Consider the following 121,246-nt stretch of genomic DNA (forward strand, 5'->3'; position numbering starts at 1 on the left):
ACTGTTGTAAACTTACCAAGCTTATTTGTAAAAAATTATTAACATGAACATCATGCAAATCAACTTGCAATTGTGATTGGTTAGCTAGAACCAATCATGAATCAGAAGTGTTGACATCATCCAAATTATGCGTTTTTATTGGTTTAGACACGCAAATATGTCATGTCCACTGCAATCCTCTATGGATATGAAGGGGTTAAGAAAATAACTAATCAACGTATAATTTGGACTTTGTAAATTTGACAAAATACAGCTACTGTACAAAAATAATTCAACTCATCTTCATTTTTACAGCGAAGATAACATATAGGTATGCGTTCTATAATTTTTGGCCTTCATGTTTCACATTCATTGCTTGCAAGCCAATGACCAACACTTGTCTTTACAGCAGTGCTTCCTGATCTTTACCGAGCCAACTATCATTTTACTTGAGCAAAATCTCATGGCACAAATATCAAAACAACAAAATTGAGTGCCTACTTGTTATACCATAAAGATTTAGGGTAAAATATCATTTGTTTTGTATACAAATATACAGAAATCTGCAATTTTGTTGATCATTTTATTTTGTTAGGGAAATTTCGTATTCACAAAGCCCAATTTGTTAAGTTTACTCAATGTTTAAAGGTAATTTAATTGATATCGGTTGTTACGTTGAGTCTCTTGATTTGTAAACAAGAAAGGTAAAAATACTTTGGACGTAGGCCTATACTCAATTCTGGTTATTGGAAGTCTGTCAATAATTTGTCTATAAAGTGCTACTATGTGTGTATTTTTTGTTTATAACGATGTAACACAAACACTGAGCTGGATTGTATGTTTGTATATATTTCTTTTGTTTGTTTTTATTTGTTGTTATATTGAAAAATAATTTGTTACTGAATTGTCAAGTTTTTGCCAATTAAAAAAGAGGTTTTTTTTAAACACAAGTGGGCGTGACAATACAATATCATAAGGTAAAAAAATGAGGTAAAGTGAGGTAAACACAACATAATATAAACGTAATCAAACAGAATCGGCTCTTTTTATTATTTATTTGTTATTTATCCAGGTGCTGGATGCGCAAGGCAGTTTGAACGCAGATGTTGAGTTAGCTAGCCGGCTAGCCGACTTTGTGCTAAATGTGTACTTCGGTTCGGTGCCATATCTAAATTACAAAGCCGACTTTGTGCTCGGCTAGCCGACTTTGTGCTAGCCGATTTTGTGCTAAATATGTACTTCGGTTCGGTGTCATATCTAAATTACAAGTAGGCACTGCACTCGGGTTCCAGTCGGGCTCATATTATTGGCTTGACACGGGGCGCCACTCCCCTCGCGGACCTCCCTCTGTGCAGATCCGGGGACGTACGGTAGCAGGCGGCGGTCACTGAGTGGAAGGTACCCCGGGGACCAGGCTGCTGCTGAGTCACCCAGGATAAGTGAGCCGGCAAGGAGGACCCCGAGGAAGAAGGTCGTTGGGCTCAGGACACACTCAGCTCGATGTGGATTAACGCGCTCCGTTTGTCCAGTCAAAGTAGTCGACATGAACCGAGTAACGGGCAGGAGTGGAGGGGATAGCTTAATAGAGATGAGCCCGTCTGACTCTTATAACGGTGAGTAGTTTAAAAATCAGCATTGCAAACGACTTGTAAGGTGTTTTAAAATAGACGGTATTGACACCCACTCAAATGATCCAAGTTGTTTTGACGCTGGGGTTCTATAAACGCTGCAAAACCAACTTCTTATTGACATAGTAATTGCTGAGCTATTTCAGGCAGTCAGTGCTGACAAAAATGACATTATGTCATTGCCAAAATTACCCTGCACAAATGCACTGTATGTTTTTTCTTTCCACAATCTACCATATTAAAAGTCTCTTAAATTTAGCTACCACATTAGTTTTGCTTCTGGAGTACAGAACATCACTTTAAAATTAACTGAAATAAATTGTTGTACATAAAAAAACAGTAATAATCAATAAAATAATAATTTGTAATAATAATAAAATAAATATCCCGCAACGTCTCTGTGTCAACTTTGCCGGCTGCCTGCTGTTCTACCAGTGACCTGTTGGCGGTCTCAAGTTGTAAAAAGTTGTGGTCAGATTCAGAAGAGGGAGCGAAGAAGAGCCCTAGCTTTTACATGAAAAAATGAACTTGCACATAAGCATTACATTTTTTTTTTTTTTTTTTTTTAAATTACATTATCAACAGTTACAGTCAACACTATCCATCTGTGTGTCTTAACCCCTGGGCGTTATTTTATTTTGAAATGGCTTGGTCAGAACCAACAAAAAGCCAAAAAATGGTCAAATAACGCCCAGGGGTTAAGTTGAGCCACCTCACAAATATGTTGAGTGAATGGAAAGAGTGACTTTTCAAGCCAGTCAGTCTGACAGCTGGCTCACTTTCGGGAAACAAGCTCACAGAGACAGGCAGTCAATAGTCAATCTAAAAAATCTCTGGTTCCTACTTAATTTAGTCTTCAGATATTATAGTGTGTTTGTGTCACTAGTGGACAAGCTTCTATAATGTAACACAAATCTGTTGTCTTTGTTTTGTATCTCTTACGAGATTGTAAACGCCATTTTGTATTCATTATCATTCATGTTTATTGTAATATGGATCCAGCCTCTCTGATGTGTCTGTAAACTTCTTGTCATGGCTTGTCATTTGTGTTGCACAATGTGGTGGGAAAAACAAATATAAAATATTGTTTGAATTTTGTAACTGGAGTCGCTGTGTGTAGCCTACATGTCATAGCCAAGTTCTGTGGCTGGTGAGAGCCTAAAGCATAAAAATAGACCACAACACTAGCTGCTCTGTACCTTTCTGCAGCTGTTCATGATCACTTTATGACTCCATTTCAATACCGCTGACATGCCTCTCACATTCTTTGTGTGCAAATGAATCAATATTTACTCCAAACTGGGTCTGACATTGATATTTTTGTGGGTCTCATGTTGCTGTCTTTCAGATGATATAAATGGCTACTACCACAACTCGGACAGCCCAGGACCTCGATATGGACAATCAGAGGTAAAAATGCTCTTCGGCAAATAGTTAATCGAGGTTTATGACATCAATTTGCCTTTCTTGCTTCTTCCCAGTACATTTTCCATTGTAAAAATCCGCTACTGTTTTTTTTTCATAGCCTGATCTGTGTATATTGTGCCTTATTGACAGGTGGTTGTCCTGTATTAAGTGGATTTTAATGGAAGTGCGTTGCCAAGGATTCGCTGTATAAAAAGCTAGAGATGACCCATGCTAATGTGTCATCTTCCCCCCCCCCCTTTTTTTAAAGTGTCATGGTGTGTGTGTGGAGACCTGTGAGTCTCTCAACACCAGCATGGCCACGCTGGCCTCGTCAGACCACAGTGACGAAGTTCAGGTGGACGCTCACACTTTAGAGCCTATCAGTTCTTTGACTGGGGTAAGACGCCAGTCCAGCATACAGATGCATGCTGCTGCGGTGGTTTGCATGAGTGTTTGGATATCTGATGCGTCAATAACTCAGCCAATAGTTGTTTGTCATATTCGATTTGAAGGAATTTTTTTAAAGCTAAATGTTTAGCTTATTTGTATACATTTTGATAATACATTGGTCTCCAGTTGTTCTGTTAGGTTAGAGTCATAGGACACTTTCTCACTGTCAACTCGGTTCCTCCACAGTTCTGGAAAAAGCGGGCGCTGTTCCTGAAGTTTCGTGCAAGGGTATGGCATGGTAAAAACATGCTTTTGATGTGATGCGATTCAATGCGTACAGTCCGTCTGCTGCCGCAATTACAGCTTGAGAAAATGAAATGTTTGTCAGAGCTGATATCAGTGTGCATGTCTGCTGGCAAGAGCTGATTGTCTGTAGCATGTTCTGAACTCCTGCTGAGTCATGGAAACATGCTGGGGTGATGCATCATGAGAGTTCATTAAAACTGCTTTGTTCTCACTTGCGATCATTTTATGCTTCACTAACTCATTCACTGCCATTGATGGCTATAGACGTCATAAATTCACTTTAACTATTTCTATTAGTTTAACATTTGTTTCCACTTTTGTTAACAAGAGTATGAAAACCTAGATTTTTTTTGTACATTTAAGAACATATATAACATTTGTGATTAATCGTGAGTTAACTAGTGAAGTCATGCGATTAATTACAATTAAACATTTTAATCACCTTATACCCCTCATTTTTAATAATCTTTAAAAAAATAATAATTGTAATTATTTGTTTCTAATTTTTAATAATCTTTTTTTTTTTTAAAGAAAAGATTATTAAAAATTAGGGGCGTCAGGCGATTACCATTTTTAATCGTAATTAATCACATGACTTCACTAGTTAACTCACGATTAATCACAAATTTTACATCTGTTCTAATACAATAAAAAAATCTAGGTTTTCATACACTTGTTAACAAAAGTGGGAAAAATGTCAATATAAATACACTGTTTCTGTTGAATTTCTATCTGAGTAGTATTTATGTTCCGAAAACATCCACCTCTGAAAAAGTCATAATTCAAAATATTAGTTTTACATTTCCCCTAATAATTAGTAACTTGCTGTGTTACACCGTGTTTTACACATACCACATACATAGTACAGCAGAAAGCGGACAAGAAAGGAAGCGAGACATCACCCAGTAGTTTGGGGTTAGTGGTGGACGGACAGAACTCGAGTCGCTCCACTTGGCAGAGGTGGATCCAAACAGAAGCCTTGATTCCACATGGCTGATCTGTAATTACAGCAAATGAGAGAGTTGTTGCCGTTGTTAAGGAAGGCCGCCGCCCTCGCATGGTCAGCATAAAGTAATTCAATCCAGGAGCTAGAGTGGGAATTCAGGCTTTATTTGGGATAAGACAGCGGTTGAAAAGGTTAAACATTTGGACTTGAAGGCTTCTCTAGCAAATTAGTATCCAGCTTTTCCACCCACAAAGGATTTGCATACATTGATTGATTGCTTTTAGACTCTTGAGTAGCCAGACCGCAGCGCTCCATCAGCCTCGGCAGACTAGATTATTCATGATTTAACTGCTTCTTATACAGTTTGCTTCCGCCCCATGTAATACCCTGTCTGTTATTGAATTAGCTTGCTAGCAGGTAGCATTTCCCACCAATGTGATGTCATCATCCTGAGTATTTATTTTTTTATTTTTTTAACCCTCCTTGCTCCTTTCCACCTCTTTGCACGGAGTTCCTCTGGTGCAGGGAGACTTGAGGGCAGCGATGCTTTCAGTGCTCGCCTGCACTCTCTGGAGGAAGGCGAGGGCGCTCGTTTGGGAGGCCGGCTTTTTTTCCCCTGATGCATCATAGCCGTAAAGGGAGGAGGGCCATGGAGGTAAAGTGTGTTCTCTCCTCCTCACAGAGTGCAGACGGACAGTGGGCTATTTTCCTTTTAAACGCGGTGTTGACGTTGCGTGTTGCCTTGGTACTAAATGTACATTGTCACTGTGGTGATGTTAAGTAGCGCATGGTTATGTTTAGCTGCCTGAACAGCTGAAGAAGCACCAGCCGCTAGCAGACATACTGTCCCGTCCCCTCTTGAAGCATTCCTTTGCAGTTTGTTTCCCTTCAGCAAAGCACCGCAGGGCTACTGCTGCTGGCTAACATATATCCCTGATATTTGGATGCATTGCAGCTTGTTTAGCCGTAGGTCCTCTCGGCATTACCGGCCTGTGTGATTTGAATTTTAAATAATGTTATGCTTAAACATAACACACACAAAAAAAACAACAGTGGTTTAGGCCTACGTATTGGATATATTTTTTTTCACAGCAGTCATTTGACATATTAAATTTGTAAACAGAAGACTGCAAAAAATATATACAAAGTATAAACTAAAACACAAAACTTGGAGGTGTAAATGTAATACAAACCCGTTAGATTATTATTTTTTAAGAATCTGGTTGAAAGTGCTATTTATTTTTGTAATTTGATGTCACCAGAGGTAGGTTGTACTGCTGCATTTACTGCATTACATTTACCTTAGTAACTTAAATAAATTGTACTTGTCAAAATAATAGAAAGGCAATATACTTTTTACTTTTACCTGGGTATGTTTCACAAGAAACTACTTTTGCTCAGTTTCATTGAGCTATAATATGCTTCCTACTTTTATCCGTCTGTTGCTTGTGTTTTGGTTTGTCAGACTCTTGTCACATAACTTATCACCAATCCAGCGTAACCACTAGCAGCTAACCCCTTAATAACATTTGACTTTGCTTTCACTAATTAAGGGGAGCTCGGCAGTCACATGACCGCACACTCATGGTAGTGGGAACTGAAGTCACTGGCGGCCATCTTGCGTTGCCGTTCGACTGATTTCTCAGCGACGTCGCACCAACAATTTTGGGAAAAGCTCTATATGCACATTTCGTTGGTAATAATTCTATTAGAATAGAACAGATTATGTACTTTCATAATGTAAGAAAAATGTCTTGAGTGCTACTGAAAGATTAGTCTGTATCATGTTTTCAGAACCATGAAAAATGAAATAAAAAGGAAAGCCCATCAGGAAAAAAAATCTGCAAAATTATTATATTTACACATAAATAATAGGAGACTGTCCAGTGAAACATAAACATCTGTAAGTCATGATTCAAAATATTAAGATCATATACTCTTCTGAGGCTCTAATTTGGGATCTTGGCGTAAAACCGCACTGTTAACCGTGTTTTCAGTGAAAAATGAGCAGGAGTCGTCAGTAACTGTGGCAACACAAGATGGCTGCCTTTTGGCTTCAGCTGTGAGGGCACTGTGAGTCCAAGTTATTTTTATACATCTGTGCCGTGACCTCAAACAGAAGTACCGTAAAGTGGCTAATTTATGTGAGGCATTCTTATCTCATACTGTATTTTTTATCTACAGTCGACCCCCGCTATTGGAAAAAGAATGCAAATAATTGAAAAAAATATATATATATATTTTGCTAAAATGGTTACTCAGCAGGCCTACTTAAGTAGTTTCATTTTCATTTATTTTGTTTTACTCAATTATTACTTGCTCTTACTTAAAGCTGCAATATGGAACTTTTTCCCCCAAAATAACTTTACAATAAGCTTTTTATTTGAACATTTATGACTGAAATGCCTTCTAATTAGCAGATTAACACCTTAGCTGTTCACAATTTGTACTCCTGCAAGCCTCTGGCCAATAGTTTTCAGACTGGATTCGGGTTAGAATTTCCCGCGCCCTGTCTGCGGATGTGACGTAATGTGCGTGGTGTGTATGTGAAGACCGTTGTGTGCAGTTTCATTTTTGGTCAGCAGGTGGCAGCAGCGATTCGAAATGGAATATTCTACATTCAGTAGCTTTAATTAATCTATAGAGGACTATTTTTTGCTTTCATGTGAGTCACATTAGTCTAAAATAACAGTACCCTTGCTTCAGTCCAACTTACTCTACCGACCTCTGCATGACACTATGGAATCAATTGAATCCTCCAAATAAGCCAAAATCATAACGGTACGGCTTGCCTGTCTAATTAATGACAAAAAAAAGAATTGAAAACACAACACAAACAGATTAACAACAAACTGACATTTCTATACGGTCATGATGGTGACCTAAGACTTGTGAATTGTATAATTTGTACCTGAGTGTGATGCTTTCTACTGACACATATTGTGCCTCTGTATGTTGTTAATTGCACTGACAGACTTGTAATGTTAATCACATGACTATTGTGCATGTTGTAACCGCTACAATCTCGTCATAGATCGAGAAACAGCAGCAGAGCAAAGACTTGGTGTTCTTCCGCGATGGAGTGCGCAGGATTGATTTTGTCCTGTCCTACACTGAGGAAGGTGATCGGAAACATGTAAGAAACACGTACACACCTGTTTGTTTTAATCCATATTTTGTTGTTTTCAAATTATTTACTTAAATCCTTAAGATTTTTTGTTAATTATTCAGTTATACACCAGAAAAAAAACACACCATCAGTGAGATGATTGTGTGACTTTAAAAGACCTATCTTTCCATACATTTCCAAATATTATTTCCTAATTTTATGAACATTCAATTTTAGAGATTGCACTCGACCGAAGTAACTTAACTCATTCACTGCCATTGACGGTTGTAGACGTCAAATATTTATAATATTTTAACTATTTCTATTAATTTAACATTTTTGTCCACTTTTGTTAATAAGAGTATAAAAATTTAGATTTTTTTTTATTGTACATTTAGAAAAGATGTAAAATTTGTGATTAATCGTGAGTTAACTCGTGAAGTCATACAATTAATTACGATAAAAATTTTAAATCGCCTCACGCTCCTAATTTTTAAATAATCTTTTCTTTTCTTTATCGCGTCAGGCGATTACATTTTTTAAAATTGTAATTAATCGTATGACTTCAATAGTTAACTCACGATTAATCATAAATTTTATATCAGTTCTTAATGTACAATAATTTTTTTCTAGGTTTTCATACTCTTGTTAACAAAAAGTGGAAAAAATGTTAAACTAATGGAAATAGTTCAAATGAATTTTTGACATCAATAGCCGCCAATGGCAGTGAATGAGTTAATAATATTCTATGTGGTCTGAAATGAATAACAGTGTACAGAGATCAGAATATATGCCTTCGGATGATAACTGCCCTTTTTCCATTTCATGGGCCGTTTTTGATTTGTCTGGTAAGAACCGGTTCTTACAGGATGTCCCCTTACTCCAGTGGGAGTCAGCAGCGACATACTCTAGATAACGCAACACTGATAAAAGAAGACACAAGTGTTCTCAGCTTATAGAAGTTATCTTCATTCTGACAAGGTCACTTTCCCTTTTTTTGTGAAATGAGTCCAAATCTTTCCGCAAACGCTGCATACTTTGTGGCTAGCGTTGTTATGACTTCAAGAGGTTGATAGTTGGGTGTTATGACTTCACATCTGCCTGTGAGGATTGTGGTTTGCTGAATTCAAAGTTTTAGGAGCTTCTATTCAAAGAGCAGATCACTGGTCTGCCGGGAACAGCAGCATTTATTGTAATTTATTGTAGAGGAGGAAACAGGAGGCCACGTCCTGTATGTTATCCGCACTTTTCAGTAAATGTCAGCTATAACAAGAGAATGATTGACATGTAATTACACCAAGTAAAATTAGTACCACCATCATGACCAACATAAGAATTAGCATAAGCCTAAGTGGTCATCAAAAATGACACAGATTTAGTCTTGAAAATATTATTGGAAGCCGATGTATCATTATGCAGTTTGAACTAACATTGTGATTCAATTAACAAATCAAAATGTGTTGTCCTAAAAAGTTAAATACAACTGAACTGTACGTAGGCAGTGATTGTTTCGTGTACCACCGCTTGTGCAGAGGTATCTCCAAACTTCTTCCTCCGAGGGCCACATACAGAAAAATCGCAGGATGCCAGTGCAGCGTTCACTTTATTTATTTATTTACGTGAATTTGTCAAGCATACCAGAAATCACTCAATCAAGTAATTGCATATTATATTATATTATATTATATTATATTATATTATATTATATTATATTTTATTATATTATACCGGTTTTTTTTTAGCTGATACCTGAACTGCTTTCGAAAAGGCAAACACTTTAGGATTTTACAAGATGTCGGGGTGGTCGAGACCCTGTAACCCATCGGGGTGGTCGAGACCCTGTAACCCACCAGAAAATATCAGCCCCTGCACTGAACAGAAGCCAAATCCCATCTCTACATTCAGAACCAAAACAGGTGCAATCTGTCATAAAATGGCAACATTGAAATTAAAGTTTCTTGAGAATCTATAATGTGATATTTTCCCAGTTTGGACCTTGACACAGAGCAGGAAGTGGCGGAAAATATTTTTGCTTGTAAAAATGATCTTTATCCACCAAAGTGTTACGAAGGGAAATGTTGTTCAATTGTAAATACTTAATCTGCATCTTTGTATATTCAGAAACGCTCTAAAGTATGTAAAAGACATTTATTAGTAACAGATGTAATTTTGAGCATATGCTGTAGACCGCATAAAAAGGGGTGGCGGGCCACAAATGGCCCCCGGGCCATTTTTTGAACACCACTGCACTAGCGCCACATTTTTGAGAAACACTGTGCAAGATATAGCGCACAAAATGATGCACTTATTCTCAAGACTCATACTTTACTTATACTCTCAAAACAACAACAACAAAAAAAATTAAATACATATGTTTTTCTGTATTTTCATTTCAGTGCTATTAGAGAAGTATAACAATGGATATTTTTCCTCTAAGAAAACTGAAGCTTACAATATTGCTTTTTTTGTCTACCAAAAGGGAAGAAAGAGGGAGTTGTACGAGGCCAACCTCGAGAAAGTCGGCTTGGAGCTGGAGACGGAAGACAAATCTGTAAGCGTCATTGATTTGATCATGTCTCGCAATGAAAGCCTGAAAAGCAAATGACCACATTTCAGGAATCGGAAGATGGAAAGACCTATTTTGTGAAGATCCACGCTCCATGGGAAGTGTTGGCCACCTACGCAGATGTGCTGAAAATCAAAGCCCCCTTCAAGGCCAGCGACATATCCAAGAAATATGGCATGCCCATGAAATGTCTAGCCACCCCTTTTCGTCTTCCGGAGCACATCATGAATCCTGAGTCGGATTACTTCACCACTACTTTCACCAAGAGCAAATCGGACTTCTTCCTCATCGACGACAAAGACACATTCTTTACCCCTGCCACTCGCAACAGGATAGTAAGTATGATTTTATGCAAGTCTTCATGTCAGAACACAAATAGACAAATAATACATCATCATTGCTCACGTCAACGTCGGTTGCAAAACTTGAGCGAAATAAACAGCCCACAACATTAACTCATTTGCTCCCCAAAACGTATAAATACGTTCTAGTTTAAATGTTACCATGCTCCCAAAGACGTATTTATATGTTTTTTTGCATTGTTGTTTTTTTTTGCGTACAGAAGGCTTTGATGTTGCAAAAAGCTCTTTCCCCCACTGCTTTAAACAGATTTGTGAATACAATAAAATAAATCCATCAAAATGCAGTAAAACAGCCGGGAGCGAAAGGGGTTGCTTCAGTGAAAATGGCTGTGAGTGAATGAGTTAAGAAGCCCTGCAAAAATAAATCTACAAAATAAAATGTCAAGGCATACAACTTGCAAAAATTTGATTTTGTGTCTTTGCCAAGGTATATTATATCCTCTCCCGATGTCCATATGCGGAGGATGAATGTGTAGAGAAAGACAAAAAGGGAATCAAGAGGTTGCTCAACAACGGCACCTACACGGCGGCATTTCCACTGCACGATGTGAGATCCCTTTTAGCTAAACGTGATATATTATTGAATATATTGAAAATCATTCTAATTTGTCCTGTGCATGTCTTCACATGCAGAGCAGGTACTGGACAAGATCTAAGGATACTAGTTGTGAAAGTGAAAGATACAATCTGTACCAATACTGGGCCAAATTCTCGTGTTTCTTCAAAGAACAGCCCCTCAACCTCATAAGGTAACAAAACAGCACACAGTGGCAATGTTTGTTCCATGAGCATATTCATACAGCTCACAGCTAAACATTTTGTTTTTTTCCCCCCTCAGGAAGTACTACGGCGAGAGGATTGGCCTCTATTTCGCTTGGCTGGGGTTCTACACTGAGATGTTGTTTTTTGCAGCCATTGTGGGAACATTTTGTTTCATGTACGGAGTGTTTTCATACAAAGACAATGAGTGGAGGTGAGTTTAATAAGGAAGAGTGCAGTATAAGAATAACACATTGTCCAAAGAATCATGCTGATTCACATGCTTTGAATTCCAATTATGCCCAGTAAAGAAATCTGCAGTGACCAAATTGGAGGCAATATCGTCATGTGTCCGCTGTGTGACAAGAAATGTAGCTACTGGAAGCTCAACATAACTTGCAACGCGTCATGGGTGAGACATCTGTTTTTCATCATCTGTGCGCCCACTCTACATTGATGACTGCATCTCAACAATCTCTTAACATTCTCAACATGTCTTTTCTTTCAGCAATCGAACCTGTTTGACAATGTGGGAACTTTGTTTTTTGCCGTTTTCATGGGGATTTGGGGTGAGTAAATTCTTGAGCTGCAGCACCTCCTAGTGGGCCACATGAGAAACTGGAACGCTTGCCAAACATGATAACCTCAACTTTGTGTCGATTTTTTTTTTTAATGGATTTTGAAAAAGCAGAATGTCTTGTTAGCTAGCTAGATGTATAGATTATGGTATTTATTGTTATTGTTGAAAAATACAAATTTAAAAAGAAATTGCCGTATAAAATTCAATTTTTACACATTACACAATTATAACCTAAAATTTGTGCACCAACCACCAACTCATACTGGCCGCATCCCTTAGAGATGGACTGATATGTTTTTTTTTTTCCAGGGCCGATACAGATATCGATTATTGGTAGTCAAAGAGGCCGACAACCGATATTTGCTTCCACTAAAAAGGGAAAATACTGGCATCAAAATATAAATAAATAAATAAAATGTTCAAATTTGTTGAAATTGTCATTAAGCATTATTGAAAACTTTTCAGATTTGCAAAATGTTTACTGTAAAAAAAATCTTTGACAGTAGACATCTTTGTAACAAAAAGTTGGTGAAGCGCCCCAGGTCATCAGCATGTCTTAAAAAGTTAAATGGAAACTTAAAACATGTAAATGCCTCCCTATTGTTTTCTACAGTAATTTTTTCCCCCCAAAATTTCAAAATATCTGAAATGTTAAATTTTCACTCATCTCAGTTTTATTTTGAAACAAAAACAAAAGGTGTAGACTAAGAGCATTCCTTGCTAGCTTTTATAAAGTCAACTGAAAATGAAAATGTAAATAAAATAAAATTAAATAAATTGCTTTATTATCGTGTGTCCGATTAAAAAAAAAAAGAAAGAAAAAAAAGCAGATGCCAAAAACTCGTCAAAATGCTGAATATCAGCGGTCTATTCCTGGTTTCCTTGTCAACAGTCTCAAATATAGAGTGGAAAGTATTATTGATAGTGATGTATAACGATAAAGTGATGACTTACAATATGCACAATATGTACCAAATCTTCTTGGCCCACACTTCCCTCCACGTGTAGGAAATAAGAATGCTGCTAACATTAGGACCGCTGTTGCAATTTTTTTACTATTTTTTTATTTATTTGCAATGTTGCTAGAAGAGTCGGAAATTTTGCTAAATACAGCAAAAACGTCACTAAGTTAGCAAAACTTCAGACATATGTTGTAGCTTCTGCTTGCTACCTCGCTATTAGCATCCACGCGTGACCACATGTGATTTATTGTACAGTGACATTGTTCCTGGAACTCTGGAAGAGGCGTCAGGCCCGGCTCGCGTACGAGTGGGATCTGGTGGACTTTGAGGAGGAGCAGCAGCGACTTCAGATCCGGCCGGAGTACGAGAACAAGTGCACCAGCCGCAAGCTGAATCCCGTCACTCAGGTGTTTACGTGCTCATGACGTACGATACTGTTGTCGTTTAGATATGTGTTTTGAGTAGACTGCAAATGTGTATACAGTGGTGTTTTGAGTGAGTTTTTAAAAAAAAAATTTTTTTAATGTGTGCTGATTCGATGAAGTGTAAACTTTTGATTTGGGTGCTTTATAATGGCAGTCAACTAACTTGACGGGATATAGCGAACAATTCTACAAAAACAGGCATCAAGTTTACTGTCAACATAAAACTAATTTAACATAGCATAATTAAACTAAATAAACATAACACTAGGACAGGGGTTTGCAACACGTGGCTCTTTAGTCCCTCTCCTGCAGATCTCTCAAAACAAAAAAGGACGAAAATAATATATTTTTTTACATTTTTATTTTTATTTTTTAGATAAAATATTCTTCAATGAATTAATGATGAAATAAAAATGAATAATTAAATACTAAAAAAATCAAGTCAAATTTGTTTAAATTGCCGGAAAAATGGAGACGGAGAGTAGATGGAAAGGTTTTTAAAATTACCTAAGAAAAAATGTGACCATACAGGAAGCAGAAAATTACAATAAATGGCCATGAAAAAAGGCAGAAAAAATTTCAAAATGTCAAAAAAAAAAGGCAGGAAATTACCATAATACAGTATGTCCATAAAATTGCCAAAAATGTCAGAAATTTAACAGAAAGGAAGTGAAGTCTAAAAATGTATGGAAATTTATTTATGGAAAATTACAACAACAAAAAATTAATAAATCCCAAAACAGAAGACAAAAGGTAGAATATGAATCTCAAACTATTGGATGCTGCATACTTTTCTGTTATGGTGCAGCTCTAATGAGCTCTTGGGCTCTCAGCACATTAGACACACTGTTTTGTTCATCACAATGTTCAAATGTTCTCCAGACAGATTTTTGGTTATTCATTTTGGCCTAACATGGCTCTTTTGACAGGAAAGGTTGCTCACCCCTTCACTAGGATAATTACACATTGTGTATTTAACTCATTCACTGCCATTGACGGCTATAGACGTTAAAAATTTATTTAGACTATTTCTATTAGTTTTTACTTTTGTTAACAAGAGTATGAAAACCGAGGGGGAAAAATATTGTATATTTAGATATAAAATTTGTGATTATTCGTGAGTTAATTAGTGAAGTCATGCAATTAATTACAATTCAAAAAAATTATCGCCTAACGGCCCTAATTTTTAGTAATCTTTTCTTTTCTTTTTTGTCAGGTGATTAAAATTTTTAACTGTAATTAATCACATGACTTCAATAGTTAAGTCATGATTAATTACAAATTTTATATCTGTTCAAAATGTACAATGCATTTATTTTCTAGGTTTTTATATTCTTGTTAACAAAAGTGGGAAAAATTTTAAACTAATACTTCAAATTAATTTTTGACATCTATAGCCGTCAATGGCAGTGAATGAGTTAAACAGCCACATAGCTTAACTTTAGTTAGCTAGCTTAATGCTTACGCTAACACATAAAGGAAAATGTGTCCATAACTCTTTAAGCGACTGATATTTGAACCCATTTACACATTCAACATAATTACTCACAGTCATTATCTTTATGACGCAATTATGGCACGATTAAAACTTATATCTCAAGGCATCACTGTTGTAAGAAGTAAAACGAAGTTAGACTCGACGTCGGTGAAAAGAAAGTGTGTGGTTAAAATCTGCCTTGACCACATGGTGCCTGCCCACCTGTAGGAATCAGAGTTGGTTCTTGAGAGGACTGCGACTGATCTAGTGGGGAAATTATTTCTCTGCTGGGTCACCGTGTTATTCTGGGTAAGGGTGGTGCTGAAAATGGATTGCCACTTTAATTGTGGGAGAGCTTTTTCTTGGTAGTGTACTTATCTGAAAAAGACTCAAAGCCACAAGTTTCCTTCTGTGCTCCCATTATCGTATGTGTGATAATTGGGCCTACATCAAAGTAATCGGTCTGATTTGGTTTCCCTCAAATTTTTACGTGAATGATAATTAAAAGGAACCTTGTGGAGTTACTTTTAAGGCTATAACAAAGTGTGACTGACTGTTTTTTGTGTGTGTACACGTTTTGCTTGCTCATGGAATAGGAAGTGGAGCCTTACTTACCCATAACAACAGGCAGGTGTGCACGCATGTGTCTGTCTGGAGCCACTGTCCTTTTGTGGGTGAGCATTTTATTTACCATCTTTCAAGTTTCGGTTCTCGTTTCCTTGGTATTCTGTACAAGCGTCATAGTAATATTATGCTGCAGGGGGGTGAATCTCGCAGATTTCATATACATTTTTGTTAAACCCCTATGATCCTGCAATGGTGACCGGAACTGACTGGAATGTGTATTACAGTTTGCTAACAGTTTTTTTTTCCACTTTAAAATAAATAAATTAAGAGTATCAGGCGATTAATTTTTTTTAATCGTAATTATTCACATGATTTCAATAGGTAACAAATTTTATATCTTACATATATATATTAGTTTTCATAGTCCTGTTGACATAATAGTGATTTTTTTTGTAACTAATAGAAATATGGCTGCATCTTTTAGTCATTGATACAATAATTTCATAATAATTCATCAAATTTAGTTAAAATTAAGATGTACTGTACTGTAAAAAGTGTGATATTGATTTGTGCCGAGGTCATTATTCTGCCACTAGATGGCATAATTGCATTTGTAAGACGTTGGTGACAGCTCAGTGCATTTTTCTTTTCTTTTCATATTAAGAGCAATCTAATCTTTAACATGAAGAAATTTGTGAAATTTTTGCACATTTTTAAAATTGTAAAATATAACTTGACCCTAGTCTCCACAAATATATGCATTATTATGAAATTTATTACTGCTAAATTTTGACATGGACGTGTCTGCTGTGTCGCGACTGGAATTCCCCCAATACAGGCTTTCCAAATAAGCGGCGGTCATTAATCGTGCGTTTAAAAAAAAAAGAGTGGCGTTAAAGGAACTTTTAAATAAACTCAAAATTAACTCACATCATTTTGACACCCCTAAAATAAATAAAAAAGTTTGCCAAATGTGCACGTGAGGTGGGCTCACATATTGTCTTGATTTATTCCAGCTCCCAGCTTGCTTTGCCTGTTTGCACTTGTAACAATACTGTTAGTGAAAATTTGCAGCTCCTTTTATCCTGTCACAGCATTCATCTTTTCACATTCACTGTCATCTGTATCCCAAAGCTTTCTCTGACCGTTGCCTGCATCATTGGAGTGATTGCGTACCGCCTGGCTGTATACGCTGCCTTCGCCAGCTTCATGAAGGAAAACACCCACCTGAACAAAATGGGCTCCTCAATCACCCCGCAGCTGGCCACGGCTGTAACCGGCTCCTGCATCAACTTCGTCATCATCATGATCTTGAACCTCATGTATGAACGAGTGGCTATTTGGATAACTGACCTCGGTAAGGGCATGGACAAGATGGCGTACTTCAAACGTGTCAAAGTTTTTTTTTTAATGTGTATGAAGTGTGTAAAGAATGTGTTTTTTTGGGGGCGGGGGCTTATCGTTGCCACAGAAATTCCAAAAACCCATGTGGAATATGAGAACAAGCTGACAATCAAGATGTTCCTATTCCAGTTTGTCAACTACTACTCCTCCTGCTTCTATGTGGCTTTCTTTAAGGGGAAGTTTGTTGGCTATCCTGGAGGTTATTCTTACATGTTTGGCCAAAGGACCAAACTCAGGAATGAAGAGGTAGATTCAATTTCAGCTTCATTCTATTCTGTTCCTACCATTCAATTTCCCAATGTTTGCATTTAGTGCGACCCCGGTGGCTGTTTGATCGAGTTGACCACCCAGCTGGTAATAGTGATGACTGGTAAGCAGGTGTGGGGCAACATCCAGGAGTCTCTGGTCCCGTGAGTACGCCAAAATATCACCCAAAAATACTTAGTAAACGCTTTACATCTGTTTTGCCTGTACATGTTCACCTACTTGTTATTCTGTCAGGTGGTTAATGAACTGGTGGCGCAGCAGAAAATCCCGGAGACACCCGGAGAGTCTGTACACGCGCTGGGAGCAAGACTACAACTTGCTGATGGTTGGGCAGCTGGAACTCTTCTATGAGTACCTGGAAATGGGTAAAATGACCAAGTTCAATACATTCAGTCAGTAAATGGGATATCAGTTGGGTTAAAATTAACTAATTAACTCATTCACTGCCATTGACGGCTATAGACTTTAGAAATTCATTTAACTATTTCTATTAGTTTAACATTTTCCCCACTTTTGTTAACACGTTTATGAAAACCTAGATTTTTTTTTTGTATTAGAAGAGATATAAAATTTGTGATTAATCGTGAGGTAAGTAGTGAAGTCATGCAATTAATTACGCTAAAAAAATGTAATCGTCTAACGCCCCTAATTTTTAATAATCTCTTCTTTTAAAAACAATTATTAAAAATAAAAAATAAAAATTACATTATTTTATTTTTATTTATTTTTTAAAGAAAGGGTTTTTAAAAATTAGGGGCGTCAGGCAATTATTTTTTAAATCCTAATTAATTGCATGACTTCACTAGTTAACTTTCACTTAACTCATGATTAATCACAAATTTGATATCTGCTCTAAATGTACAAAAACAAATTCTAGGTTTTCATACTCTTGTTAACAAAAGTGGGAAAAAAAATTAAACTGATAGAAATAGTTAAAATATATTTATATATAGCCGTCAATGGCAGTGAATGAGTTAATTGACCCATCAAGTGGATCAGTCCATTTTTGATCCATAATTGGGTTACTTTTGACCCAATTGTTTTTAGAATGGACATTCTGTTCTTTTTTAGCTTTTTACTGGGAGTATGTCACAGAAAAAAGGTTGAGAGAAGGCTTGTCATGATGTCGCCATCATAGATCAATGGACAAAGAGACGCTATTTTTAGTAAATGGAATAATATTTTTTGGACCAATAAGTCATTTGATAATTGGATTGGTGTGCCTCATTCATGTTTAAAGAGATCAACAAATCCAGCTAGACCGAGAGAATGTCATCCTGCAGATGGTGCTGTTTCTTCCCTAAATGTTCATCTTTCTTTGTGCTCCAGTGATCCAGTTTGGCTTCATCACTCTGTTTGTGGCCTCCTTCCCCTTGGCTCCCCTGTTGGCTCTCTTCAACAACATCATCGAGGTTAGAGTGGACGCCTGGAAACTCACCACTCAGTTCAGACGTCCTGTGGCGGCCAAAGCTCACAGTATCGGAGCCTGGGAGGAAATCCTCAGCGGGATCGCCATTCTCTCTGTTGTTACCAATGTAAGACGAGGACTCGATCACTCACAGATGTGCTTATTCTCGTCAACATCGCCACAGTTTGTTGACGTTGAAAGTTGATATTGCCTATGTTACTTCTTTTTTGTTTTTTTTGCAGGCGTTCATTGTGGCCTTCACCTCTGAAATGATCCCCCGACTCGTGTATATGTACGCCTACCAGCCAGATCGTTCGATGAAAGGCTACATCAACAACAGCTTGTCTGTGTTCAATATCTCAGCGATGCCACTGGACAACAGGCCAGAAGAAGAGGAGAATCCCCCCTGGCTCAACGCCTCCATCACAACCTGCAGGTGTGTGATGTTGTTGCTGATGATATAGTGTTATATTAATCGTTGACTGAATGCTAATGCTAACGCACCAATCATGCAGGTACCATGACTATCGCTACCCTCCTGGCCATGAAAATCAGTACACTCATACAATGCAGTATTGGCATATTTTTGCTGCCAAGCTGGTCTTCGTTATCGTCATGGAGGTAAGATTACTTAGGCAACACCTGCTGACCATATTAGCTGGCAAGGGATAGACGCTTTCCGCTATGGATAGCCGGGAGAAGAACTTAGAACGTAGTCATTAGTCGTAGGCTTGCGAAGTGTGGTCTCTCTGAGGCAACGAAGTGCGCATGCTTCAAAATGCACTTTGAACTTAGGTCCTTGCATTCTATCACTTCACCACTAAACGGCACTAAATTATACACACTGTCCCTTAAAAAAAGTGGATTTTTAATTATTGCTATTAAATATTGTACTACATAATTCTCAGTCTTGGCGGGTTTTTAAACAAACAAAAAAAGAAAAATATAATAATAATAATAATAATGTAAAATAATATTTAGAAAAAAAATAACTATACTAACAAACCCTAATTCAACATTAGAATAAATCCCATCGCTGATCCTTCATTTTCATTTAACATAGTGTGTCTACATGGCCAAGCACATTTGATTTGTGCTCTCGTCTCTTCATGACCGTGCCTCCCTCCCCTGCAGCATGTCGTCTTTCTGGTCAAGTTCTTTCTGGCCTGGTTGATTCCCGATGTTCCGGCCGACGTCAGGGATCGCATCAAGAGAGAGCGCTACCTGGTCCAGGAGTACCTGCACAACTACGAAGTGGAAAAGCTGACGAACGAACTCAGCGCAAACCAGGACGCTTGTACCTGCGAAGAGCATCTCTAGCACGGAAAAGCTGCTGCTCAGTCAGCAAGATGTGATGGCGATGATGCAGACGCGCCTGCTTGTAAATGTTGATCCTGGAGTTGACTGTATTTAATGCGTCATTATGTAATGACACACGCACTTGTACACACATAGCCTTTATGAAGGAGCTGGAGGTGTCCGCCGTCCTCAGCTGTCCCGCTTCAAGCATGCTGAAAACCTAGAAGACTTGAATATAACTGCCTCGTATTTATGGCCTTTGATTCTTTGCTGTAATTGGAATGCCGAAAATGATCACATTTTGCTGTAAGGAAACGGAAGACAAGCCACGCCTTCCAGAACTATTTATTGTAATAGCCACTTATAAGTCGCTTAAGAGCAGATGCCTTAATATATATACGTATATCACATTTTGTCCTTACTTTGACAATCAGCGTTCCCCGTCATATGTGCAGTTTATATGTGTTACATGCCAAAGATTAATGCATTACTTAATTCACTTTACAAGTTTCTGCAGTTCCTGAGCATTATTATCAATATAAACAGGATGTCCCTATACATTTCCATACTTATAACCCTATTAAAAACGTTTTTATTTACAGTATAAAATATGCTGGTAATGACTACCATTGTTTAAAAACACACACATTGCATTGTGTCCTCCACTGCTGACATGTATATATTAGCACAGCTGGAGATATGTACTTTGAAAATACAACCTTCATTTCTGTGACCACACTCTGTTATATTTGACATTTTGCTACATTTTTGCTTCGATTCAATAGACATTGTGCTGCTCCTTCTGGTGCGTTCTCCTTGGCCACCAGGGGGCATCATATGGCAGACAAACAGTACAGATAGTTAGTACGTGCCGATAGTCACAAGTTCTCTGTAAGCTGCAAAATATTAGCCGTTCTGTGCAGAGGATAAATAATATATGCCTGTGAGGATGGTTCTGGATATAACAATCGTTATTAGCAGTTTGAGCTGTTTATTAGCATTAGGCTAAATTAACTTTAAAAAGGCAAAGCTGTGTGGCTATTTTAAAAACACAAATGTTTAAGTCTCCCCCCAGACATGTTTCAGCCCTCTTTATGATTGCATTTTGTTCAAATGCATTTCTTAAGGGTATCTGAAATACGGGAAAAAAAAAAACTACACTAAATGTATGGAAACTTATGGGACACTTTTTAGGGAACAGTGCTTGTATTTAAAACGAAGGTACCTTTAAAAAACAGCATTTCCTTTTAGCATGAGATCCTCCGCATTCTTGAAAGATAACATGAAATAAAAAATCTGCTGCTGTTACCACTGTGATTAAGAAAGCAATTTGCCATTGACGAGTCATTCAGGCTTAACAGCTGCTGCGAGTTGAGGAGTGAAAGCCTTGACTGAGTGAAGACCCCTGTTTAATGGGCCCGTGTTTACCAACATGCTGGAGCTGATGAAAATCGTCCACCCATTTTCCACTTTGCTCCAGTACACAAAGCACCATCACCCTCAGACATTTTTATTTTTATTTTTGATGGCACAATGCACTTGATGAAAAATGACATAAGCCAAAAGCATGCCAGTATTGTGGTTGTCATGACGACGATGCATCCAGCCGAGTGTTTTGTAGCAGTAAAGTGTGACAATCTGATGGAAGTTGTTAATTTTGCAGGATATTTAATTTTTAGTCTTTAATTGAAGTATTTAAATTGTATGTAAAATATTTAATTCAGTCATTTAATCAGCTAATCTTATTAGAACTTTATACTTTTTTCAATTATTTTTCTGTGAATAGCAAACATGTTCTGATGCCTGCTGTCTTTTGTCAATTGTTATTCTTTTATCAAGTGAAGCTGTTTACTGTTCTTGTGCTATCCAATCATTTGGTTCTGTTTTTTAAATTTTTTTTTAACATGTCTTGTATTCAAAATTGCAGAATAAAGTCCAGTTAAACCCATGTTTGCATGATTTCTGAATGTTCTAACTGGCCACAATGCTGCTTTGCTGATGACATTGGCAAGCATGAAAAATTCGCACAACAGATGGGCCGAGCTGATGCCACTTCCTAGTCAGTGTTTGTTCGCACTAGTGGGTGTGGTTAACACTCAAACACATTGGCACACTCTTCTCACCTTGCAGACAAAAACGGGGGCAACATGCACGTACAGTACGTGTACGTGTATTCTACTCACCCTGCCCATGCTGGCAATTACAGTAATTCTGTTCTCGCAGAATTACACACAGTTTCCTTTTTGAAAGAAGAGGCGTTTCGTGAATTTTTAGCTGGTAAAGATGTTTGTGCTTTTTTTGTTTTATTTTTAACCTACAACGGCGACATTTTCATCCGTTGTCGTGATTGGTCAAAACAAAAGTTGCTGCATTGCCCAATCAGCTCGAAATATTGGACTGAATATCCCACCTTTCCCGAACCGATCACATTGGAGCAGTCCCAGAATGATATTATGGAGAAACATTGTTTGTTCATGCATTCTATTAGTTCACCACAAGATGGCAAAAATGTCTACACACTGTCGCTTTAAAGAGCCTAAGAGGCGTTTAACAGTGCCACAAATTTATTTATACTTTATGAATACTGAGCACATTTATTGAAATGGTACAAAATAACGCTGTATTCACAGTTCGGCATTTGCATATTCACCTATTAGGGGTTTTTTTGGGGGGGGGGGGGGGTGACGCTTTACAGCTCATTCGTGTGTTTATTCATGGCAACAATTATTTGAGGATTTTCACAAGTCACGACCTTATCCACCAGCACTTGGCTCCAATTAAAAAAAAATGTAAGTAAAAATGCATTTGATTTCATGATATTAGGCACAATTTGTGAACCATCATTGCGTCATCTTCACAGTGGCTTTTGATGTGGATTTCTGCTTTCCAGTTTTTTCAACATGAGTAAAGCGTCTGAGTTGATTGCTCTGTGATTCATGGTTACTCATCGTTAGACCACCGTCGGCAGGGAGGAGGGCAAAAAAAGAGAGAGAAAAAAGTAGCATACTCGACGTGAAGAATTGGTCACGAGTGGGCGGGGCTCCGGCTGCACACAGGTGGCGCGCTCTTTCTCTGTCCGTGGTGCTGAAAGCTTCTCCCGTCCCACTCCGGACCCGGACCTCCTCCACCGGCTGCATAACCCATACATCCCTCTCCAATATCCCCACCGAAGTTCCTCCCCTGCCCCCTTGACAACTTGTCACGCACGTTTTTCTACATCGGCCGTTGGATCTTAAAAAATGGCTCTGCGAGGATTAAGAGACTGCGCAAGGCAAAAACGGACTTACTGGAGCGCCGCTTTGTGAGTGTGGAAGCAAGTCTTTGCACGTCGAGCGTCTTCGTCCTCTCCTCAATCTGTTGGATCTCCAGGATATCGAGACGTTTCTTTTTGGGGAAACACAAGAAAAGTGGAATTATTCGGATTATTCTAGCAATATGTACTTGCGTTTCTTATTTTAGAATAATCGTGCAGATCATTATTTTGGGGGGGACGAAATGGAGCCTGAGAAAAAAGAGGGAGCTGTTCCAATGAGTAAAGAGGGACTAAAACAAATTGCGGGAAAGGCCCTCGGAAGTCTGAACAGGTAAGGTGGATTTCTATTATTTAGGCATGTTTAAAAGCGAACAAAAATGCATTTCTTGTTATAGGAATAATAAAAATCAGCCAATGTCAATGTTTATTCCGGGAAAAAAGAAATTGCATGGGAATGATCATTTATGGGATGAATGTCAAGATGTAGAGAGCACGAGAATATTTAAGGATAATATATTTCCCAGGAGGGTGACCCCCCCCAGCACCACCAGCTGTGCGTCTTTCTTTTTTCTTTTTTAATTAATGAACGAAACACACGCAGTCGTGGCATAACGTCTGCCATGATATCGATTAATGTCTTTATTAATGCACAATTAATGCCAGTCAAATCAATTATTGTTTTTTTTAGTGTCGTGACATAGCAATGCTGCAAAGCAAATTTTCCAAATTATTTGGAGAAGAATTTTGTTCGGGAACACAAAATCAAATAAGCGTTCTTTCCTCCCCTCTTTTCTCTCAAAATCTGTGTGACGCACATATTTAAAAGAGGGAAACCGGATTTTTACAGTCATTTGCTTCAGAGCTGAAAAAAAAAAACGTGACTCAAAGGTGTGAAAAAAAATCTGTGAAGGCCCATTTTCTCTTGGGCCTGCACAATTTGACATCTTTGCTATTTTAAAACAATATTTTCATTTTCGGAGTAACAGAGGCGCACTTATACTTCATGTTTCGTAGAAGTATATTTAAAAGACATATATTTACTGGCTGGGAAATACCGCAGTGAGGCTATTGTTGCTGCAATGCGGTTTGAAGGTCATTGCCTTTCTTTGGGGGAAATGAATAGAATTTTCAGTAAATGGAAAAAAAAGTGTGCCTTTTTTGGGCAGCACGTTGCAAATTTTTTTTTTAATTAATGCACAATATGTGAATTTTCGTTAGTGTACAGTGTATCCCATTTGCCTGCAATATAAATGTGAATAAATCAATATATGAGAAATGCCTATTTTTCCTTTTCTTCTTCTTCTTTTTTTTTTTAAACCGCCCCGTGGATCCATCCACGCAGGCGGTTGGAGAAGCGACAGCAGACGGGCGAGGCCATCGAGCTGACCGAGGATGGGCGGCCCCGGGCCGAGCAGGGCCGCAGGGGCCCCCTGTGCGACTGCACGTGTTTCGGACTCCCGCGCAGGTACATCATCGCCATGCTGAGCGGCCTGGGCTTCTGCATCTCCTTCGGCATCCGCTGCAACCTGGGCGTGGCCATCGTCAGCATGGTCAACAATAGCACCATCCACCAGAACGGCAAGATCATCATTAAGGAGGTGCGTGCGTGTGTGGAATCGACCACTGAGTTCGCGCACACTTTGGGGAATCCATTCTTCGTATCTGCAGCACATCAGGATATGTTCATATTCTTTTGTCTGTGACAGAAAGCCAAATTCAACTGGGACCCCGAGACGGTGGGGATGATCCATGGTTCCTTCTTCTGGGGTTACATCGTCACCCAAATTCCAGGGGGATACATTTCTTCCAGACTGGCTGCCAATAGGTCAGCCAATTTGCTTTTACTATTTTATGACATAAATTGTTAGAAACATTGCTTCTAAAAAAAAAAAAAAAAAAAATAGTATAGAATATTTGATTATTTTGTAGTGTTTCTCATACTGTAGTAATATAGATACATTTACAGCCTATAAAATATACAACAATATAAATAATATAAAACACGAGAGTTAATACAATTATAATACATTTACACTAACGCGTATAGGCCTATATGTGTCGTTATGCACATATGTATAGGCTATAATTGTGTAAAATACTGTACGGTGTCACGTAGAAATGTACAGTATAACAAAGCCCTCTTTTTTTCCTTTCCAATGAACATTACATTATTCAGAGGTAGACCTGGCATCATCAACCTTTTTGAAATTGAGATTCTTGTGTACAGGGTTACAAGTTTGATACAAGGTTCTGAAACAAAATAGCTGAAATTACCTTAATTATAAGTCATTAATAATCATGAATGCTATTTGTCATTTGCTATTTTTTTTTAACTTATCACATTTAAACAAACATATAACCAAAATGTTTTACATCAACAAGTAGGCTGGTCAAGTATAGCATTATCATGCAAACCGCTTCAAAGTAGGGATGTTCGATACCAATTTTTTTTTCAGACTGATACACTACGACTAACTAACTTAATCCAAATGTCACAATACGATGATTATCATGAAAAGCCGTGTTTTTTTTACGGAGATGTAGCAAAAATATTTGCTTGTATGGCTGATTTAAGGGAGTGATAACAGCTGCAGTGGCCAAAACATTCACAATTAAAATTAAACTGCGCTCATGAACTAACCATCAGAGGGTGCTAGAACTGCACAAATGGAATACAGCCTCACTTTTTTTTTTTTATACATATGCTGCTTCTTAATATCGTGACAGGACAACAATGATATTGTGGCAATTTTATATATCGCGATATTGCCGTTATTGTTACTTCCCTAGTCACTGATACAGATACCAAGTAGCGATACCACTAGTAGATTTGATGGATAAAATTTCCCCAAAACAATGACAAATAATTTTAAAGAAAGACATATACAGAATATCCCAATACTGTACAGCATTTCTGTATAACTAAAGCATACATTTCATCCCTGCAAATGAAACAATAAAAATGTCAGCCATGGTCACGTGAGCTTGTGTCTTGAAGGAAGCAAAAGTGAGGATTTGTCCGATGCCCGCCAGGCGTGCCTCCAGCCTGCCTCCATGTTAATGAGCTCCCGTGGGAGACACCGTGTCTAATCCTTTATGTTCACATGTAGGCATGGCGACCGCACCAGCCAAAGCCCTGTGTGAAATGTGGCTGCAACTAATAACTGTGGGATGATTTCCACCCGTGCTGCATCATTTCTACAATTCATTCAACAGGGACAATTAGATAGAACAAAAGGGCAAACTATCGGATAATACCAAATTACGTGGTCTATGCAATCATCAATATTGTGCAAAAAAACACTGGGACAGTTGAGCTATACTCTTATGCACATATCGCAGAACACTGCTTATGCACGTGCATTTTCAAGAACAGCCAGTATGGACCAGTTTGAAGCTGAAGAAGAGAGCAATATTTCTGCAAGTAGCAGAGGAGCAAATGTTTGAGTAGCATCATGTTGCCAAGTAAGATGAGCCCACAGACGCCTTCTGCTGCAAACAGCTCCTTTTCTCCCTTTCCCTTTCCTGTGTGTGTAGCATCCAATTAAGATTGATTTATATGCGTTAACAGTGGCATCTGTGTGTTTGTGTTTTTTTTGTGTGTGTGTGTGTTTTTTTTTTTACTTCAGTATGCGTGTGGAATATAAATAATCACATTGTACAGTGGAACACAATGTATCCCAAGTTGTTCTTTGTTTTCAAAAAATGGAAAAATAATTAATTTGCTGCAGGGTCAAATTTTTTTCTCTCCCGTTTCTCAGGTTTCCATGCAAACTAAAAAAAAAAAAAAAATCTAAATGACTTACTTGAAGGATTTGTAATGTTTCATAAATAAAATTAACATGAATTCATAGAATTAAACATGACACACAGAAGTTATCTCCAGTTCTAGGTTAACGTTGAGACAAAATTTATACGTAAGTGCCAGAGTCACTAACATACTACATTAATGCAGTATTAAAGTCATAATTACCATATTTTTCAGACTGTAAGTCACACCAGTCAAAAAAATGCATCATAAAGAAGAAAACAACATATATAAGCTGCTCTGGAGTATAAATCACATTTTTGGGGGTAGATTTCACAAAAATCGAGACCAAAAACAGCAGAGCTCGCACTCGTGAGTTCCCTAATCATGGTTGCATTTGGAAATCTCATGTATTGTTATGATGCTGGACAAACTAGTTAATTGCTCGTGATTGTAACCTCAAAACCGCACATTGGCAATAATAAATAAATAAATAAAACACTTCAGTGAGCTCAACTCACTATACAACCAACAACAGTTCATATGATCGTAAACAAGTTCATTTCTTTAATTCTTAAAAACGAAATCATCACCACTCCCAATTGATGTTTACTGTCAAATAAAGCATTAAAAAAAGTGAACTACAACACATGTAAACTGCAACATTTCATGTGTGTGCTAAACCAGGAGTAGCACAATGTCTACAGTATTAAAGTCAAGCCAAAAATGGGGCAAAAACGGTTAAATTCTTTACAATGGACTTAATTATTTACCTTTTTTTTTCCACAGTGATATTTCTCTTACTAAAAAAATAAATAATCTCCATCTGTTAATGTTTAAGCCACTGTCTAACTTATGACATTTTGAAACCGGACCTTCCACCGTAGTCTGCTGTTGTGTTCAGTGATGTTCGTTAACACCCAACTGCCTTGTCTGTGCAGAGTTTTCGGGGCTGCAATCGTGCTGACATCCACCCTGAACATGTTCATCCCTTCTGCAGCCCGAACGCACTACGGATGTGTCATCTTTGTGAGGATATTACAAGGCCTGGTTGAGGTACTGTTCCATACGGTCCTTAAATTAAAAACGAAACAGCGTCTCATTATCGAGTGCTAGCGTCATTCCCTATTTAATCACCTTTTGTTTCCATTATGGATCAATCCTTTCATTGTAGAGCACATGGTTGCCAGAGTGGTCAACAATGAGGACTTATGTGGTGAACTCTTCCAAATGTTCACACACAACAAAAGAGCTCTGGACGAAAACACTTAATGCACGCGGCTCAATAGAAAGATTCGTTTGCTATTATCCGACTGAAGGTTATGTTGTTTTGTTCGGCCACGTTTCAATGGCGCTTCGTGACCATGAGAGAGGGCGAGAGACGGCTGTGCGCAGCTCAGCATCCACTTATTACTGCAAATTAAACATTAGCATTTGGGCTTGTCTCCCTTTGCAAGCCCCAGCAATTTGTGTCTATCAATAGTTGATTGTATGCCACTTAGTGGCTAATAAAGATTTAATGATGATTTTTTTTCTCTCTCTCTCTCCATCAAGTGGCAGTCAGCTTGAATTTGTACGGACTCACACTTCACCTATTAGTCTCCATTAGAGAGGTCAGCTACAAGCCTACAACCATGCTATCAGTTCCAATTTGCAGAGGTGTGGATTCGAGTCATATGACTTGGACTCGACTTGCCACTCGACTTGGACTTCAACAACAATATTTGACTTGAAAAGGCTGCTTTAGAGCGCCTTCGTTGTTGAGGCATGAAAGAACCTTGTGATGATCCAGTGGGCTTTAAAGGAAAAGTCAACCCAATTTTTATTTTATTTTTTTACAATAATATGTTCTATGCAGCCCCTCTAGTCTCAATATGGTATTCTGGTTCATAATACATTGTGGAATATGAGTTATGCAGCAAAATCTATCCGTTTTTATCCATCTCGGGGGGCGGCCATTTTGACACTTGTCGACTTAAGATGACATCAAAGTTGCTCAGGTCTCCGGTAGCAACCAATCACAGCGCAGCTTCAGGAAACATGGATGTGAGCTGTGATTGGTCGTTGCCTGAGCAACTGTGTTATCATCTTCAGTCGACAGCAAGTAGCAAAATGGCCGCCCCCTGAGATGGATAAAAACGTCTGGATTTTGCTGCATAACTCATATTCCACAAATGTAAAATGAATCAGAATGTCATGTTCACACTAGTGAGGTCACATATAACATATTACTGTCAAGAAATGTTTACGGTTGACTTCCACTTTAAGTCGATTTTACACCACAAGTAAAATGCTACACGAATTAGCGGCCACTTTCTAGGTCATAGAAGTGTTATTTGATTGATTGGAGCATGGTTTAAGCGATTTCAGGTGACACACCCACAGTGTTCAAGAGCGCAGAGAATGTCTTAATTTTTCACGATTATGAAAACTCACTTTTGGCGATTCATTCAAGTTGTGTCCAATTTAGAAGACAATTATTTTCATTTGGAGGGACTTTCAAGAAATACTTACTATGTCACTGAAAATTGAGCACAGTGATGTTTCCGTTTGCAGGGGGTGACTTATCCAGCGTGTCACGGAATCTGGAGTAAATGGGCTCCTCCTCTGGAAAGGAGTCGTCTGGCAACCATCTCTTTCTGTGGTACTTGACAAAGCACAATTAGCATGTCTGGAAATGCCTTCCACCAATGACTGCAATCATAAACTTTGGTTTATGATTGCAAAATACTGATCGTCTCTAATGTGCGTAAACGTCTGCTGGAGATTTAACAATGTCGACACGGGTATTCTTCTTATGAAAAAGCAGCCAGGGATGATATTCTGCTGTGTGACAGTATTTGTCCTGTGCAGGATCCTATGCTGGTGCGGTCATAGCCATGCCTCTGGCTGGAATTCTGGTGCAGTATACAGGATGGTCATCCGTCTTCTATGTGTACGGTCAGTGAATCTGTCATCTAATTTAACGCAAGGCCGAAAATAACTTTTGTTGTTGTTTGATGAGAAGTTTTGTGAATCAATTACTTCATTTGAGGAGAAACTTTAATGTAGCAGTGACAAATATGCAGTCGTAAATTTGACTCTAAACAGAGTCTATTTGGTCCCACTCTAAACAGAGTAAAATTAACACTTGGAAGAGAGTTAAAAAAAAAAAAAAAGTTTCTCAAGAGTTGAGTTGAGTTGCTCCTACTGTGTGTTAATATATCGCTCGTGCCAGCTAGAATCTTCGGAACTCCAAGAGTCTCCTTTTGGATAAAAGCAAACAGTAGGGGTGGCATAGCTGAGGTGGTAGGAGAGGAAGTCCCCCAAGATAAAGGTCGAGAATTTGTTCCTCAACCTTTATGTAACTTTTTATTGTTGTCTGTTTAAAAAAAAAAAAAAAACTAGTAAAATGTAGTCAAAATCTCTCCTTAAAAAATGTACTTGAAAATTCTGAGTGAAAAATGTTTAAATAGTTTTTTTCATGGGATAGGCAAATTCTTTCGTACACACCAAAAACACTTTGAGTCATATTTACTCTCTTCCAAGTGTACATTTTAGTCTGTTTAGAGTGGGACCAAACTTACATAATTATGCCGTTTCTCGTTTACATGTCAATCTTAGGTTAGCTTAGCAATTAGCATGGCTTTTCTGCCTGTGTCCAAATTCACAAGGCTGGGTCCTCCGAAGGCCGAATTTGTCGGCTGCATGACGTCACTTCTGATGTGACTTGACAGCACGCACGGATTTAAGCCTGATTTACACATAAATGGATTGCCGTTCAATGCGCTACTGACAAGCAGTACTGTATTGACAATCCATTCCTATACAAGTCCGTGTGTGCTGTCGTGTCGCGTCGGGAGTGACGTCATATGGCCGACAAATTCGGCACAGCCATAGTCTTCTGTTAATTACTACACATCACTCCTTCGTGGGAACAATACTTGTCAGAAGTGTACCCAATTCTCAGCCATAGAAGCGATGATTACTGACTTGGAAGCGACTCTGCGACATGTTTAGCCACACTAGTAGCCAGCCAAAGCTAGTTGCTAGCTTGCTGCCTTGACCGCCTACTTCCTATGTGTAGGTGACCTAAGAATGTTGTGGTTCAGTTATCGAAAAAAAAAAACTTTAAAAATCTATGATTCACATCATTTGCTATTCAGTGTTTTTTAATGAGGCGTAAAATTAAAATTTTTGACTCACAAACTGCAATGCTAAACAGCGTATTTGAGCCTTGTAACATACACCCTAGTTACGGTAGCAATGGCAACTCACACTGTCAGTACTCTTGCAGCTCTTTACTGAGGCATCAGTGATCATTAAACAAAAGCCTATCCATTCTTTTATCCATTTTCTTTGGAACTTGTACTCATTGAGGAAGACTCAAAGGCACCTCATAGTGACATTGACTTATGTTCGTTGTATCTCACCATTGGACCTTTCAATCCTCACAGGTTCCTTTGGTTTAGTATGGTACATGTTCTGGATCTTGGTGTCCTACGAGAGCCCGGCCGAGCACCCGACCATCACAGAGGAGGAGCGCCGTTACATCGAGGAGAGCATCGGTGAAAGTGCCCAGCTGATGGGTGCCATGGAGGTCATTTCTCCATCTCAGTCCAACAATTTGTGTAACTCCACATGCATAACACCCAGACAATCCCCCCCCCTCCCATTTGTTCATTAGAAATTCAAGACTCCGTGGAGAAAGTTCTTCACCTCCATGCCCGTCTATGCAATTATTGTGGCAAACTTCTGCAGAAGCTGGACCTTTTATCTGCTGCTCATCAGCCAGCCTGCATACTTTGAAGAGGTGTTTGGCTTTGAAATAAGCAAGGTAAGGCTATAAACACAGAACTACAACTAATGATCTAATTTTTCCCTTTAAGAGACACTCATCTGTACTGAAACAGAAACAAATCTGAAGTTGAAGTGCTTGTTAAATTTGTGGTGTCCTAATCAGTGACGGTCTCATCTTCAAACAGAATAATCTCGTCTTCCTCATGCGAGACGAGAATGAATCAAGCTTGTCTGGCAGCTGTGATTCAGGCTGAGGAGGAGAGTGTGATTGCTGAGGGTGATATACAGCCCAGACATTAGACCCCAGCACGCACACTCTCACACATAAACACACACACACACACTGAAAGGATCATCTTTCTTTTTCATGTGTGCTTCCCAGGTTGGAATAGTGTCAGCACTCCCCCACCTGGTCATGACCATCATCGTGCCCTTAGGAGGCCAGTTAGCCGACTACCTGCGTATGCACAACATCATGTCCACCACGACGGTCCGCAAGATCATGAACTGTGGAGGTGAGCTGGTGTATGTGTGCACAAAGGGAAGTGATGACAGTATGAATCCCTTCACCCATGTGTCTGGCTGATTTTAGGATTCGGAATGGAGGCCACCCTTCTCCTCGTGGTGGGCTATTCGCACAGTAAGGGGATAGCCATTTCCTTCTTGGTGCTGGCGGTGGGATTTAGTGGCTTTGCAATATCAGGTGAGATTTGAAATAAGTCCAGGTTTATGTTTTATGCACAGATGGTGAAATATAGTTAAATTCATACATTCACATATATATGTATATATATATACACTATGGTAAAAGCTATATTTGTAGTTTCCTTACCGCTAGCAAGATTTAAATGTAGTCTTACTTGACTCCTCTCTGACCAAAGCCACATTCCTTATTAATGTGCTCTGAAATGTACTTAAGTACAAAAGCAAAAATATTTGTGATTGTTAATTGTTATACAGCACCCGTTTTAATAACTTGGCACAATAACGCAAACATTTACTTCTCTCAAATAAGTGCTAACTAGCGTCAGCTCAGGCTTTTAAACTATCAAAACAACAAGTTCCCATAGCTTTGCTAACATTGTGAAGGAACTAAATAGAAAATGCTAGATTAGCTAATGATAATTTAAAAAAAAAATACACCATAGCCGTTCATATGCATGTTTGATTAGACAGAGATTTTTGAAATGCCAAAGTAGGTAGCAAAAAACAACATATTCGCCATTAATCATTTTTGTAGCTGACAACATCAAACAAGCCTCTTAAATAAGGTCATGGCGAATATCTTTTTTCTCCTAATGTGTCACGTGATCGACGTAAATCCTCCCTGGTACATGTTCCGGCATGTTGTTGCTGTCTGTTTTTTTTCTCTCCCTGTCATATGATTCCCAAAGCTCTCAATCAATCCAGATCTTTAAACACAGTCAAAATCAGTAACACAAAGGTGGGTGTGTCAATGAATTTTTGAGTGACTTTCATTTGGCAATCGTCAACATTCGGGACACCCTTCTCCCATCGTCAATATTTCAAGCTGAACCGGACTGTAATCATCAATCCGTCATTCGTCGATTGTTCGGCAAAATGAGCATCCCTCAATGCTAGTTTCCGTCAGCAAAATGAGATATCCGTTGACTGATTACAGAATTTATTGATGGATTGACGATTACATTGATGGCCTAAAAAAAAACTCTCAGCAACGCTTAGTTTGTCAATTTTTCGAAGTTTCCCGTCAATCAGCAATAATAATGGGTGTCCGCCATTGACGGATTGACCGACCTTCCGTCAATATTGATGGAATGCTCACCTCTGCTGCCGGTAATTAATACTCAAGTAAGGTACTTGAAAAATCTGCTTATGTACAGTAAAAGAAAAAGTGTTCTTTGTACTTCAACCCATCGTTTACAGGTGATTCAAAATTTCAAGGCAAACTTCTGTTTGTAGGTTTCAACGTCAACCATTTAGACATTGCTCCACGCTACGCCAGCATCCTCATGGGCATCTCCAATGGCGTGGGCACCCTGTCAGGGATGGTCTGCCCTCTAATCGTGGGAGCCATGACAAAGAATAAGGTGAGCTATTTTGGTTCTACCACGTAGCGGTCGGAATGCTAATGCAACGGATTCTACACTCTAAAAAGGGTTTGGTCAAAAATAACCCAACTATGGGTCAAAAATGGACCGATCCTCTGCTTGGGTCTATTTGACCCAACTTTGAGTCAATAAATGGGTCTATAAAGTGGATCGGTCCATTTTTGACCCATAATTGGGTTACTTTTGACCTAACTGTTTTTAGAGTGTACTCTGACACCTAACAAACAAGGCATTCACTCAGCATGTTTCTATTTTAAAGTTTTGCAAAGCAACCCCAAACAGGTTTATGGATTACAAAGATGGAAAGGAGGTTTCTCTTATCAACTCCATCACAAATTTTAAGAACTGCATCTGCAGAGCTCAGTGGAAGTCAGACAAAAAAAAAAGACTAAATTCCCAACCAAGAATGAAATATAACCACTTTTTTTGCACTAAGCAGAGAGCAAAATAAAAAGCGCTTCCAATTACTCTTTGACTGCCAAAAACGTTAAATAACGTTTAGTAAAATCCTATGGAGGAGTGCCAAAGACGTTAAAAGACGTTTGTTTCAAAACAGAGGTGAAACTAACCATTTTCTATTGTTGATTACTCAAAAACAGAATAAGGTAGAAACAAACTTTTTTTCTGGTGAAAGATGAGAGTCCAATGTTTCATTTGGTAGTATGTGTGTTTCCATAGTCCAAACACATCATTTTCTGTGAACCTTGAAAGATCAGTCAAAAGATCAGTCAAAATGCTTAAATCGGCTGGCACCCACGGCATCCCGTCTGAAAACGTCTGGCAGTCAAAGAGTTATGACACAGAAAATGTGTTAATCTATTTTTTGCGCATATTTTTTAAAAACATAATTCTACTAAATTGCAGTGTGACATTTGGCAACTATTAAATCAGTTCTGTGAATTAAATTTAAATTGTGACAATGTCTAACCACTATTTCTGCTCCCAGACTCGGGAAGAGTGGCAGTATGTCTTCCTGATTGCCTCGCTGGTGCATTATGGGGGCGTGGTGTTCTACGGGATCTTTGCATCCGGGGAAAAACAGCCGTGGGCCGACCCGGAGGAGACAAGCGATGAGAAGTGCGGCTTTATTGATGAGGACGAGCTGGCCGAAGAGACAGGTGACATCACGCAGGGTTACGGCGCCATGGGCGGCCCCGCTAAAAGCTACGGCGCCACCGCGCAGCTCAATGGAGGATGGGTGCAGGACTGGGAAAAGACGGAGGAGTATGTCCAGGAACCGGCCGGGAAGATGTACTCAGAGCGAGGCTACTCTTAAGAGATATGTCCAATATGCCATCAAAGATTGCACAATCCAACATTCTAGATAGATGAATCCATTCTGTGCATTCCTAGTTGTACGGCTGTTTTAGTTTCTAACGGCCGGTGTAAAGGGGAGTCCACGTTAGATTCTCACACACTCCCCATGACATCTACAGTCAGCGTATAAAGGTTGCAAAGTTGTAGTCTTAGCCACCTAAACCTCATCAGTTTACTTGAACAACATGAGCCAGATGACACAGCAGTAGACCATCACACAAGGTCTCTCTCCTATTGCACTGAAAGTACCACAAGAATTCTAGAACAAAACAAAAAAATAAGAAGCAGATTATAGTGTGTTTTATGTACTGTATATACTTGTATACTGTTTCTGTGAGACTATTGTGGATTTGGGTCGTTGATCTGTGTTTAACATTGATATAAAAAGGCCATATTTTTCATGGACAGCACCTTTTCAGGGAGATGTCTGCTTGCAAATAAGGTCTCCTCCTCGGCTCGAGCGAGACCCGTAATACTCTCGAAGACAAAAATAGGGCGAGTGAACCTTAGGATTGTAGTGTGTGTTTGTTGCATGACTTTCCGCCAATCAATGTTGAGATGCAGCGTTGTCCTCATTCATCCGCCCGCCATAACAGAAGAGAAAATAAACTTCGCGCAATGAGATGGTGAGGTGAGACAAATCAGAAGGCGGTTGTTTATTCAAGTTTGGTGTGCACTGCAATAAATCCTGTGTAACGGCTGCTACCCGCCACCTTCTGTTTTTTGTAACGTAACACTGGCTTGCTGTATCAAACTGTTCTTGTTTTGGAGTCATGTGATGATCAACGATAAAGATGTGCGTTTTGAACAATTTTACTCGTGTCCCGAGAATCCAGCTTTAGTGCTCATGGTGCTGACTTTTGACAAGTGAGGAATGCAGTACAGTACGTGGATGACTCTTTTGGTGTTTCTTGCTTGTTCTCACTCAAGCCACTTTATGGACACATGAGTGGACCACATTCATTCATAAAAGGCTCTTCCATTTGAATTTCTTTGCTATTTTGTTCCAACATTTTGCTGTATGAAATCTGCAAGGATGTTTAAAATATATGAATATTTAAGAATGTTTAAGATGACCAAAAGATGTTATCACGGCATTATGCCTGAAGTCAATGTATACAGATAAATGTGATTTTATGGATACAAATATTGTGTTTAACAAAGAGGTATGTTGATGTTGAAAAGTGCTATCAAATGCTCATTTTATATATATAAAAAACAACAACGAAAAAAAGCATGCTTTTGTCATCTTTTCATCCCATGTGGAGGTTCAGCAATGATTCTTTAGGTGTTTAGCAACCACCAATCAGAATGTTCTGCTCCCATTTTCTTCTTGTTTCTCATTAGTAAATCAATGGCAGAAGTCTCTAGGGTCCAAAGCAAAGTATTGGACTCGGTAGCTTGGTAATTGGTAGACGGGAGGAACAGCAATGTTAATGGAATGACTGGCGTTTACATCCAAGAATCATTAGTCCTTCTATTTAATGACGATGCACATGGCGTGAAATCTGAGTGAGCCTATGTATGGACTAAATTAAATTATAGGGAAAAAATGTGTTTATATTTTTCTTGTTTATCTATCTAAGAATTGCTAACCACATTGACTGCACTACAGTTAAGTGAATCAATAACAATAGAGGGCATTCTATTATATTTGTGCACTGTGTGTAGACGTCATATAGCAAAGTGTGGCACACCTTAAACACTTCAGCTTGTCCTTCTCCACACCTCTGAGGTTAGCTGTGCTACACGCAGCATATATTGACCTGGCTCCAAAATTAAATCTAGTCACGAGACAGACAAATCAATACCTCCAAAGCGCAATAATAGATTACATAAAATCAAGTGTAACAATAAAGTTTCAATTGAGTTGAAACAAGGAAAGGTCACGTTGCAGCTTTTATTTGCCAATTTTGAAGGGCAAGCAATCAAAACGCATTTATACGTAAGACCGCAATTGCACTGCGATCACATTTGCATACCATCAACTAAATTGTAAACACGCAGTGCCTTAGTGTGAGTCTTTAATTTTTACCATTAGCCAGCTATGCAAGAATCAATTTGAAGGTATTTATACACAATTTTGTGTTTGTCTGTTTATTTGTACAGTAGAATGCGAGTGAATGGTTGTTTGTCAATGTGCCTTGCGGTTGACTGACGTGACAACCGGTCTATAAGGATAAGCGGTATAGAAAATGGATGCAAGTCCTTTGTGTTCAGACTGTTTATGAGCAGCCATGTTAGTGCCTTGCCCAGCCCGACACTTGGTGCAGCTCGCTTGCGAGATGGTGAATAATTCAGAGCAAAGATGGCGCCTATCCATTCACATGCATCGCTGTGTGTTTGAGCCTCCTCCCTCCCCTGCAGCAACAAGGATTTGATGGTCTCATGAATGGAATATCATTGTGCCCAATTGTAATACAGTATTATGTGCATCTGCACAATCTAATAAGATCCAATACAAGAGCAAAGAAAAACATGTGCTCTTAGTAGATAATAATCAGACCTTTTTATTGCTGAAAATGGCTAAATGAGTCACATATCCTTTAAGTACAGGAACAAAATATTTCTACTCCCTTACATAACCACTGATACAGAGAAGAAATGGTTAGGGTGTGATCCAAATAATAGAAACTAAGGCTGTCACTATTGAACCTTTTAAAAAATCGATTATCCTATCGATTTTCGAATAATCGCCATGCCCCATATATTTTGTCATAAACTTTTTTGGATTGTTTATTGTTAATCTCCTAAGGTTGAATTGAGTGGATATAATTACTCTCTATTATCTTATGCACATATACATACACAACACTAACAACATTAGCCTATGCTAAAGGGTTAGCAATCGCGATTAGCATTAGTGCGCTAGCGATGACCATTTAAGGTAAACAAACACTAACCACCATTTAGTTCACATATACATCATTATAGCTACATGAATTGAATTGAGTGGATATAACTACTAATTATTTGTTATCTTATGTGTATGAGCATTATTAAACACAAACAAAATTTGCCAATGCACAACGGTCAAAAATCATTAGCATTAGCGCAAAGGTAAACAATCACTACCATTTAGTTCACACATCATTATATATACACACGTTACACATGTAATAGTGTCTTAAAAGTCACTTACAGGTAATGCTTCAACAATAGACAATTAGTAACAAATGGAGCTCAATAATTTTGTGTGCATCTGCAAGAAATTTCCATGTAGCAACAAAGACAGCGGTGCAAACATGATCCTGGCGGCGCTTACAGACATTGTCAATCTACCAATTTTTAAAGTGGGCTTAACCGACTTGGTTGCCTTTTTTTTTTTTAACCCCCAGCCCTAATAGAAACCCTTCTCAATATGATTCTGTTTATTTCTACAACAAATCATTAGATCTTATACTAGGCAACATGTTATTTCCCCCCCAACTGAGCTTGACAGCATCAGCATCATAACAGCAGGATGAGAGCCGAGCGTGGCTCTGTGCCTACGATGGATATAGCTCAAGTCATGTTAGTGTTTACTGCGCTGTCGGATCACAAGCTCTATGCAAGTGGCAAACAATTACAATAAATCTTATTGCCTCCTTGGATGATCGCCTCATCGGCCGAGGATGAGAAGGAGGAGGGAAAAAAAGACACATCAACACTCGCCAATGCCCGCCTCCTCAGTGCACGTGTTAATTTGACAGAAAAACCAATTGTGTCACAAGTCATGCGGAACGTGTTTTTCCCTCCTGCCACACCAGTCACAATGGTCATGGCTGACGCACCGGTGACAAGCTTGTTAGGTATACGGTGCGCTGTAATTGGACAAAACCTGGTGTCGGGGTTTTCACTCATAGCAAGGAGTAGCTTGGCGACATTGCTGAGTTTGTGCACAATCATGTTCATGTCAATGTTTTGAAATACAGTAGTGAGAGAGGGCAAGCAGAAGGGAGTGGATGGACTGTTGTGGGTGTGTGGGGCAGGTGCAGTTTGGCTCCTGGGGGACTGTAATGGGATAAGGCCCCAGCCGAATGAGTGTTTGATGACGGGCTTGCACTCCTCTCCAGGGAGCCCGACTGCATGCAATTATCCTGCTGGCCACGCTCCCCTTTGCCAAATTGTACCTTGCCACCTCTCCACATGCACTGCCGCCTGTGTAGTCATTCATTTTCCAATAATCCTCCATCAAGTCACTGGCTGTAATTAGAAGCCCAAATTCCAAATGTAGCATTGGAGTAATTGGTGTTTTATGAGCCTATCACGTGTGGCGTTACACCACCTCGGGCAATTGAATTGTTCACCTCCTCCCATTAATAAAGCAGTAATGGCTGCATGCTTGGAGCCCCTATCAACCCCTCTTACATATATTAACGTCACACATATGCGTGTGCTAAAGAATACGTTGTAGTCATTCTTAAATCCAAACTTCTCCCTTACAAGAAATTAGATTCTTGAGTGTGAGTAGAAGAGAAGCAGGAGGCTCATTTTAAGCTTTCATCCGTGCTTACTTTCTCATCCTACTGAAACATTTATAGATACCAAAATGGATACCCATAATGCAGCAGGGAGCTTTTGATGAAGATCTGTTTATATGAGGGTTACATTTTCAGACCTGCTTATTACTTCTTTTTTTTTCCCAGATACTGCAGCACAAAATGTTTTACTTCTTTCTTATTCCATGGAAATGGCTCAGATCCTGTAGTTTGTATGAAAGCTCATCTATCACAAGTTGATCCAGCTCCCCTCCCCCATATCACATTAGGGTGACAGTTTCATAGCTCTCTCGCTTCCTCTCTCATATTGGCATTACGCGCACACACACACACGGAGACAAAGGGATGAGAGGCTGATAAGATTTTTACAAGATAGCCTTTGTGCTGGTGAAGCACTTCAGATCACAATGTGGATAAAATGTGCAGATCATGCAGAGGATTGGAATATCTGAAATAAATTAAAAAGGGACATTTGTAGGGCTATACAGGGAAAAAATTAATTTATGTTTTATTTTTTATTAATATTCTCGGGTACAACTAAGACTAAGATTTGGGTGTTTAATAGGTGTTTTTTTTTTTTTTTGCATTTGTATGGCACTGACTGCCAGCATTTTTTTTGTCAACTTGTCCTACACTATTTTGCCTGGCAATATGAAAAAGTCAACTTAAATCAAATGTCTAAAACAAAATGTCATAGTGTAGAAAACAATGTCATAAAAATATTGAGTAGTTTTAATTTTGGAGTATGTGAAAGGCTAAAATAAAACATCCCACTGACAAAATATGAAGTGATTTGTTTATGTTTAACATAATACAAATGTTGAAAGTCACTGCATCTATTAAAAACTCTTTTTGAGTGTGAGGCATTGCTTACCGCATGCAGTAGTCCTGTCAAAGTTGACCTTTTGGAAGACACCTGCACAATTTTTTTTACCCTAAAAACGGACAAAGAATTACATTAGAGTCAAATAATTAGCTGCATATTATGTAGACATCCAATTACAAAGAAAAAGCTCAAACTGGATAGTCGTCTATTAACTGTAGTATATAGTGTGTGCAAAAACTGTTCCTGCAAGCACATCACAGCTCACTGGGGAGTCTGACGGCGCACTTTTCATAAATGTCCCTAAAAAATACTCATGTGCATTCTCCAATGACTGGTAAGAACAAAAAGACTTCTCTGCATGTTGATGATCCTCAGCGGTGTGGGACACAGGTGTGAAGCGTGGCCCCCACACCCCCACCTCTGTGATCTGTCACTGCAGGGGCCAGACGAGGCCAACGGCGGAGCGGCTTAGGCACGTGCCAAGGGAGGGCTCTAAACCCTCGCCACCCCCCAACCAACCCGCTCCTATTCAAACCACCAGATGGGGGCTGGAGTAGACCTTTAATGAATGCTATCCCTCACCATGCATGTCGGCGCACAACAACAGACGCCCTCCACTTGTCTCCCTGCAGTTTGTTTTGGATGTTTGGGGGGTAGTAAGACTTTTTCCTCTGAGGACACTTCATTAGGAATAATCAAATGTGTTCCTCCCTCTAAATTAAGTTAACAACTGCTGCAAACTATTAACACAATGATCAAGAGTGGAAATTATAAGCTATGGTATTGAAGCTCATTAAATGAGAAAATAATTTTAAAACGGTTTTGTGTGACAAAATGTAAACATTCTGTTGGTGCTCACTGAAAAGCATGCATTGTCAGTTGTGTTAAAAAAAAAAATTAAAATAAAAATGCTCACATGAAATTTGGAAATAACAGTACAGCCACAATCTGTCACCAGGGGGTGTTTGAGATGTAGTTGATGCTGAGAGAGCACCTTTTAAAAAACGTCAACAAAAAAACACACAAAAAAAACCCTCATACTAAGATATTGTGATGTATTATAATTATATAGAACCATTTTCAGATCAGTCAAGGTGTGTTTCTAATTATTTTCATGTGGGAGCTGACAGCAATCATCACCATGGCTACATTCTCTCTGTGCATTGTATGTGTGAGGCTGTGTGAAGAAAAGAAGAAGAAAAAAAGTGAATCCTAAATATGTTAACTCTATTTGGAAATGTGGAAATTGCCATTGGCCTTGCAGAATTACTAATTGGTTTTAGTGTGCTGCATCCACGTGATGAAAATCCAATTGCGATCATTTGCATGCTTTTACAACAGAGGAGCAGGTGAGACCCCTTTAATCATGGCTGCGTCCCCTTTTGTCAGCCGCATATGTTCAGCCCGCCTCGGAAATAAATTGGTTGTGTACACGCGGGCCGTTACTCTGTGACCCTTGTCTGTCACTGCGTGAATTGCTTTCACGGCGTGTTAAACGAGCCGTGGCTGTGTTGGTGTTTGCGTGCACGCGATGTCGGGGCCTCTAATCCGCAGTGCAGCACACACCAGTTATTGTGCAGCCTTTGATTGAACACACAGGATGCGCCTAATTGATCCCTTGCCACAGAGGTGCTGTGGCCTATAAGCAGCCATGTGTGAATTAGTATTCAAAATCATCTGACACAGAAAGACACAGTCATGCTTGTATTTCACTGTAAAGTACTGTATGTCAATGGATGGATCTCACTTCTCTTAATTTGAGAAAGACCCATGTTTTTTCTTCCAAGGCCTATACCAATAATTTATTAACTCATTCACTGCCATTGACAGCTATAGACGTCAAAAATTCATTTTAACTATTTTTTATTAGTTTAACATTTTTTTCCATTTTTTGTTAACAAGAGTATGAAAACCTAGATTTTTATTTTTTTGTACATTTAGAACAGATATAAAATTTGTGATTAATCGTGAGTTAACGAGTGAAGTCATGCGATTAATTAGGATTACAAATTTTAATCACCTGATGCCCCTATTTTTTAATAACTTTGTCTTAAATTAAAAATCGTTTTAATTTTTTATAAAAAAAAATTAAAGAATTATTATTTTTTTTTTTTTTAATTAGGGGCGTCGGGCGATTACAATTTTTAAACGTAATAATCGCATGACTTCACTAGTTAACTCACGATTAATCACAAATTTTATATCTGTCCTAATACAAAATTTTATGTTTTTATACTTTTGTTAACGAAAGTGGGAAAAATGTTAAATTAGAAATAGTTAAAAATGAATTTTTGACGTCTATAGCCGTCAATGGCAGTGAATGAGTTAAACAGCTTTTCAGATTTGGAGGCACATCCAACATTGTATGGTAAAGAACATTTTTGGGTTGAGTTCCCCTTAAAAGTTTTTTTTTCTTTTTGTCTTGGACAAACAACAAATCAAAATGCACAAGGAGCTCCCAGGTCCATCAACATGTCTTAAAGATAAATGAAAACTGAAAGTTTTCTACAGTAAATATTGTTTTCCAAAATGTTAATATAACTGAAATGTTGAAATTTTACTCAGCTTTGTTCAAACAAAAACAAAACATGCAGTTCCAAGATCAACACCATCTCTTATAAATGTTATGAACATTTCAATAATCTCTTATTGGCCATCTAATATTTTAAAAAAGGCAGATGCGTCAAAATGTCGAATATCTAGGCTGATATTCCTAATTGCAACCTTCTTAGCTCCTTGATGCTTCAACTGCAAACCAAAGTTGTTTTCAGGCTACCGGGTTAAGGAGCATCTTATTCAGGCACACATAAGGATTCCTCAAATCTTAAGTGTGTGTACCTAATGACATAAATGTAGTGCAAATGTTAGATACAACAAAGAAAAAATTATCTTATGTTCAGAAAACAGGATTTATTTTCCCAATTCTCTAAATTCATCCAACATGTTGTTTCTCTAATTTTACCCCGGAAAAAATGAATGATTTAAATGAGATTTTAAAATAAATTAGTATATGCTAACCATGAAATCATTTGTGAAACTATCCTAGCTGCGACTGATACTTGCGTATTTCTGTTAAAAGATCTCCCCACACACTTAGTCCTCTGACATCAAAGTCTCCATCTGATATCCTCAAATCATTTAGTTCTTTTTCTACATTACTCCTCAGAAAGGAACACGCCTGGAATAACACCACAAAGTGCTCAGTCACCTCCCGAAAAGACACTTTGGGACTTGTGCCTCTTTGCACCCATTCGCCATCGTCGACGCAGTACTCCATATCTGCGACCCACCCCTTAAGAACAGCATAGTACATGTCCCTAAATTTGACATGTTTCTTGGCCAGGTCCTTAAGAAGAGATGTAGGCAGTATGAAGCACATGTTCTGCAGCAGGCTGTGTTTTTGCTGGAGCCAGTCCTGGAGAAAATCCACTGAAGCGGTTTGTGCGTGCACGTTTTCTCCAGTCAGCAAAGCGGCCGCGAGGACCAGACACAAATGTTCTGCTTCTTTGCATCCCTGGAGAACTGAGTCAAGAAAACGCTGTGCCCGGGAGACTCCACCGCCTCGGCTCAGCAGGGCGTGAAGGCTCTCCGTCAACATGGCGGCCTGCACTTCAGCACTGGCGTCTGACTGATCCGTGAGCGGACTCAAGATTTTCTGAGCAGATTTGCATTGAATAATGTGACTGCAAATCCCGGTGACATCCTGATACTCTCTTGGTTTGATGTGTGCCGGTTTTGTAGTGTCAAAGAGTATCTTCATGATGGAGAGGGGCAGATTAGGATTGTTCAGCAGGCCTGTCAGCAACAAATACTGGCATTGTGATAGGTCCAAAAAAGAGAGGTCAGCGTAGTCAGCAAAGACAGCTCGCAAACTGCTATTAGTGTGCTGCAGTTGCATTTCCATAATCCCTCTTATTCCGGGGTTCTGGTGGAATTTGGAAAAAAGGTGCTCGCAGTAGCAGGCCCAGTGAAAAGCCCGAGAGAGAGACTGTCGCTCCCACAAACGGACGTCATTGCTCCGCGCCGCCACCGCCAGCAACTCGACCGTACTCGATAAATTCTTCAGCACCGCCTCCATGCGGGGCTCTCGGCGAACACCGCCGAGCAGGCTCGGTGCTCGACTCCCACGGAGAACCGCATAAATAGCCCCAAAATGTTCTCCTTATGACAAGCAACGCAGCGCCATCGAAGCTACACGTTAGCTAGCACGAACGGGCTCGCTGCAATGATAGCATGGTGAGTTCGAACGTCACGTTAATTCCACACGCCTTAAAAATGTTCCGCTATTGATAACACACAACGTTTATGAGCTAAATACTTTGCTTGTTTAGCGTAATACTTTATAAACCATTAAACTCACGTTTAATTTGCCACTTTATCCTTTAACTTGTTTTGTATGTGCCGCCTGGACTAGCGCGCATGCGCATTGTAAAGCCGACGCTTGTAAACGTCCTTCAAAATAAACGCGACTTTAACCCTTGATTGGTACAGTATTGTTATTATCTTTTTGTTGTTATTGGCGTGTTAACTTAAGTAACACAAACTGCACAAACAGAGAAATTTGATACATTTCAACCCATATGCATTTTTTTTTTTGCTGAAAGCATTATTTTGGTTGAAAAAATAGTAAAACATCATCATCATACAAATGAAACTCAAACAGCACAATGTGCATGGGTGACTTTATTGAGCTGTTTTATTGAATGCAATCCAGATATGGTATAATGAGTGAATGAGGCAGGCAGCATGTGAGTGAGTGGAGGTGGGGAAATCAAACTTCCCTCCCATCAACTATGAGTGTGTGTATTCATGCAGTCAGCTCGTTGTGCAGACCTTGCCGGTCCAATCTGTAGTTGAGTTCTGCAACTTAACCTGTAGGAGTGTGCACGGCAGTGAAAAGCATGAAAAGTGGGACCGGGCAGCTCAGAGGACGAGTGAGAGGAAGGTGTGCACCCAGGAGCTGAACCCTGAGGGTGAGCACTGATAACAATTTACAACTTTTTGTACACTTTATGCTCTGTTTGCCTTCACTCCTATTCCCAACTTGTTTGGATTGCATGTTAAATGGCAGTGGAAGTTTTAGCAACTGTTAGGATTAAATAAAACGTGACTTGATGACAGCTAAAAGCCAATAATTGCTGTTTAGGTTAATATAAATGATGACTTCTATGTTCTAGCTGTGGGGATGGTTTTAATTAGGCAGTAGACTCTATGATTTGTGTCATAACTCTTTAGGCTCAAGCCTTAGTGGTAGATTCTCTGATGTGTTTTATATGTATCAACACTACTTGAATGAATAGCGAGTATGTCAAATGTAGCAGTAGATTATAGAACAATTTTATTCAATTGAATCCAGGCACAGCAGCAAATGATGTGTGGTGAAGGATTTTCCATATAAACGCATCCATATGTTTTATAACAGGATGACTAACCGAAATGTTATTTATTGACAGTGTATATGAAGCACACGGTTTAACTCATTCACTGCCATAAATTCATAAAATAAAATAAAAAGATCATTAAAAAATTAGGGGCAAGAGGCGATTCAAATTTTTAATTAGAATTAATCGCATGACTTCACTAGTTAACTCACGATTAATCATAAATTTTATATCGGTTCTAAATGTACGATAATTAAATCCAAGGTTTTCATACTCTTGTTAACAAAAGTGGGAAGAAATAGTTAAAGTGAAATGTTGACGTTTATAGCCATCAATGGCAGTGAATGAATTTAAAATGGAAAAAAAAAAGAAAATATAAAAAATTCGGGGCGTCAGGCGATTAACGTTTTTAATCGTAATTAATCGCATGACTTCACTAGTTAACTCGCGATTAATCACAAATTTCATATCTGCTCTAAATGTACCACAAAACAATTCTAGGTTTTTATACTCTTGTTAACAAAAGTAAAAAAAAAAAGTTAAACTAATAGAAATAGTTCAAATGAATTTTGGACGTTTATAGCCGTCAATAGCAGTGAATGAGTTAATAAAGGCCTGCTGTAGCCTGTTTAAAAATGAATGAACCCAGGGTAACCTGCATGGCACATGATCACTGATGAGGTTTTAAGGCTCGTGGGCGAAACACTTCTTGCAAGTTCAGCAGAAATAAAATAGTTGTGGACTGGGAAATACAGCAGCTGATGCAAATTGACTTACGGCAGTGACGGCACACGCAACATTTACATGTAGTATAAACACAGTGAACTTTGGCTCCTGTTGAAATGGACAAATCTTGCTCCAGATCTCAAGTGGGATCCGAGTGCATGACATGCAGAAAGGGTTCGAACAGCATAGCAACTCTTGATTATTATTATTATTTTTGTAATTAATTCATCCGCTGCAATCGAACGGAATGTTATGGTGCCTTGACGGCAGTCATGAGTCCTCTCGGTCTGAGGAATGTTTGCCTTTTATATCTGTGGATATTTGACCATTATTGTGCGATTCTTCTGTTCCTAATCCTGAGTCAACATCTGGATCTGGAATCTGATGCTGGGAAGGTTTAGTGGGATGGGTATGCGTACAAAAAGTCCCAACAGGGAGGCAAGGTTGGGTATGTTTTTTGACCCGCACTTGAGGAGGTCAGGCAACAGTGTGGTGCCAGGGCAGAACAACAATTGGTTGTTTCTTTTCAAGATATTTCCCGAGAAAGATGTGGCTTAAACCTCAATGAGATGTTGAGTCACATTTCTAGAGAACAATGCAGCTTTTGAGATACATGTAGACAAATGAAACCAGCTACAGCTAAGTGAGGTCAGTAAAATGTTCACATGGTGGATCATCAACCACCGAGGTTATGTGCTTTGACTCACAATGTCTCCACCAATGGCAATGTCATTTACAGTGTTTTTCGACTAACAAGATTGTGTGCAGTAATTTAGGCCAAAATGTCATGACATCATTTTGTGTTAGCTAGTGGGCGATCAAGAGAATTGATTAGGTTCAATTCAACTCTGTGTTCTATGTGTCAGGGTTTGGATATAAAGAAGCAATAAAATAACATATGCATAATTTTATGCATGTTACTCATAGGTAATTGAACGCGTCTTTACTGGTGAAGAACTAGGGCTGGGTATTGATTCTAATTTCCTCAATCGATTTCAATTCACAAGAAGTTCGGTTTGATTCAGTTTTGATTTTTTTTTTATATCAATTAGACTATTCACATCACTTCAATCCAATATTAATTAATGATTGAACATCAAGTCTTCTTAAATATCAATGACATGATAAAACCCCCACAAACAATACATTTCAAATATAATTTTCCGGAAGAAGTAACTGGTTAAATTATTCAGTGTTCTAATCGCTTAAGTATTAGAGAAACATTTTCATTAGAAAGGATAAGTTATAATTATTTTCACATTTCAAATTCAACAATTGTAAATATAAATTAAAACGATTCTGAATTGTCTTAAAGTAAAATAAGTCAGGTCTTTCTTAAATGTAAGTAAGACATTTAAAGCCATGTGAACAGTAAAAAAAAAACTCAGCCTTTAAAATGTAATTTTCTTATAAATTTATGGTAAAAAGAGAGATTAAAATAGATGAATGGATTCATGGTTTTATGAATCCATGTCAAGCTCGAAAAGGAAAATCAATTCGATATCGATTATTCGATAATTTATTGATTTTAAACCCAGCCCTATAAAGAACCATATGGTCTTTATTTTGTTTACTGATACTTGAATGTTTTCATTTTATTTCAGGAGAGGAGCATTGAGTAGCAGATAATGTTTAAAAAAAATGAATCTAACAATTGGCAGAAGAAATAATGACAACGAAAAATAGTTGGGCTGGCTGAGATTTTAGGCGAAAGTTCTTCAGTCAAGCATTGGCATACAGTATATGTAGTAGAGCTGTCAAAATTAATCAATTATTAAATCAATCGACAACTATTTTAATAATCGAGTAATCGTTTGGAGCCATTTTTTAAAATTAAAATTGTCTAAATCATTTTATTCCAGCATATCAACAGTAATTGTTCATTGATTTATGTAGTCCTTCATGAAAGAAGACTGATTATCTTCTATGTTTAGTCAAAATAAGACATTTGCAAACATCTGTTTTTACTTTGGAAAACAACGACCCAACTAGTAACATAGTACAACATCTATCCCCCCTTTTCCAAATAACTACATAGGAATATGATAATGATGAATGATAAAATAACCACCAATGAAAATGTTTTTTTTAATACAAAATTAAAATGAATCCGATTAATCGATTCGAAAAATATTCAACATTGACAGCACTAATATGTAGCATATGTAATAATTGCTGCTGAATTTTAACTTGCCCCACTGATTGAGACGCTAACCAATGCTAAACCAACCAGACTGGCTTACAATGGTCTTGTTTGAATGAAGCTGTGAGACATGAGAACTTGTCCCTCTGCCCCCATTCTGTCTGCCAGTCTGCTCATCGTGCTGGTGGGAATGTCACACCTGTGTGCTGCTCCTGACCGCCTTCTGAGTTTAGGATGTAGGAGGCAGTCCAAGGTGCGCTTGTCTCCAGGAAGAAAACATGACCTTGGCGGCATGTCATCGTTGAGATGTCCATAGTACGATTCTGTGTCATCCAAGTCCAGAGGGAGTCCTTGGATGCATTCTTAGAACATATATGGAGGGAGGCTTACATTCCTTGTTTGAAAAAGCTCCTCTGGATTTTTGCATACGAGGAGGCTATTTGCCTACCATGAGGGCTGATACGTGTTATATTTGAGTCAACGCTAGTAAATCTCATTCTGCATTGACTACGGCTGACGTCAACAACAATATAAAGGAGAGTAATGTATAGATTTTTATATGAAAACAATGTATTAGTACTGAGGGCCCAAGAGCTATTTGGAGCTGCACCACAAACAACACAAAAATATGTATTACGCAGTATCCAATACTTTGACATTTATTAACTTGTACCGTTTTTGTTTTGTGTGTGTATGATTTCAGACTTTTTTTTTCTTTTTCTTTTAGGGATATATTATGGTCATTTTTCTGCCTCTTCCTTTTTTTGACATTTTATAGTTACCTATTGAACATTTGTTTTTTGCCTTTCTCGTTTTTGAATACATTTCCTGACTTATTTGGCAATTCATCATAATTTTCTGCCTTTGTTTTGTTTTTTGGACATTTTATTTTCTGCCTTTTTTTTTATTCAATTCTCTGATATTTTTGGCAATTTCATGGACATTTTATGGTAAATTTAAGCTTTTCCTCTTCACTTTTGGACATTTTATGATCACTTTTTCGACATTATTAGGTCATTTATATATATTTTCATATTTTTTTGAAAATTTTGGGGGAATATTTAATTATTAATTTTTAAAAATCTAAATCATTAATTAATTTGAAGAATATTTTATCTAAGAAATACAAATATGTAAATAAATATTAATTTTCACTATTTTTTTCCACAGGAGAGGGACTAAAGAGCCACAGGTTGCAGACCCCTGCTCTATAGCAATTTGGGGCAAAGACTTTTGACACCCCAGTAGTCAAAGTACTGTATGGGAAACTATGAAAAAATATTCCAAAATCAAATACGAACATTTGATGATTCCACAAATCCTTAGATGTGTTGTTCTTCAATAAATCATGCTCAGTATGTCATCATGTCTGCACAGCCGCGTTACTTCCTCCTAGTGTTGGAATTCCCAACTTGCGTCTGTGGAATAAAATGCAAAAGATTTCCAACACTTGGCAAAGCTGGATATTGGAAGGCCATGTTTAGTCAATGAAATTACATTACAGGCGCTGAGGAGTAGTTAAATATGGCTTTGAATATTGATGGCAAGTGCAGTCCCTCGCCATGCTGCATTAATAAGGCCTGCTGCCTTGTTGAGTCTGCTAAAGCAACTTAAACTACACACGATGGACTTGACTGAAGACGCCCCCCCCCCCCCCCCCTCGATGTCTGTGCAAAAGAAGTCCAGCTGTATTGGCGTGCTTCTTATCTGTCATCCATTGATGTCATCACATGTACATAGGACAACATCTTTCTGCTCTAGTTTGCGTTCAAGGCACCTCTGTTCCTTGTGGGAATTACAGGCAGGAATGTCAGCTGTTAAAACACAACTTCCCGCACACAAATCACATGTTAAAACCTCGTTGTTCAGTTTTGCTTTATATCACACATATTTTGGAGAATGAACATTGTTGCCACGAAAATAGTACGCACACACGTACTTACTGGCCATCTCATTAGACTTTTTTTTTTTTTTTGGGAGAGAGCTCAGTATTGTTCATTCGGTAATCCTACTGATTCGACATGTCATCATCATTGCTCTCTCTCTTTTTTGTTCTTTTTCTTTTTTTTATGCGTATGTGCGGGTGTGTGTGTGCGCTCATTAATTCAACCAAAACCTATTACAAATCCCATACCGTTCACCTAAACCGAATACTTCAGAATCCAGCTAGAGTCGTGAAGTTGTCAGGAGACCCGAGGAAGGATCAAAGAAAAGAAAGAAAAGTGAAATCCAGCGCCGACCAGACATCACCTACTACCCACCGGGTTACCAACCAGAATCTTTCACCAACCCCAGAAACCTATAAATTCCAAAAAATTAGGGAGACCTCAAGAGACCAAAGGAAAGACTGAGGAAAAGAAGGAAGGATAGATGAAACAGAGTGAGAAACAATCTAATGAGATCCAGTTGACACTCACTGTCTCAAGTGTCAGAACAAAGCGTTATAATAATAAATCAATATAATAAAATGTATCCTATTGCATACATAAGAACTTGTCCCTCTGAAAGTTTCCTTTCCAGACCTTCATGCTTGTTGTCTTCTGTCTCTCACTTCCTCAGGTGATCCATAGGGAACCATGTGCAGCTCCCTTAGTCCCAAACATCCAAGCAGCCCCGGCCTGACAGACGTGCAGCAGTACCACCAGTGGCTGGCCAGTCGACATGAAGCCAGCTTGTTGCCTATGAAGGAAGACCTCGCCCTCTGGCTCACTAATATGCTCGGTGAGTACATATCAGGTTACCATGTGGAAATGCGAGCATTGACTTGAAAATAGCTCATCCTCAAAACCCTTGAAATCAACTCTTCCAGGTGCATTACTGTAAATTGAAGACAAGCTGAACCACCAGTCTTGACATAATCGCCTATAGATTGGCCTTAATTGAATAATGGGCATCATTATGGCTCAGGGATAATGCAGCGCCAGTGGTGAGGAGGAGTGGAAGAGAGGCAGCAGGCTTACTATTGTCCAATAAATCACTACGTGCGCTCTTGTTAAACAGAAATGCACTGACAAAACAAATGCATGAATAACATAGTAGCTGTAATTTGATTTAAATCAGGTATGTGCGTGTAGTAAAAAATACGACTTGAGAAAAAGTAAGTCAGCCGAGTTTGTGTATTATATGTCGAGATGGACTGATATGGGTTTTTCAGGGCCGATACCGATGCGGATTATTAGTAGTCAAGGAAGCCGATGACCGATATTTGAAGCCGATAGCCATTTTCAGTAAAAAAGTGTGGGGGGGAAATATTGGCGTCAAAAATTTTGTAAATAAAAATGACAATCTTAACTTTGTTGTAATGTCTTAAAGCATGTTTAGTGAACACATTTTGATTTCAATTTAACATTTTAGACTTTGTTTTACATTTCAAAGAAAAAAGGTTATCAGTACGTCTTAAAAAGCTGAATGGAAACTTAAACAAGTAAATACCATGACTCCATATAGTTTTCTACAATACCCCCCCCCCGCCCCCCAAAATACTTAAAACTTTCATATTTCTTTGTTTTAATGTTGAACAAAAACAAAAGGTTCAGAAGGTTTCCAGGGTCAGCAGCATCTCCTATAAAGTTAACTGAAAATTTCAATAAATAGTTCCCTGAGTTTAAAATTGTATCAGATTGACCTTTATTCAAAAAAAACCTGATAGTCGTCAAAATGCCCAATATCGGCGCCAGGCCGATTATCGGTCTATCCCTAATTATGTGAGACTTGAAACAATTAATTGCTGTCCAAATTATATGGAGCATTACTCAGTAGTATGTAAGCGTACATTTGGAAAGACTGCGAAGAACCTCAGTATCCGGAACGTAAAAGCAAAAGTTGTTATGCTGACATCAAAGTTCCTGAAAATTTGGGCGATAGATAGCCAGCCTTAGCCTTAGCCTTAGCCTTAGCCTTAGCCTTAGCCTATGGACATGTGAACATCTATCTCTGCAGGTGCATTGTAGCCAGCTGGGCTAGAAGCAGTCGTTAGCGTTACCATGATATAAACAATGCTATTAGTTTAATCTCTCTTCTCGGGGTTGAGCACATGCAAAGCTCCTGAAGGGGCTGTTATGCTAAGCAGAGTTTAGGTGGGAGGAGAAGTATGGAAAAAGTCTACCGTTTGAGTGGGAGGAGGACACTCGGTTGTATTGATGAGTCATGTGGTGATGGGAGGCAGAGGCATTTATAGGACCGAGGAGCCAAAATGAAATACTTCTTCTAAGTCTCTCTGGAATAAATTGTCCTCACGCAGCAGGAGTTGAAGGGAGCATGTGCGTATTCTGTAAGTCGGGAGCTCACTGAGTATTTCTCAAGATTGCAATCGCCATTTCTGGGCGCAATACAACATTTGGAACTCATTAAATGCTGTGAACCCCCCCCAGACCCCTCCTGCTATAAGAAGCAGAAAGGGATGAAAAAAAAAAAAATCTCGGGTTTCTTTCCACAGACACCCCCCTTGCCACCACCTCCTATTTCACGATGATCTCACTGAGAAAGAATGAACCTCTGGAAGTCAGTTAATTGGACATCCCATTTTGATTGCCAATCTGCATAATTAGGTTAACTGTGCAGGTACACGTTTCCGCTTTGCTTTCATTATGCCGCCCTCGTAACGAAGCACTTTTTATAAGTTGTAACATTTGCAGAACTGCACAAGCCAGGTTCAACCAGGCGTGTCGTCTCCAGAGTTGTTTCTTGCATCACTGTCTACTTCCACTGGGTGTAGACTGGATATTTCGTATCTATTCACATTCTTACGATGAATTTCCTGTGCTTGATTCTCCCTGTATTCTAATTTATGCGTCCCCTGATCAGGCCTGGAAATCACGGCTCAGAGCTTCATGGAGCGCTTAGACAACGGCTTCCTCCTGTGCCAGCTGGCTGAGACGCTGCAGGAGAAGTTCAGGCAAAATTGTGGAGTCCGGCCTGCTGTCAACAACAGAAAGGTAGTCAAAAAAAAACTGGGGACTGTCACTATTACATTCATGCGGTTTGCGGTATGATAATGACTACGCTAAAGAGAGGTTAAAGACCTGACTGAGACAGGAGACAACAAGATTAGAATCACTCATAAACCAAGTCATTTTGTTCAAATCTAGATTTGTGATGCTTTTTTTTGTCTACATTACAAACCTGTTGCTATTCGTTTAGAGACAAATTAAACCTCCCCACAACATCATAAGTTAGCACTCCCTTTTTTAATTGATTAAAGACAGATTGCTTCAAGGCAATAGCAGTCTGGTTTTATTGACTCCCATAAGTCCAAAGACAGATATATGCTACTATTAAGCTTCACTCTAGATCAATAGAAGCTTCTACACTGCAGGTCAGTTCCGACTTTTTTTTTTCTTCCCATATGCAACATGTATCAGATTTTTCTTTTAATTCAATTTCTTCCCATGCAATGTGAATATGAACAGTACAATTTAGACTTTTTTTTTCAAATCTGACATGGGCCTCTTTTGTATGTGGATATACATTTGATAGGTATCAGATGTGTCTGAAGTATGAACGCTCAAGTTGTGCTTATCCGTACACATTTGACCTAGACCAGGGGTCTGAAACCTGCAGCTCTGGAGCCACATGTAGCTCTTTAGTCCCTCTCCTGCAGTGGCTCCCGTGGATCTCTTTAAAAAAAATCAATAAAAAAAAAAAGTAATTATTTTTATTTAAATATTTATTTATATTTATTAAGATACAATATTCTTCAACTGAATTAATGATTTTGACTTGAAAAAAATAAATAATTAAATATAGAATCAAAATGTTTAAGTTGCCAGAAAAAGATTAAGAAAGTTTTTTTTAATAATGACCTAAAAATGTCCAAAAGGGAAGAGGAAAAGCAGAAATTTACCGTAAAATGTCCATGAAATTGGAAAAAAAAAAAGTCTGAGAATTGAATAAAAAAGGCAGAAAAGAAAATGTTCAAAAAGTTACCTAAAATATCCAAAACGCAAAGAAAGGAAGAAAATAAATAATAAAATATTTTTGGAATTGCCAAAACAAAAACAAAATGTGTTATTGTTATTATTAAAGGCAGACATTTTTTTTAAAAAGCATAAAGTAATAAATAAATGTAGAAATCTATTAATAAATATAAAATGTTTAAAAACAAAAGAAAAATCCCGAAAATTACCATATAGTGTCCACAAAATTGCCAAAAATGTCAGAAAATATCTGGCAAAGAAGGCAGGAAAAAAATGTCAGAAAATAGCCATAAAATGTCAAAAAGAGGAAGATGAAGAGAGGCAGAAAATGACCATAATAGGTCTATAAAATTGCCAATAATGTCAGAAATTTAACAGAAAGTCAGAAAAGTCTAAAAATGTATGAAAAATTACAAAACATATTTTTGTGTTATGGTGTGAGGCTAATTAGCTCTTGGGCCTCAGTACTTTAGACTAACACTAACATAATGTTTTTTCATCACAATCTTGTGAATGCTTTGCAGCTCCATACAAATCTCCATAGATTTGTTTATTTATTTGGCCTAAAATGTCTCTTTTGACAGGAAAGGTTGTTGACCCTTGACCTAGACGTCATCAAATATGTGCCCTGCATGGCTGGGGGAGGGTGCTCGGGAGACATCCGTGCAAAGTTGTTTAGAGAAACGGGGTTACTTTTATATTTGACTTTAATTTAATCCCACTTGAAACATGAAGCTATAAAGTGGACATTTGTGGTGATAGAAGTAATTCAGCCATGCAGACGGTTCATTTGTTACGCGTGGCAATGACGTGACATCATCTGTAGTAGACGTCTGCAACTCTCCATCTGCATGAAATGAGCTGGAGGGAAGCGTTGTCTCATTTCCTGAAAATATTTCTATTTCCTACCGCCTCAATCAATCTGAGGTGAGCATGAGCCCCTACACACAGGACCATATTTACTTTCTTAAACACTGCCACATTTTATTAATGAACTGAGTTCATTCATACACAAATGCATTTGGATCACAGCACGGACAAACTTGATTTCCAAATCATATGATTTTCCACTGGTCCATGACAATTTTGAAAGGGACAATTTGACATGAGGCAAACCTGTCTACATTGTAGACGCAAAATTAATACCATCCAAGATGAATGATATAAAAGACTGATGCATGTCAGTCATTTGTGATATTTGTGTAGACATGTCTCGCTAGAGTGATTGCATGCTTTTGTCTGAGGGAGCAAAAATGATCAGCTCGAGTTTCTGTTTAGAGGGCAAATGGGAAGCACAAGACTCCTTTGTAGGCGCTTTAGTGCGAGTTGTTGATGTTTGCAGTGGGTCGGGGTTGTTCTGATGACGGTGGGTCTCCTGATCCCAGCACAGATGTGAGGAAATGCTTGAGGTCAAGAGCGTGGGACCACAGAAGCTCCTGCTATAGAGATGCTATTGATCTCATGGGAGACTCAGAAAGGACAGCAGGCACATTCTAAGATGGTCTTGATAGACGACCTTCATAAAGTAAAAAGTTGATCGCAAAAGTGTGTATTATGTTGCTGTACAAGGGAACATGCTATATCATAGTGAGTCAACGTTAAACATTTCTTGACAATGTCATATGTGACCTCACTAGTGCAAACATGACATTCTGATTAATATTACATTTGTGGAATATGAGTTATGAAGCAAAATCCAGAGTTTTTTTTTTTTTATCCAGCGCAGGGGGCGGCCATTTTGCCAATTGCTGTCAACTGAAGATGGCATCACAGTTGCTCAGGGCTCAGGCAACGGCCAATCACAGCTCACCTTTTTTCTGAATCTGAGCTGTGATTTGGTTGTTACCACTCGACAGCTAGTGGCAAAATGGCCGCCTTCTGATATTGATAAAAACTGCTGGATTTTGCTGCTTAACTTATATTCCACAAACCCAATATTAAGTTTAGACTAGTAGGGCTGCATCGAAAATATAATTGTCAAGAATTTGGGGGGGTTGACTTCCCCTTTAATACTGTCACACTGAGAGCAATAAGAAATGGAGAATCAATGACATCAAACGATGTGCATGACACTCTTCAGGTTGCATGCTTCATCAGCTCTTAATGTAATCATTCACCACAATTAAGCAAATGTCCATCTGTGTTCAAGATGCTATACTCTTATGTTTTGTGGGACTAAGTGATTCCAGCAGAGACCAATGATAAAGCACTCTTTTGTGGCTGCTGTCTCGCCACCATCCCCATGTGTCTTGCTTCCATATCATGGAACAGAAGGATGATATGTCTTTCCCGTCATATTACCACCATGGGGTACGCTCAATACAACCACATCATTATCTTGTGAATTTTATTGCTGTCTCGGGGGCTGAAAGTTGAGTATATACAGATGTGAAGGCAGAAGTGTTGAGAATATGCAGCAGGTCCGAGCTCCAGCAAACACACAACACAAGGAGTAAGAACTTGTTCGATTTTACGGGAAATATGGATAAGAATGCAGTCAGTGGAAGGAACTGTATTTTCTGCTTTTGTCATTTGATTAAATACATCAATTGAACCCTTTTATTATTGAAAAAAAAATTAAATAATTAATTAATTAATTAATAAATAATTTTCAAATTCAAGACATGGATGTAAGAGTTTACTTGTGAGCCTTTTCATCCAATCTGTCTCTTTTAACCTTGAATTCAGAAAGCCTTGTGTTCTTTTATTCCCCATTTCTAGGAAATGTTCTTTTAGTTTTGCTAGATAGCTAGTTGTGCTGGACTAGAGTTGCTCAACTAGTCATTGCAAATTTTACAGTTAGGACGCTGACTCCCATCACTCAACTCTATATTTATAGAGCACTTTAAAACAACCACTGCTGTTTTCTTAAGAAGCAACAAAGGGGCAGCAGATACTGTAAAAAAAAAAAAAAAAAAAAAAAAAGCAGGGGCCTCAGAATCAAACCCTGTGGAACACCATATGTTCTGCAATACATGTGAATTCATTCTAATGTTAATTGCGTCTACCAAAAGTAAACAAAAATAATTTTGTCATCGCACATTTTCCACCGGACTAAAACCCTCATTAATAAACAATAACTGGGACTAAATCGGTATGGGGTTTTTTTCCGACTAATGAAGACGAGTCAAAAATGTACATCACTCAAAGGCATTTTAAAGTCATCAGCAAAGGTGTGGAAAAGCCACAGCACAAAGAAAAACACAGATTGCTATCTCACACATCAAATGAAATTGTGGCCACATTTATTTTTCCAGAAAAGCAATTGGACATTGACATGGACAGTAAAGACCTCCAGACAAAAAACAGCCCAATGAGAGCTTGGACAGAAAAGAAAAATACCCACAAAGACTGCATATTTCCAGCATGATGTCATCGCACCTTTTCTCATAGCACAGACGCACATATCCTGTATAAAACCACAGTACGGCGCATAAATCTCCCCATAGAGACCAGGTGGGGGCTGCGGGCCCTGAGCATGTCATCTGATCTCCAATCATCGTAAGCCTGGTAAAGTAGCAGCCACTATTCTGACCCGCCATCTACCATATTGATCTGTGTGCAAAAAGGTCCCCCATCCTGGGCTGAAACAAGAGCCTGTTAGCAAATAGAGAAGGAAATGGTGGTGAGAAAAGTTTTGCTAGAATTCCATGTGCTGTGGGTTTTACATGCACCTATTCACGAATGATTTTGATCCAGATTTTCTGATCACCTTTTTATCTCAACCAGGTTATCCCTTACCGGAGGATCCCATGCCGGCGTACTGCGCCGTCTGGCTCTTTCTTTGCCCGGGACAACACAGCCAACTTTCTGTCTTGGTGTCGTGAGGTTGGAGTGGGGGAAACGTGTTTGTTTGAGTCTGAGGGTTTAGGTGAGTGGATGCTTTAATGGATTTGTTTGTACTTGTCCTGAGCTGTGGAAATCACCAGCGTCATGTGGCGATAATAACACAGGGAACAGAAATCATGTAATAAATGTTTCTCAAATTAAACACTTAAAATTGTACTGAAATGGAATGTGATTGCTGCCTGCGATGCACTGTTGCCAGGCAGAAAGGCCAAAAAAGTGCTGTAAATAAAATGATACGTCACCTCAGAATGAAACACTAAAATATGACTTCTGTGGCGGCATTGTAAAATGGCATTATTGATTTTTTTGTGTTTTTTGGCAGGGGCGTGAGTTTTTTTATTATTATTATTTTTATTTTTTTATTTTTTTGCTACCATGATCCGGGTTAATAGTTTTTTATTTTTCCTCATAGTTTATTTTGTTTGGATTTTTTTTTTCAGATTCAGTTCATTTTAATTAACTCATTCACTGCCATAGATTCATAAAAAAAAATATATTAAAAATTAGGGGCGACAGGCGATTAAAATTTGTAATTGTAATTAATCGCATGACTTCACTAGTTAGCTCACGATTAATCACACATTTTATATCTGTTGTAAATGTACAATAAAACAAAATTTCCAAGTTTTCATACTCTTGTTAACAAAAGTGGGAAAACATTTTAAACTAATAGAAATACTTAAAATGATTATTTGACGTCTATAGCCGTCAATGGCATTGAATGAGATCATTTTTAGAGTGGATTTGTTAGTTTTTATTTATTTGTATTAAGGATTGGTGAGTACCGATACTTGGCCTTATTTCAAGGTACACGTGACAGCAGCTGTTACCAGTATCGTATCGGCCGCACTCTTGTCGCCATTTTGTTTGTTTGGTTATTGAACATATAAACCACCAAACAGAATTACTGAAACTAAAATAAAAACATCTCACCTTTCTTTGGCCTTGGTGGAGGTATGTGCTCGGGAAGAAATGGCTATGCTGTCAAGCACATGCCATTAAAAAAAAATTAAATAGTATTTAAAAAAAGAGCATTTTCTAGCATGCACACTAACATTAGTGTGAATTCTTGGCTCTTAGCATTCACAGTACAAACAAAAGCACAGGCAAAAGAGTGTCAGGAAAGTAGGCCAACGCTATCCAAATGTTTTCCTCAGCCAAGAGTAGGCACAGTTCTGTTTCCAGTTCTTGTTATCTCAGTATCCTCTGTTGTGAACCAAGGATATCTTGTGTCAATATCTGTGATGAAATCAAGTCAGAAGTAAAACATGTGAATCATGACGTATCATAAATTCCAAGAATGTTTATGTAATCGTCATTTTTATCACAAATGCCCGCTGGACCACCGTTCAGCAATTCAAGCTATGCGAATCCATTTCGAAGGCCACGTTTCACACTTATTGAGCCATCCGCTCAGTGAACACCCGCGTAACACTGAGCAGCTGACAACTGTCTCTTTCTTTCTTTTTCTTTTTTTCCCTCTTTCTTTCACTGAAAGGAATTTATCAGTTCAACACCACCAGGTTTGCTACCGTGCCATGGATATAGTGTGTGTAATGTATGTTGTGGTGTGAGCCACATGCAGTGGCATAGTGTGGGCTCCCAAACCCGATTGGTAGCTCACCTTAACGGTATATTATATAGTTGGTGACAAGGAAAAAGTAACGCGTCAGCAAAAAAAACACCTAAAAACTATGCTGCCGGTCACTTTCATAATGGAGCACTTCGACAACTTGCTTTTTTTGACCCCACCATGCTCCTCACTCTTGCTGGTAAAGCCTTGAGTCAGCGAAATAGGTTCGAGGTGGCCTGTCATATTACAATGGTCACACTTGTACAAGCGAGAATATTTGTATTCATGTTTGTTTAATCACATCATGCAATTGTTTGTCCACTTGCGACACAATGCGAAATGAAAAGGGGAAAAAATGACAGTTTAGGAGAATTTAGCGGCTAGCGGCTACTCCCTATATTCTCATTAGCACTTCTTCTTGCTATTTTTTTTTTCATCCTCTGGACTCCTTGTGTCACTTGTCTGCTGTAATATAATGTCTACTTCAATTAAAAACAATGCTCATGTTCTTTAGTTTGTGACGCTACGAGGATTAAGAATGCATGAGCTGCCATGTGAGCAGAATTGCTTCAAAGATGCAACGCTAGCCTACTGGTCCATTAGCAAAAATCATGACCACTGGTTGATGAAATATTTATGTTCTATATTTGTGTTATCATTCATATTTTCATCATTATCACCATAAACTCGGCTTGGAATGGATTTTTTTTTTTTTAATACTGGATTTAGGAGGTAGCAGCATTGGAATGCAAGCGCTCAAACTTTAGCATGTTAGCTCATTGCTACCTGGAAACATTTTTGGTTTGAACATGTTAGCATTTGATTTTAGCGACCATTATACAGCATTGTGTGTGTGTGTTCCTTAGAATTTTTTTTATTTATCTTCATTCACTGCTTGTTACGTGTTATGATAACGTATCGTCTACCACAAATTAACGCTGTTTTCTTTTTGAAGTTCTTCACAAGCAGCCTCGCGAAGTCTGCCTCTGTTTGTTAGAGTTGGGCCGGATAGCATCCAGGTACTGTTTAACTTTTGATATACACTCACCATCACCAGTCTTTACAAAAATAATAACGTTATTTTGTTAGGGCATTTTTTTTTTTTAAAACAGCTTATGTAATCTTTTGATGCATCAGCATAAATGTATCCATATGAATAATACTGACACTAAACTTTGCCTCCACAGGTACAACGTGGAGCCCCCTGGCCTTATAAAACTTGAAAAAGAGATCGAACAAGAAGAGAAAGCCCCTCTACCTCCGCCGTCGCCCGCATCCCCAGTTCAACCCCTCCCTCCATCGCCCTTATCGTCCCCCTCCCCTTCCCCCTCCCCATCGCCAACTCCTCCCAAAGTCACTTCGAGCAAGAAGAGCACCGGGAAGCTGCTGGATGATGCTGTAAGTCAGCAATTGCGCTTGTGGCCTCGGTACGCAAACGTACATTATAACCCGTGTGTCTTTGTGGTTTTCAGGTAAGACATATCGCTGACGACCCACCCTGCAGATGTCCCAATAAATTCCACGTGGAGAGGCATTCACAAGGCCGATACCGCGTTGGGGAAAAAACGCTCTTTATACGAGTGAGTATATGTCACGATGTCGTCCATCAGAAGACGTTTGATTTTAAAAGGGACGGAAGAGTGTCTTATAAGCACTACAAATAATTATAGTAGCACTATTTTAGAATAATTAGAATGATTTTGAAAAGTAATCTTTTTTTTCCTCAAATTGCGATAGTGATTATTTTTTCAAGGTCCTCTTCCCATGTATTTTTAAACAAACACAAGCAATAAATCAGATTTAGAAGAAAAAAAAAAACTCGGGCTATATTTGCCAGGCTTACGCTAAAGTATAGGCAAATCAACCATGAATTAAAATGAAAGAGTTTTTTCTCATCTACCGTACTTCAATTTGAGTTAACTTAATAAAACTGACTTGCAGTCGATTAAGTGTTCACTTCACAAAATACAACCAAACAATTGTCGCGTGAACAAATCATGAATCAGATTACAACAATAATGCAAACCAATCTGAGGTTTTATCACTTCTTCCGCCATTTGATTCTTGTCTGAAAAATATAGTCTAACAAATGAAAAATCCAGTTTTATCAAAATGTCAAATCATAGATGTTGTGCACTTAAATAGCATTTTATCATCATCATACGTTGACAAAGCCACATTCAATGTTCTCATTCAAACACAGAGTGTAGCATTGACGCAGCGTATCAATCAACCCACTGAAACGGTTTCCTTTTTAGTTTAAAATAATTTACTTTTATCTCTAGGATCACATGCTGTTCCCTGGCCAACGGCAGAACCGGGATAATTGTTCCTCTTCAGCCCATTTTAAATCCATCCCTTGTTAGCATGAAGCTAATTCGTCCCTCATGTCCGGCGTCCAACTTGAACTCTCATTTATTGCTAGGATGGTGTGAAAGGCCTACAGTGAGGCGCAGTGCCTTGCCGGGCTTTATTTACTGACTGCTTAACAGTCGAATGACCTGATCTCGCCTTTGCGATTTGAAAACTAGATTCTACTACATTGTGATGTCTATTTCAATGTGATGCATTGTTCCGCCTTAATTCACTGGAACTAAAACAAAGACAGAAACATTAGCTACACCCAACCTCAAAACTTCTGCCTTTACAAATAGAACAATGCAAACTTTTCAGATGAGAGGTGTAGGACGTGCATTTGATAGCTGGGCCTTCAGTGGGCACTTAATCCACTCATTCACTGCCATTGACGGCCATAGACGTCAAAAATTCATTTGAACTCTTTCCACTTTTGTTAACAAGAGTATGAAAACCTAGGATTTTTTTATAGTACATTTAGAACAGATATAAAATTTGTGATTAATCGTGAGTTAACTATTGAAGTCATGTGATTAATTACAATTTAAAATGTTAATCACCTGACGCCCCTAATTTTTTATATTCTTTTTGTTTCTTAAAAAAAAAAAAAGATTATTAAAAAAAATGTCTAGGTTTTCATACTTTTGGTAACAAAAGTGGGAAAAAAAATTTTAAACTAATAGAAATAGTTTAAATAATTTTTTGACGTTTATAGGCGTCAATGGCAGTGAATGGGTTAATACCACCACCATCACGTTGCAATTATAGAAACCATACTATACAAAAATGCAGTTAGTTTTATGTATGTCATTGTTTCTGATAGTGTTTTGAGTATGATGCACTCACTGCAAGCTTTCTGCTGGGGCTCTTGTATTAGATCTGTACTGGTGTGTACCTAATGTTGTGGCCAGTGAGTTTGTGTTGATAGTGACGCACACTCGGGAATGAAAGTCATCCATCGTGCAAAAAGCCTGCTGTTCTCATTGACTGAAAATGCTATCCGGACAAATTTCCATCCCCGGCCAAGCATAATGTGACTCATTGGCTATAAAGACAAAATAAGAGCAAAGTGCTGAGCAAAAATATTCCTTTCAAAACATTTGATCAAGTACCGTTCATTGACCGTCAGAATCTACACGTCCAGGAAATGTTACTCAACTTTCCATGAGTGTAGAAAGAGGAGATGCATTCTCCAGTTAGTAGAGATTCGATTCATGTGTTGTCCGTCCCCTTGGGATGGTGGTTACTTGGCAACCCACAACCTGGATTCACACCTCCAGAGAATTGACTCTTGGCTGTCCTCTACTGTCAGCATATGACATAGCAGCTCCCCAAATCAAATTGTAATACAATCACATGCCGAGCTAAAGTGAAAGATGCTGTTATGCTTTGGAAAAAAAGAGAAACAAAAAAGCTCACACCACTTTATTTAATAAAAGCCTTTACAGCGAGAAGAGCACGACATGTTGTGTAAGCTCGTTTTCATCATTTTCTGTTGGATGACTGAATACCTTAATCTTGATGGCTTGGTTGCTGAGCAACCAAGGACAGGTGGTGAAAAGCCTACGCTGCCTTTATTCACCTCAGTGTACATGTAAAGTCGTTTTTATTTCTGTAGCCTGGAATCAATTTGCCTCGCCTCTCAGGGCTTCACAAACATGCCTACATCATCCTTTACGGAAAAGGAATTTGTTCAGGCCAGACAGAAATGTCATGCAGGAAATCCAACTATGTTTTCTGTCTTTCCCAGGGCATTGGATTGATCGCAACCGGACTGCTTTGTTTGTCTTGGGCGACGTAAAAGACTTCATCAGTTCCTGCAAAAACAGCCTGAGTTGGGCGGCGCAGTCCTAACCAAGCCTTGTAGCATGAACTGCCTTCTCAGATCAGAGACAAAACATCTTGTTTTTTAAAAATCTTATATTGATATACACTCACTGGTCACAACATTAGGTAGACCTGGAACATTAAATGGAGTTCAATATAAGGGCTGCAAAAAAAAAAAAAAAGGCTTATAATTACCACTTGGATTGACACAGTCAGAGATGGGTTTTGACCCTTAATGAAATTCACAATTCACAGCCAGATCAATTTTTATCTTTATCATTAATATATTACTATATTTAAACTACTGGATGCAGAAAATTGAATTCCAAATCGCTACTGCCACCTGTGGCCGAAAAATGAAATTTCATTTTCCCTTCTTCTTACACAACGCTCACATGACAGCCACAGACAAAGGGTGGGAAATTCTAACCCAAATTCTATCTGAAAACTATTTGCTAGAGGCTTACAGGAGCGCCCATTGTGAACAGTTAAGGTGTTAATCTACTAATTAGAAGATGTTTCAGTCATAAATGGGCAAATAAAAAGACTATTGTAAAGATATTTTTGGGCCAAATTGTTACAGAGAGCAACTTTAACTCATTCACTGCCATTGACGGCTATAAACGTCAAAAATGTATTTGAACTATTTCTATTAGTTCAACATTTTTTTCTCCACTTTTTTTTTTAACAAGCGTATGAAAACCTAGAATTTGTTATTGTACATTTAGAACAGACATAAAATTTGTGATTAATCGTGAGTTAACTTGCAACTAATTACGATGAAAATTTTTAATCGCCTGTCACCTATAATTTTAGAAAAAATGAATTTATGGCAGTGAATGAGTTAATATGTTAAATAAAAGCAGTTTCCTTTCTATACATGTCCATACATTCCCTATACTGTACAGTACATCAAATGAATATCTATCTGGAAGCTATTATCCTTGATTGGCAGATTTTCTAAAATATCTCATTAGTGTTCAGGTCAAGGTTATATATAAAAACTGACAAAATACTATAAAAACGGAAATGCTTACCGTTCTTACGTTAATAAAAAATAACTATAATTATAGCGCAAATGTCGTTCGTTTCATCATACATGAACATATGCCACATAAAAAAAATACAAAAACTAATAAAAATAAACTAAAATTAAGGATTGTCGAAATAAGAAAAACTCATTCAAAAAGACAAACCTGCTCTAAAAATTAATTAAAATGAACTCAAGTAAAGAAAAAAAATCAAAACCATATCTAAATTAACTATAATCCCAAACTATTCTAACCCTAGCTCAGGTGGCGCTAATGCTAACAAAGTGTGAGCTACATCATTTGACCTCTGTGAGTCACTCAGTGCTCACTCAAGATACCTCAATCAAAATGATGCTGTCAATTGAACAGCCAGCAGCTGCTTCTACTAAAAAAACAAAACAAAAATAATCGTTGGTTGGCCATGATGTGTAGGTCAGGCCTGCGAGACCCTCTCTGCTCGAGGAATAAATGAGGTGGCTGTAGTCCAAGCACCTCCTTAGTGTTTGTGAGAGTTTCTGTCAAATATACGCCCCCGGCCCCCATCCTTCTCGGGCTGCCGGTCACTCGGACTCGGGTTGTGTCCCAAAGCGGCGTGATTGAAAGGCCTGGGCGACACGCAGCTCCATTAAATCCAAAGGTTACAAAGCCTGAAGGCCTGCTGTCACTGATTGGAAGCACCGCCCTGCCAATGGCTCGAGATTGATTCTTTTAAGAGGCTTATAAATGTTGCATGCAGGGCAGGAAGTCTCATATCTCAGACTGGGGTGACAATCTCAATCTCACTTTGGAGCCATTGAGCAAGCGTTGGGAATCAACCGTGTTCATAATAACCTGTTTGATCTTTATCTTGAGAAGGACATTTTGTAACCTATCTTGTATGTTTAATGAGGTAGTTGGTGAAATGCTTCCATAGTGAGGCCTTGAGCAATGCTTTTGTCTCAGCCTCTATTTCTTCGACGACGTTGCCATGGTAGCCAAGCGTGAGACTGTACCCTGATATGGCAGGGGGCACAATTTGGAAGAAAAACGGAGCGGAAACAACAACCAGTGAAGTAGAAAGCGTTGGTAAACTGAAGTAAAAATGATTGACATTCACAACCTAAATTATGATGTGAGCGTTCGATGACATCAGCAATTTCTCATCTTCTGATTGGTTGGTCAGAGCAAAACCTGCTACAATTGCAGTTTTCTGTAGTATTGACAGAGGTGGGTTAAAGTCAGGTAAGTAGTGAATGCCGAGGTACATTTGACATTTTTGTAGGAAGATGGAAGGAGGGTACTTTTTGTCTCCTTTAAAGATGACGTTTTTAAGCAGAAAAATATGGCAGTTTTTTTTATCACTATCGGGGTGGCCATTTTGCCATTTGCTGTCGACTGAAGATGACATCACAGTTGTGCAGGTCTCAGGTAACAGCCAATCACAGCTCAGCTTCAGAAAAAAAGATGAACTGTGATTGGTTGTTGCCTGAGCCCTGAGCACCTGTGATGTCATCTTCAGTCGACAGCAAGTGGCAAAATGGCCGCCCCCTGAGATGGATAAAAATGGCTGGATTTTGCTACATAACTCATATTCCACAAATGTAATATCAATCAGAATGTCATGTTTAGAGTAGTGAAGTCACATATAACATATCATTGTCAAGAAATGTTTCAGGTTGACTTCCCCTTTAACACATCATCCCTGTATTAGCTGTCGGTGTTATTACCTCAATTCAATCATCTTACAACATCAAAGTGATGCTCATCTTCAAGCCAAATCCCTAATCAGAAAATTGCCAAGAATCCTAATCCTGCTTACTTGTTCTCAGATGCTGCACAACAAGCACGTGATGGTGCGTGTTGGAGGAGGCTGGGAGACGTTCGAGAGCTACCTGCTCAAGCACGACCCATGTCGCATGCTCCAAATCTCCCGCGTGGAAGGGAAGACGTCCCCCGTCGGCGGCAAAGGTCTCAACATCAAGGACCTGACGCCCGACAGCTACTTGGTGGTGGCAGCCAACTACCGAAGCAAAAAGTCAACACAGGAGACCGCACCATGAGGTCTTTAGCTGTGATATGTTCATGTCGAGACATTTCAAACTCATCATTGCAATATAATGAGTCAACTGGCTATACATGGTGTATATTTACTTTTGTAATATTAGAACCAGTTTAGGTTTATACCTTTTGCACATTTTTCTTTATGTGCCTGAATTCATACGACTGTACCTTTTATTGTTAAAAATGTAACTTAATTGGACTTTTTGAACTTGTAGGCGGTTTATATTAGCTGAAGTGGACTTTCGATGTTTGCTTCCTGGAAACAAAGTTGACATTTGGGTGCAGCATTAAAAATGCAACTGTGACAATTAAGTGAATGTTGATTTACAAAGTAAACAAAACACAAAGCCTAGTCTAGCCCAAAGTTTATTGGTTTATTGCATTTTCACAGAGCACTCCCACATGTTTACATTCTAAGAAATGGAAACCTTATTTGTTTATACATTGTTACCTTTTTTATATAATCTTCATTTTAAAGACTTATACAACACCCAAACAATATGTTGCTTTGAATTTAATTGATACTGCATTTTTTTAGTTTCTTGAAAAGCCATATATGGGCCATTCCATCGAATCGTGCCATTTGCCTGTAATTCTCTAAAAACTAAATTCTAACGTATACATATACAGTATTAAACTACTCAAAATGTGTATTGGTCCATCTCAGACAACTTGATTTTTTTCACTCATGTTTTTATTTTATTTTACTGAAACTCAGTAATAACGAGTGATTTTTTCCCCCTTAGCATAGAATTAGCAAATATATTACATATACCCTCACATTTATGCTAATAGCACATTAAAATAATTAAAAAAATAATTTAGGGCTGTTCGATGGAATGGCCCATTTAGGTCTGACGTACACTTCCTGTTAGCTAAATTGATTCCTCTCCCCTGGCTTTATTTGTTCTGCTTTGCTGCTCCCTAGAGGTGAATAATTAAAAGTTCAACTCTTCGAGGATGTCGTACAGCTGATGCAGATGCATACATTTGTTAGCTATTTGTCAATAAATGCCAGATTTCACAATTTGACACATTGCAACTTGTGTCATTAATTTGTATTTCATATTCTGAGAAAAAACAGAACCCACACAGCCATATCAGAAATGTGATTTATTGTAGCAAATGACATTGGCTTGGTTATCTTTGCGACCAAATGCCGAAAGCGTTTGCAGATCAAGTCAAAGCAGTGAGAAATGCACTTTAGCTCAGTCAAAGTTAAATACTTTAATTATTAATCCTTCACTCTACTGTCTTTCACATTGCAGTTTGCTGATAATTCAAGTGCTCACACAGACAACTGTGTTGGAAAGAAAAGCTTACATATGGCAACGCAGTTCATAAGATATTCAGCAAGTTCACGGCAGTAAAGTGAAATTGTGCTCAAAATAAGATGAACAAATGTAGTGTTTTTCATCATAGGTGATGCACCTGCAATTGGTTGTTATTCACACTTCTTGTGTGGGCTTGAAAGTCTGGTATGATAAAATCATTGTTTACATATTCAACTCCAACATGCACTGAAATGCAAAACATGAATGTGGAAGTCCAAACTGAACTTTTATGGGTTTATCAGTCTAATGAGTCGAAATCATGTTTGGAAAATTGGACCCTTAAATGTTGGATACTCAGATTATCGAGTTGTTGAAACTTGTAACTGGTAAGACACACTTGGGTTTTTCCAGCTGGTTTGGAAACAAGGCTTGCGGTCTTGGTAGTCCCGCCCCAATCAAATCGAACAGATCCGCATTAAGAACTTTGAGACGTTTGTTTCAAACTATTGTGAAAATAAAAGCTATAAATACAGATGTGGACAGCTGTTCACAACATCTCGCAGTGATCCCTCTGTGGTTTTGAAGCTTTTGAGTTTCCTCGTTTCATCCCACCTGCCACTACGGAGCAAAAACAAACAAAAAATGGTTTATCGTGTGTAACGTTTGATGTCAATGGATTTAATTTTCAAATGGAATGATCTATTATCGTTTGTTGGCTTACCTTCAACCCGCCGCCACCGCCCGACACAGACGTACTCATCGCCTGTTTCTCAATCTCTTCTTGCTTTTTTCTTTTCCTTTCAACCGCTTCTGGGTTTTTGACACCCCGGTGTGCTGTCTGATAAAGAGCCAAGAACATTAAATTGCAGGTGTTTGCTTTGAAAAATAAAATAAAAATATATGCAAGGCTAGGCTTGGGTCCAAACAGCGTGCTATTTTGCAAGAAAAAAAATGCAATAAGCAGTTAAGGGTGCATCAAAACCAGCAAAGCAACATACAGTAAAACTGCCAGAAAAGTATGACATTCAGAGACACAAAACATGTGCTGCAACATAGGGGTGGGTTAAGATCCAGCATTTTATTTGTGGTAGTAAGAGTGAGGCTAGCCGTTTTTATTTTGCACAGTGCCAGAGTGAGCCTTTTTTTCCTCTTACTTTCTCTTAAGGGGACTAAGGAAGATGTGGTAGATGAGGTAAGGGGAAATCCAGAGTCACCTATTTGTGTCCACTTACCTTATGGCAGCTTTTGTGTGGCTCTTACGGGTGTGCAAGTGGCTTCTCTGTACAGTAAAACATAGCTCACTAAAGACCATCTTAATATCTTTCTTGGCCTTTTTTTTTTTTTTTTGAATCTATCAGTTGACTTAGACATGACAGAGCTCTGGATAACAAATCCTCTGTTCACAATATACACATCTGTAAAAAAATACCTTTAAAAAAATATTTCAGATTATATGCATAATATTCTCGCGCAAAAACTGATAAAAAAATAAATAAAATAATTTTTATTCCTATAGTTGGCTGGCGTGGCTGCTTTAGAGTGCCTCGTTGTCCGCCGTGAGTGTGCGTGCACAGTAAGAAAGACGGAAGTAGAAGGATTTTTTTTTTTTCCAAGGTGAACTTGACCGTCAGCATGTGGACATGGGCTTCAAGCTGGCGTGGCCACTTAAGAGCGCCACATTGTTGGAAAAAGCAATACGATGACACGGTGGGAAATATTCCAGCCACCAGAGACTTAAAACGGATATATTTTCACGGCGAAGACACGTAGTTATTAGTTGGCATAAGAAAGTTGCGAGAAGCAGCATCCATTTTTCCAGGTCGTAGTATTTGATTACCAGGTGTGATATTAGCACATTCTTTGGACACACACGCAGTGTTTGAGAAAGGAAACAATTTGAATTTTAAAGATTTGAAGCCTCATTTTATACAAAATTTGGCAGGGTGGTTAACAAATCTCACCACAAGTGTGTCAAATATTGAATACATTATTATTGCTTCCAATAGGCGTACATATATTTCTATATTTTTTCCCCCTTTTACATCTTATTTTAGCCATCACTATTTATTTCCCTTATGAGATTTATTGTGTTTTCAATGTTTAAAAAAAAAAATCTGTTTTACCTATTAATCCACGTCATTTGATATTTGCCTGGAGTCCCTTCTAAAAAGTTCCATTGAATGTAAATAAACCTGGAAAATTAAAACGCCAAAATGTCCAAAGAACCAATAACATCCTGAAACTGAAACGTCACATGACAGCTTCATGAACGTGGGATTATTTACAACTACTACTGCATGGCTGTGTAGTGCGTATAAAGGAGTGAAAGTGTTTTTCCAAACACACATTTTACCTCTTTTTGTCTTTTCTCTGCAGCCTCAGCCAAATGTCGCCTCCTCGTATCCTGGAAACACGACCGAAGTATTTAGCTTCATAAGTAAACAAACCCAAATTTGGTTAACCGGGCTCGGCCCAGCATGCCATCAAAACACTAAGCATTAACACATTTTCTAGGTACTCTCAAGATCTAGTATGCCAGAGTAATAGCACAGACATTGTGTTAAAGTTATTTGTGGTTACATACTGGATCTGGAGTGTCAACAGCGTCGTCGACTGCCCCACCAAAGCACGGTAAACACATCCCCATTCTGGACTTTGCAGCAAAAGGCAACGTTGAAAAGTAGTTTTTCTGCGTCTATTAGCTTTGTGTTGTTGTTGTTAAAACTACCAACTAACTAATACTCTACTACCTGGGCCACTCTTGAAACCGGTGGTCAAAAGAGAAGTAAGAAGCAGCTTCTACTAAAGGCTGGCGACGCTACGTGCAGGGACATGACGTCGACGTTAGCTTCGGCTAACATTAGCATTCAAGCTAAAACTACGAAGCACAACCCCGACAGTGACGTATGCATCCCGCACCCCTTGTTTAGACACCGCTGCATTTGGAAGGTGGTCTTTTAACGCCAAATAGTCTGGTGAGTCTTTGTGCCAGTTTAACCCATAGACATACATATATGGTTTAACCCACGCCTAATGTCCTGGCTGTGCTATGTTCAAGAACAGTTAACAGTCAACTGTATAAAAAATTTATGATAACAACATGATGTACAACAAAATGTTACTCTGCTGTTGAGAAACTAGGATTTAGTTGTTGTTGTTTCTCTTCATAATAATAATAATAATAATAATAATAATAATATATATATTTGTTAACGAGTTTGTGTAAATGCATCCATTAGTTCAGAACTGCTTCAAAGAGACTGATCTTGAACGCAACTCGGGATTACGTAAACGCGCATTTTTCAACCGTTTGTGCAGTAGCACCATCTTGTGGCAAAAGAACATAACTGTCAACACGACAAGTACTCAGCAATAATGGACTGTAGTACAAACTGTATAGCGACTCTACAGTAATGATTGACTGCTTTTTGAAAACCTCCCTGACTGGCGCAATAAATCCAATCCGATCATGTATTATAACCACGACTCAAACGTTTTTCTTTTTTTTTTTTTACAAATACACAATCAGCCTGAATGACAAATTCCATAATGTTTTGCTGCTGAAACACATGAAGTGAGACTTCCATCCGATAAAATTTCATTAATCTAATGAAACAAAGTTATGACCTTTAAACATTGATTTATTCCTCCAAATTCAACCCAAGTCCACTTTTGAAAATATATTGTCCTCTTGTTGTAATTGGTTGAGAGATGGAAGAGTGACGTCCAAGCCTTTTGAGAGGGTGAGTGATGCTCCATAAAGCAGTTCCATCAAATCAGTATTCTCAAGCTTGACAGTTTAATGCTGGAGCCGATTTCACCCAACAAACACTTTAAACTCCTCCCCTCCATCCCGGCTGCAGCGTTCCAGGTTATTTTACAGCTCAAAGTGCGGCACTGTGGGGGAATGGCAGCCTCGTGAGATTATGCAGCCCTTACAGGTGTACATGTGTCAATCACAAAGTTACTGATGGAGGATTTACATTGATGACACATGGACGGGAAAGTATCTCAGGATGTTGATGGCTCTTCAGGTAAGTTCCTTAACAGGATATTTTTCAGTGAAAGGAAGTGAGTTTCTGTTGTTTGTGACTGTAACTGGAACATATTTTTAATACTAAAATCACTTTCATTATGTTGTCAATAATGATATTGCCCTGTTTTCAGTTAAAACGTGGCTGTTCTTATTTATTCTAATACTATAAAACATGTAGCTAAGAAAACATTATTAGCAGAAGCACTTATTTAACAAACTATATCAGTGAGATTATAGGCAGATTAGTGATCATTGACCGTAACATTTAACATAAAAAAAAAATGTCATTCATGTGGCGGCCTAGACTAAAAGTTGACAACATTGCTATCACTTTACCAATGCTTGCTTGCAATAGAAGAAATTGATCTCACCACAGTCCTCAACAACATCTTTTGGACACCGTGAACTTCTTAAATTGATTGCAAACCACTAAATCCAGTCCATAATTCACTCTTGTCATCCCTTAAAGTTATACTGTTGAATCGCCGGACCTTAGGATATAAAACAATAGATGAAAACTGATCTTTTAGAAATGATTTATTCATGAGCTTTGAATGAATGCAACATACAACAGACATGCAAAGTCGTCATGTTGTTTTGTTAATATCCTTTTAACTCATTCACTGCCATTGACAGCTATTGACGTCAAAAATTAATTTGAACTTTTTCTATTAGTTTAAAATTGTTTCCACTTTTGTTAACAAGAGTATAAAAACCTAGAATTTTTTTTATTGTACATTCAGAACAGATATAAAATTTATGATTAGTCGTGAGTTAACTATTGAAGTCAATTAAAAAATGGAATCGCCTGAAGCTATTAAAAAAAGATAGAAAAGATTATTAAAAATTAGGAGCGTCAGGCGATTAAAAATTTTGATCGTAATTAATTGCATGACTTAATCACAAATTTTATATTTGTTCTAAAAGTACAATTAAAAAAATGTAGGTTTTCATACTCTTGTTAACAAAAGGGTAAAAAAAAAAGTTAAACTAATAGAAATAGTTGAAATGAATATTTGACGTCTATAACCGTCAATGGCAGTGAATGAGTTAAACAACAGATATATATTTAAAAAATAATTCCACTTAAAAGTTTGCAAATTAATGAGGAACAAATTTGATCCAATGTGCATAAATATCAGTGGTGAGCCCCAGAGCATGACAGCCGTTCACTTTAATGAGCTGCTTTTGAACGCACGCACGCACGCACGCACGCATGCTGCAACTTCTATTAGTCGTTACTGTACACATCATCTCGGCCTGAGGCATACGTACACACAAATGTAAACACTGTAGTCATGTTCTGATTGCTAATAGGACAATGTTTACATATATGTGGAGACAAAGCCTGAAGCCCAGTTTAAAAATCGGTGTTAAACCTTCACAGGGCATTTATTGCAGTGAATGGAATTAAAAGGCCAATATCAAAGCGTATTGAAATATATTTGTAAGATTGTGTTGACCTGGCATTTAAAAAAAAATCCTATTGTCACTATACTATATATATATATATATATCTTTGTAACATTTGCATTATGATTTTTTTCCCTCTTTGCTGATTGGCTATGAGAAATCATTTAGTTCTCCACTCTAGCCAAGCACGAATGGTCCATTTTGAACACCCGCTGATTTTTGCGAAATATGGTTCCTTGCTCACTAAATAGCTACAAACCTTTTTCAATAGCACAATAATTCCTTGTGTAATGTTGAGTGTGAACTCAATGTGGCCATTTGATGAGACAGTTAAGACTTTTTTGTGATTGAAGGCTATATAAATAAATTTCACCTGACATGGCTAAATGTTTTATCCTCGATTCTTACTATTGCTAAGCTATTAATAAGCTAAATATGGAAGACTTATTGGAATCAAGCTTTTTTTCAGAGGGGAGATTTGTTGCTTCTTGAGGGGTGGAAATCATTTAAAGCTCCAAAAATATCTATTTTCGTGACTTCCATGAATCCTGCACAATGTGTGGTGTAACACTGCACAGAGGCAGATTAGAGCAAGTATTGGTAATTTTGCGCTGCTGTGGGCGTGGTCTAGAGCTGACTTGTATCATGGTAAACAATATAATGTCTCGGAGGGTCCGCTGTTCACAACTTTATAAATGAAAAAAAACCCACGTTAGACAAGCTGTCTACCCTGAACCGCTGTTAGACATGGTCTGAGCAGGTAGTTGCCGTGGGTGGCGGATACCGGGCTGTCAAATTCACATACATGCTCTGCTTCCTTGTGCTGATATGAAAATCAAGAATCCACCATACTTTGTATGAAAATAAGAGGCTCCGAAGTGTTGTAGATAGGGGTGTGGCAAAAAATCGATTCTCATAAGAATCGCGATTCTCATTTAGTATGATTCAGAATCGATTTTAAATGTCACAAAATCGATTTTTATTTCAATTATTTTATACTGTCTTGTTTGTGTGTGCCTTTATTCGGAGCACTGTTCATGTTGTACACGATTTGGCCACTTAGGGGCAGTGTGGTTCCGCTCGTTTTGATACACTGTTAAGTTGTAGCCACATAGAAGCAAAAAGTCATAATCAAGTTATTCCAATAAAAGTTTTTTTTTTTTTTTTTGCAGTGTAGGATGGTAAGATGCTTCTCTGTATACATTCTTGAAGCGTTTTATATGAATAGTCGTTCTTTTGAGTGATAAAAGTGCCACGAGTAGCGCGCTAATTAGCATTAGCGAGTCAAACTGGAGTAGATCATGACAATTCTTTGCATATCTTTAAATTGAAGCAGAAATCATTGTCAATCAAATGATTTTAAATTTAAAATCGTTCTGAATCGATAATCGATCCTGAAATGGATTTTTGGCACAAGATTTGTGAGTTAGAAAAGAATGTAAATCTTATTGATTTTGGCGTAAGTCCTTAACTAAAATATACAAACATGGAAGAAGATCTGACTACTTTTGGAAAGCGCTAACATGAGCTCAACATTTTGCTGCTCACTTAATATGTCTTCTAAATTGATGGAAAATGTTTTTGGCTTTTAGCAATCACTAATGCAGGCTGTTTAAGAGCTGTTTAGGCTCTGAGAGGCCATGTTGTAATGGACACACTGCAATTAACACACACACACACACTTTACCTTATATTTATGTATGACATGATAGCTGTTACTACCCCCTTTGTTTTATTATCAAGTAGCTGGTAAGTGAAGATTTCTGTGTCCAATCGGGCTAACATGCCGTGCACATCAATTCCAATAATAACATTTTCTTTCAGTGTATGCTTGCATAATATTCTACATTTTCAATAGTGGAATAGAGGAATTGAATGTAGTGACATTACACTGTCTCTTGTTTAAATAAATAATCAGCCAGGCAGGAAGTTCATCGAGGAAGCACCTGCTCATGTATCGATCTCAACTAATGTCTCCGTGCCTTCTGAAATTCTTAATGACAGTTTTTCACTCAGTGAGTGTAGTCATATCAGACCGGCACACTCTCTCGCTCTTATCTGACCACTTTCCAAAAGTTCTCGCATGGCTAGTTGCACTTTGTCAATCAGTGTTGGTGCAATAATCTTTATTAATGGCGGACGATCCCCACAGGGAGTTGACTAAATATGCTTATTCAGGGGGAAAATGCTTCAGCTTCCACTCTGGAGCTTCAGGCTGTGCTGGTAATGATTGCTGCTGCTGCTGTCATGGACAAAAAAAAAAAAAAAATATATATATATATATATATATATATATATATATATATATATATATATATGTATATATATATATGTGTATATATATATATATATATATATATATATATATATGTATATATATATATATATATATATATATATATATATATATATGTATGTATATATATATATATATATATATATATATATATATATATATATATATATATATATATATATATATATATATATATATATATATATATATATATATATATATATATATATATATATATATATATATATATATATATATGTATGTATATATATATATTTATTATTATTATGATTTATTCTGACATGCGCTTGTGATACAGGAGGATCATGTCATCAGGACAGTTGCATGTGGGTGCCCCTGCTGGACAGCTGGGCCTGCCGCTCCTTCGCTGGCCTCAGCCAATCAGCCTCCTGGAGCTCCTCGCCTGCCCACACCCACTCGGGAGACACTCGAAGCGAGCAGACTTCCGGTGAGTTTGCACCATCAACATGCACAATGGTCATCTTGCTGAGGCCTGCTTTTTTGGGGGGGGGAGTTGTGTAAAAATACATTAAAACTTGGGGTGTCAGGTGATTACAGTATTTTATGGTAATTAATCGCATGACTTCAATGGTTAACTCGCAATTAATCGCAAATTTTAATTTAATTTTAATATTACGGTTTTCATACTCTTGTTAACATAAAAGTGGGAAAAAAATGTTAAACTAATATAAATATGGCTGCATCTTTTAGTCATTGCTACAGTAATTTCCTAATCATAAATTTTTTTTTAAATTAAAAAGATGTACTAACTGTACTGTTAAAAAGTTGAGGTAATTTTTCTGCCACTAGATGGCATTATTGTGTTTGATTTTTCTTTGATTCATTTTTTTTTTTTTAAATGATGCGATTAACGGAACTGCAACCCTGCATTTGAATAAACAATGATAGCAAATAAAAGAGCTTGATTAATATTGATTCAGTCGTGTATTAGTGCGGTAACAGTGTGTAGACTTTTTAGACATGCAGTGACCACATTGACCACAAGGTGACAGTGTTGAGCCTTCCTGAAGCCTCACTCCCCCTGCAGTGCTGTCATCTGACCTACATCTGAACATGCAGGGACTGGAGAGATGACATTTTTAAAATGGGGCTGACCCTATAAGAGCTGCTTGATTATTTATTAAGCGGTCCGGCGCAAGGAGTGCTGGTAGCTTCGAGTTTTAAATGGCGTGTCGCAACACTCGCCATCCGCCCCGCCACAAGTCACCATCCCTACATTTTAACAGTGGGGGAGGAGGACAGCAGATGGTGTTTGCACCGGTATGACACCTGTCTGCCTCTCCTCCAAAATGTACATGTTCTTATTATGGTCCACTTGGCTGAAGGCTGAAGATTCAGTTGCCACTGTGGACAAGTGGTACGATTAAAAAAATAATAATAATAATAAGGGTAGTCTTTTCTGTGATGTACACTTGAGCGTGAGAGTAAATCATAATCATCCTATTCTGCAGACTGCGGCATATTGGTTAGCACAGAAATAAAGTGCACTCTTGTGTTATCTGTCTTCCCTACAGAGAAATAAGACAAAATTGAACCATCAGTTTTAATATCCGGTTAGCAGCTGCACTACAGGACGGAAGTAGAAGTTTTCGTAACTAATGTGTAACAATTAGCTCCCAAGAAGGACTGCCCTGCAGCATTGTGTTTATTGATTGTTGGATTTTGGATTAAAAAAAAAAATAATGTTTGCTCACGGTCTAAGATGCCAAAATTTGTTCACGCCAGGAAAAGCTGAGAGCATGTGGTGTTTATTTGTAACTGCATTGTTACTGCTGGCCAGTCAACATTCTGAAGGACTTACTTTTTATTCTTCTTCTTATTATTTTAATATATATATATTTAACCTCTATTTTCTTTTTTTAAAAAAAGAACTAATTCTCATTTACTTGATGACAGTTTTTTTTCAATTTTTTTTGCCTTAAGTATCAGTGGCTTATATTTGGTATCGTTACTCGCCCATCCCTAAAAGAAACCACTGCAATAATCAGTAAAATAACTTGAAACTGACACAAGCCATTATTCATTTAAAAAATACTGAGAATTAACCAATGAAACCAGTCATTGTTTTGTTATTGTGGCCCAACAGTCTTTGGTCTTTGAAACCCAACCAATGAAAAGGGCCTGGTACCCGTAATTTCATATTTTTTTGCACAACCTTTTGTTCTAATGAGATTTTATCGCGACTGTTATTTTGGCAGAAGGTGCTCAAACATGCGTTCACCAGAAAGTTTGTTCCAGCTTTTTTTTTTAAAAAATATTTTTTAGAGATGATGTCTAATAGTAATTTGTATCAGGGTTTGGTTGCTTTGTTTTTTTGCCATTCTTGTTTTTTTTTTTGGTTGTATGTTTTTTAATTAGCTATGCATTTATGTCTTCATCACATTTCAATGCAGAACACCTTGATAGTCTTGAGATTTCTTTTCACCTAGCAGGTATTGCAAAGCACCCCCAGAACATTTTTTCTAAACATCCAAATTTGTTAGGTTATTTGTGGATGAGGTGGGGAAAAATATACTTTATAAAATTTCTAAATAGGCTTTATAATCACCCCCCCCCCCCCCCCTCCGCTGGAACAGATAAATGGAATTTCTGCTTATTTCATTTCAATTTCAAAATAAAAGCCAAAATTCAGAATTGTATTTGTTTTTTTCTTCAAATTTCTACTTTTTTTTTTTTTAAACCTATTCAAATTGTTTAAACTTTAAACTGTTGATGTTATCACTTCCACTGTTTTTGCCGAAATTTCAAAACATCCCTCCCCCCTCTTATTCATACTGCATTTGTTTAAATTTCAAAACAAAAGTCAAAATGTTATCCCCCCCCATCCAATTTCTACGTTTTTTGACCGATTCAAATTGTTCCAACTGTTTATCTTATCCTTACCGCATTTTTTCCCCCACTCTTTCAAAATAAAAGTTAATATTTTTTTTATTGCCTTCTTGAAGAAAAAGGGCTATTACAATAAACTAACAATTTATTCAACTTGATAAATGAAATGATACGTTTTAATTTACCACATTTACAAAACAACGGCTAAATGAATGCATTTCAATTCTCAATATAGATGATATAGGCTACTTTGCCCATCTGTCAGTTTTTGCTACTTGATTGGATTTCATGAGATAATGCTTTTGTATAGTTTGTAATAAACTATGGCTCCGTGTCGTTTTACTTTTCCTGCACTATTAGTTCATTAGGCTTTGAGGTGCGTGTTGGGGGTCGAGCCACCTTCAGTCAGTGTGGCTCAAAATCAACGATGGATCGATACGCGGATCAATGCGCATAATTGTCACTTCATTTGCGAGGTGACTTTCCTGCTGCTTATTCGGAGTCCTTTGATCAGGGAGCGCAGGGGGGCGACGTGTCAATCCCTGGACCCCCACCCCCCTTCCCCATCACTTTATCCTCCTCCCCTCTGCACGTCACCATGACAACAGCCGCGGATGGTTCGCCACTAGTATAGCGGAGAAGGGAGGGGTGGGGGGGGGGGCATGCGGAGCTTAGACAGGTGCTGCTGTTGCGCTTTGCGGATCGTCCGAGCAAGGGCTCTGTAAGAAGGATGGAACCCGGGAGGACGCGTACACAACCCCGTTGTAGTTTGACTCGCACGCGGCCAGTTTGCGGTTCGATTTAAGGAATTTGGTTGGGCGGGAAAACGCGAGATCGCCGCAATGGTGCACCACTCAGGCTCCATTCAGTCCTTCAAGCAGCAGAAAGGTGGGTTGCAAGTGTGGCCAATGTACGTCCTTTGCTGCTGGATTTCTCAGCTTTTGGAGACTCCCCCCCGCCCCCCTCTTGTTTAGTACTTTTTAAATGAATATCAACTTGTCGGACATAAAGCTCTGCATGGTGCTTGAAAGTCTTGGACCGTTTCTCAGCCACACTCGTTTTATTTATAGTATATTATTGCATGATGTATGAGATACTGCAGGGCGAGATATTGAGAACAGTTTGCATGCTGTACTCAGAAAACGCATGACCTTATGCACAATCCAATCAGTGCAAACAAAAGCCCACAGAACAGCATAATCCTGAGCTCATCGCTGGAAATTACATATAGGCACAGATGAGTTTTTTTTTTTTTTTTTAATAGTTCTTCAATCCTGTAAAATTCCTTTCTACATAATGCTGTATACGCTATTTCTATAAAGGTTTCAACAACACACAAAAAAAAAACACCTACAAAGGTTCATTTTGCTTATTATTTTCAATCTTAACCTAAATGTAATCTTATTTTCAACATGTCATGATTTTAAAGTCTCCTAAACGAGCAGTGTGTTCCAAATGTCACAAATGCATCATTGTTAGATCATAAGGAAGGTTTTTGGAGCAACAATTCAGTCTAAAGTGACCTATAAAAGTCTCAATTGGAGAGCTCAGTGCTTTGTTGGGAGTGAAAGAACATCCTGACCCCCCAAAAAAGAAAAGTTTGAACTCAAGTGCACTCTAAGGCATAATGTGCTTAAAGGTCAGTCCCTTTTTTTTTTTTGCTTTCTGAGTGTTTTTCAAGTCACGACTGCTTTTGACATTTAAAAATAGTTCGCAACAGGCTGTTAAAAGTCATGCAGTCAAATGGAAACTGCACTGTTTTGTATCGGCTGACTAAATAGCCTACTGTATTTTTTATTTATCTGTTTATTTTACATCGTCATAGATACTGCCTGATTTTTGTCATTTGGGACAATGTGAGAAATTAAGTGAAACGCAGGAAAAATCCTATAAAAAAATTATAAACCGGAAGATTCACACAAGAATTTTATTTATATTATTTATTATACACACAAATTGTATTACTGTATTATTTGTAAAAATCCTCCAAACCAACACATTGTTTGATTTAAAAGTGTGTTTCACAAATTATTTAGCAATTTGTCATTCTCCATAGCAGCAGGGGTCTGACATGAATATATGAGTTTGTCAAATTAGAAAGGCAGCAGACGATGTGGAAAGCTGACTTGAACTTTCACGTCCCACTCAATAGTTGAGTGAGTGCTAAGTGCCCGATTAAAATCGATGACAAAATAATTTTAGCTCACATCTAAGTAGCCATCAAATGTCATACCGTACTCTCATAGAGGCATAAACAACATCACACGAGGGCATTAAAAGGCTTCCAGATGGAAATTATTTTGCAGTGATATGTTCTATTACATCCCTATCATTACTTGGTCATTACAATCTGAAGCTATCCAAGGGTGGAAAAACATCCAGTGAGTAAGTTAAATCTCTCTACTTTTCTGTGGGAAAATGACAATGAGGTCCAACATTAACTCATTCACTGCCATTGACGGCTATAGACGTCAAAAATTCATTTGAACTATTTCTATTAGTTTAACATTTTTTTCTATTTTTGTTAACAAGAGTATGAAAACCTAGAATGTTTTTTTTGTACATTTAGAACAGATATAACATTTGTGATTAATCGTGAGTTAACTAGTGAAGTCATACGATTAATTACGATTACAAATTTTAATCGCCTGATGCCCCTAATTTTTCGTCTTTTCAAAAAATATATATATATTTTTTTAATTTATATATTTTTAAATTTTTTAATAATTTTTTAAAAATCTTTATTAATCGCATGACTTCACTAGTTAACTCTGCATTGTTTTATGGAACAGAAAAATAGATCAAATTAAACTCTCATAATAATTAATGGTTCATTCGCTGTTATTTTAGCATAAGATTAACATATAAGACCAAAACATTTACCGGTATATAACATTGTTTAGTGTAGAACAGATTAATTTAGTGCTTGTGTTTGTTAGGAAATTCCGACGGTGTATTAGGGCCACGTATAAAAAAATGTTTCTAGAGGGCGGGGGCAATTTTTCCGAGAAAAATACTCACAAATTTGCCACTTTATAAATTCCCAAATTTACGAGTTTTTTTCTCGCAAATGTGCAAATTTATAAAGTGGCAAATTCGCGAGTTTAAAAAGTGGCAAATTTGCGAGCAAAAAACTCTGAAACTTACGAGAAATACACGTAGCGTAGCTATAGTCTAATCATGTGAGGATTCGATGGTGGTTGATGGGACACTGTTTATAAAATGAAAAGGCAGGATGGGGACGGATTCAATATTAAATTAAAACTTTACTCGTCATTCACCACAGCCAGAGCAACAACACTTCCTGATGCCCTATCAGCTGACTAACACTATCCAATCAGATGCTAGCATACTTGAGGTAAATGCAAGTTAATGACGGAGAGCAGCAGATTCGACACATCAATTTAGATACTTGCACAAAAAAAATAGCAAAATGTATGAATGTGTAAATAATAATTCTGGAAACATAAATGTACAAGTAAATTTAAATTTTAACAAATTAACTTAAATGCTTGATCCTTCGCAAATATGGTTAATCTATGCTTAAGCAATTACTATATCCTTATTTGGAAACTCGACCAAAAAGTATTGGCACAAACTGTCGAGTGGTACGCTACGTGTATTTCTCGTATGTTTTTGAGGTGTTTTTTTTCTCGCAAATAAAAAACTCGTAAATTTGCGAGTTTTTTCTCTCGAAATATTGCCCCCGCCCTCTAAAAAAATATATATATTTATACGTCGTAGTACCTGGGATCGCAATTATATTATTTTCACCATCGTTCAGCCTTATCTGCAACTTTTCAAATCAATACACGATCCTCCCATTTGATCTTGAATTCAACAAGAATAGCAAGATTGCCTTTTTTTTTTTGTTACTATATGCAAATACTTCCCTCAAGACTTGTCATAGATTCAGTAGCTCCTCAAAGTGAGATATCATGCAGTCCTCTACTAATATAAAAACATTAGTGCATATGTCTGCAACAGGCCACCTGTGCTGTTACGCAAGTAGCAGATGCTTTTGTATATGTCGACGTTGGTTCGAGGACAGATTGACGCCGAGGACGCGAGCTACTGTTGCACATCAGGCTCATTTGCGTTCATGTTCAATGAGCAGGTCCGTTTTCAACAATGCGCCTCTTTTTGTTCAGCATGTGAACAAATGATCCGTTGTAACAATTTGCAGCTTTAAATAGCCACAAATGCTAAAAGCGAATCCCCTTTATTTACGTCTACGAGCCGTGTGACGTCATACAAAAAAAAAAAAAAAACACAATCAGCATTGGTTATAAAAAGATGATATGATGCTGAAGAGATTTAGAATAAAAGAGGATGTTGAATCAGCTTAAATGATGCAATCCAGAGGTTTTGCCAGGAATGTCTAATAGGTTCGAGACCGCAGCTAAAAAGTGACATCTGCTCTGAGGTGCGCTCGCGGTCACCCTGCACGTGGGCAGCAGACGGCATGAGCAAATTGCCTCTGTTCTCCGGGGAGGCTCTTGACTATTTCCTTCGTGACCCGTCAGACTTCACCTTTGAGGAAGGTCGCCCATTGTTGTTACATTTTGGGCCAATGTTAAACCAAATTCCAATCTTTTTTGTCTCCTTGTCTGATTGTCTATATGATGTAATTTTGGAGACAAATGGCTCTTCGGGCAGTTTAGTCAGCGTGGATGTGGACATGGCTGTCTTGTTGCCGTGTTAAATGTCATCTTTGGAATGAAAGCTTTCCTGGAAGGCAATTTGGAACATAATACTTTGCAAGTAGTCACTCGATAAAGACCGCCAAAAAAAGACGAGCCCCTCATGACAAAGACGAGCTTAATACCCAAATTGTCCGTTGTAATTACTTTGGACCAACAGACTAGCTAATGCCTGGATCACACTGCAAGATTTTAGTCCCATATTGGCCCGATTTGCCATCACAAACGTTTTTCAAATTTTGTTCGGACAAAACTCCTTGTAGTGTGACATAATCCACCATTTACAATTTGGCGTCGAGAAGCCATTTGAAGACAAAATGAAAAAAGTCTCGCATATTTGATATGTTTGGGGATGTTTTTTTTTTCCCGTGTTAAGTTGCCAGTGTAGGATTTTATTACAATAGTGCCATCATGAGCGACCAAATTTGATCCATTTTACTGAATTGAACGAGTTTGTAATTTTTAGGTGAATATATTACATTAACCGTGATATGTTCGGTCTATTAACTAACGAAGCCAAGTTGAACATTTACACTCCAAACCAGGCAATGCCAATCTGTTTCAAAGAGCTACTTGGGTAATGATGTATGTAAAAGACTTCCAGTTTGATACACCCTTCTGAAATCAATTCTTTCAAATGACCTTCAATTATTATTAATAACTCATAATATTCATCCATGAGGAAAGTAACAAAATAAATAAAATAAAATGCAGCCCTACTAGTCTAAATATGGTATTCTGGTTATAATTGTGTTAGTGGAACACGAGTTAAGCAGCAAAATCCAACAGTTTTTAATCAATATCAAGGCGGCCATTTTGCCCCTTGCTGTCGACTGAAGATGACATCACAGTTGCTCATGTCTCAGGTAACAGCCAATCACAGCGCAGCTGAAAACTGGTGCGCTCTGATTGGTTGTTGCCTGAGCCCTGACCACCTGTGATGTCATTTTCTGTCGACAGCAAGTGGCAAAATGGCCACCCCCTGAGATGGATGAATACGGCTGGATTTTGCTTCATAACTCATATTCCACAAATGTAATATTAATCAAAATGTCATGTTTAGACTAGTGAGGTCACATATAATATATTATTGTCAAGAAACGGTTAACTTTTCCTTTAACAAAGTAGAAAATTGTTATAACTTTCTGCAAGTGATTACATATATAAATAAGGCCTTTTTACAACATTCCTAGGAAATCACAATGCACCATAGCTGGTGAGCTGTTTTTAGGACAGGCCCTCAGGCTGCTCTAGAGGCGATTCTGGGATCAGATCTTTATCATCCGATAAAGGGATATTCAGATGTTGGAGGTTTCACATTTCACTGCCATTTCACTGCCATTTCATGCTAATGACGAGAACGTAATAATAAAAAATAAAACTTAAAAATGTTGCATGTAGCAAGAGTTCTCTCGCTTTGCTTGCTGTTCATGGGAATTACATTAAACCGACAAATTCAAAAATAATTTTGTGCTCAAGTTGTACCTTTAGTATTTTACAGCCACAAATTAGCACGTTTTGCCCACATTTGAGCAATATAACGGTGCATTGATATTTTATCAACCTTTTCGATTCCTAGCAAATTAACAGTAATGTCATCGGAATTGTAATAGCAGTAGTCGTCGATGTTGTTGTTATGACTTTCAGCTTGTCCCTTCAAGTCACATTAGATCATATTTAGTGTCAGTCATGGCCCTGGTAAGGTTTGCTCGTAAATTCTATTAGGCTGAGCGATGAGTCGACTGGAAAGTGCCCAACTGTATTTTATATTTCTATTCCTACATTACTGCCTTTGTGTGTTAGAACTGTCAGAGGAAAATGATGCATTTTACAGCAATTTGTGTTCGGTCCTGTATGAAATGTTAATTGTTTCATCAGTTGTGGATGCACCTGCATATTGCAAATCAGCCATCTCTGATCCCCTTTTTCACATGGTTCGCAAAATGAAGTGATTTGTGCTGAATATTCAAGACTATTCTCCGCTTCGATCCTATTGATCTTCGCGAATCCACTTCTTATCTGTTCTTTGATATGGAATCAGACAAGAGGATGAAACACACTCGCTCTCATTGCTTCGAATTTTTTTTAAACAAGTGCCCGGTGTCCTCACGTGAGCCTCGCTTCCAAACACGCCGCTGCAGCTTTGGTCCACCTTCTCTGAGAGTGTGCTTGTGTGTTTTATCTTTTATTACCCACTGTTTACAGCTGGGACTATGTTTATTCTTGTTTGATGTATTTATGATGGCAATAAGATGGTAATCACCTTGCTTGGAAGGCTCGCTCGGGATGTTTTAGCTCATGGTTTAGTAGTCCAGCTGCAGCTTTAGTGTTCTGTCTCAAACTTTTAGTGTTGTTTTGCAGAAGTTTGCTGCTTTCACGGTATTTTCTCCTTAGATGCACCGTATGCAGTGGTTTGAAAAAGTCTACACACCCTTGTTCAAATTCCATTTTTTTTTGTGATATAAAAAAATGTGACCTATAACCTGTATAGTTGAATTGGGGGAAAAAATATTTCTGAGATGATGTTGGTTGCATAAGTGTGCACACCCTCTTATAATGAAGCCCTCTGTGTAGATGTGATTACAAAAAAAAAGATTTCAGTTGGCCTCACTTATTTTCATATTTAATGAAAACGTGCATCCAAAATCAAGTATCAGAAGAATTGGTAGCAATATCTACTGCATCCCTATTTGACCTTTTCATGCTGCTCGCCACTCACTCTCAATAATTTCAGTCTGGTCGTTTTTGTTGGATTCTGCTGGACAACAGGCAGGAGTAAAAGATCCTTTTGGGGGATCTGAAATGCACTCAGGCAGGCAGAGCTGTCCGTCTAATGTTTTATGATGCAGGCTTAGTTGAAAGCTGAGACACTAAAAGTGCTTTGAGCTCAACACAGATGAATAATTAACGACATAGACACTGGGGCATGATGGGAAGCATCCCACTGACCTGAATTCTCCGTTTCGACTTTATCTGTGCAGATAATATCTTGATGCTTAATGCTTCAAATGGGAACGGTAGACCAATACGTCTCCGCGTTTCAGACCCCTTGGCAGCTTTATTTAATGTTAACAACATTGTTGTGCTTCTGGTTGCTTTATGATTGCTTAAAATTTGACTTTAAAATAAAGAAATTACTCAAATGCTTTTTTTTAATGGCAGAAATGATCAACAAGAGCATAAAAACAGATATCGTCTTTTATTTGTTTGGTTGAATGGCGCCGAACAAAAACAGTCAGCCAAGCATTATTCACAATGCTTATTCCTGTGTACATTGTCATCCCCCTGCCTAAAAATTAATCCTTTTAATCTCACATCACAAGACTGACATGCGCAGGCTGCATAGAGAAGATCCAAATCCCGGATCACGACCTTCGTCCAGCCCCCTTGGATGAGTGTGAGGGGATGTTTTTTTTTTTTGTTTGTTTTTTTGTTTTTAATCGCAGCGTATAAACTTGTGTTGCCATGTGCTGGTTGTGAGGTGATTCTTCCCACATTAACTCACTTCCCACTAATCTCTTTATTATTATTTTAGTATTCCTGTGTTTTTTTTTTTAGCTTGTTCTCCTTCTGGTATGGAAAATCACTAAACACACACAGTCAAAGCACACGCAGGATTAATTTAGCCGTCACACAGTGAGATTACTGCGGGGCACACTGGATTTCACATTTCACGAACCTTTAAAAATATTTTTCTCAACGTACTTAATGTAGAGTGGTAACTCTTCTTAGGAGTGACCTGAGTTACCAGATTTTATATATATATATATATATGGGGAGCAAAAATGGAAAGAAAAAAAAATCAAGCTTTTTATTGCTATTTCCTGTTTAAGTTTAAACCTAAACAAAGAGAATAACCAAAGCACATGATTTGCAAATGTCTGCCAACTTCATGCTAACACACAATGCAGAATGCTATTGATGGACTGCAGAAACTAGCATTAATGTTGCAGCAGTTATAAATAATGGCTATTTGAACACAAACGCAGCAGCAGCACACGTGGACAGACATTGTAGCAATACACCAGGGGATATACAGTAATCCCTACTGTATGGGGGCTCATGGTCTCGCTATTTGGCAGATTTGTATTGTTTTCTTTTTTTGTACAGTTTGTAGCTCTTATTTTGTTCTGCCTTCTGTTATTTTGGGTGTTACTCCTCTATCAACCACTACATGGTGGCACACTATTTTTGCTTGACTGTAAATTTGAAAGAAAAGGAATGAAAACAGGTATTCAGTTCAGTCTAATTTTTGCTGAAAATTATTGAATGTCAAATCCTCTTCAATCCTGCTTTTTATACCTACAGAAAGCGACAGCTGTTCGTTCATTTTCTTTATATATTTGGCCATAATTATTGATTTATACTGTGAGATGTAAAGTTTGTTCATTTGGGAAAAAAATACTTAATTTGTCCAGAGCCTCCTTTACTTGTACAGTAGTTCAACATCCAATTTATTTATTTTTTAATATTAGAATTTTTGTTTTTTATCTATAATGTGGGACATAGAGGGTTTCTTGTTTTAATATACTTTCTTAAATTAATTACTTTTTAATTTCTTAAAATAATTACTTTATTGATATCACTATATATTAATTATTACTATACTGGATTACTAATAGCATCCATTAATTTCAAATGCATCACAGAACAATTTAAAGTTGTAGGTAAATGCAGTTAAGTTCATATAGGTTTGTGTTTATCCATTTTTATAACCTCAGTAGCTGATGATATCTTTTTTTTCCCCCCCGCAAGTTCTATAATTTCTATGGAATCAATTTCACACAACAACAAACCTGTCCAATTTGTGCTCCTATTTTAGACTTTGAGGATCATTTTGGGATGACTGAGCCTCCCCTCTGCAGGTCCATTAACTGGGCTCAGCTCTGTTGCGTCATCTCAGACATAGACAGCCTTGCAGAATATTCCAGCACCTGGAGCACATTTCACTGCAGCCTTCTGGGGATATGTATGTGTTTATTATGTGGGAGTTGCATGGAAATAAAGTAAACACAATCCTCTATTGCAGAATCGTGTGTCTAACGTGCACGCTTGCATTCTTCTCCCGATACTGGGGCACTTCATTTACGAGATGACCGGTTTTTAATATTGCAGATAATGAAAATGAAGAGCCAATTAAAGCATTTGGAGCTGAACTGTGTTAATAAGATGTAATCTTTCCTCAAACACATTTTTTTCTCCACTCAATTGTAGAGCATTATTTAAAATCTTGTCTTTCTTTAAGGAGAGGCCTTTAGTTGTAGAAATGCTTGTGGATGGGCGCAGCTCTGTTGCTAGGTCCTTATGGAAACTTGCTTTGTTTGGCTTTTTGTTCTTGGTTTTTATAATGCAACTCAGTTGGAAGGAGCACTAAATCTCAAATTGAATAGCGTGGTTAAAACAGACAAACTGTACTGCACTGTACTAATTTTTTGTCTTTATTTTATTTTTTTTTATTTATTCTTTATTTGTATTTTAGTTTTGCAATGTGAAAAATGTGTAAAGGAAACATAATTGCAGCTACAAGTTAGCACATTTTTAGCCATTCATTTTTGAACTGCTTAAATTCTATATAGGGTTGCAGGTGAACTGTCACACATGGGTTCTTAACGCTCTTGACCTTGGGGACCAAGGCATGCCAAAACCACTTTAAATGAGGATTAAAAGATAGTTGGTTATCTGGCCAATATTAATATTTAAATATTAACTAATAAAAATATATTTAAAAATAATTAAAAAATGTTTTTAAATATAAATATTTAAATTAATCCACTTTTTCTAATATTGTACCATCAAAGAAATTGTGGTAATGGCAAAAAAAAAAAATCTTGTTTAAAAGAAGCCTATTATTAACAGTTGTTGAACTTGATTAAAATCAGATTGTAAAGATTGTTCAATTTGTTTAATATCTGAACTAGAACAGTATACCACTGTGTCGTGAATCTGTCAGTCAAAACTGAATTTTTGGTTAGATTTTTTAAGTTCAGTAACGAAAATGTAGAATAGAAGAGGACCTAAACATGATCCTTGAGGTACCCCTTTGTTAATAATCTTTAAGTCTTATTGGCTACCTTGAAAGGAAACACGCTGACTTTTCTGATGAAGAAGAAAAATGAAAAATGATGACTCAGTAGAAAGACCCAAGGCATGTAATTTATCTAATCAACCCTGTCTATTGCTTTAGCAAGACCAATTAATATAGCACCTGTAGGCATACGGTAATCGGATGCTGATTCACATTTTAAAAGAGAAGAGCAACTCATCACTTTTTTTCTTTTCTTTTTTTATCTTCGTCATGAAGCTTTTATCAGAAACCCCCAGTTTTCCTCATTCCACATCAGTGCGCTGCAGAGAAAATAATCAGCATGATCAGTGGGCCCCTGGGTCCTTGTGCTCAACCCACCTCAACCGACTCCTTTCTCATGCAACAGCACTGGGGAATCCCACTGAGATCAGTACCACGAGAATGAGTTATCATTCAGCTTGTGGCTGCGGCAACAGCCCTGGGGATGCAGAGTGTGTCAATGCAGCTGTGCAAGGTCACGGAACAAACTCCTCGCCGGGGGTGAAAGAACATCGTGTTCCCATTATCAGTCTCGTGAATACATATGTCAGGTGCAGTACCGCCTCAATGCAGATGTTTTGGTTACAGTGAGCCGCTTCCCATGCCGGACCTCCATTATGGTTATTAGCCTTTGTACATTCTTGCTATTCATCGCTGACCTTCAATCTCGTTTTAACAATCTTGTCGTATCACACTTTTGTAGCCACACTGACCTTGAAAATAACCTCCGCTGGTATTAATGGTATTAGAGTTTTGTCAAGCTGCTCTCACCGGTATTAACGCGTACTGTATATAATGTATATGAATGGAGTTCATTTTTGTGGACCATCCACCTCATTTTTCTTGACTTATCGAGCCGAGTGATTTGATGGCAGAGGAATGCTGACGCTTTCAATGTGCCTCCTCCATGAAGGACGGAATCATCATCATCATCATCATCATAATGACAGTAGCTTATAAATGGATGGAGGGCATCTGTCCAGCCCCCAACCTCCCCTTCACTTAATTCCACTTCATGCTGAAGGTTATCTTCCCTGATTTTGCCCATTTATGGTATATTTTGACCATCTAGAGTATTTCAGTGTGACCCTTGTTGGTTTTTAGATTTCAATGTGGTGCAATAATCAATATCTAATTATGATTATTGTCAATCAATCGACCACTGTTGTTTGTCCTATGATAGAAACAAAAATGTCCAAAATGAATACAATTATTTGTATTTATGGATGTTATGTTCAATATCACTTTTTTTCCAGACTGATACTGTAGGAGTATTCAACTCTTGAGTAGCCACTGATACCAATACCAAGTACCGATACCACTTCTACCTTTTGAGACATAGCATTTTTAGAGAAAAAAAAAAGCAATGACAGATCATTTTGACGAAGGAACTATATATCCCAATATAACATTTTTGCTTGAAATTGCATAAAATGAATTGCAATTTTCTATTATGTTCTTCCCATTTATTCATAAAATACATGTTTGTTTGGAACACGCAGTAAAATTAATTTTAATAATTAATTAATTGTAAACGAAGAATCCAGTGGCCAGAAAATGTCCCAAAAACGTCGGTCTTTGCACGACTGATGCAGCCAAATGTAATGAACAGCTTCGATTGGCCGTGTTTGAAGTCGCCTGTGATCGCTCCCACAACGGCGCAGACCTTCCTCTGTCAAATCCGCCATACCCGTCTAACCCGCCTCCAGGCAGTTACGTCACGTAGGATTTATGCCATTCACAAAAATAGAGGTCATACACAGCAAATTTCCAGTGTTGGATGACATCTGATGTAAACAGTGTTATTCTGACACTGTTAGGATAAAAAAATTACTCTGTCAGAGTGGAAGCGAAGTGTAACCTGAATAGCACTACCTTGAGTGTTAAATTGACCATAGGCGGTTCTTTTAAGACGGCGTCAATATGGATAAACGTTCACACTCACATTCAGACCTACACAACAAAATCGCCAGTGTTAGATTAACACTGAGTAGTGTTAAATCTAACACTAGAAAATTGTTTATATATGTCCACACCAATGAGTGTGAATCTGACACTTTTCAACCATCAGGAAGACAACTATTCTACTGACTCTGCCCCAACAACACCAATTGGGCTATTGAAATGCTGACAGCACACTGGAAATTGGAAAATTTGTCGTTTACCGGAAATGAGGGTGCATGCGTCATTTTTTCAAAATTTTCAGGAAACTCAAAATATTGAACCATTTGCATCATGAGATGATTTAGGCAAAAATTTTTACTTAGGCAATTATTTTAAGAGGGTGATGATATGTGCCTTTCGATTAACTGGCAACCAGTCCAGGTTTTACCTCAACTCCAAGGTCTGCTGTGATAGACTCCAGCTGAGGAAAAAACTAAAGGATTTGGATGGATATTCACAGCAAAAGCTTTAATGCAGAAGCTGCAATGAGAATGTCGCCTCTTTTGCAAATTGTTCTTTTGGATGAGAGGGTCAAACAATCTTAAATTAGACAGAATGCACGCCTTCATAGCAACTGCCCTGCTGCATTATGCATACACTTGAGCAATAACAAACTGCTGTTATTCACTGAGAAAGCAAGAAAGTGGTGAACTCCCATCACGCAATCGGTTTCCTTTCGTGATTTATTTTATAATCAAACTGTTTTGACAACATAACCACTTTGGTCTAAAAAAACAAACATTTTAGTTTGTACTGCATTTGTTAAAAATTCCCTGCATAAATATGTAAACGAGTATTTAACCCCTAGGCGTTATTGTGACCATTTTTTGGCTTTTTGTTGGTTCTGACCAAGCCATTTCAAAATAAAATACTGCCCACGGGTTAAGTGTTTGTATACTTGTCTGTATGATTTATATGTGGCACAGAAGTCACGTTTGCATTTGCCGTTTATAAGCCCTTTCACTCCTCCACGCATCGGACTTCTCAGCCGCAGTGGCCATTAGACATGCAGCCTATGTGTAATGTAACACGAGCTCATATATCGGGTCAGCCTGCAATTCTCTTTTTATGAGCCTTTAATTTTCAGTGCTTGTTAACAAAGTCATGATTCTTGTTTATGTTTACTATTCGGGCTCTACTCAAAATGAATCACATTGAAAAGCTTTTTATTTTATTTTTATTTTTTATAAATATTCTGCCAGACCAAATTTATTATGTCTCCAATGAAATGCAGTCAGACATCATTTCAACCTAAAATCAAAACTGACATTATTATTTTTAAAGGAAGAAATTGTAGCAAGGCAGAGGGTTTCGATCGTACAAGTGAATGAATGTTCTTACAAAAGGGAAAAAATCAAATGCAAGTTAAGAGTCGTCAAGCTACTAACGGCTCTGTTAAGTCTTCATACCGAAGCTTGGCCACTCCCATTTTTGATTTAGCAAAGATTTGCAGCCCACATTTGTTCATTGAAATGGATGAACACTCTTTAACATAATCCCCACTGAAATTGTTTGAGCACTCTAAAAAACTAGAGCCTTTTTTTTCTTTTTCTTTTTAAAATAAAATGCTTGCCCCATTTGCTATGAGAAGACACAATGCTAATAATAAAAGACTTCTCATAATGATAATTGTTCATCCCTAATTCACACTTACTGTACATTCACACCTATTGATAATTTAATCTTCTTCCGTGCATATTTTTGGAGTGTGGGAGGGAGTCAGTAGATGAAGAAAACATTATGGGAACTATTGTTTACATTCTTGTTTCTTCCATTAAAGTGAAAGTCAACCTTAAACATTTCATGACAATAATATGTTATACATGACCTCACTAGTCTAAACATGACATTTTGAATAAAATTACATTTAAATTACATTTGAGGAATATGAGTTATGTAGCGGCAGCACGGTGGCTGACTGGTTAGCACGTCCGCCTCCCAGTGCAGAGGACGTGAGATCGAGTCCGGGCTTCGGCCTTCCTGGGTGGAGTTTGCATGTTCTCCCTGTGCTTGCGTGGGTTTTCTCCGGGTGCTCCGGTTTCCTCCCACATTCCAAAGACATGCATGGCAGGTTAATTGAACACTCCAAATTGTCCGTAAGTGTGATTGTGAGTGTGGATGGTTGTTTGTCTCTGTGTGCCCTGTGATTGGCTGGCAACCAGTTCAGGGTGTACCCCGCCTACTGCCCAAAGCCAGCTGGGATAGGCTCCAGCACCCCCGCGACCCTTGTGAGGAAAAGCAGTCAAGAAAATGGATGGATGGAGTTATGTAGCAAAATCCAGCCATTTTTATCCATGTCAGGGGGCGGCCATTTTTCCACCTGCTGTCTACTGAAGATGACATCACAGTTGGTCAGCGCTCAGGCAACGGCCAATCACAGCTCACCTGTTTTCTGAAGCTCATCTGTGATTGGTTGTTACCTGAGCCCTGAGCAACTGTGATGTCATTTTCACTCAACAACAAGTGGCAAAATGGCCACCTTTTGATATTGATAAAAACTGCTGTGTTTTTTCTGCTTAAGTCATAGTCTATTATTGTCCAAAAAAAATTTGGGGGGGGGACTTCGCCTTTAAATCACCTCTCCACTTCTCCAGGCATGCACACCAGCATCAGCGAGATTCTGAAGGAGAAGAGCCTGAAGCCGTCCCGCCGCAGTCTGCCCTGCCTGGCCCAGAGTCAGACCCATCCCATCAACCTCAACCACTTCCTGTCTGTACCTCTGAGCCCGGAGCCCAAAGCCCAAGTGGAGGTTCTGAGTCAGAGCATCAGCACCTCCTGCAGCCTCTTGCCGCCACAGACAGGTCAGTACCATCGCAGACAGGAGTTACGTCACTCGTCTGCATCACACATGACAGTGTGTGTGTGTGTTTGTGTGTAAACGCTTGCCTTAGGGGTTGTCATATTCACACCAAAAGATGATGTTTACAGGATTATAACAAGATTATGTCGCAAGCTTTTTAGCAGAATTTCCACCATCTATGATAATGTTGGCTAATCACATTCCACTCACGTTTTTCCCAGCCACTGATGGTATCCAAACACTTCAACCTTGAAAATGGGCCCTTGTTATACGCACCTGTGAAGTGCAATTTTACAATTGTTGACTTCTACTACCCGTAATTAACTGCTACTCAGCCGCATCAGGTCCGTGACAAATATAATTAAAAGTTACCTGTTTTTTATGTTTGATGCATCGTTACGCCATCATGGCCATCATTTTCTCCATACTTGTCTTTATGCAGAGGGCACGAGAAAAAAAGAAAAAGATCAAACGTTCTAATGTAATGTGCAGTTTCAGGCGCATGAAGTAGAAGGTATAATAGTGTATGGAAATGTTCCTTGCTGAAGGAGTCTTTCATTTATCTCAGTGTACTGTCAACCCCGGGGGCACAGTGTTGTGAAGAAAAAAAAATACATACTAGAAGATATATGCTGGTGTGCGTAAGGTTCATTACCATAAAATGTCTGCATTGCGCATTGTATTTTCCTGTGTATGCACTACAGTATTTCTCTCCTAAAAAAAAAAAAATGTTCTTCATTTTTCATCTCAAAATTCAGCTTTTTGTTTTTCTGTACTTTCAAAGTGACTGCACGGTTGTGTCAAATACTTCAAAACAGTATACAGTATATACTGTTTATTATAACATTAAAAAAAAAAAAAAGCATGTTTTCATGGTATCGGTACTCATAAAAATGCTCCGATTTTGCACTGATACCACATCACAAGTCTGACAAATACCATGTACATGTCATTAATATGCTTGGGCTAATTCCTGATTTCAAGGTAGACCACAGTTTTAAAAAATCACGGTTTCAAAACTGCTAAAACTTTTACATCAGTGACATGAGCTTTTTTTTTTTTTTCTGTTTTGTTTTTCAAACTAACGTGACCCTTTCCAGTTTTCTTGTTGGTGCGAGCAGTCATCTTTTCCCTTTGTGTAAAATGTCAGCTCTTTTGAATTTTTTTTCGGGTACAGAGGTGAAAATGAACAAAATACCCAAAAATTAATTGAAAAATCATTTTTGTAAATAAAATGAAGTGTTTTTGACCAACCCCCAACCTCGATACATAACAAAAACTACATTTTATGTTTATAGAAACTAACTATAACTATACTAGTACTACTAACTACCTAACTGCAGCGAGAATGTCCTTTGTTTGCATCTTTGTCAATTAATTCCATACATGAGCTTTCAGAGATGAATTTAAATTTAAAATGTAATAAATTTGAATTATTTTAATAATATTTGGAGTACCAAAGAAGAACTCGACAAATACTCCATATATATATATATATATATATATATATATATATATATATATATATATATATATATATATATATATATATATATATATATATATATAATCTAATACTAAAACTAATAAAAACTAAAACAAAACTAAAAAAAAAAAAGCAACAAACCCACCCTAAAAAATAACTAACTGAATTTGAAATGAAAACTTAGTATAAAGAAAAATCCCAAATTCTTTTAATCTTGCAAATACGTCAGATATTTTTTACATGTGCAATTGTGCTCTTTGTGCATGCGCGTGTCCATCAGAGGATTGCAAGGATGACTACACAGAGGAGTCAGAGGCAACTGCATGTGAAACCAGAATAGAGGGGTCCCTCCTACCCCGAAAAACCAGCACACGGGCTAAACTCGAGGCCCGCACAGAATCCCTGAAGGTAACGTACCCTCACTAATCCAACTTCATGCTGATAAACCTTTAAAGATGTTACACAACTGTCGCATCACTTTTAGCATTCCAAGCTGGTGTTTATCATCTCGCCCTTCATTGCTGCTGCAGGGCAGGAATCCATCAGATCCATCTGGGCTCTTCTTCCGCGACGGGAAAAAGCGCATCGACTACATCCTGGTTTATAAGAAGTCCAGTCCGCTGGTGGAGAAGAGGTGCACCTTTGAGAAGAATTTACGTGCTCAGGGCTTAATGCTGGAAAAGGAGGTGACAACTATTCTCAAAGATAAAAAAATATATATATATATGACAAAAAAAATGCTGTTAAATTCTTGCTAGAAGGAATGAACAGTGTTTTTTTAATAAATCGAATACCTTTTTATTTTGTATACATACTGTACAAAAAAATATATATTTAAAAAAAAATATATATATATATTGTACAGTATGTATACAAAATAAAGAGGTATTCGATTAATTAAAAAAAAGAAAAAAAGATTGGTGATAAAGATGTTTAAAAAAAAAAATAATAATAATCCAACACTTTGTGCTTTTCTCTGATTCTAAAAGCCTTCCTTGACGAACAATGACATCATGTTCGTCAAAATCCACACTCCCTGGGACACACTTTGCAAATATGCAGAGCAGATGAACATCCGGATGCCTTTCAGGTAACAAAACAAGGGATTTAATTGCACCGCATATTTTCTTTCAGTGGCTGGAAGCTTCTTTAATGTGTCTCTCTTTTCCTGCGGAAGGAAAAAATCCCACTTTACAGACTGGAAAAGCAAAACCTTGGGCAGGTATGTCTTTTCGGATTGTAGTATTTGTTAAACTGAAAGCTAGATGGTTAAATGGCAATGGGGAAAAAAATAGGCAGGCCTTGAGGAGACACCATAGATTGGATTTTCTTTTCAGGATTGTAATAAAAGCATAAGAATAGAATACACAATGAGAATCATTGATGCAATGCATTGTAGTCATTGTTATTTTGTCTCAACAATGATAGCGAATTAAACTCTCCAATCATTTTAAAGACTGCAGGAATGAACATGTCAAGGACTCTTTTCACAGAACAATACTGTCACTCACTCGCTATGACGAGGATTTTCCATTAAACTATCTATCATCTTTCAGTCAAACACCAACGAGTGGCACAGGCTTGTTATTTGCATACTATTTTTAGAAGGATGCAGTCGCGCTTTGAAGTGATGTTCAAGTGATGTCCAAGCTCCGCGCAGGACTCCAAATTTCTGTCTTATCTCTCTGCAAGCAGACAGAAGCATTGCGGTGACAAATCAACAATCACAAACAAAGCCGCTTTGTGTTGGGGAAAAAAAATCCTATATGAAAAAATCTACATAACTTGAAATTGTTCATTATACTATCTGATATGGTGGAATTTGAATCACAGTCATTCTCCAAAAAAAAACAAAAAAACTTTGTGGAGCCACTAGGGTGACATGGCAGGGGGGGAAACAACTTTGCATTCCCTCGCAAAGATTGCGAGATAACGCAAAAGTTTTATTCATTTATTTATATTGCGAGGGGACACAATTTTATTTTATTTTTTTAACGAATTGATGTACTTCCGGGTCATCTTCGGTGTGACCAAAAGCGACGAGGATGGAGCGTGTACAGCAGTGTGAAAGCTTAATAGAATTTTATTTCGAAAATGGGTTTAAAATACAAAGATATTAAACTTGATACTTGATATAAAGCACGGCTTCCATCCACATAACCACATTCTGGAACCTTGGAGACTCAAATCTACTATGGTGCCGCCGCCTCTCAGACGCGCATTCTAGGCAACAGGATCCACGCTGACCCGGAAGTACATCAACGCGCAAAAAAATAATAAAAAAAATAATAAAAAAATAATAAAAAGAGAGAAAGGGAAAAAAAAAAAAAGAATCACAGTCATTCAATATTTTAGCATGCCCATGTTGCTGGAAAATAGTCCAATTTGTACTTAACTTTTCATACCATTTCCCAAATAGCCGCACTTGTGTATGACTTGGTGAGGAATGATGACCGTTAGCTTTAGCTCAGTCTTTTCCAAAGCTGTTGTACTGAATTGAACACTCAAACGTAAATATGTCTCTCAGTGTTTACTAATGGTCTATCACTAACTCACATCCCTGTAAGGCTGAACAAATGGACCATGTGCAGGCGATGGCAGCTTGCTGCCATCCATATCAATATTTGTCCCTGACTACCTGCTTTCTTCATAGCAGGCATAAACCCCGTGTTCGCAGAGTCCCCGTTTATATTTGTCTAATCAATACCGGGTTGGCAGCATCGTTAAGTCATTTTCCAGCGCCTCGAGTAGAATGTGAGGCGGCTCACAAGATTGCAATTTGAGTCTGGACCCCAAATGAAATCAGTTTGAGTTATGGAGGGATGAATTTCAAAGTGCCAAGAGGATGAGATAGCGGCCCTGATAAACTGCATGTATTGTTAAGGACTGCCATAAGCAGTATCATGGAAACAAATGGCTCTATCAAATATTGTTTACAAATGTTCTCATCGTAGCTATAATAGGCCTGCGAAGATGGTAAACCCCGCGTGTCAGCCTAGCATAATTCAATCTGACAGAAATTGTTATGTACAAGCGAGTCTGCCCAAAATCAACTATAGTTTAAAAGAATGTAAATAATTAAACAGTTTGAACATCATAGCTGTGAAGATTATTGTATTCTACCACTGTGCTAAAAAATAAGTTGTAGAAGTATTGCGACATCAATGCTAGTTTCATTAGCCTGTTCATAGCAATCAGCGTTTTGTGTTAGCATTTGGCTAGCGGATTTTCATAAGGCAAAGTTAAGTGGTTTGGCTAAATCAACAATATGTAATTCTCTTTGTTTTATGTTGCCTTGGCTGAATAAGGTGTTAAAACTTGTTATTGAGAGTATGTTTTGTTTAAAAAAGGAAATACCACCATTTTATAGGTGTATGTATAGTATTAATACGCTAGTTTCAAGGCATCGAGGGTTTTGAGGCTACCTTGATAACAACTCAAATTTTCAGATCATTTTGCGTAAATTAACTAAAATATTCCTCATTTCACTACTTCTTTTCCCCTTTTTGAATACAGTTTAAATTGCAGTGTGTCTGTAGCGCGGATTGAGATGTCAAGGCATGTCGGTGCCGGAGTAAAAGTTAATGATCCACTTTATAATGTCAAAGTAGACAATCTTCATGTTAATCTTAATCTGTGCCGTTAATCCCGTCCTGCTGCGGCTCCATCTGCGCAGCCGCTTTCATCTGAGATGTCGTCAGATCAAGAGCTGGCTTCCCAGAAATCCCATGAAGCTGGACAAAGAGGCGCTGCCCGACCTGGAGGAGACCGACTGCTACACGGCTCCGTTTAGTCGAGCGCGCATGCATCAGTAAGACATCATGTCGCTCATATGTCGCTTCGCTTGTTAGTAACACATCATGGTTAGTTAGTCATTTAAGGGCCCAAGACAAATCAGTTAACCAAACATCTTAAGCGTGAATTGAGTTGCTAATGATGGCTAATGATAGCATCTTCTCAAAGGGACGGTAGCTAACGGATTGTGCCATTCCTTGCCACCCAGCTTCACTATCAACAACAGAGAGACTTTCTTCTCCAACTCGACCAGAAGCAGAATCGTCCACCATGTCCTGCAGCGCACTAAGTATGAGGATGGAAAGTTAAAAATAGGTATGAGGCCAACATCAATTTTAGTATTCAGCAGCATAGAATCAGCACCAAGCATACATCACTATAATAAATGCACAAAGGCCATAATATATCTTATTTTTTTAACCCCGGAGAACCCACGGGGCCCTATAAATTCTGCTACTCAAATAACAAAGACCTTTTTTTTTTACAAATTTAACTTCAAAAGTCCAGAGTGCCACTTCTGACCCCTGCATGGGGCCATCTAGTGGATGAATATTGCACTTACATGAGCCAGAGTGGTGGTGACAAGATGGCTAAAATGCAACAAATAAAACAAAAAATATATATTGTTCAATGTAGCTGTGTATTTGATTGATTATTTTCTTGTTACTTTCTTGTTATTCTGATTTTTCGATTTGATACCCCTAAATCCCAAAGGGTCAAATTTCGCCCTAATCCTAAATTAGGGAATACATTGAAAAAAACAATGAAAAAACATATATTTTGGTGTTCAGTGAACTTCTAGCAGTCATTTAATGTATAATTCATAATTTTCCAAAGAAGAAAAGGGTTCTTGGGTTCTCCATGGTTAATCTTTTCTGCTTTTCTTCTGCCTGCGTGTCACTGAAACCACAAGGCAGCAACTAAGTGCTGCTAACACTTCATGAAAACTTGATCGTGGTGCACCCTGGTGAATTTTGTTACAGCCTTATTTACAACACCATTGAGTGTTCCCTCCACTGATATTTAGTAGTCGTCATGTTTTCTTATAAGCATGCTGATGTCCGCTGCTGTGAGAATGTATAGTCCGTTTTACGAGCCCAGTCCAGACCAATCGGCCACAAGCGTCTTTTGGCAGTTTTTCAGGCTCACTCAGCACTTATTAGATGTACACTCACCGGGCACATTAGGTGGTGCTCTACCTTTGGATATTTCATTAACAATGCTGTTCAATAATGTGGACCCATATGTCTTTTTAAAAAAACGTAAACAGTCCTATATTATCATTGTCCTTTTTTTTTTCTTTTTCTTTGTCCTGTCACAGAATATAACGCATTTCTTATATGACAGCCAACAGACTTTGCTAATCAACGCCTCATCTATGAGGAGCTTCAACGGATGCCACAAGAATATTTGCACACAGTCCGTCGTGTTCATTTTCTGGATTTTACAACGTGCATAATAAAAAGCAGTGGCTAGCGGGTTGTTTTCAAGTGCAGGCAGCTCTTTAAAATTCATATTGTTCTAACGCCTCTCATGTGTTTAAGACTTGCATATGCGGATCAATTGTTAATGTTAAGAGGAGTCGTTTTAGACTCACTTCTTGACTGATTTGAAATGTAATCTTCAGGTATCAATCGGTTATTGGGAAACAACACGTATGAGGCTGCCTTTCCTCCACACGAGGTAAGAAGTGTGACATTTGTGCTGAAAAGTCTTCCTTCTTATCTGTTCTGTTTTTTCTCACCAGGGTGGATACAAGAGCAGACATCCCATTAAGACGCATGGTGCCCAGAACCACCGGCACCTGCTTTATGAGCGCTGGGCTCGCTGGGGGATCTGGTACAAGTACCAGCCTCTGGACCTCATCAGGTACTCGGCTTTTGGATGAGGTGACTCGTAGTTTCCCCTCACATAAGATTGTATGTCCTAATTATGAGCCACAGCTTGGCTTTAAATACATCAAGAAGTGAGAGATACTGAGTAACCTAGTTTTTTATGTCTACGCTGCCTTGTAGGGTTTTAATCAGTTGTGTGAGCAGATTCATTTGTCAAACACTGCACGTTTTAAAAAGCGCCTCGGTAAACTCCTGCAAAGTGGAATGAGACCTAAATTCTCGCCATCTGCATTATCCACGCTAAACAGCGGTTTCCTGTTAGCTTTCCGCCTCCGCAAAGTACTTCATGACTTGGGTTGGAGGAACAGCTGCCAAAAACAAAACAGTGACTCTTGATAGGAACCAGATTTGATCATTTAAAGGTGAAGACACCCCCCCCCCCAAAAAAAAAGGGGGGGCGGGGGGACAATAATATGTTCTATGCAGTCCAACTGGTCTAAATATGGTAGTCTGGTTAAAATTGCATTACTGAAGATGACATCAATGTTGCTCATGTCTCAGGTAACAACCAATCACAGCTGAGCGTACAGAGACTGCATTAGAGTGCGTCGTTGTCACAGTGATGAAAAGCCCTGCGACCACAGGATATATTGCAGCCCCTGGAGACTTTAAAGGAATTATATTTTTCGGTATAAGAAAGATGATAAGACAAGTAGCATCCCTTTTTTCCAGGTCGTAGAAGTAGAATTGGATTGACAGTCGACAGCCGAGTGGGGCGTGGTTTCGGTGCATTCACGGTACACGGCCACAATGTTTGAGTACTGAGAAAACTAGGGGTGTTAGAAAAAATCGATTCGGCAATATATCGCGATATTGCAGCGCGCAATTCTCAAATCGATTCGATATGCGGTCGAATCGATTTTTAAACATCAATTTTTTATGGGAATATTCAACAAAACGTCTTACTTAGGGTTAAGATTCACACATTAAGCATGGAAGAATGTTATATTAATGGAACATTAAGCCTTAATATTTGATTTCAGTGCTGTTCAAACATGAAACAGACTGCAACCTGTTTGTCAAATGCAGTGGCTCAGTTCTAAGCCTGAATTTTCAGATAAATAAATACATTTTCATACAAATCTTACAGTGTACATGTAGAAGTTTACTGATTAGTATTTTCTAAATTTGAATTTGTAAAAAATCGCAGTACAGACGCTCCCCAACTTACGAACGAGTTACGTTCCGAGCGATCGTTCGTAAGGTGAATTTGTTCGTAAGTTGCTTCAGTGCTATATTTTGTATTATAATTTATGTTTAAAGAGAATACGTACAGTACTGTACTACGTATGTTAGAGAGAGAAAGCGAGAGACACACACAGTATGTACATGTACGTAATAAGATAAATAAAATGAAGTTTAACTTACTTTTGGAAGATGTACTCAATGCTTAAGGATTTGATGGAGGAGGAGGAAGAGGAGGATTTTATATCATGAGAGGTTCTTCGTCGTCGCTGGAATGGGCTTCAAAAGTTACTTCCTCCTCCGTAACTTCAATGTAGGAAGAAGTTGAGGGTTGATGAGTATCTTCCTTGGAGGATTTACTAGAAACTGGCCGAAAGAAGCGATCTAACGACGATTGCAGTTTTCTTCTTTTTTCATCATAAATGATGCGGTAGCACTGTATGGCATCATTCAATTGATTTGCAACCTTTGTGCAACGTTCAATATTTGGGTCTTGCTGCTCGAAGAGTGCGATGGCTTTATCTATGAGCGACAGGCGTTTCTTCTTCTTCCTCCTCCTCGACACGTTGCTGAGCCTCCAATGCTGGGTGAGCTCTCACAGCGCCAAGCGTCGGTATTAGTGGCGGAAAGAAGCACTACAGTACTCGGAAAAAGGTGCGCAATACAAAAATCTAACTTACAGCATCTCTTTCCGAACATTTTTTGACATGCGCGCAGACATGTTCGTATGTACCGTTGTTCGTAACTCGAATGTTCGTAAGTAGGGGAGCGTCTGTAATCAATTTATAGATTCGTATCAGGATTAATCGGTTTTGAATTGACTTGTGACCTATGAATCGTGATACGAATCGAATCGCCAGGTACGAGGCAATTCACACCCATAGAAAAAACAATTTGATTTTTCACCATTTTGAAGCCTCATTTCATATACTTGACCTTTTTTTTTTATTCCCGTCATGCAAATTTGGCAGGATTATCAACATTATTACTCTTCTCTGTGGTGTGTCAGATTTAGATATATGTATGAGGGTTTCCCCCCCACACACACATTTTAGGGACTTTAATTATCGCCTTTATATTAAATTTCATAAATGTGAATAAAATTAGCATTTTAAAGACTCAATTTTTTTTCATTTTTCACAGTAACAATAGTGTACTCTGATTTTAAAGTGGCAGTTGTCAAAACGGGGGGCTTTAGGACCCAGATGCGGGAAGGCAGAGCAAGGAGGCAGGGGTGTAGTCCAAAAAGAAAAAAGGGATTTAATTTCTATTAACAAAAAGGTTTCCAAAGTTCAAAAACATAAAACAAAGCATGAACTTGAACTTGAACAAAAGAGGGAACAAAAAACAGACAGCAACAAAACATGAACTTGAACTAGAACTTGGGAGGGAACAGAAAACAGGCAGCATGACATGAGGACAAACATACATACCACAATGCACCAACACAGACAGAGGAGAGACAGCAGACTAAATACACCAACACTAATGACGCAACAAGACACACCTGGACCAGACACAAGTGGCTGAGGGCACTGATTGGACAACACAAGGAAGGGCAGGGTCACAATCAACAAGACAAGGAAAACACACAAGGAAAGCAGAAACTGAACATGACAGAACCAAAACCAAAACCAAAGCATGACAGAACCAAAACATGACAGCAGTGGCTTGTACACATTTGAAAGGCTGTGTACTTCCTTGTCTGTGGCCGCCAGGCGCTACTTCGGAGAGAAAATTGGTCTTTACTTTGCGTGGTTGGGCTGGTACACCGGCATGCTGATCCCCGCTGCTCTGGTTGGCGTCTTTGTCTTCCTCTACGGCCTCTTCACCATGGACTCCAGCCAAGTCAGGTCAGGTGACAGCGCCTGGGGGTTACTACTAGCAAGCCGTGCATACAGTTCACGTTTTGTTTTCTAACGGAACTCTCTGCTTGTTCTTCTAGTAAAGAAATTTGTGAAGCAACCACGATCACTATGTGTCCAATGTGTGAGGAGACCTGCAAGCCGTGGAGGCTGAATGACAGCTGTGTCTACGCAAAGGTCTGCTGTTTGTTCAAAAATTGTACTGATAAAAATGCAATTTGGTGCCACTAGGCGCAGTTAACGGAATCTGCAAGGTATTTGCATTGCTTTTTCCACATTTTGTTGCTTTACGGCCTGATTTCTAAATTTTTGGGAGGGAATATATATACAAATGTGGTGAAACCAAAAAGCTAAAATGTTGCTATGGGCAAGTGGCGCCAGGATATCTGGGGGTGGCTTCAACATAAATCCATTCATTTTTCTGTACTGCTTGTTATAACTATATTACACTCGTTATTACTATTAATGCTTAAAGAGGAAGTCAACCCAAACATGTCTTTCCAATTTCATGTTCTATGTGTTCCAACTAGTCTAAACACGGCATTCGGATGAATAATGGATATTGCGCTTGTGGAATATGACGTATTGCTAAATCCACCCATTTTGTCCTTGTAAGGGGGCGGCCATTTTGACACTTGCATTGAATATGACATCGCAGTTTCAGTACTCAGGTAGCGACCAATCATAGCTTAGCTTGAAAATGAAACTCAGAAAACAGTTAAGCCGTGATTGGTCCTTACCTGAACCCTGGGAAACTGTGATGTCATTTTTAATTGACAGCAAGTGGCAAAATGGCCGCCCCCTAAGATGGCTAAAAACAAGTGGATTGTTCTGCTTAGCCTTAGCCATATTCCACAAACGCAATATTAACTAATTTGCTCCCCAAAACGTATAAATACATTCTATTTTAAATGTCTTAAGTGTCCCAAAGACGTATTTATACGTTTTTTTAAAAGTTTTTTTTATTTATTGTATTTTTTATGCTAGAGCATACAGAAGGGTTTGATGCAGCCTCTCAATGGCAGAGAACGGTTGAGGAAATGGTAGTTAGTACAAAAACGACCAACAGGTGGCAGCAGAGTGTAAGAGATCAACCAGCGCCATGTTGGGGAAAAAAAGCTCATTTACCCACAGTTCTATACAGATTTGTGAATAATGATGAAACTTAGCTATATTCTAATGCTAATTGCTGTAAAACAGAAACAGATACAATTATATATAAGAGACTCTAATAGTTTTTTTGGTAGGTTCCATGTTTTTATAGCAATAGAACACAATATTCTGTGGGCCTTCAGTCAAAATCCAGTCCAACAGCCGGGAGCGAAGGGGGTTGCTTCAGTGAAAATGGCTGGAAGTGAATAAGTTAATCAAAATGCCGTTTTTAGACTAGTGGGGGTGCATAGAAGATTTTATTGTAAAGATTTTTTTTTAGGTTGACTTCCCCTTTGTGAACTTTATGGCACCATGTCAAATCTGCATGACATGACTTCAGGCATGACGTAGGTGTTGGTCTGTCTCCAATCGCCCACTTGGACAGACCCATTGTCTATCCGGGGGTCATAATTAATTGCTTTCCACTTATATTGTGAGAGTACAATGCTCCGCAAGAACTGACCCTCTTGTTTACCGTAATTGAGACAAGAGAAAGGCAAAAATAAATCAATATGATGCAGTGCGATTCCACACTACTACAAACAACTGCACCATTCGGATCATTGGCAGAGCATTGCTCACAAAGAAACAAACTAATTAAAACTAACACTACAGCACTTGAAAAATGAGCTGTGTTATCGTTGTAAATATGGAATTTTCTTCTAATAGATGATATGAAAAGGCGTGTGATTAATGTTGTGTCCGGTGAGTGTGAATCTGAATTTTGCTTGTCAAGCATGTTTGATAGAAACCTCTGTTGTGTGTCAAGGTGACTCATCTGTTTGACAACGGTGGTACTGTTTTCTTCGCTATCTTCATGGCTATTTGGGGTAGGTCCATGCTGTTCCTTACATTGTGTGTATGCAATCTGCTGTGTAAATATGAATATGTGCCTGCATAATACGTATGATGATTATGAGCATGGTATATTGCTGCATTTCCCACTTATATCGTCATTGTGTTGTGGACTGTGAATGTTACCGCAGTTTCTGGCCCTCGTCCATCTTTCTGCCATTGTGAAAAACAATGGCCGGTGCCCAGAGGGAACACTTGGCACATAGTGTTCTATGTTTGGGCTGAATGAAGGCAGTGGCGAGCTGTAGAGCCCAAAGAGGTTCCGGCTAGCTGACTGTGGCGCGTAGCTCAGAATTCAGCATGAAAGCTTTTGGCAGAGTAGACCAAACTAGGCAGTACTGCGCCACTGAGTGCACTTGAGGTCTGATGTGTGTGTGCCTGTAAAACATTGTTTTTCCCAGGGGAACCAATGTAGTGTGCTTTTGTGTCTCTTAAAAAAGTGGGTCAAGTTATATTCAACTTCAACATGTTTAATAGCCATCAAAAAGTTGTTGCTTGCATGCTTTAGTGTTTTTGAAGTCAAAATAGGTCTGATACATGCGAGCCATGACCGTAGGTAACCCTGCACAATGCAGTATAAGAATTGTATCAAAACATTATACAATGCTCCATTTTGACTGACGCTATAAAACATTTTGGGTGGATGGATGGATGATGGATGGATGATGGATGGGTGGGTGGATGGATGATGAATAGATCATGGATGGATGGATAGATGAATGATATGATGGATGGATGGATGGATGATATAATGGATGGATATATAATGGATGGATGATGGGTGGATGATAGATGGATGGATAGATAGATAATGGATGGATGATGGATGAATGAATGGATGGGTGGATGCATGATAGGATGGATAGATGATATAATGGATGGATGGATGATATAATGGATGATGGATGGATGGATTATATAATGGATGGATGGGTGGATGATATAATGGACGGATGGATTATATAATGGATGGATGGATGATGGATAGATAATGGCTGTATAGATGGATGGATGGATGATATAATGGATGATGGATGGATGGATGATATAATGGATGGATATATAATTGATGGATGATGGATGGATGATAGGATGGATAGATGATATAATGGATGGATGGATGATGGATAGATAATGGCTGGATAGATGGATGGATGGATGATATAATGGATGATGGATGGATGGATTATATGATGGATGGCTGGATGGATGATATAATGGATGTATATATAATGGATGGATGATGGGTGGATGATACAGTAGATGGATGGATGGATAGATAATGGATGGATGATGGATGGATGGATGGATGATAGGATGGATAGATGATATAATGGATGGATGGATGGATGATGGATAGATAATGGCTGGATAGATGGATGGATGGATGATATAATGGATGGATATATAATGGATGGATGATGGGTGGATGATACAGTAGATGGATGGATGGATAGATAATGGATGGATGATGGATGGATGGATGGATGATAGGATGGATAGATGATATAATGGATGGATGGATGATGGATAGATAATGGCTGGATAGATGGATGGATGGATGATATAATGGATGGATATATAATGGATGGATGATGGGTGGATGATACAGTAGATGGATGGATGGATAGATAATGGATGGATGATGGATGGATGGATGATAGGATGGATAGATGATATAATGGATGGATAGATAAAGGCTGGATAGATGGATGGATGGATGATATAATGGATGATGAATGGATGGATGGGTGGAGAGATGGAGAGATAATGGATGGATGGATGATATAATGATTCTGACTAATCCAGAATACATGACAGAAAAACCGACATCATCACTGTTTTTGCAATACAAAAGCAAAAGTGCGCTGCAGACGGAATTGTACCCATTGAATGTTGAATGTAAAAATGGATCCTTTTCCATCAAAGGGGATTTAGGATGAAACAGTGGATGTTTTCTTTCGCCAAAGACTAAACAAGTGCGAGCTGGAGGCTGTAATGAGCATCGATAATGACTGTTTTGTATTTGGGACGTTCCCTTTGATTCCACCCACAATTAGCAGTCAGACTTGTGTTGCTGATCAATAATGTGATGGATCCCCGCAGCCACCGTCTTCCTGGAGTTCTGGAAGCGGAGGAGGGCCGAGCTGACTTACGACTGGGATCTCATTGACTGGGAGGAGGAGGAGGTAGGTCAGCAGGAGCCTCAAATACAGACACCCCCCCACCCCCCACCCCCACCGCGCCTTGTGGTCGCCTTTTATGATTTCCTCTCCATTTTCGTGCCTCGTCTAAATATGACACCGTAATTATGTTCTGATAAAAGCATCCGCAGTTCAATAGTTCACAAGTGGAATGTGTGTCGTCCATCAGGAGGAGCTGCGGCCTCAGTTTGAAGCCAAATATTCCAGAGTGGAGCGAGTCAATCCCATATCTGGCAAGCCCGAACCTTTCCAGCCCCTCTCAGACAAACTCAGCCGGCTCATGGTGTCTGTGTCCGGAATATTCTTCATGGTAAACCCTTTGATCTCGCAATAATCTGCCCATTGGGGCTTTTTCGACTCACAGTGACTGTGTTATTGTGTGTGCTGCCGCTGGAGCGAACCGATGTGCCAGCTGTGGCATCACATCGCCCCCTGCTGGACAAAACTTCATGGCACAATAGAATGATAAGCTTGTACTGTATTGTAATTAGCTTAAGTTTTATTTTGAAAGTATTTTTAATAAGGGATAGATCGCTTTGATGCATATCAACACCAGACGACCCCCCAACCCCCGAAGGCTGATGAGGGTTCAATTGAAAACTTTGTAAACTTCAAACAAGGGTAATTACACTTGTAATTGACGCAAATTAGAAATGCATTGGAATTTTTTTTAATTTTTTTTATTTTTTTTTTATTGACCCCAATTGAAAAAGGTTGTTTTAAAATATACTGTATGTAATATTTCAAACAGTTTTTTTTACTATAAAAAAAATCTGCAAAAAAGGTGCAAACCACATACTTAAAAGCACAAGTATGTGGGGGTCCACTTTATTGATTGATTGATTGATTGATTTAAAATTTCAGTTAACTTAATACGAGATGTTGCTGACCCTAGGAACTCTCTGCACTTTTTGTTTTTGTTTGAATTTAAAACAAAGTAATTGAAAAATTAACATTTCATTTGCATTTAAATTTTGGAGAAAAAAAAATTACTTTAGAAAACTTTAGGGTTCTGTTTTTGCATTTAAAAATAAAAATAAATTAAACAGAGATGTCTATTGCTGAAGAAAAAAAACCCTGAAACTAATCAACAACTGATCGATTATCAAATTACTCAATAATTATTTTGCATTTTTGATCAATTGTTTGTAGACTATGCTTATTTTAAAATTGTTCCAATCATAACATTTCGGCCTCCCAACAATAAAAATTCTGAGATTTCAGTCGTCCTCCATGCAGATTATTATCTTTGTGCTGAACCAAAATAAAACATTTGCAAACATCTGGTTTTACTTTGGAAAACAATGATCAACCTGCCTCCTTGACAACAAATAATCATATAAATGGATTTCTACTGTATCTCTCATTTTTATTTCAAATGTTCTCTACTTAGATTTCGCTGGTCCTGACAGCCGTGTTTGCCGTGGTCGTTTTCCGGCTCATTGCCATGGAGAAGTTTGCATCTTTCAACTGGCATTTTGTCAAGAAGAACTGGCAGTTTGCCACCTCGGGCACGGGCGTCTGCATCAACTTCATGATCATCATGTCGCTCAACGTGGTGGGTGTCTGCACAGGCGCGTCATCTGCCGTGTCTCATTTTTCTCCTGCTTCTCATCGCTCTCACTGGTTCTCTCCTTGCTGATGTTTGTCAGGTGTATGAAAAAGTGGCCTTTTTGCTAACAAATTTAGGTAAGCTCAGTCCACTTTGTAGCATTGTTATATCTCTTGTCCCAGATCTCTGCCAAGCCTTTATATCCACCCCCCCCTCCCCCCATCCCCCTGCAGAGCATCCAAGGACAGAGTCTGAATGGGAGAACAGTTTTGCTCTCAAGATGTTCCTCTTCCAGTTTGTAAACTTGAACAGTTCCACGTTCTACATCGCATTCTTCTTGGGAAGGTAGGCCAGTTGCCATGAATTACATTTCCTGTTTTTACAGTGGAGAAATGTTGGACCATGCAAAGTGTTTACTTTCCAAATCCCATGTCAGTATATCTGCCAAAACGCCCTTCCTTTCCCTTCTCAATGTATAGTTATGCGAACAAAAATATTCAAGAACTCTCGCTAGGTTTGCATGTGGCAGCATATTTCCATTGGGAAGTCCAAAAAAAACGTTTCCATTAGATGGACACTTGTGTAACTCTTAGGAAAGAATGCTGATATAATATAATGGGATTCATACAAAAAAAAAACTCATAGGTGTGAGGTTGGGGGTTCGAATCCAGTCCAGTTGTCCTTTTCTCGCCTAATGTTGCCGGTCTCAATCTGTTTAGGTTTGCTGGCAGACCTGGAAAATACAATAAACTCTTTAATCGGTGGCGACTGGAGGAGGTGAGTGCGAGCGTGCATCAGCTTAAGTGGGTGATTATTTGAGCCGCAATTCAGGATTGTTTTAATTAAGATATCCTTGCGATGACAGTCTCATTTGCTTTGACTCAAGAGATCATCCATCCATTAAATAAGACCCTCATTAAAATGATTTCCCCCCGTTATTTAAAATGATTTTGAATACAAGGCATGAAATAGTAATACAAGTATAATCATTAGGGGTGTGCCAAAAAATCGGTTCTAATAAGAATCGCGATTCTCATTTAGTACGATTCAGAATCGATTTTAAATGTCCCAAAATTGATTTTATCTAAATTATTTTTACTGTCTTCCCTTTGTTTACGTGTGCCTTTATTGGGAGCGCTGTTCATGTTATACCCGATTTGGCCACTTAAGGGGCAGTGTGGTTCCATGCGGTCTGATACACTGTTAAGTTGTAGCCACATTAGAGAGTTGTTAAAAAAGTTAAAAGTTGTTTTTTTTGCCGCAAGTAGCGTGCTAATTTGCATTAGCGAGTCAGACTGGAGTAGATCATTACGATTCCTTGAACATCTATAAATTGCAGCAAAAATCATTGTCAATCAAATCATTTTGAAGCAAAAATCGTTCTTAATCGAAAATCGATTCTGAATCGAATCGCACACCCAAAAATTGGAATTGAATCGAATCGTGAGACTTTCAAAGATTCCCACCCCTAATCATATTTATTTTAATTCATTTGATTATTATCTTTATTTAAGTGTCATCCGAGTGGCTGCTTGATTGATCTGTGCCTGCAAATGGGCGTCATCATGTTTTTCAAGCAAATCTGGAATAACTTCATGGAGCTTGGTTATCCGTAAGTATTGAATCATTTTGATTTTGATTGTACATCCTGCTAGTCACGTTCACATTTTTCTCCTCCAGCCACTTTGCATACCTGTCGTTATCTCAGTTTGCTGCAGAACTGGTGGTCCCGTAGGAAGATGAAGAAAGGTGGTGGCGCCGCCGGGCAGAACGTGGACAATAAAAATCAGCTACCTCAGTGGGATCGAGACTGGAACCTGCAGCCCATGAATGCGCACGGCCTTGTGGACGAGTACCTTGAAATGGGTGATTCCTTGTACATGTGTAACGTGTTGTTGCCAGTATTGATCATGATCAACAAGGCCATCCAGACTGAATTTGTTTGTCTTACGTAGTTAACGGATATCAATGGGAAGTCATCTTCTTTATTACGTTTGTATGGAAACACAATCTGTTAGAACTTGCTTAATTAGGCCATTCATATACACTGCATTAAAAAGCCATACTACAAATAAGCAAAAATGTCCTCAAATTCAGATACATTTTCTTATTTTAAGCAAAAAAATCTGCCAATTGGGTAAGCAAAATTTGCTCGGCGAGAATTCTTAAAACTAGTATATAAATATAGCACCTTTAAAACAGTAACAGGCCTTAAATTATTATTTTTTTTAATTTATTCTAAGTAAGAAATTCTGTTTATGTGAGTAAAGTTTACTTAAAATAAGTGGTATCTTTTCATTAGTATTTTTTTTCTTTAATTTATGAATTTACTTTGGAATTTTACATAGCAAATGAAGCTGACTTTAGGACATATTTTCTTGAAGCAGAACATTTGGTTCCAACCCTTAATGTTGAGTGTCAAGCAGGGAGGCAATGGGCCCCATTACCCAGCCAGGAATTGAACCCACAACCTCCCAGTGTCAGTGTCACTTTTCCACGAGTCCACTGTGCAAACCATTATTTGAGCTAGTTATGATATTTTTTTTTCTTAATATTAGCTGTAATGTCTGAGAAAAAAAGAAGAAGATATTTTTCCTTAATTTGAGATCATTTTTTTAATGCAAAAATTATTTTTCAAAACTATTATTCTTATTGGGCAAAAAATGAGAAAATAATTCCCTGAAACAAGTGTTGTTGTTTTTTTTCTTTATTATTTTTTTGCAGTGTACCTATGAAGCTGTTTGCTTAGCCTTTTTAGCTCTGCTTTGATATATTTAAAAATATATATATATATAAATATATTTTAAAAAATGCTCACACAGAGTTGACACCATTCATTTAAACACCATAACACCTTTGCACAGGTAGAATTGGACGTAACAGCTAAATAGGGGTGAACATTACCCATACTGATGAGTTCAAGCTAGCAAGAAATGGGTTGCCAGGTTATCAGTATAGCTGTGGTTAAAAATAATACACATTTATTACTAACATTTTCTAAGAAGAAGAAGGAACTTTTCCCTGCCAGGGGTCCCGCAGCCAGTCTGAGTTTTTACATTGGATGAACTTCTTAACAAAGCCCATCCATTTTAATCCAGATTTAGGATGTTAGCATTCACGCTAACCAGAATTCTCCGATCTTTGGTGTCTAAAGTACGCAGTGTTACTCAGCGTTAGATTTACTTCAGTACACCCAAAACTCTAAATTGGTGACCAGCTTCAGCTGCCTGAATCCAAATTTCAATGCTGGGTCAAAATAAAGAACCCTAACTTGGGAAAAGGTTTGGATTATTTGGAGCAGTTCAGTCTGCCCGTCGCTATACAGACATGTTTTGCTAGTTTTGACTGGAACTGTTTTGCTCTGACCAACCAATCAGACGATGTTATTGTGGGCCAGCTAGCTGGCACTTGGCGGCGAATTTGAAATCTAAATGGTTAAAGAAACAGTCTTTTTGCCAATATATTTAAATTCCATTGGCCAGCACTACTGATTTTGAAGGCCCCGAGCAGGTTAAATTGACATGGCGGCAAATCTTACATTAACATATGCATAATGTGCAGCCAAGAGAAAGAGTAGGATTATATGGGAAAATATTCAATAAAATACATAACAAAAAAACTGAAAATGGCTGCTGGATCCGACTGCGTACTGTCCTGTACTGTCCGAAAATGTCAAAGCATAAACGATGTTTTCCTCTCAGTCCTCCAGTTTGGCTTCACCACCATCTTCGTAGCTGCGTTCCCGCTAGCGCCGCTCTTGGCTCTGCTCAACAACATCATCGAGATCCGCCTGGACGCCTACAAGTTCGTCACCCAGTGGAGGAGACCCATGCCTGCCCGGGCCACAGACATCGGTGAGAAATCTCTCGTAATATAGCTCTATGTGGCTAGTTCCACTTTCCTCTGTTTTCTAACACTTTGTTTGAAAAGAAGTCATTAAAGCGCAAGTCAACCTTAAACATTTTCTTGACAATATTATGTTATATGTGATCTTACAAGTCTAAACATGACATTCTGATTAATATTACATTTTTGGAAGATGAGTTATGAAGCAAAATCCAGCCATTTTTATCCATCTCATGAGGCGGACATTTTACCACTTGCTGTCAACTGAAGATGACATCAATGTGGCAAAATGGCCGCCCCCTGAGATGGATAAAAACGGCTGGATTTTGCTTCATAACTCATCTTCCAAAAATGTAATGTTAATCAGAATGTCATGTTTAGACTCGTAAGATCACATATAACATAATATTGTCGTTTTTATCCATCTCAGGGGGCGGCCATTTTGCCACATTGATGTCATCTTCAGTTGACAGCAAGTGGCAAAATGGCCGCCTCATGAGATGGATAAAAATGGCTGGATTTTGCTGCTTAACTTATATTCCATCCATCCATTTTCTTAACCGCTTATTCCTCGTGGTTCCACTAACGCAATATTAATCAGAATACCGTATTTAGACTAGTTGGGCCAAAAATCTTTCTGAAGTGCCTCGGGTGTTCTGTTCACACTCAGTCTGGCATATTTATATTAATGGAAGACATGGGAGCAATTTAGGAATGTGAGTATGTACAGACACCTAAAGTCTATTTTGAAGACTGTTGAACATTGTAATTATACATGTGTCATTATATTACAAACATAGGGATAGGGCCAATATCGCTATGTACATTTTAGTCATACGTTATGGTCTCTTTATATATAAAAAAAAAAGGCTTCTTACTACTATTTTGGAACTGTTTTGATTGCTATTCAAGGTTATTCATATAAAAGTTACTCTCTGTAACTGTAAATAAGTTATATGTCATTAACTTATTCACTCTCAGCCATTTTCACTGAAGCAACCCCCTTCACTCCCGGCTGTTTTACTGGATTTTGACAGATATTGCAAGGCTCACAGAATTTTGTGTTCTATTGCTATAAAAACCTATCAAAACAAAGATTAGAGTCTCTTCTTTCGTCAGGAATTTTTTTTTTTCTATCTGTTTACGTTTTGCAGCAATTAGCATTAGAATATAGCTGTTTCATCATTATTCACAAATCTGTTTAAAACTGTGGGTAACTGAGCTTTATTCACTGATCTCAATATATGACCGGATAGCCAACTGTGTATGGGCTATCGGCTAGCCAGTCATATTTTCAGATCAGTGGCTTTGTTGCAACATGGCCCTGGTTGATCTCTTATACTCTGCTGCCACCTGCTGGCAGTTTTTTAATAGCTACGATTGCTTCAACCGTTCTCTTCAGTTCAGAGGCTGCATTGATGCCTTCTGTATGCTCTAGCTCCAAAAAAACAAAAACAAAACGTCTTTGAGAGCTTGGTAAAAATAGAACGTATTTATACGTTTTTGGGAGCAAATGAGTTCATGAGTAGGGCCTGACCGATATGTATTTTTTCAAGTTGATGCCAATTCTGATATTTGGCAGGGGGGGGGGGGGGAATCAGATAAACAATGTAACAGCCAATTAATTCATTTTTAAAAAGTACAGTTGTTTTGTCTGAAAATGATTCCAACACTAAAGATATGAATTATCCTATTTTACAAAACTTTATTTTATTATTATTATCTTCGTCTTATGTTATCATGAATGTGTTAGCCAAAGATCATCTGATTTTTAAAAAGCAATATTGACCGGCGACAGGTTGCATAAAAAATATTGCCACACTAATTTCCATGAGCTGCAATTTTCCAAAAATATTTAAAAAAACAAAAAACATTGAAACGTACCAAATGGTACATGTACAGGTTTGGTGAGTCCAGTTCCAGAGAGCACAAACCCTGAAACAGTTTGACTTTAGCCACAGGTACTTCTACTCAACAGGTTTTTCTATGAGCTTGTTTACCTAATACACAACCAATTTTGTATTTTTCATACACCGCTGAGCATTTCAAACATTTATGGCATACTTCTCAGGTATCTGGCACGGGATTCTCGAAGGCATTGGCGTGCTCGCTGTCATCACCAACGCCTTTGTCATCGCCATCACCTCAGATTACATCCCTCGCTTTGTATATGCCTTCAAATATGGCCCCTGCGTGGACAGGGCGTACCGCCATGATGATGAGTACGATTTTTTTTTAAACGACAACAACAACAACAAAAAAGATGGGACTTGGCTTCCGGTGTGCTAAACATCTCCTTTGGCTGTGCAGGTGTTTGCGAGGCTACATGAACAGCAGCCTGTCTGTGTTTGACATGAGCGTGCTGAAGAACAGCAGTGATCCGGAATATTGCAGGTACCGAGACTACAGAGCCCCGCCCTGGAGCAAGGTGCCGTACGAGTTCACTCTGCAGTTCTGGCACGTCCTGGCTGCCAGACTGGCCTTCATTATCGTCTTTGAGGTATGTCGATTGTCAATTGTCAATTTTCCATCAAAAACTCAAATACATAGAATCATAGAAAATGGATGCTTCTTCATCAAGCATCTTTCTTATGCCTACACATACTGGAACGACACGTATGAGCTGTGAAAATATATCGGCTATCATGTCTGACAAACATGTATATTAGGGCCCGACCGATTAATCGGCCGCCGATTATAATCGGCCGATTATTATCCTTCAAACATCGGCCAAAACAATCAACCAATTGGGCAAAAATGGCCGATTATTTTCCCCTTAAAACTTTATCATCGAACAAAACCGAAGTTTCAGACGCCGTGAAATTACCCTGAATGCACCATTTTGCTTGCGTAGCATTAGCAACTAGCAAGTGTGTAGGGTATGTTATTCTGGTTATTCTGTTGTCCCTAAGCAACCTTTAAGCAGTTCATTTACACCCCAGCTTCGCCTCATAAAGTACTTTAAATACAGTCAAATTGTGGTTATCTGTCAATGACGGCCGTTGTAACGACAGTTTTCAACTTTAACCCAACCAACACCTCTTTTGAAGAGAACATTTTAAATAATAATATGTTAATGTTGACCATTGAAAATGAATTCATGGCCCCAAATTCCTTTTGTCTGTCAAGACTGTCAGTAGTTCCCGGTGACGAGCAAGGAGGAAAGGGGGACGAGGAAAGTGACGCTGACTCAAACTAGAGACGAGCAGGTGAAAGGCGGAGCCAATCTAACACCCGGTGGAGTTGATCTAACTCTAGGCGATAAACTCTGTGAAATAACACCGTCTCTGCACACCATTTAACTCTGGAAACATGAGAATGACACGATGGGAGTTAAAATGAACTCCCACAAATGTAACTCAGCAATTTTAACTCTTACACTGGTGAATCCTTTCCTCAGCACTTGGTGTTCGGCATCAAATCCTTCATCGCGTACCTCATTCCGGACATGCCCAAGGACCTTTGTGACCGAATGCGCAGGGAGAAGTACCTCATGCAGGAGATGATGTACGAGGCGGAGTTGGAGCACCTGCAGAAGGAGCGCAAGAAGAACGGACTGCGTTATCACCACGAGTGGCCTTAACTTTTGAACCCCTCAAGCGTCCGCCCCCAACGTCGCGCAGCCCTCCACGCCCGCCTGTTCTGCAGATTCACCAAAGACTTCACACGTGACGCCCCCTTCCTAACCACTTAAAAGCTGCTTCACCATGAACACTCCCTCCCTCGCCATCTGTCGCAGAGTTGGCGCCATCCTCCTCCATCCATCGGCCACCCCCCTTTTCCCCCTTCTGCTGTGTGTCATGGCCTCATTACCACTGTAATGTTTACTATGCAGATGAAGGGCTGCAGAGGAATCCGTGTATCATTCGTTCAGTCGGTTTTCCCAAAAAACGGAAGTACCAAAACAAAAAAATGACTTGTTTTCTCAATATTTGTTCTAAAAAAAAATGAAGAAAACGCCGCCGCTTCCCTTTTGGGTGCCCTAAGTGTTATGTTGCCTCCGAATTTTCATCCATCCATTTTCTTGACCGCTTTTCCTCACAAGGGTCGCGGGGGTGCTGGAGCCTATCCCAGCTGGCTTCGGGCAGTAGGCAGGGTACACCCTGAACTGGTTGCCAGCCAATCACAGGGCACACAGAGACAAACAACCATACTCACAATCACACCTATGGACAATTTGGAGTGTTCGATTAACCTGCCATGCATGTCTTTGGAATGTGGGAGGAAACCGGAGTACCCGGTGAAAACCCACGCAAGCACGGGGAGAACATGCAAACTCCACCCAGGAAGGCCGAAGCCCGGACTCGATCTCACGTCCTCAGCACTGGGAGGCGGACGTGCTAACCAGTCAGCCACCGTGCTGCCCGCCTCCGAATTTTATTTAATTTAATTTTTCGTGGGGTGGGGGGCATTTCTCATTTCTCTTAAAGACCCAACCCCAAACTTTTGTTGCGCCACGGACCGGTTCAAACAAGTTTTCGCAGACCAGCAATCATTCGCAATTCACACGGGTTGGGGCGATCAAAAGATGTCACGATTGATTGCTGCTTTGGTCCGGTGGCTGCACGGCTACTTAGTAGCGGCTAAACTGCTAATGGTACGTCAGCAGCCTGTGCATGCTTTGTTCTAATGATTCAACAGGATTGTTGTGTTTGCTGTTTTTGAGTACTTACCTCGCACAACGTTTTCATTTACTTCACCAGAATTAAAAAACGACGGGGAAGAACTATCTTGTCGAAACTGTTTCATCTTGGCAAGATGACGCCAAGTCATGCCTTGTTTAGCTCCATGTCATTATGATATCACAACTCTTAATCATGTAGTATGGAGCCCGATTTATATGGCTCGTTCTCCGTTTTCTTCATTTTTGAGGGAGGAATGAATATTGAGAAAACGAGCAATTTTTTACGTTTTTTTTTTTTACTTGCCGTTTTGTTTGGGAAAAACGACTGAACGAATGATACGCGGATTCAGCGGTTCACTTCGTCAGCCATCTTGCACTCTCTTTCTGTGTGGCAGCTAGCACCTCGTTAGCTTGGACTCGCCAGTCTCGCGTGGCCCGCTGCATGCTTTTCGTTTTTAGCGCGGCGGTTCGCGCTCATTTCCAAATAGAACGGGGCGGCGTTCCTGCGACTATATATCACTCTCCAAGCATGCTGAATACTCTTTGTGGCAAGATGTAAAGCAACAGCACTCATGGAGAATTGTCTACGGCAGCCTAGAAAGTGCATGGTAGTGTTGTTGTGGTGTCCCTTCTTGGTGCCTGGTTTGTGTGAGCCGTGTGTGTGTGTGTGTGTGTGCGTTTGCTTGTTGTGCTACTGCTGAGCTTGACTGCCTTGAGTTCGCAGGATGTGAAATTTTCGCAATATAATTGTGCCTACAGTTGTGCGCCGACATCACGTGTGCCTGTTTGTGCTGCACGTGCGCTTTTCGAGTGCAACAAGTCCTCTCCTCTCTTCACTTGTTCTGCTGAAGAACCTTCGAGACGCTCCCGAGTGTATTTTTTTTTTTAACGTGAATCACACATTTAGGTACCCACTGCGGTCTAATGGCTCTAAAACAACAGCGCCTGTCGAAACGTAAGCCCCCATTATGAGCGACGTATGCATAAGGAGCCGCAAATCTGCTTTTCCCCCTTTCTACGCTCATGGCCTGTTTTTCATTTGTTATTGGAAGGGCCGGAGCATGGTTGAAACTTGGATCGTTTGGACATACCTGTGGCTTGGATGTTCACTGCACAAAGAACATCGAGCCACTGTTGCTCGCTCGCGGGGGGAAAAAAGCACTTATTCTACAGCGAAGAATCTCAGCCAGCTGCGGTTTTAGCTCCGCTGTGATGCTAATTGTTCTGAAGGTTTTCAAAATGTGGGCGTTTCAAAGGAAAGCCGCCTGTCATTGTCTTTGCCTAACCACAGCGACTTGGAAAACAGGAGTGAGACATTTTGAGGCAAAACCACTAGCACTCAAAATTAGGAACGAAAATATTGTCTAATTTCCAGTCAGAATATGTCATTAGCGTACTCATACAAGTGAAATAGTGAACAGAAACAACTTGGTCACTAGGGTGATTGCTTTGCTGGTCACATTTTTACAAAAAGTGTCAGGGTGGAACGTGATTGGCTGAGGGAGGGTGGACCCAAATGCAGGAAAACAGGAATCAAGTGCAATGCGCAGTATTTTATGAACCATAGCAGACAGACGGGTCGCTTGACTAGACGAAATGTGAGTAGACTGGTCGCCATGACTAGACGGGATGTGAGTAGACTGGTCGGGACGTGAGTAGACTGGTCGCCATGACTGAAACTGAGCGTGGCGTGACAGGACCTGATTTGCCTTGACTTGACTTGCTGTGGAGTGACTTGACTTAGCTGGGGCTATAGCTTCTTGGCTGTGACGAGGACAACTTGGTTGGCTGTGACGAGGACGACTTGGCTGGCTGTGACGATGCTTGGTTGGCTGTGATGATGACGACTTGTTTGGTTGTGACGGAGATGACTTGGTTGACTGTGACAAAGACATCTTGGTTGGCTGTGACGAAGACGACTTGGTTGGCTGTGACAAAGATATCTTGGTTGGCTGTGACGAAGACGACTTGGTTGGCTGTGACAAAGATATCTTGGTTGGCTGTGACGAAGACGACTTGGTTGGCTGTGACGAGGACGACTTGGTTGGCTGTGACGAGGACGACTTGGTTGGCTGTGACGGAGATGACTTGGTTGGCTGTGACAAAGACATCTTGTTTGGCTGTGACGAAGACGACTTGGTTGGCTGTGACGAGGACGACTTGGTTGGCTGTGACGAAGACGACTTGGTTGGCTGTGACGAAGACGACTTG

General features: G+C 38.6%; 6 protein-coding genes and 1 long non-coding RNA gene across 13 annotated transcripts; 4 read left to right on the forward strand and 3 right to left on the reverse strand.

The window, feature by feature from the left end:
- Positions 1–1,347: 1,347 nt before the first annotated feature.
- Positions 1,348–21,789, forward strand: ano5a (anoctamin 5a). 3 transcript variants are annotated; one of them, XM_077567953.1, is made up of 22 exons: positions 1,348–1,592; positions 2,956–3,017; positions 3,283–3,411; positions 3,651–3,692; positions 7,691–7,792; positions 10,245–10,316; positions 10,382–10,666; positions 11,121–11,240; positions 11,327–11,442; positions 11,532–11,666; positions 11,759–11,864; positions 11,961–12,021; positions 13,250–13,401; positions 15,125–15,205; positions 16,598–16,820; positions 16,935–17,113; positions 17,180–17,277; positions 17,369–17,499; positions 18,464–18,669; positions 18,785–18,978; positions 19,058–19,163; positions 19,677–21,789. In XM_077567953.1, exons 1-22 carry the CDS (start codon positions 1,523–1,525, stop codon positions 19,860–19,862), a joined length of 2,856 nt encoding a protein of 951 aa, XP_077424079.1. In that variant the 5' UTR covers positions 1,348–1,522; the 3' UTR covers positions 19,863–21,789. The 3 variants fall into 3 exon arrangements, with proteins under 3 accessions (XP_077424079.1, XP_077424081.1, XP_077424080.1); XM_077567955.1 differs by lacking the exons at positions 1,348–1,592; positions 2,956–3,017 and having other exon boundaries at positions 3,372–3,411; positions 3,651–3,702; XM_077567954.1 differs by lacking the exons at positions 1,348–1,592; positions 2,956–3,017; positions 3,283–3,411; positions 3,651–3,692 and adding an exon at positions 5,163–5,311.
- Positions 21,790–22,655: 866 nt separating this feature from the next.
- On the reverse strand, positions 22,656–44,754 carry LOC144053480 (uncharacterized). Its single transcript, XR_013294436.1, has 3 exons — positions 44,696–44,754; positions 40,384–40,444; positions 22,656–23,225 (listed from the first exon to the last, which is right to left on the reverse strand). It is a non-coding gene; the product is annotated as an uncharacterized LOC144053480 (long non-coding RNA).
- Positions 22,853–36,256, forward strand: slc17a6a (solute carrier family 17 member 6a). Its single transcript, XM_077567956.1, has 12 exons — positions 22,853–23,425; positions 24,437–24,692; positions 24,801–24,919; positions 27,784–27,898; positions 29,399–29,486; positions 29,696–29,782; positions 31,279–31,421; positions 31,509–31,658; positions 32,004–32,136; positions 32,214–32,324; positions 33,563–33,690; positions 34,658–36,256. The coding sequence occupies exons 1-12, from the start codon at positions 23,337–23,339 to the stop codon at positions 34,985–34,987; spliced, it is 1,749 nt and encodes a 582-aa protein (XP_077424082.1). The 5' UTR covers positions 22,853–23,336; the 3' UTR covers positions 34,988–36,256.
- On the reverse strand, positions 43,025–44,763 carry fancf (FA complementation group F). The gene has a single exon (XM_077567957.1). It carries the CDS (start codon positions 44,411–44,413, stop codon positions 43,373–43,375), a length of 1,041 nt encoding a protein of 346 aa, XP_077424083.1. The 5' UTR covers positions 44,414–44,763; the 3' UTR covers positions 43,025–43,372.
- Positions 44,184–67,483, forward strand: gas2a (growth arrest-specific 2a). 3 transcript variants are annotated; one of them, XM_077567960.1, is made up of 9 exons: positions 44,184–44,571; positions 45,214–45,308; positions 51,145–51,306; positions 53,389–53,519; positions 58,230–58,371; positions 60,878–60,941; positions 61,110–61,320; positions 61,395–61,502; positions 64,028–66,498. In XM_077567960.1, the coding sequence occupies exons 3-9, from the start codon at positions 51,162–51,164 to the stop codon at positions 64,076–64,078; spliced, it is 852 nt and encodes a 283-aa protein (XP_077424086.1). In that variant the 5' UTR covers positions 44,184–44,571; positions 45,214–45,308; positions 51,145–51,161; the 3' UTR covers positions 64,079–66,498. The 3 variants fall into 3 exon arrangements, with proteins under 3 accessions (XP_077424086.1, XP_077424084.1, XP_077424085.1); XM_077567958.1 differs by lacking the exon at positions 64,028–66,498 and adding an exon at positions 66,944–67,483 and having other exon boundaries at positions 44,188–44,571; XM_077567959.1 differs by lacking the exons at positions 45,214–45,308; positions 64,028–66,498 and adding an exon at positions 66,944–67,483 and having other exon boundaries at positions 44,189–44,571.
- Positions 67,484–68,273: 790 nt separating this feature from the next.
- Positions 68,274–71,492, reverse strand: svip (small VCP interacting protein). 2 transcript variants are annotated; one of them, XM_077567963.1, is made up of 5 exons: positions 71,034–71,492; positions 70,803–70,853; positions 69,682–69,728; positions 69,171–69,287; positions 68,274–69,067 (listed from the first exon to the last, which is right to left on the reverse strand). In XM_077567963.1, the coding sequence occupies exons 1-4, from the start codon at positions 71,094–71,096 to the stop codon at positions 69,206–69,208; spliced, it is 243 nt and encodes an 80-aa protein (XP_077424089.1). In that variant the 5' UTR covers positions 71,097–71,492; the 3' UTR covers positions 68,274–69,067; positions 69,171–69,205. The 2 variants fall into 2 exon arrangements, with proteins under 2 accessions (XP_077424089.1, XP_077424088.1); XM_077567962.1 differs by lacking the exon at positions 69,682–69,728 and having other exon boundaries at positions 71,034–71,484.
- An 8,234-nt stretch (positions 71,493–79,726) lies between these two features.
- ano3 (anoctamin 3) lies at positions 79,727–120,858 on the forward strand. Of its 2 annotated transcripts, none has more exons than XM_077567952.1 (25): positions 79,727–79,953; positions 94,371–94,577; positions 96,343–96,470; positions 96,593–96,748; positions 97,052–97,152; positions 97,240–97,284; positions 99,739–99,873; positions 100,066–100,172; positions 101,485–101,540; positions 101,605–101,726; positions 104,656–104,790; positions 104,883–104,979; positions 106,724–106,784; positions 108,916–108,998; positions 109,183–109,323; positions 110,407–110,571; positions 110,666–110,702; positions 110,799–110,910; positions 111,285–111,342; positions 112,080–112,177; positions 112,274–112,431; positions 114,267–114,419; positions 116,483–116,633; positions 116,722–116,911; positions 117,812–120,858. In XM_077567952.1, exons 1-25 carry the CDS (start codon positions 79,908–79,910, stop codon positions 117,992–117,994), a joined length of 2,925 nt encoding a protein of 974 aa, XP_077424078.1. In that variant the 5' UTR covers positions 79,727–79,907; the 3' UTR covers positions 117,995–120,858. The 2 variants fall into 2 exon arrangements, with proteins under 2 accessions (XP_077424078.1, XP_077424077.1); XM_077567951.1 differs by having other exon boundaries at positions 97,052–97,151; positions 97,236–97,284.
- Positions 120,859–121,246: the final 388 nt, after the last annotated feature.

This window comes from Vanacampus margaritifer, chromosome 6 (assembly GCF_051991255.1).
Source record: "Vanacampus margaritifer isolate UIUO_Vmar chromosome 6, RoL_Vmar_1.0, whole genome shotgun sequence".
Taxonomy (NCBI): domain Eukaryota; kingdom Metazoa; phylum Chordata; class Actinopteri; order Syngnathiformes; family Syngnathidae; genus Vanacampus; species Vanacampus margaritifer.

Bases quoted from the DNA above. Each gene is read 5' to 3' on its own strand.
- ano5a (XM_077567953.1), top strand. From the start codon at position 1,523: ATGAACCGAGTAACGGGCAGGAGTGGAGGGGATAGCTTAATAGAGATG. The intron at 3,693-7,690 runs GTATGGCATGGT...ATCTCGTCATAG, and splicing joins TCCTGAAGTTTCGTGCAAGG to ATCGAGAAACAGCAGCAGAG. The intron at 18,670-18,784 runs GTAAGACGAGGA...TTTTTTTTGCAG, and splicing joins TTCTCTCTGTTGTTACCAAT to GCGTTCATTGTGGCCTTCAC.
- slc17a6a (XM_077567956.1), top strand. From the start codon at position 23,337: ATGGAGCCTGAGAAAAAAGAGGGAGCTGTTCCAATGAGTAAAGAGGGA. The intron at 24,920-27,783 runs GTCAGCCAATTT...TTGTCTGTGCAG, and splicing joins TCCAGACTGGCTGCCAATAG to AGTTTTCGGGGCTGCAATCG. The intron at 32,325-33,562 runs GTGAGATTTGAA...TTCTGTTTGTAG, and splicing joins TAGTGGCTTTGCAATATCAG to GTTTCAACGTCAACCATTTA.
- fancf (XM_077567957.1), bottom strand. From the start codon at position 44,413: ATGGAGGCGGTGCTGAAGAATTTATCGAGTACGGTCGAGTTGCTGGCG.
- gas2a (XM_077567958.1), top strand. From the start codon at position 51,162: ATGTGCAGCTCCCTTAGTCCCAAACATCCAAGCAGCCCCGGCCTGACA. The intron at 51,307-53,388 runs GTGAGTACATAT...TCCCCTGATCAG, and splicing joins CTGGCTCACTAATATGCTCG to GCCTGGAAATCACGGCTCAG. The intron at 53,520-58,229 runs GTAGTCAAAAAA...TATCTCAACCAG, and splicing joins CTGCTGTCAACAACAGAAAG to GTTATCCCTTACCGGAGGAT.
- svip (XM_077567962.1), bottom strand. From the start codon at position 71,096: ATGGGGATGTGTTTACCGTGCTTTGGTGGGGCAGTCGACGACGCTGTT. The intron at 70,854-71,033 runs GTATGTAACCAC...TCGTGTTTCCAG, and splicing joins CTGTTGACACTCCAGATCCA to GATACGAGGAGGCGACATTT. The intron at 69,288-70,802 runs GTAAAATGTGTG...GCTCTTTATCAG, and splicing joins CAGAGAAAAGACAAAAAGAG to ACAGCACACCGGGGTGTCAA.
- ano3 (XM_077567951.1), top strand. From the start codon at position 79,908: ATGGTGCACCACTCAGGCTCCATTCAGTCCTTCAAGCAGCAGAAAG. The intron at 96,471-96,592 runs GTAACGTACCCT...TTGCTGCTGCAG, and splicing joins CCCGCACAGAATCCCTGAAG to GGCAGGAATCCATCAGATCC. The intron at 106,785-108,915 runs GTAGGTCCATGC...GGATCCCCGCAG, and splicing joins TATCTTCATGGCTATTTGGG to CCACCGTCTTCCTGGAGTTC.